Source organism: Xenopus laevis, chromosome 9_10L (assembly GCF_017654675.1).
Source record: "Xenopus laevis strain J_2021 chromosome 9_10L, Xenopus_laevis_v10.1, whole genome shotgun sequence".
NCBI classification, from domain to species: domain Eukaryota; kingdom Metazoa; phylum Chordata; class Amphibia; order Anura; family Pipidae; genus Xenopus; species Xenopus laevis.
Genome location: NC_054387.1, coordinates 31,739,687 through 31,883,865, shown reverse-complemented (window position 1 = coordinate 31,883,865; position 144,179 = coordinate 31,739,687). Strand labels below are relative to the sequence as shown.

Genomic DNA, 144,179 nt, shown 5'->3' with positions numbered 1-144,179 from the left:
TGAAGACCAATCATTCCTTCATTACTATGTTGTCAGTCCAGGTATGGGACCTGTTATTCAGAATGCTTTGGACCTGGGGTTTTCCCAGATAACATCTCTTTACATAATTTGGATCTTTGTCTATTTAAAATAATCGAAATATTAAATAAACCCAATAGGATTGTTTTGCTTGCAATAAGGATGTACTGTATCATAGTTGGGATCAAGTACAAGTTACTGTTTTTTTATTATTATAGAGAAAAAGGAAGTCATTTTTAAACATTTGGACCCAGGTTATAAGGCATATCATGGCTTGGGTTCCCAACTTTTCTGGAAAAAAATACCAGCCTTCCTATATATTTATCTTTTTTTCCCTATTAATAATATTGGGCTCAACCATAATTTTTAGCGGCCAGGCTTGTGTTAATTGCCAAATAAGTGTTAATGTTTATTACAAAACGCAAAGTAAAGGGTGTACCTGCTGCTTTCCTATAGAATCCAGCTGGGCCGTAACGCAAGAGCAGTGCTCCCGTGGTTTGGAGCCATATACCCTATTACTCATCGTCCTCCAAAGCAGGTGTGCGGAAACCAGCTGAAGGGAAAAACGTAAAGGTTGAGTGTAATTACGGCTTATTATTAGGCTTTTGAAAACATGGTTGTCTGCGGAGATCTTCAATCCTCAACAAGACATAAAATGTCTAACCAAGTACTTTTTTTTTTAAGAGCACGTTAACAAATAATTGGAGTTTCTGAATGCAAGGCACATTTTAGGCAAATCTTATCTGATTACAGTGTTTATTTAATCTGGTTTTGTTAAAGGAAATCAAGCAGCTACAGAGCTTTGTCCCAAGGTGATTCTTCACCTCAATCAACTTTACTTTAGCCCAAGACCCAGCACGACACTGGTAAATAAAAACACAACCACGGAGACAGGAGTTTCATGAAAGGGAAAGTAATTTTAACATAAAACCAAATAAATCAATCTCTTAAATGTTTAAATGAAAGCTCACAATAGTTTCATAAATGGTTCAATTTGACTCTCTCTGGAAAATAAGTGTCAATTAAGATTTAAATGGCCATTATGCCTTATGGTCTTCCTTTTGTATTGTATTTCATATACAGGTATGAGATTCATTATCCGAAACCCATTCTAGAAATCTAGAAAGATCCAAACTATGGGAAGGTCATCAGCCATACAATTTTAATTGAATAATTATAATTTTTAAAGATAACTTCCTTTTTCTCTGTAATAAAACAATACTTTGCCATTGTTCCTAACTAAGATATAATTAATTCTTATTGTAGGCAAAACAATCCCATTGGAGCTAATTCATAGGCAATACATTCTCGGGTACATGAAAAGGCAAAAAATTGGCAGCTAGGGGATCAATATAAAACAATAGAATGTTAAGTTACGGCAGTAGCATCCCATAATGCTTAGGGTGTAAAAAATTATAGGAAGACAGCATAAATGCCTAAAGAAATGGAAGTAAATGGTACAAAGCATACTGGCCACAGGAACTTTACAATTGTGTAATAAGCATTTAATACCATCAGGCTTAGGAACAATCAAATTGTGGAATCGGGGAATTTCCACAAATCAGTTCAATACCCCACTAATATTTTTACACAGGCCATTTGGGGACACTGTATTAAAAAATGAGAAAAAGGACAACGCCATCAATAATAAATACTTCTAGGCTTCTGTGTGTCAGAATCTGCAGAAAAAAAGCAAATAATGCCCGTGAATCAGAGGCTTTAATGAAGATGCTCAATTATCCTCCTGCTTTTGTCATATTCTCTGATATATAAAAGGGAAAGCAAATCAAACACAATAACCCACCCACTGGATCATTATTTTTCACTAAATAAATGTGGGTGAATGACGTGAATATGAAACATGGTGTGTCTGATGCTTTTCCAGCTCACAGAAAAGATTGTAAAATATGAATAGATGGAGGTTTTTTATTAAGGATACACAGAATACAGAATATGAAAGTTGAGTCTATTTCTGCAGCATTTTGTTTATTAAATTACATACTGCTTCCCTCAATCCTAGGGCTAATTTGCATATGCAAATGAGGGCTCAGATTTGGGATTCACCAGCTTTAGACTAAATAGCTGCTATTTAATAAAACCAAATATGTGTTACACAAGGGGATTTTTACTTAGTCAATGTGCCACAATGAGTGCATAACTGGAATCTTTGAATAGGAGTAAAATAATTGGGTTTGATTTTTCATGGAGATTCTTCTGAAAGTCTCCACTTTTTTAGAGCATAATGCCCACTGAACAGGACATGTTGTATGGCCAAAAGTAGCTGGATACAAATCCATACAGTCTTCAGCAGCAAACACTGGCAGCGTAATGGGTTCCAATAAAGAGCTCAGGTAACTTGCAAGTGGAATTACGTAAGGATGTGTTTTTCGCATATTTATATTATATATAATAAAGAATATTTTTCAATAAAAAAAAATCACAGGTTGCCCCTTACCAACCAGTCTGTGATAATACTGACTGTAAGTGAGGCCCGAATGCCCAACTCAATAAAAAACAATTCTACCAGCAACAATTCTGTCCATTTAGTTTTTGATTATTGCATTCTTAACTTTTGGCTTTTCCTTGCTTTAAGGTGGCCATACACGGAGAGATCCGCTCGTTTGGCGATGTCGCCAAACGAGCGGATCTCTCTCCGATATGCCCTAACGATTGGGAACGGGCGGTCGGATCGCGGGACCGTATCAACGAACAGATGCGGCTGTGTGCGAATGTTGTGATTATGCTCTTGCTATTTATGGACGCCAGCCACTTCATAGGCTTTACTAAGTGATCTTCAGCTTCTGTGGACGCTAAGCTTTATTGCATTACTGCTTCTATTGGATTATCTGGTTGACCCTAACTTCTGATCCTTGCTGCCCAACCTGACCTCTGCCTGTTTGACCTCCCATTTCTGAACTGTATTTGGGATTATTCTAACATTTACTCCCCTCTTCACACATTCAGGGGATTCATTTTTCCAAATCTGAAGGTGTTGCTGTTTGGAACTCCACTTCATAGTTTAGCTAGTAAAATAATATTGTCTGCTCTGCTTGTCTGTTCAGAAAAACAATAAAACAAATGTAAATATTGCCACAAGTTGCAGTACAACTTGCACAGAACGTCACAACCACAGCATTTAAGCGTACGCAATAAACCAATTATATTTTTAATAACTTTTGAATGACACATTTACCAGAATAGCAGGTCCTATTAAAAGGGGTGTTCACCTTGAAATAACTATTAGTATGATTAGTATGAAACCGACATCACTAAGCATGGTCTATAAGGTTTGAATTCAATTAGGTTTTTCTATAATTAAGTAAAGCTTGCCTCTGTATAATATGGTGTAGTCATGTTTGCAACAGTGCTATTTAATCAGTACCTTTGTTTTAGTCGCCAACTTTACTTAAAGTGGATGTTCACCCTTAAATTAACTATCAATATGATGTAGAAAGTGATATTCGGAGACATTTTGCAACCAGTTTTCATTTTTTATTATTTGTCGTTTTTGAATTATTTAGCTTTTTATTCAGCAGCTCTCCAGTTTGGACTTTCTGATTGCAAGGGGCCAAATTACCCTAGCAACCATGCATTGATTTAAATAAGAGACTGGAATATGAATAATAGAAAACAGAAAGTAATAAAGAGCAAAAATAAAAATACATTAGTAGCCTTACAGAACATTTGTTTTTTTTTTAGATGATAGAGCCCTAGTTGAAGGAGTCAAAAGAAGAAGGCAAGAAATTAAAAAAAAACTATAAAAAGACCAATTGAAAAGTTGCTTATAATTAGCCATTCTATAACATACTAAAAGTTAAACCACCCCTTTAATTAGCAGGTTGAAACCTAGAACAGATTATTTCAGAAAAAAAGGTTCTAATTCCCTATTAAGGGGCAAATTTATCAAAGGTCGAGGTGAATTTTTGAATGAAAAAAATTTGAATTTCAAGCTATTTTTTGTGTACTTGTGACTAAGGAATAGTCCAAATTCAATTCGAATTTGTTAAAAATTCAAATATCGAAATTTATCATGTACTGTCTCTAAAAATTCGACTTTGACCATTCGCCATCTAAAACCTGCCAAATTGCTGTTTTAGCCTATGGGGGACCTTCTAGAACCCATTTGGAGTCAAATGGTGGACTTTGAAAAAAGTTCGAATTGTACGATTCGAAGGAATAGCGCATTCGATCAAATGCGATTCAAAGTTTTCCCCCCAAAAAATACGGACCTATTCGACCAAAAAACAACTTCGACTTAATTTCAGTTGGTCTTTTTTGAATTCGTATTTTTATTTTTTTTCAATTTGAAATTCGACCCTTGATAAATATGCCCCTAAGTGTACAATCATTAGGCACCTTACAGGCATCACCATGATATACCGCTTTAGAGAAATAAGCATAAATGAACATAAACCTAAATTAAATATTGTGACAATAAGGGGCAGATTTATTTAGGTTTTCCACGAGTTTTGGACGTTATCAAAAATAGTTTTGTTTTTTTTTTGGATAAAAAGAAAAAGAATCTAATTTTTTGAGATTAATTATACCCTGAACCTGGAAATAGCTCAAATATACATCTAAAACCTGTCAAGGTCTTGTAGGAGTCAATGGCAGAGATCCCTTGAACCATTTGAAGATGTTAATAGCCTTCATGGTGTTTGTTTTTTCGCTCAAAAACTTGTTGTTAACCCCAAGCTGAGTTTTTTCATCTTTTCTAGGGATGCACCAAATCCAGGATTCAGTTCTGGATTCGGCCTTTTTCAGCAGGATTCGGATTCGGTGAAATCCCTCTGCCCGGCTGAACCAAATCCGAATTTGCATATGCAAGTTAGGGGTGGGAGGGAAATCCCATGCCTTTTTTGTCACAAAACAATAAAGTAAAATATGTTTTCCCCTTCTCACCCCTATTCTCTATATGCAAATTAGGATTCGGTTTGGTATTCGGCCGAATCTTTTGCAAAGGATTCGGGGTTCGGCCGAATCCAAAATAGTGGATTCGGTGCATCACTAATTTTCATTCGAGATTTAGAAAAGCTCACATAACTGTAAAATTTGACTTTTGATAAAAAAACCCTTAGTAGTAGGGAAGACACATTGATAAAGCCTAGTTGCATTTTGGCACTGCTTCTTGCTTTGAGGTTAAGGTATATAAACAAAAGCCTTTGCTGAAAGTGCAGGGGTGTGGGAAATTGATTTTTTAAATTATATCCTGCAGCATATACATTGTATACAAACTCAAATCTATTAGACTACCTTCCTTTGAATGCTTTTGTGATAATGTAATGTGCTTGTCCAGGGTACATAGACATACACCAGTATGGCTAAGCAGGGCACTGCTAAAAATGTAGGAAACAAAGCAACATTTTTGTTGATCTTTGTTTTGTTTAATACCCAAAAACCATGATTAACATGTAAAAGATATCCCTAATAACACTGCTTAATGATTATTTTTGTGTCACATGATGATTAGAAAGCACCTAGGGATCCCATGTCCTTTATACGATGAATGGATTACACTGTGACTTTACAACAAAGTGTACATTAGTTATATATCTAAAATGGGGCACCACAGTTGATTGACTTAGGTTGGCATAAAACCGACTCTGGTTCTGACTGTAAAACCTGAAACGGAGTCAGCACAACACTCCTCAAAGGGACAGGTTCTGTAGTGGCCACAGACACATTCAATTCAGCAAGGAACAGCACCGTATGGTAGATTAAAAAGCCTTTATTGTTTCATGGCTTAGACCAGTGCCTCCGGGCCGCAACTGACTGTATCAGCTTGAAAAAGAGGCGGTGGAACGCCTTGAAACATTGCTGTGTCTTTGGTCAAAGCCATGAAACAATAAAAGCTTTTTAACCTTTAATTATTCCTTGCTGAATTGTACATGAAACATTGTGCAAGGACTGACTGGAATTAAGTATAAGAAATAGATGAATGATGCCAGCGGGTACAACTTCAAGCTTCCGAGATGTTCTCAATTTACATATAGAATTATCACAATCTCTGTAACTATAAAATCCCTAATATGTTGTTTGTGTCCAGGCTCCATTTGGACAGGCTCTAACTGTTCATTTACAGACTAATGTAATTATATGGTATATACATTTGCAGCTATTGATTTAAATCCAGTAGTGATACTTGGATCTACCACCATGTCACCAAGCCAGAGGTAATTCCATGGTTCCATTGCGTCAATATGTACTCTTGTCTGTAATTCATCAGAGGAGGCTAGGCAGGGTTTTGAATTTCTATATGAGGCTTAATGTAGCCCCTAATAAAATGATAAGGATATTATAAGTCACAGAGAAGTTCTGAGTCATCTAGGGTACAAGGTTTCAGTCCTACAAATTGAGGAACTCTGGAGTATAACACTGTGTGTATGTGGAGAATATCTCATAACTGTATGAAAATAATTTGGCAATACACCAGTTCCATGGCCATACAGGAAAGAGGTGATTGCCTGACTGCTGTTAGACAATTATAATTAATACATTTGTACTTCATGAAGTACATAATACTCAAGTTTTATTGAGTCGTGTGGTACAAATTCTTTCACTTATCACGGTTTATAATTGTATTTTTTTTTTCTACAGATTATTCATTACTTTTTTTTATCATTTATACAGTCTGTTACACCTTATCCTCCTTATCTTATACTGGTCCCGAATGCAGATGCACAGACTGTACTGTGTATACAATTCTACCCACAGTTATATAAATACAACCTTTGATGCGCTACAAAGTTGCAGCTGCAAGGTGTTATACTATCAATAACCTCCACCTACATACACAGAATGCACTGCACTTTGTACTCAGACTTTAAACTATGACTTCCCCCACCCAGCCACTCCCTTATAAAACATTTTACAGAAGAACGAATACTGCTACCAGTCTTAATTGCTTATTCCTAATTGTACAGTTGAAAGCCACACATACTGTAGCAGAAACCATAATTAAATTTTTTTAAAAAAGTTGAAAAACACAAGGGTTGGTTGACGTCAAAGTTAACTTTTAGTACAAGTATGGGATCCATTATCTAGAAACCTGTTATCCAGAAAGTTCTGAATTACATGAAGGACATCTTCTTCTTCTTCTACCCTTAGTAAATGTGCCCATTTTTTCAGTTCAGTTGGTTTCAGATTGTTTACCAGAAATAAAGAATTCTTCCAATTACTTTAGATTTTCTGTGTGAGACTGTTTTTCTGGGGGGGGGGATCGCCAAACCTTTAAACTGTTCTAAATTGATACATTTAGTGGATACATTTCTTATCTTTCTTCCTGCTGAGCAGAATCCCCGAGTTTCATCACAGGCAACTGGTAGAATTGATACAATAGTTGCTAATACTCCAGAGATGCTGCTGAGAAATGTATCAATTTAGGGGCATATTTATCAAGGGTTGAATTTCGAATTGAAAAAAACTTCGAAATTCAAATTCAAAAAGACCAACCAAAAGAAAATCGGTTATTTTTTTTGGTAGATTAGTTCCATTTTCGATCAAATTGGTCGGTATTTTGCCGAATTTGAATCGTTCGAATGGAAGGAATAGCGCATTTGATCTAATTCGATTCAACATTTTTCCCCCCCAAAAATTTTCAATTTTTCAAAGTCCACCAATTGACTCCATATGGGTTCTAGGAGGTCCCCCATAGGCTAAAACAGCAATTCGGCAGGTTTTAGATGGCGAATGTAGAAGTCGAAGACAGCACATAAATTTCGATAATCGAATTTTCAAATTTTTTTCAAATTCGAATAGTGAATTTGCCCCTTAGTCTTGTGTAAACCTCAGGCTAGCTTGCCACAGTCTTCATTAACACCTTTCTTATTTAAAAAAAAAATTTCCGATATTTTTTCATTGGGGTCTAGGGAGCCTATATTATTTCTACTATAATTACATTGTAATTATTTACTATTCCCTAGTTGAAGTACACAAAAATAGCTTGAAATTCGAATTTTTTTTCATTCGAAAATTCCCCTCTAAATGTAGGAAATTATAACAGTTCAGAATCTACACCTGAATTACTGAGCTGACAGATAACCCAGAGACACAAACATTATTTTTCTATATATTTTTCTATATTTTACTATTAAATTTAGCTTTTGGAAAAACTGTAAAAATAAAACAAGGAAAGCAATTAAAAAAAGTCTTTAATTATGGGGAATAATTTGAAAATAACTCAACTGAAAAAGTGTTTGGAAGGTGAACAACCCCTTTAAGGTATGATGATCCAAATTCCAGAAAGATCCCTTATCGGGAAAACCCCAGGTCCCAAGCATTCTGGATAACAGGTCCCATACCTGTATGTTATAGAATGGCTGATTCTTAGCAACATTTTAGTTGGTTTCATTTTTTATTTCTAATTGTTATTTTTTTTTAATTATTTGCGGTTTCCTTCAGACTCTTTCAAGTTTTCAAATACAGGTCACTGACCCCAGCAGCCAAAAACTATTGCTTAGTGAGGCTACAATTCTATTGTTAGTTCTACTTTTTATTGTTTTTTCTACTTTTTTTTTTTATTTAGGCTCTCTCCTATTCATATTCCAGTATCTTATTCAAACCACTGCCTAGTTGATAAAGGGTCATTTGAAGCCTAGCAAGATACCTACTGAAATGTCAAACAGGAGAGCTGCTGAACAAAAAGCTAGATAATTAATCAGAATATCAAGCTCTACTTAATAAAAGTTAATTTTAAGGTGAGCTGTAATAAATCAAACATGTTTACAAACGGGTGCAGTTATTTTATCCCAATGTGTTCTGAATTTAGAGGGGGTATGGTACCCTTTGTGGAATCAATATTAGTGATCATTCATTAGTAAACATTCATTAAATCACCAATGAATTTCAACACACTGCATTTTAAACTCTTCATGATGTGGACGTCACACTTCATTTCCTGCAGTCATAACACACCGAAATCAATTAGCAATGGCAAATACAAATTATTCATATTTTAAATGAAGTCTGGGGAAACGGATTAGAGAATTAAATGCTGTATCTCTGGGTTAATCTTCATTTCCAAATTAGTCTCCTTTTGATCATCTTTAACATACTCTGAGAAGGGTTGCAAATACAGTTGTGAAATACAGAGTTAATACTGGTTTTGTGTAAAGGCATTTCGGGAGACAAAATCCATTGCAAGTGTATGGGAATCTGCTAAATGTAAGTATACCTCTTGTATCTCCTGTACCAGCAAGGCTGCCTTATTTATATGAACTAGAACTATCCAATCTACAGCCCATCCATTCTTGCTGAACGACTCACTCTCGGCCTTGGACAACAGTCCCACCCTTTTTCTCCTGATGGCGGCCCTGCTCATACTAACCTCAACAGCAGATAGACACCATCTCTCCTTACTATACCTGTTGTCCCACAGTCCCTTCCAAGAGACTATTATCCCACTGCTACTATAGGCGCCATCTCTCCCTTCTATTTCTGCTATCCCACAGTCACACCCCCTTCCCAGAGACTATTATCCCACTGTTACTATAGGCACCATCTCTCCCTACTATACCTGCTATGTCACAGTCAAAGTCCCTTCCCAGAGACTATTATCCCACTGTTACTATAGGCACCATCTCTCCCTACTATACCTGCTATCCCACAGTCACACTCCCTTCCCAGAGACTATTATCCCCACTGTTACTATAGACACCATGTCTCCCTACTATACCTGCTATCCCACAGTCACACTCCCTTCCCAGAGACTATTATCCCCACTGCAACTATAGGCACCATCTCTCCCTACTTTATGTGCCATCACTGTCTCTCCCTTGTACATCTGCTATCCTACAATCACACTCTCTTTCCAGAAAATATCACCAATTAAGGCAACATCTCACACCACACACATCACCTCCTGCAACTCTCATGGTCCTACACACACATATTCAAAGAATCATATGTACAGTAGAGAAACAAGACACAGCTAATATAGATAATCTAGATTCAAAGCATCATTTCAGAATGAATTTTACATTCCTAGTCTGGAGTGCTGAGATGATTTTTTAAATTCATATGATCCTCTCCCTTCAAAGCCATCAGGCCCCCAAAAAGGGAAAAATACCAGCTTTTATTCATTTATAAACTGCTTGATGACTATTTAACTGCTCTCGAAGGCAGAGATTTTCCTTGTCAAGTGAGGGTGCTTATAATAACTGCAGAAACATGGGGGATTGAAGAGGGTCACATGGCAGTCTTTTGCGAAAGAGGAGTGAATAAACTTTGAAAAAAAAAAAAACAGGCTACCAGTGCTGTGAAATGTGCCACAATGTAATTACAGTAAAAATAATATAGGCTCCCTAGACCCCAATGAAAAAATATTGAAAAAAAAAAATTAAATAAGAAAGGTGTTAATGAAGACTTTGGCAAGCTAGCCTGAGGCTTACACAAGACTAAGGGGCAAATTCACTAACCAAAATTCGCCAGGACAACGTTAATTCATTAAAATGCGAAAGTTGCATCCAGGGCAATGAACGATGGCTAAGTTTCGTTAACGTTAATTCGGTAAGCAAATCAAAGTTGCGCTAGCGTTGGCTAATTAGCATACGGCGGTTAATTAAGTTAAAGTTGCAGAAAATACATTACACTACACAAGCCAAGGGAACCTTAAAGGAAAAGGACTTGAAGGGGGGCCACATGGTACATAACTGTTCAGTGAGTTTGCAATTGATCCTCAGCATTCAGCTCAGATTCAAAAGCAACAGATATGTAACCAGGGTAACCTGTCAGTGTAAACCAAGAGAGCTGAAAAGCAGGAAGTAGTGTTTTGGCTATTATGTTACACATCCAGTCACTCCAGCCCTTTATACGTTACATTTTTGCCTAACTATATTAGAAACATTTTTTATTTTGCACAGCCTATTTACCAAGTTTTATTTTTGCACTGAACAATTCCTTTAATAAAAAAAATTAAGATTTTTTTTGCAGCCTATCACCCTGAAAAACAGAAAAGTCGCCAGCTTTTTTTGGGACTTAGAAAAATTTTCAATTTTTTTTTTGAGGAAGTCCTATTTACCCTATTGCACTTCGTCTGGTCTGAGATGGCGAAGGCAAGTCTGGCGCAAGAGGTAACGTTCATTAAAATCTGCATCTTAGTGAATTTGCGTAGTTACGTCCATTCGCCAGAGCGAAAATTCGTCTGGCGTTAGAGTGTGAAGTAGCGCTACAGTCTATCACCTTCGCTAGCGAATTTAGCCAGCGCCCACGCGAGTAAATCTGCGAAGTAATGAAATGACATCAAGCTGGCGAATTTTCACGAGCGTTAGTCACTTCGCCCTTTAGTAAATTTGCCCCTAAAACTGTAACCACACCTTCAATCAAGCTATTGATCTTTCAAATATCACCTCGTCTTAACCATAATTTTTAAAATGAATGGTTGAATGAAGTGAAGATGCTGTTTAAGTTTAAGACATAGCCAGCAGTGTGTTTTTGAAATATACTGCACCTTACAAATATGTTGAGACCAATCCTCTTAATTTTATTGAATAACTAGTTTTTCACTGAAACAGCACAAAAAAGTAATGAGAGAATAAAATATCAGTGTAGGATTTGAGAGTGAATGGGAGAATTGGTCAAGGGTCTGCAAAGGTTTCCAAGGCGTTGTATATTATAATGAAAGTCTATGTACTATACAGATTTAATTAAAAGGTAGATAAATAGATGTGTGACCTCTGGAACAGATGAGAGCTGAACTCTTTCACAGAAAATTATCTTCCATGAAAGGCAAGTGGGAGATAAGATGGGTGTAAGAGCATGACTTGCATAACAACAACAACGTGTAGTCACATCTGGCCTCGCTCAAGGACAAGCTCAGTGATCTTTAAGAACAGTAATAGCCTAATAATCAATTATATAACATATTATATAATGGATGCTTAGGGGAGCAACAGTGGGCATACTTCATTCCCCAACGCCACAATAAAACAGCCTCCTTAGAAGGACAGGATGGGTGAAGAACCTTCACAAGCTGACTTCTTGCTTAGCCAATGTTGAACATATATTTATTCAGGGGTAAAAGAATTCTTGGAACAGTATAAATTATATTAACCCTTGATAACCTGTGCTTGTTGTTAAATTTGTGATCTTACCTTGAAAAGGTTTTATCTGGTCCGAAAGGGCGAACTGAAGAGGACAAAAAAAAGCTTAAAATGCTGTGCCCTGAGCTAAAGTTAAGGGAAGCAGCACCCTATGTAATTCATTACTTCTTCAGTATTCCTACAGAGAAGTAATGCCTTCTTTTTTAGCTGCACCACCCACACACTTATGTAGATTAGACCTGTTGCAGAACCATACTTCTGTTAAGGTTGCTGAATTACAACATTCATAAAGATCAGTAAAGCTGCTAAAGTGGAGGACGGAGCAATAAGGAAAGCTTTATGTCTTTAAGCCTCTACGCTCTAAGGGGTCTATTTATCAACAGTCTCATTTCGTGGTTTTAGTATTGTTTTAAACCATGACTAAATTCGCAAACTCTAAAACTACGAATGTCTTGATTAAAAAAATCAGAATAAAAAGGTACAACAGAAAATTACACTGGACTCTGTGCTCAAAAAAATACAAACCTCGAAAAACCTCTAACAATTTGATTTTCTTTGCTGATTTAGAGCGGTCCAAAAAGATCATTGCAGCTCTCATTGACTTCTATAGGACTTTTTACTTGGCATGGTTTTTTTCATGGTTTTTACACTTGATAAATCCCAAATTTACAGAGCTTTATAAAAAAAATAGGAATTCTATAGTTGGTAAACGGACCCCTAAAGCTGGCCATAGACGCAACGATCCGATAGTACGAATCGTGGATTCGTACCATTTTCCGACTGAGTGTGGAGAGTCCCGACATTTTTCGTCCGGCGGAGATCGGAAGCTTGGTCGATTGGACAGGTTAGAAAATTTCTGTCGCCTGCCGATAATATCCCTGCATGAATTGCCGATCGTACGATTTTCAGTAGGAGACTGTCACCAGCTTTGTCAGACATAACTATCGTACGATTGCTGTCAGGGGCAGAACATCGGCTGATCTTTTCTTTAACTACTTTATTTGATCGGAATGGTTAGTGGAGGGTCGGGAGATGGGAAAGTCCGATCGTACGTTGATTCGTACGATCGGATCTATGCGTCTATGGCCAGCTTTAGTGTCTGTAAATTATATATATATATATATATATATATATATATATATATATATATATATATATATATATATATATATATATATATATATATATATATATATATATATATATATATATATATATATATATATATATGGGTAAACCTATAATATTTTGGGAGACCTTATTTAAAAAGTCAAAAGCTATGGTTTATCATGAGCCAAATAAATAGTTTGTTAAAAAATTAATTAGTATTTTGTATATTATTCAAAAATGAAAAGGCATACTTCCTTTTTTTATTGTGGCCTTTGAGGCATGCTTAGGATTATTGTCTTGTTTAGGGGCTGGGTCCCATTTCTGGATAATTGATCCCATACCTATAATTAAGGTCAGGATCTTTGTAAAAAGATAAATTATCACTGGACAAGTAGAATGGTGTCCAACGTTTGCACATGCCACAATTACCATTTTAAATATTTTTTAAAGTTTCTTAAATAAAATCTAACTGTGAATTACTATTCCAATTTAGTTTTTTTCTTTTAACAAACTGCCATCAGTAAACATGGTCTATCAGGTTTGGTTATAGTTAAGTTTTTCTATAATTACGTCGATTTTGACTCTGTACAATATAATGTATTCATGTTTGTAACAGTACTATTTCACCAATTTGTTGTTTCTTAAATTAACTATTATTATGATGTAGAGAGTGATACTCCGAGACAATTTGCAACATGTCTTACATTTTTATTATTTGTGGTCGTTTTTTTGTTTGGCAACTCTACAGTTTGGAATTTCAGCATGTATCTGGTTGTTATGGTGCAATTTACCCTAGCAACCAGAATAAGAGAAACTAGAATAAGACTAGGGGGCAGATTTAATAAATAGCGAAGTGGCTAACGCTAGCAACAATTCGCTAGTGTTGCCACCCGCAGAGACATCGCCAATTCGCTAGCGATCCAGACCTTCGCTAGCGCAGTTCAGACCCTATCGCCAGGTGTATTTTCGCTCCGGCAAACAGGCACTACTCCGCCAATTCACTAAAGTGCGGATTTTACTGATCGTTACCTCTTTCGCCAGAGTTGACTTTGCCACCTCTGACCAGGCAACGTCACTTACATCATATCCTATGTGCCTAAAATGCATTAAAGTTCCGAAAACGCTGGTGACTTTTCCTTTTCTGAAGCAGAATTGCCTGCAAAAGTCCTGACAAGGACAAGGAAAGAAACTAAAGAAGTAGGCTAGAAATGTTGTACATTATATTTTGGGCTTCTGTACCAGCCCAAGGCAACCACAGCCCTTTAGCAGTAAAGATCTGTGTCTCCAAAGATGCCCCAGTAGCTCCCCATCTTCTTTTCTGCTGATTCACTGCACATGCTCTGTGCTGCTGTCACTTACTGAGCTTAGGGACCGACTCAAAATAAACAGTACACATAGAATAGAAATGTTACAGTTATGAGGCTGATAAGTAATTAATATGGATAATTATTACATGGCAGCACAGAAACCAGTGCAATTAGCATCAGAATTTAATAATCAGCCCTGTAGCATCAGCTTATATTATAGGCCAACCTTATTTTCTGCTGGATAATTTGTGACGACCCCTAAGCTTAGCTTCTCAGAGCCCACTGAGCATGTGAGTGTCACAGACACTTTCCAAGAGTGACAAGTGAAGTTTGAAGTCTTGGATCATTTCTGTTATTGAGTAGCTGGTGCCACAGTATATAAAACATTGCATGTTTAGCCCTATTCATTTTTAGGGCTGGGACACACTGGGCGATTTGGGGAGATTTAGTCGCTTGGCGACTAATCGCAGCGACTTTTCTCCCCGAATGCCTCCCCTCGCTCTGCGCCTGGCTAAAATGAAAAATCGCCTGCGCTAATCACACGCGGCGATTCGTTTTCCGAAGTCGCCCGAAGTTGCCTCACGAGGAAACTTCGGGCGACTTCGGAAAACGAATCGCCGCGTGTGATTAGCGCAGGCGATTTTTCATTTTAGCCAGGCGCAGAGCGAGGGGAGGCATTCGGGGAAGATTGGTCGTGGAAAGTCGCGGCGATTAGTCGCCAGGCGACTAAATCTCCCCAAATCGCCCAGTGTGTCCCAGCCCTTAGGGTTTAGTTTTCCTTTAAACTTTTTTTGGGTAACCGGTTTTCTCCAGACATTTCATAACATATGGAACATTCATTTTACAGTGGGCTCATGTGTAGGGCATTATATTAACTCTCTTGTCTTTATTAAGGTTCCCTGGACATTTGTAAGAATAAGCGGTAACTTCAAGCATTTGCAGCAACATTTATAATAAAGACGTCCGTACAACTCAATTACCCGCCGTATGCAAATTGACTTAAGCACAAGAACACTAGCGGATTTTTGCTAGGCACAAACGAACGTTAGCATCTTCGCTATGAAATGCTCGCACTGAAGTAACAGCGTCGCCAGCGTTTGGTGCAACTTTGCATATTAGTCGAATTAGCGCAGTGGTAGCGAATTTGCACCTGGCCCTTTAGTGAATCTGGAAAATAAATACAGGCCTGGGCCTTCCTATATATTGATCTTTTTTCCCTATTAATAAGGAGGCAACCCTAGTTCTAACAAGTCACAGTTTGAGGAGGAGAAGGCAGTATATACATCAACACTGGTCTAAACAGCCCTAAATACGTGTTAATAATACCACTGCCCATTTAAACCAACAGTGACATGCTGCAGACTGCACTGAATTCTGTGTAGCCAGACAGCTGCAATGAAAAATCAGCTGACCATTAGCTATTTCAGCTGGCAGATTCCATTGGTATACATAAAAGTAAATATCGATAACATACTTTAAACACGCACAAATTCTCCTCACACTAATACAATATTGTAAAGAAAGGTGTAGAAATCTTAAGGGCAAAGTAGACGCGCTTAAAATTAATTCCTGCCCGCCTGCATTCATCTGCTAGACTGAGCACACAGAGAACCATCAAACTCACCCTGTTTAAAAGCTCACGTTGAAGGAAAGCAATGCCGGCCGGCAGGTGTATTGTCACGTGACAGTTCCGCGCTTGACCTACATTGCACCAATAGCTTAGAAGCAGAGTGGAGAAAAGCTGCGAATGAATCCCCAGAAGTTGGATCACGTGGGGAGTGTGCGTTGCTTAGAGCCGACGGGTCCCTTGGAGCGCGCGCTGTCTAGCCGTCGGGGGCGCACCCTGTCAAAAGGCGCTCAATCCCTGGCAGCTGTGCTAGCACTGGGGAATAGAATGGTGGCAGCTAAATCGTGATACTTCTGCCTGTGTATTGTATAGGCTGTTTCTGAGCAGTCTCATTCGCTGTTTGGTGCTATTTTTAGAGCATACTACAACTAACCTTCTGGAATAATTCCTGTGAGAATATTGTAACATTTTTAAACGTTTAACATGCACACATCAAGTCATTTGTATATGGCCTAGAAAATACACCCTCATTGTCATTCACTCATTGGGGAAGGTCCCAGGAGAGATAGTGCTGGTATTAAGATTTAGGGCACCCAAGGCAGGTGCCTGCTCCAACATTCCCCCCACCGTGCACCCACCACCTTCTCACTTGTGCACCCACTTCCACGGGCCATTCAGACAGGCAGAAACTAGGCAAAAGAAAAGAGAAAGGCACATGCCCGGTGCCCCCATCACCACCATTGCACCCTAAGCGCCTCTTCCACCTACCCCTAGGGAGACAAGATTTTGAATGTGATCCCTTAACAAGCCTTCAAATAATATGCCCACCAAGGATGTCAAACTTACTGGCCTATAATTGCCAGGCTGAGATCGTAATCACTCTTTCAATATAGAATGACATCAGTTTCCCTCCAATCCATAGGTACCATACCAGATGAAAGAGAGTCTGAGAAAATCAGAGGCTGGTCTAAAACTGAACTAAGCTCTCTTAAAATAAAGGGTATATTCTGTCTGGCCCTGATACCTTGTTTATATTAATTTTTATTAAAGTTTCATGAACCATATCCTGAGTCAGCCACTGACTAGATTGAGCTGAGACATTAGTGCAGCTATGAAGTGAGCCTGGGAACTCAGACTCCTCTATTGTATACGCTGAAGAAAAAACTGATTTAGCACATTTGCCTTTTCTGCATCTGTTATAACCATACTGGTACCATTATTTAATGGAGTAACACTCTCAACCTGCATCTTTTTGCTATTAATATATTTAAAAAAACTGTTTAGGGTTAGCCTTAGCCTCCGCCGTAATGCACTCATTTCATTTCTTTGCCTTCCGAAATGCTGATTTACAACATTTATTATAGTGTTTATATTCATTAAATGCAGCTTCTGTCCCAACAGACTTGTAGTTTTTAAATGCCTTTCTCTTCTTTCCTAATAACTTCTTGGCTTGCTCTTACTGCTCAAACCAAAAATTCTATAGCAAAGGCAAATTCTTCTGGGGAGCAATCACTTTGGCATTGGACAAGTTGCACAAAAAATTTCAATAAACATGGTAGAAGGGAAGTGGAAGCAGTTAACATTTTTGTGTTTTACCTATAACTATTATACAGGTATAGGATCCGTTATACAGAAACCCATTATCCAGAAAGCTCAGAATTACGGAAAGGCCATCTCCCATAGACTCCGTTTTATCCAAATGTTTAAAAATTATTTCCTTTTTCTCTGTAGTAATAAAACAGTAGATTGTACTTCCCAACTAAGATAGAATTAATCTTTAATAGAAGCAGACCCAGCCTATTGGGTTTATTCAATGTTTACATGATTTTCTAGTAGACTTAAGGTATGAAGATCTAAATTACAGAAAGATTTGTTATATGGAAACCCCCAGCTCCCGATCATTCGGGATAACAGGTCCCATACCTGTACTTTATTTATGTAGCACTGACAAACATGTTATGCAACAATTTACAGAGATTATGCATCAGTCCATTTCACAGAGGAGCTAACAATCTAAGTCCCTTCACACACACACACACACACACACACTACAGTTAGTTCTTATTAGTAGCCCATACAGCTGCCTGAATGTTTATTAAATGTGGCACTAACCTGATGATACTCACACAGCCACAATAAGATTGATTAGACTGTGCATTAAAATAATGAGCAAAGAGCACATATTGAACCATTACATGAAAACCATAGGAGCTAATTTGGTGCAGATTTGTTTTTCTGTCAGTTCCATCAGATTTCCCCCATGTATTTTAATAGACTGTCTGCAGTCCATGACTGGTGAAGAAAAGCCTTTAAGTCATTATAAAGGTAATATTAGATAACAGTAAAGTTCTGTTTTACCAGTTAATTGTATCAAAGGTCATCCAAGAACAACATACCTTTCGACTTTATTATACTAAACATTTTTCTTTGCTGTGAATGGCGGCACCCAAAGCCTTCCTGGTTTATCAGCCACTGAAGAAAAGAAGTTGAACCTGTTGCCCTTTAAACTTCTGTTTTGAAATTCACATTCTCTATTGCTGTAGGCTTATTGTGTCTGGGGTTAAGGTGACTACTACTCATACTTTGGCTCCACCATTGGCAAGCTGTTATTCTTGTTCTAGGGGCGCTGTGTTGTCTGCCTTACTGTTTTGGCTGCAAGGTATTTTACCAAGGTCTGACCAAAAGCATGGCTGCATATATATATATATATATATATATATATATATATATATATATATTATTTTTGAGTCAAAATCATATCCATTCTGATGAAGTGAAGGTTGGGCCAGAATAAAACCTATGGGCCCATGCATTGCCTGACAGCTCTGTCCAAGTAGGAGTGAGTGGTGAGTTTTTGAGTAACTTTATCAACTCATTGTGTGCAGATGAGATTTAACTCTGGCTGAAAGACCATATTAACCCACCCATATTACATATTGAATGCCACTTATAAAATTTAAACAAAATTAGGCCACTCCTAAAGTGCATAGGAGCTCAATATCAAACGCATCTCTGCAATCAGTTGAAAGAACAACTCACACTACACTAGTTCATCTAGAGTAAGCGACAGGGAACAAGCGAACAGAGAGGCCAGAGAACAATCACATGAAGTACCAAGGATACAGGATAGTAAGCATATTCATATGGATTTAGGCCAAGTCCAGGCACTTAGGTTCAATAACAGGTAGAATGTTGGGGTAGGTCACGACAAAGGGGTCCAGAAGACAAAGAAACAAATGTCAGGCTGTAAAAATAAAACTAAGGGGCAGATTCATTAAGGGTCGAATTTCGAAGTTAAAAATACTTCGAAATTCGACCCTCGAATTGAAATCCTTCGACTTCGAATATCGAAGTCGAAGGATTTAGCGATAAACGTTCGATCGATCGAAGGATTTTTCGTTCGATCGAACGATTAAATCCTTCGAATCGAACGATTCGAAGGATTTTAATCCAACGATCGAAGGAAAATCCTTCGATCAAAAAAAGGTTAGCAAACCTATGGGGACCTTCCCCATAGGCTAACATTGACTTCGGTAGGTTTTATCTGCCGAAGTAGGGGGTCGAAGTTTTTTTTAAAGGGAAAGTACTTCGACTATCGAATAGTCGAACGATTTTTCGTTCGAAACGTTCGAATCGAAGTCGAAGGTCGTAGTCGAAGGTCGAAGTAGCCCATTCGATGGTCGAAGTACCCAAAAAATACTTCGAAATTCGAAGTATTTTTCATTCGAATCCTTCACTCGAGCTTAGTGAATGGGCCCCTTAATCTACCAATTTGGGACAATGATGTTCATACTTATTGAGCAATTGAGCTGCATCCCCTGATGCTCCCTAAAGGTGGCCATACACAGAGAGATCTGCTTGTATGGCAACTCTCCCTGATATGCCCACCTTGAGGTGGGTGATATCGGACTGATCTAATCGTGGGCCCTAGTGCCCAATGGTCGGATCATAATCCAGTAGTATGGGTGGTCTGATCTCGGCACTGCATCAACGATCAGCTGCAGTCCGTGATCCAATGGGATTTTTTGACCTGCCCGATTGACATCTGCCTGACTTTCGGCCAGATATTAATCGTGGAAGCCCATTGGAGGGTCCCATACACGGGCCAATGAGCTGCTGACTCGGTCTGTCAGCAGCTTTTATCGGCCCGTGTATGGTCACCTTTACTTGCGCACCCAGGGCCGCCGTTAGAAATCACAGGGCCCCGTACAACAACATTTTCAGGGGCCCTGGGCCCCGCCCAACCAGTCCCCCAAGCCCCGCCCAACCAGTCCCCCAAGCCCCGCCCACTCCACATCACAGTTAAAAGACCACAGCGCTAAAAAAGGTAACCCCCCACACACACAAGTTATAAAAAGCTTTTGGGGACCATAACCCCCCCTATAAGTTAAAAACAAATATTGGCTCCAGGGCCCTCCATAAATGTTTTTCTTTAAAAAGCATTGGTGCCCCCCTTGCAAGTTAAAAAAAATTGGGGCCCCAAAAAACATTTTTAAAAAAAACTTTGGTGGCAGGGGCCTATAGAATATTAAAATAATACATTGGTGGCCAGGGGATTAAAAAAAAAACCACACACATTGGTGTTCAGAGGAATTGAACTGGTGCCTTCAGGGCTTCGCCTCCTTTCGTTACTTCGGGTCTTTTTGCCACTCCAAGACTCAATTTCCGTCTGTTTTCGCGACTTTGGGTCTTTTCCCGGCTTCAGCGGCTTTTTTGGCACTTCCACATTTCGGCTGTTTAGGACTTTGGAAGGAGGCGGCGTGGCTTTGGTGCTGTCAAGGGGGGCCCGGCTCTTTCGAAGTGTTCAGCACTGCTGGGCCCCCCTTCAGGCCAGGGCCCAGTACACTTGTACCTCCTGTCCCCTCCTGATGGCGGCCCTGCTTGCGCCTCTGAATTAGGGATGTAGCGAACTGCCGATTTGGTGTTCGCAAACGCCGTTCGCGAACACCGGCAAAAAATGCGAACGTTCGCGGACAGTTTGCGAACTTCGAACACCCGCTAAAATCGTTCGATTCGAACGATCGAAGGATTTTAATCATTCGATCGAAGGATTTTCATTCGAATCGAACGATCGAAGCCATTCGATCGAATGCTTTTCATTCGATCGAATGCTTACAATCGTTCGAACGAATGGAAATCGTTCGATTTTTAGCGGTCGAAGGAATTCGAATGGTCGAATGGTCGAACGACTTGTATTCGAATCGAACGCGAACTCAAAATGCGAACGTTCCCAAACGTTCGCGAACATTCGGCGAACGGTCGAAGTTCGCGCGAACTAGTTTGCAGCAGAACAGTTCGCTACATCCCTACTCTGAATGACACCTACATGCTTCCCTCTGCGTTACCCAAAGAGTAAGCTGCCGATTTCTGTGCTCCGAAAATGGAATTCAGAGACCTCCGGCAATACAGTTAAGGCACATCCAAGGCAATTCCAAGAAGCTGTGCCTAGGTATGGAGGTGAAGCACTTCTGAAATATCCTCATTAATCTTAAGGTTAGTTTTGTGATGCTTCTATAGAACTATTTTGGATACAATAATGCTTATATAAAGAAGACTATAACTTTATATTGTTGCTAAAAGCACAAAGTAAACATCTAGAGATGGTGTAGCTTAAGCTTAAGCCTTGTGACTTTTGGCTGCCAGTGCTATATGGACTATTATTTAGTTCACAATGATTCCCCAGACAGCCATAATCATCTAGTTAACAATGCACAGTCCGCAAGTCCCATCCTATTTTTCTGCTCAAGAGGAAAGTGCTGTATGGGATATTTCTCTTCCTAACAAATAAATCTTCCAAAAGTGAGCATCAGCTAAGCTTCAGAGATGAGTCCTCGTATCTTACAATAATTACACTTCTTCCTCTTCACTACAGGATTTATCACCTCTGTTGCATCTATAGCAAATTTAACACTGAAATCCCGCTGAGTCATCTTTATGGCATTGTTAGATTGTTTTTCTTTGAGCAAATATTTTGCAGGATACAATCACTGTATACCATGCCAACATGTTGTACTGACTTACTTACTTTGTCATCTCCACTAAATCACTTTATTTTTTGTCTAGGGTTTCAAAATGTCAAGTGGCAAAAGAGAATAATTTAAGGAGAGGAATAGAATGAAAATTAGACTAATGTTAGACTCATCAGGTGAAAAATAGCAGCGGTTATTGCAGGTCAGGGGACTTTGCGATTCACTCATGTATTTAAAGAGAGAATGTACCTCCTACTGCAAATTGACAGAGATGTTCTAGGGCCCGGGAAAGCTTTGACAATAGCATGTTCTTAGTACAGTAGGGGATTGCTGTATATTTACATCTGCAGGGGAAAAAAGTTGTATTTTAACCCTTTCAGAGGACAACTGCAGTCGGACGCCTACTATGTTTTCTGAAAAACTATTAGGAAGGTAGTGTACACAGTGCAAAACACATGTGCAGTGCTTCATTTTTTTGCGGTGATTAAAGTTCATTTTTGAGTGCAATCACCATTTTGGGTTTTCTCCAGAATTCCAGCATTGTTGCACTTGGGGAATTGTGCCTGCAACAACTGTGGCCCATGGGTCAAAATTAGTGCACTTTAACATAATTCAGGTGCGATACCTAAAGGTATGGATGGGGTTTTATGTGCAACTGACCTGCAGGGAAATCCATGTGCTTGTGGTTGTAAATGAGCCTTTATGACTCCCATTTAATTTACAGATATTTTAATTATTAATATTTGTTTCAGACACAGCAGCAGCTACACTGGATTCCCTTAAGATTCACTTGTTTGGCCCATTGAGCTCTTGGCCTAAAAGCGATTTAATAGCTCCCAACATGCTTGGATGATACATAGCCACTTTTTGATAAACCTTTGCCATTTTTGGTTCTGTAAGTAAATACTACAACTACCAGTATCCCCTCCTCTTAACTCTGGCTGCTGGTGGGATTGCTGGTTAGATAGTTACAGGTATAGGATCCTTTTTCAGGAAACCCTTCATCCAGAAAGCTCTGAATTATGGGAAGGCAGTCTCTTTTAGGCTCCATTTTTATCTAAATAATCCAAATTTTTAAAAATGATCTCCCTTTTCTCTGTAATAATAAAACAGTACCTTGTACTTGATCCAAACTAAGATTTATTTAATCCTTATTGGAAGCAAAATCAGACTATTGGGCTTATTTAATGTTCACATGATTTTCTAGTATACTTAAGTTGTAAAGATCCAAATTACGAAAAAGATCCATTATCCGGAAAACCCCAGTTATTCTGGATAACAGGTCCCATACCTGTAGTGTGACCAACTGAGAGCATATTTTGTAGAGTATGATCAAATGATCTGAATAAACAAATAACAGTTCAAATACCTTCTGCCTACCTATAAGATTATCGGGGGATTGTAATAAAAGTCGGTAACGGAAAAACTATCCGCAATGCGAAAAGTTATGCCTTGAGCGAACAAATTTTGCTTTGCGCAAATTTAATATAGCTTTTGCGAACTCGGAAACTGTTTAGTGGAAGAACGTTTGCGAATTCTATAGTTTGCGCCAATGCGCAGTCAATGTAATGAAACTTCTTACTGAAAAAGTCGTTATGTTTGCTCCAAAAGATTACGACACCTTCAAGCACTTCATGAGAGTGCGGAATTAAAATTCGCAACGTGCAATTTAAATTCGCAATGTAATAACAGTTTAAGGAACAATATTACATTTCAAAAATAGTTTTTTATTCTTATTGGTGCGAATTGTTTGGCTCTTTGCGACTTTTATTACATTCCCCCGAATATGTTCTTTTATTCCTCTCAAGGCGATGCAAGACAATAGAAATTGACAAGACTAAAGCCTGAAGATATCTCAGAAGAGATCAGAAAGAAAGAGAAAATACTGATGGGTATGTTTGTACGTATATATGCTTTCTGTAGGTGTATGTTGTAGTATTGGAAACACACACTCAGGGGCAGATTTACTTGGGGTCGAATATCGAGGGTTAATTAACCCTCGATATTCGACTGCCAAATTGAAATCCTTCGACTTCGAATATCGAAGGATTTACCGCAATTCGTTAGATGAACGATTAAATCCTTCGATTCGAAGGATTTTAATCCATCGATTGAATGATTTTTCTTCAACCTAAAAATTGTTCAAAAGCCTATGGGGACCTTCCCCATAGGCTAACATTGACTTCGGTAGCTTTTAGGTGGAGAACTAGGGGGTTGAAGTTTTTTTTTTAAAGAGACAGTACTTCGACTATCAAATGGTCGAGCGATTTTTAGTTCGATTCGAAGTCGAAGGTCGAAATAGCCCATTCGATGGTCGAAGTAGGCAAAAAAATCATTCGAAATTCGAATTTTTTTTTATTCTATTCCTTCACTCGAGCTAAGTAAATGGGCCCCTCATTATAGAAACCACCATGCCAGAAACCTTATCATGTGATATTATATTTTTTGGTTATGTGAATATTCCAGCTTGGCTCCCAGATGAGGAATACACTTGCCTCCCAATCACCTTGCAGCTGCACTTGTTTTCTTGCACATTTACTGTGACCTGAGACTTTGGCGTGAAATGTTCTTTCAGCGAGAACATACTGAGAGGTCATACAAATGACAGCTTGGGAAGAGAGAGTGAGATGAGAATTTCAATTTTCAAAGGAGATGAGAAATGGTAAACATCAGCTTTCCTAATTATTAAGGACATTGTAACAGGGCCACCTTGTAGCATTCTGCCTAGCTGATACGGTTTATAAATAACGGACATGTTTAGCTTGGAACCCCTACAATTTCAAGGGTCACTGTACCCTAAAATGTCCACATAGAGCTGTGCTTGGTAAAAGGATAATCTATTTACATGTTTATAATATTAAACATAACATTTTTTTTTTAATTTTTATTCAAAATCAACAGGGTCAAGTCTTGAACATACGGCAGAAACCAAACATTATTTTATACAATACATAAAATAGTTTTATACAGAGAAACCCAGACTCCCACAAATCTCGTATCTAATATCAGTTGCAATGTATAAACAACTATTTACGCTTATTATAAACAGTATTCATCTTGTAAAAGTTTTCCTGCTATTGTACAAAATCCGGCCCCATGAATTACTTTAGCGCAATGCAGATTCTGGAAATAGGAAATGCAGACTCAAACTTTTTTTCTTAAGGATCCATAGAATTGCAGCGGCTGCTACGGCAGGCTTGAATTCCCAGATACATGTTTCTCGTAACAATTATACCAGGTGAGGTGAACGCAATACTTAAGTACATACACTGTAAGCAGTTTGCCGGAACTACAAGGTAATTTTGAATTAAATATTCCTTTCCGGAATTCAATTATATGCAAGTATTCCAGGTTATTATAACTGCTCCCTAAATGTGTCCCCAATTGTATATGACTGCAAAATACCTTTGCATCAGGTAAAATAAATGATGATACAAGAAATTAAATTTGCGATATCATACAAGTCAAGTTATTATTTTATCTCCCTGTAGAGCAGATTTAGGAAGAATGTGTATTTTTTATTTCCATTTTTTATGCTTACCAAAGGATTTAGCTCATTTGACACCAGATGCAGGAAATTTAATATGTGATATGTTATAAATGTTTTTTTTCCGAATTGCAAAGCAAACTGTTAGGGGCACATTTACTATTGGTCGAATATCGAGGGTTAATTAACCATCGATATTTGACCAGTTAAGTTAAATCCTTCGACTTCAAATATCGAAGTGGAAGGATTTACCGCAATTCGATCGATCGAAGGAAAAATCGTTCGACGAACGATTAAATCCTTTGAAACAAACGATTCGAAGGATTTTAATTCATCGATCGAACGATTTTCATTCAATCCCAAAGTGCTAGGAAAGCCTATGGGGACCTTCCCCATAGGCTAACATTGGTGCTTGGTAGGTTTTAGGTGCCGAAGTAGGTAGTCGAAGTTTCTTTTAAAGAGACAGTACTTCGACTATCGAATGGTCGAACAGTCGAACGATTTTTAGTTTGAATCGTTCGAGTCGCCATAAGAAAAACCGACATTGACTTTAATGCATTTGGACAATAAAAGTCGCCATAAGAACAAACCCCCATTGACTTTAATGCGTTTGGGCAAAAAAGTAGCCATAAGAAAAAATGTCTATTGACATTAATACATTTGGACAAAAAAGTCGCCATAAGAAAAAACTCCCATTGATTTTAATGAATTTGGCGCGGAAAAAATTGTTGCAAGGGTACAAAAATCGTTGCGCGGAAAACAATTTCAGCACCCATTGACTTAAATTTTTTGCGGTTTCACTTTGCGAAACTTCGCTCGTCACTACCCATAAGCCTTAGTTGTAAAGGAGTTGGTTATTACCACACAGTGATGCTTCCCAATACAGGTATGGGATCTGTTATCAGGAAACTTGTTATCCAGAAAGCTCCGAATTAGGGGAATGTTATCTCTCATAGACTACATTTTAATAAAACAATTAAAATTTGTAAAATAATAAAATGTAAAATAATTATCTTTTTTATCTCTGTAATAAATTGATCCCAACTAAGATTATTGAATTCTTAATGAAGGTAAAACAACCTTGTTGGGTTTAATGTTTACATTTTTTTATAGTAGCTTAAGGTTTGGAGATCCAAATTATGGAAAGATCACTTATCTGGAAAACCCCAGAACCCGAGAATTCTGGATAACAAGTACCATACCAGTACCTATAATTGACCCAGGGCATGTAGAACTGTATGTACACGTATGGGATCACTTATCCGGAAACCTGCTGCTAGGGATCTTACTTTGCTTGCCTGTGCAACCATTATGTCTAGGCAGAATAAAGGGCAGATTGTACCTGTATGCTTTACAGAACACTAATAGAAAAATAAGTCTTAAAGAATGATGGCATATTTTCCCTTTAATAAAAACTTAAATGTGATTTAAGCACTAAACCATCATTACGAAAGAAGCCCCATTGTCCCTTAATTGAAAAATGTGGCCGTTTTCTCCGCAGCAGATGATTTTGCAGAAGAGCGAATGTCAGTAATTTTAAAGTTTGGTATTTTGTAAGCCCCATGAGTGAAAATGTTTTTTTTATTGTGATTATATCAGGTACAATTAAAGCTGACACAGTCTCACCTTCTTTAATAGCTCCTGTAGTGCTTCTCTCAGCAAGGACCCCGCTGGAAATGGCACAGACTTTCAGGAGCTGAATTGAAGCAGAAAGTGTTACCTTAGGGTTCTCTTAATTGTTTCCTTTCTACTTAAAGCTGTCCATAAAGCTACGGTCAAAAAGACTCACTGAAATAAAAACCAGACCTCTTTTTACCAGCTCCTGAATGTCAACATTTTAGAATAGAACTGCGTTTTATTCTAGGCATTTTTAGAAATATAATTTTCTATCATAAATTATAATTGCAGCCAATTTGACTGCCAATTGAGAAACATATTTAAATTCATCTAGAATTTTAAAAATTGATTGTTACAGGTAAGGGATCTGTTATCCGGAAACCCGTTATCTAGGGATTTACCGAATCCAGCATTCTGTTTGGGATTTGGCCTTTTTCAGCAGGATTCAGGGAATCCTTGTGCCTGGCTTAACTGAATCCAAATTTGCATATGTAAATTAGGGGCGGGTAGGGAAATCACATGACTTTTCATCACAAAAGAAGAATTTTTTCGATTTTTCCTTTCCTGCCCCGAATTTACATATGCAAATTAGGATTTGGTTTGGTATTCGGCCGAATCTTTCAACAAGGATTCGGCTTGTAGGTTCGGTGCATCCCTACCGTTATCCAGAAAGCTTTGAATTACTGGAAGGCCAACACCCATGGACTCTATTTTAATCCTTTTTCTCTGTAATAATAAAACAATACCTTGTACTTGATCCCAACTAAGATAGAATTGATTATTTTTGGAAGCAAAACCAGCTTATTGGGTTTATTTAATGTGTAAATGATTTTCTAGTCGACTTTAGGTATGGGATCCAAATTAGAGAAAGCTCCCTTACTCCAGGTCCCAAGCATTCTGGATAACATGTGCTACTCCAAACGTCAGGTTTATGCAGAAGAATCTACTGCCAGTTAATATTTTTGCAAGAGTTGAATCCGAGTAGAGGGGGCAGACAGAGACCAGTAACATGGGAGCACTGGCAGAGAAAAATGGTATTCCACGTGTGCAAGTGTGGGTGAAGTATTGCTTTCAATAAATGCATTTCCTGTAGTGATCCTAATACCATGTCTGAGATTAATGTGCTCAGTTAATTTCTGAACTGATGTCTGGGAATTAATGCATTGATTCTGCAGTGATCTTACTTCCATGTCTGTTTGGAAGAGGCCTACAGGCATTCCAGTGCATTATTTGAATACCCAAACTCCACTTTAGCCTTAGGCCCTGTATGTTGTTGAGATAACCCTGATGATCAATTGACTTAAAGATACACTGGGCCCTTTGAACCAAAATTATACATTTTCACTGTAGTCCGTACAGAGAATAACCTTGTTTTGTATTTAACTGTCCATTGCTCTTATCTGAAAAACCATATTTGCATTGAATTGAGTTCACTACACAGAAAAATATCTTCATTATCCTTTCATGGATATGTGCGCTGTGTAAAACCTATTGTGATTAAATTGACTTTTCCGTCATTATCTCAGCGCTGGCTGCCTTCATTAGTGCTAGCTATTTGTGAGCAATGGCCATTTTTACAGTTGCAATAGAAATCCTTGAAGAGTGGTAAAATACATTTAGAAAGAATGAAAATCTGATGAGGACAAACGTGTTTCAAGTACACAAGCCAATGGCAACAACAGCCGTTTCCATTATGTTTTACCTGCTGTGAAAATAATCCCAGCGTCCAGTCTCTGAGCATACAGACTTGCTTCATCACTGAAAAAGAAATTATGTAATATAGAGAACAAAATACAGTTTTGGGTAGAAGGCGAGTTCACTGAAAATTGTAGAAAGTAGGAACCTGGCTGTACATGCATTGTTTAATGTTTTTAAAGGAGAACTAAACCCTAAAAACAAACATGGCTAGAAATGTGATATTTTATATACTGAACTTACTGCACCAGCCTAAAGGTTCTGCCAGGATCGGACTGCTGTCCAGGGCCCCCTCTGGCCCCCTACTGTGATGCTCGGCTCACAGGCAAGAAATATCCACTTGGCGCGCGTGCGCCAACAACGCTGAGTGGCGCGCATGTGCGAACATTGCTGTGTTGCACCATCTTGGATTTTGTCAGGAGTGTCAGTGACACTGCAAATGCTCAGTGTATTCAGGCCCAAAGGCTTGAGCTATCATTAAAGGAGAACTAAACCCCCTTGCTAATAAAAACCCCTGCCCTCCATAGTCCCCCCTCCCTACCTGCACAGGTGTTCTCACAAGTAAATGCCCCTAAGCTGGTAATGAGGGGTAATTACCAGCTTAGGGACATTTACTTGTGTGAACACCTGTGCGGGTAGGAGCAATTTGTACGATTCAAATTTTAAAGCAAACATCTTATTTCTTGTTATAATTTACTACCCTTGGGCCTTGTTTTACATATTGGTGTATATTTCTGCAAATAAAATTATTTGCTTTTGCCACAAAACTGTCTTGTCTTATTTTAAGCATGTGGTTTGCGCAGTCATTACAAGCCGAGTCAATGATTTTCTGGCTGTACTCATGTTAGCCAGCTGTTTTACTGTGCCCTGGATTTTTTAGAGTGTTTTTCCTGCACTGGAATTTTTTGGGAAAATGTATTGATAAATAAGGGGAAATAAACCGTGTGGACTTGGTCAGAGTATATTTCAGAAAATAATGATATAAATTTGGATATTGATAAATAACCCCCTCAGTTTTGCAGTCACTGGGGATGAAATCTACAGTTGAGCCAGAACATACAGGTATGAGATTCCTTAGCCAGAAACCCATTTTCCAGAAAGCATTGAATTACAGGATGGCCATATTCTATAGACTCCATCTTTGTAATAATAAAACAGCAGCTTGTACTTGATCCTAACTAAGATATAGTTAGGATCAAGTACAAGCTATAGTTATTGGAAGCAAATCAATCTTATTGGGTTTCTTAAGCATATTTATCAAGGGTCAAATTTCGAATTTGAAAAACTTTGAAATTCGAATTCAAAAAGACCAACCAAAATTAAGTTGAAGTTTTTTTCGTCCGAATAGGTCTGTTTCGATTCGATTGAATTCGAAAAAGTCCACCAGTTGACTCCAGATCTAGGAGGTCCCCCATAGGCTAAAAAAGCAATTCGGCAGGTTTTAGATAGCGAACGGTCGAAGTCGAATTTTTAAAGAGACACTACATAATAAATTTCGACATTCAAATTTTTACATATTTTCAAATTCGAATCAAATTTGGACTATTCCCTAGTCGAGGTAGACAAAAATAGCTTGAAATTCAAATTTTTTCAATTCGAAATTTCACCTCGACCTTGAGCCCTTGTGATACTGTGAGGAGAAAAGGACTGGTGTTGTTAAACTATACCTTTCAACATTGCACACTCCGGATTTAAGGATGCTAAATAGTAACATGTATTTGCATACAGAAAACTAGTACTCACAGAATACAAGGTTGTTGTGGAGGTAGAATTTAACCCTGTGAGTGCCCACACATGGCTCTGGAGACATTTATAGTCAGGTTAATGGGAAATGAATTAGGGAAGTTGGATGGTTTTCTATTCTTTATTTATTAAATGTACTGAGTGCAGGGATTATATCTAGTATCTTTTATCTATGGGAAAGACCTAGTCAAAGCTATTACTCCTCCAGTAACCCAATTAACGATGCAGGCTTCATTCATCCTAGCCAGCTCCCCTACCCTCTTATCCTTATAATCATCTATGGGTTTTAGGGCACAATATACCCCCTGGTAAACTCTAAAATGGAACCACAAATTACGGGTATAATTCTTGATGATCCTAAAAACATAACATGACTTAAATATATACCCTAAAGCATATTACCAGCTAAATGTAATACTGAGTAGAGCCTGGCTTATCTAACATCTTGAGCCTCTAACTATATGAGATTGGTGCTTTATGTCCTATAGTCTGATGAGTGGGATTAGTTGTTCCTATACTTCATGCATTTGTTCAGCAGTGACGCTCAGACCCATGAGTGACATCATTAATGTCATTTCTTAACAAAAAGGAAGAGGATTTTAAGTGTTGACGTGGATATCAGGTTTTTTCTACTTCAAGTGTATGATTACAGTAGGGTCCTCTACAAGTGGCAAATGATTATTGAAAAGCCGTTCTGTGCTAATTTTAGACTGGAAAATGGCACCTGATGCATTCCAAACCTAATATTCATTAACTCATGGAGGGTTGTGCAACGTACTCACAGACAAACAGTAGAAACCAATTGCATCTCCCCATTGTTTTGACTTGTAGCAGTGCCTGCTCTTGGAGCTTTGTGGTCAAATCTAATCCACCCTTACCTTTAGCAGGTATCCAAATCCTTAAATAATTAAGACTTTTTGTCACACGCTTAGTTCTCTTGATCCCTTCCTTACCCTAATTTTTTGTATTTAATTAGGGATTCAGCCAAATCTTTCATGAGTTTGCCAGAATCCCAAAATAGTGTATTTAGTGCTTCCGTACTAATAATAATAATTCCAGGCCCGGACTGGCCATCGGACCATTCAGGCAAACGTCGGTTGGGCCGCTCCACTGATGGGCCGGGGAAGTGAAGCCGAATGGTACTGAAGCCAAGCGGAAGCAGAATTGGAGCTGCGCTGAAGGGGAATGGGGGCCACCAAAAAGAGCCAAAGCTGTTGTTGCCTAGGAGGAAGAAGACTGCCTGCCAAATTTAAAGGTAAGTTTCCATTTTTTTAATGCCTGGCCACTGTGTTTTTTGTTTTCTTTTATAGGGAGAGAGTCCTGTATACCATTTACTTTCACTTTAATGGGGGACCCTGGCCACCAATGTTTTTTTAAATTGTGGGGGTGGTCACCAATGTGTTTTTTTTTAAACTTTTACAGGGAGTGCCAAAACCACCATTTTTTTTTCTTTAACAGGGGAACCTGACCACCAATGTTTTTTTTTGTTGTTTTATTGGGGGATCCTGACCACCAATGTTTTTTTGTTGTTTTATTGGGGGACCCTAGCCATCAATATTTTTTTTTATCCTGGGGGGTGGCTGGCCTCCAGTGTGTGTGTGTTTTTTTTAACTTTTATGGGGAGAGCCACAACCACCAATTTTTTTTTACTTTAATAGGGGACCCTGACACCAATGTTTATTTATTTATTTTTTTTATTGGGTGACCCTGACCACCAATATTTTTTTTTTTCATTTTATTGGAGGGCCCTGACCACTATTGTTTTTTTAAACTTGTGTGTGTGTGGGGGGGGGCAGGGGGGAGACTGGCCGCCAATGTCATACATTAATATGTGGGCTGCTTTTTTTAATCCCAGTCTGGCCCTGATACCTACCGTGTGGCAGCCACTTCAAGGGCAGGGGTTTCTGAAATATACTTGAGGCAGAATACACTCGTGAGACAACTTCAATCAATTTTCACTCCTCACAGTCAGTAAAAAATGGGCAGAAGGCCTATGGCCACAACATTTTCAAACCTTCTGTATTATGTTAAGTAGAATTTATGAGAAACAACTGCTGTCAGTGGTCCAAATGTTTAAGCAATTGAACACAGTCCTTGGTGGAATAGTGTGGTTCCTATTAAACAAATAATTTAGCCATAAATTGTCAGTGCAAATGATTAAAGCACGGAATAAAAAAAAATACAAACCCATGTGTATCCATTTTGGCCCAAAAGCAGCACCCAGCTGGGTTCTTGCTGTGTGCAAGTGGCAGGGTATGCTATTGTCTAGATTGGGACTAAGATTAAGGCTAAATCAAACTGCTCATGTCAGATGTGCATCTAATATGGTCAGATTTTGCTCCTAGGAGAATTTGGAAATCTAGTACCATGAATCCCCTGGGACGGTGCAAGAAAAGATGGCCTCACACAGTGTCCAAATTTGCAAGAGCCAATTGAATCTTCACGTATAGACAAGTACATTTGCAATCTGAGGACCAGAGTTTTATCACAGCGATCTGATCCTTTTATCCGATCATGTTATGGATAGGGTTGCCACCTGGCCGGTATTTTACAGGCTTGGCTGGTAAAAATTATGCTTGATGCCAATGTTATTAAATAGGAAAAAATGGAAAGAATATAGGAAGGCCAGTATTTTTTTTTCCAGAAATGGTGGCAACCCTAGTTTTGGATATGTGTAAAAACAGTCTCTCCTTATTGGGGATGGGGTCAACCCCAGCATAGAAGATGATTTTGTAAATGGCTTAAAGAAATTAAACTCTTTTTTTCACATTTATCATAATATTGCCTTTGAAAACAACTTATAACTTTGCAGGATGCTTTTACATTACCTGTGTGATGCCCCATGTTCCTGTATGAGGGGGCTGCCATATTTGTGCAGCAGGACTCGATTAGCATTAGAAACTTTAAATGACACTGAGATCAGTGGCGGAACTACCGGGGGAGCAGGGGGTGCGAGCGGACCAGGGCCCGCACCCCCTCGGGGCCCCCCGGCAGTCCGCTCGCCACTGGAATCCGCCGTGTATGGAGGGGGGCGGGGGCCCGGCTGTGCGTCACGCACTAGGGCCCGCCCCCCTCTAGTTACGGCACTGACTGAGATGGGACAGTCAGGTTGGCAAAACAGTCCGGTTTAGAAAATTCAGCTAACAATTGCTAACAAAAACAAACCTCTCAGCAAAAAAACATCAACATGACCTATAGGTAACTTTAAGGGGCCGATTCACTAACTTCGAGTGAAGGATTCGAAGTAAAAAAACTTCGAATTTCGAAGTGTTTTTTGGGCTACTTCGACCATCGAATGGGCTACTTCGACCATTCGATAGTCGAAGTACTGTCTCTTTAAAAAAAACTTCGACCCCCTAGTTCGCCATCTAAAAGCTACCGAACTCAATGTTAGCCTATGGGGAAGGTCCCCATAGGCTTTCCTAAGTATTTGTGATCGAAGGATATTCCTTCGATCGTTGAATTAAAATCCTTCGAATGGAACGATTCGAAGGATTTAATCGTTCGATCAAAGGAATAATCCTTCCATCGTTCGATCGTACTATCTGCGCTAAATCCTTCGACTTCGAAGGATTTTAATTCCCGGTCGAATATCGAGGGTTAATTAACCCTCGATATTTGACCCTTGGTGAATCGGCCCCCAAATGTACATTTATATTTTAAAAAGTAGTTTGATAGTGTCAGTATCACTTTAAGACTAAAGTGTCGGGTTTAAGATGATCACTCGAGTGCTAAGCAGCAGAAGCAAGGCACCGGATGATTTTAAACTAGTATGGACTGATCTTGTAAACCATTAGTCAGTTGAATACAGTGATTACTGCTCAATTAAATTATGAATTGCACTGTTTGAGTTACTCGTCAACTGATTTAGGTTATGATGAGGTCCCACACATCATCACTGTCCCTTCAATTGCACAGCACAAAAGATCCAGCTGATCCATCTACTTTGTCAGTTTAAATACTGTATAGGTTTCCTTTAAAAATCAGAAAAACATTTCTAAACATAAATCAATGCCAAGATGAATTATTATTTATATGAGCAAGGAAGTGCCTGTGCTACAGGTAATCGTTGGGTGTAGGGTATGTGTATTTCTCCCAGTGCCATGCAAGGGAACCAGATATAAAGAGCTACAGTCTCTGGCTTATCCAATAGCTGAGGGAGCGATAAATACAGAACAGATAAATGTCCTGGCTTGTTTAACCAGCACATGTCAGATTGCTGCTGGAAAGTGCTAATGATTCTTCACAGTTCCCGCAGTGTGTGTGAGATTCTGATCAGCAGCTTTTATCTTAAAACTCAATCTGCATTTTGCCAAGTTTACCTGTTTGCTTTGACACTCCAAGAAGCTCCTGGTGTTTCTTGGCCACGGACTTCTGCACAGAAACCTACAGCATGTACCTGCCATCTTGGCGTGAAAGCAAACACGTCGCTAAAACTGAAAATGTGTTTCCTGACACAAACACCGAGGATATGTTTTATATTCTCACCAGGCTCCTAGTTAAAAAAAAAACTTCACCTTGTCTCCGTTCTACGGCTTGTGCTGCGGCAGCATTACAACAAGGCTCTTGTATTGAAACAGGCAGGGGTGAGTTTCATGGCAGGATTATTAAATGTAAGTGCTTTATAAGATTACAAGGTAAATGATGTGCTGGGAATTGCAGATGGATGGCCACAGTATGGACATTACTAAATGATATATTATGCTAAGCTTGAGATCTTTATCTTAAGAGACACTTATAAGTTTTTCGGCAAGTGGAGACTTTTTGCTGGCACCTCTTTAAACAAGCTATTATCAAACAGCGACTGCTGTATAGTTTCAACTTTAACCATTTTAATAGCCTCACCCCAGTAGAGACAATGTCTGCTCCCCCTTGTCCACTGAAGCCAAGCCACTATTTTGCTACCTGCAAATGGATTATGAAATGACAGATGGGATCTCGTGGTGATAAGGAAGTCTGGACCAGACAGTCCGTGATGAATAGAAGTTTGTTTTGGTCTAGTGGGACTTTAGTCCTGATTTATGATGTTAGCATTAGTGAGAGTGCAGTCAAAACTGATGTAGGAGGAAGGTTCAATGCTCTTTGAGGCAGTTTATGGGTTCCACTGAGCTCTGCAGCATTTTAGTACCCATTACCACTACCCAACTGGTTATTGTTATTTATTTGCTAAGTTTAAACACCTGTTGGCATTTTCAACTGTACCTACAGTGGTACATGAAAGTTTATGGATCCTTTTGAATTTTCAATATGTCTGCATATGACTGAAAACATGATCTGCTTAACACTCACGTCCTAAAACTAACTTATTTATAGAAATGTGTGAGCCTTTAACCATTCTCCTCCCCTTGGGCAGGAATAATAGCAACAAAGTTTTTTGGTAACTGCACATTGGCTTGTTGGGATTGTAGCCTATTCCTCGTTACAGAACAGGGATGTTGGTGGGTTTCCTCACATTAACTGCTTTCCTTCAGCGTCCTCCATAACATTTGTATAGGATTAAGGTAAGGACTTTTTTTGGTCATTTCAAAGCATTCATTTTCTTAATCATTCTTTAGTTCGACTTGTGTCTGTAGGGGCGTTATCTTGCTGCATGACCCACTTTCTCTTGATCTTCAGTTCATGGACAGCAAACTACCACTTTCCTGCAGAATTTGTTAATACAATTCAGAATTAATAGTTCCATCAATGATGGCAAACCTTCTTGGTCCAGAGGCAGCAAAGCTGGACCAAACCATGATACTGCCAACACCACATTTTTCATATGAGGGATATGGTTCCCATGCTGGAATAGTGTTTACTTTTTGCCAAACATAATATATTAATCAAAAAGTTCTATTTTGGTCTAATTCGTAAAAAGCACATTCCTCCAGTAGCCTCCTGACATATCTTGTGTTCTTGTGGTAAACTGTAAATGGGAGAGCTATTTTTTCGTTCATACTGGTTTCTTCTTGCAACTCAGTCATGCCCACCACTGTTGTTCTTCAGATGATGGACTCATGAACACTGACCAATGCAAGAGAGACCTTTAGTCCCCTAGACATTAGTCTGGAATCTTTGAGATCTCCTGGAGTATTAAACACCTTGTTCTTGGTGTGATCTTGGTTGATCGACCACGCCTGGGTACAATAATAATGGTGTTGAATTGCTTCCGTATGTACAGGATCTGCCTGACAGTGGACTGGTGGAGCCCAAGTCTGGTGAGCCTTAATAACTCATCATCATTTATTTATATAGCGCTGTCAAGATACGCAGTAATAACTCAGAAATTGCCTTTGTTTAAACCATTTCCACATGCCTGTGTTGTTAAAATCAGACTTGGATAGTGAAGACCCAAATTTCTGTACTTTAAGTAGAGGTGGGCATACAGGGGCCGATAAAACCTGCTGACAGCCCAAGTTGACAGCTTATTGGGCAGTATGGGGCCCATTCGATGGGCTTCCTGACCGATATCTAGCCAAAATATCGTCCAGATAGTTATTGGGCAGGTTAAAAAATCCCATCAGATCAAGGCTCGCATCAGTTTATTGATGTGATCCTCAAACACAGAATATCAGGGCAAGAGCCACTCGGGAACCTCTCCAAACGAGCAGATCTGCACATCTATGGCTACCTTTAGGCAGGGCCCCCCCACACTCACATCCAATTATCATCCCATTGATTGAAACACCTCTCTCATTCCCTCATCAATAAACTGGGAATCCTAGAGGTTCACATACTTTTGCCATACAAGTACGGCTAAAAAAAATGAACTAGTGTAATGTTTTTTTTTTTACTTTTTTAGTTGGGTTCTGGTTATCTAGTTTTAATGTAGAAATGTTGTAATATTTGATCCTTTTTTGGGTAAAAATTGAGTAGTGAATAAATATTAGGCTATGTTGTATCTTTTGTGGCTGATATGGTATTTAAATGATTTTGCAAGGTCAATATAAACAAGGACTTGGACCTGATGGAATACATGCTTGAGTACTTAGAGAGCTTAGTTTAGTATCAGCCAGGCCACTTATTCTCATATCAGACTCCCTTTCATCTGGTGTTCTAGCTATGATTGGAGGAAAGCTTGTGGTTATTATGGTCTAAGCCTGGCAATTATAGTCCTGTAATTTGACATCCGCGGTGGCAAGATATTTGAAGGTTTGTTAAGGGATCACATTGAAGATTATGCTCTGGAGAATGGCATTATGAATAGTAATCAGCATGGCTTTATGAAGGATAGGTCACGTCAGACAAATAAGATTGCTTTTTATGATAAGTTAAGATGCTACTGATCAAGTTTTCAGCAAAAAGAAAAAAACTTGAATCCCTCCGAAAATAACTTGAGCATCATGAAGGCTATACATATTCAAATGGTTCAAGAGACCTCTGCCACTGACTCCTACGTGACCTTGATAGGTTTTAGATGGTGTAGATTCAAGGTAATTCCAGGGTTGGGGTATAATAATTCTCGAAAATGTAGTGGTTTTTTTTTTAACCAAAAAAATAGATTTTTGACTCTAAAATAACCTCAAAACCCAACTTGAACCCTAATAAATCTTCCCCTTAATCCTGGCATATTAATGCCATAATAATTGTAGGCATTACTGCAGATAAAAACATCAACGAGACATTGAAGGAAAATATACAGATATCTTTTTATTAACGGGGTGTTCCACATTTAAGTCTTAGGTTGTGTTAGAATGTCATATTCCTAGCAATTTAGGAACTTGTCTTTATTTTTTTTTATAGTTTTTTTTAAATTATTTGCCTTCCTTTTCTACATCTTTCGAGCTTTCAGATGGGGTCACTGACCCCACCAGACACAAAACGATTGAGAGCTCTCTTCCTATGCTTTTAAGTCTTCTTTGGTCGTTTGTTCTTATTTTATACTAGACAAAGGCCTTTTTATGGATTAGTATAGAAAATGTAGACATGCCTTTTGGATAAATATCTATTGATCCTGCTCTGTACCTTGAGAGGCAAGAACTCAGATCCCAAGTGTTTATCTACAATCACTGCCATTAAGCAAGAGAGGAGCCACAATAGAAAAGATAAGCACAAAACGTTTTGATTATACTTTCAAGAGACACAAGGTCTGATTCAGGGAGATTAGTCGCCCGGTGACAAATCTCCTCTTCCTTGGGGCGACTAATCTCCCCGAACTGCCTTCCCGCCGGCGATTTACATTCTTGCTCCGTTTTCCGAAGTTACCCGTAGTTTCCTCGTGAGGCAACTTTGGCGACTTCTGAAAACGAAGCATCCCGCTAGCGATTTACATTCCAGTTGTCAGGAAGGCAGTTCAGGGAGATTAGTCGCCCGAAGTAGAGATTTGTCGCCAGGTGACTAATCTCCCCGAATCTGACCGCATGTCTCTGCCCTTAAACTACAGTATTAAACATAATATTACAGATTGTTTACAGTTATAACATTTTTATTCTGCCAACAGTATCCCTTATGAAACAGAAACAAAAAAGAAACAAATGGCATATGAACGTCACCAAGTTTTAGACACTGAGCCTCTCACCTACCCCAGTCATTATATGGAGCTTAAAGCACAAATATACATTTAACATGACTGTCAAACTGAAACAAAGGGCAGAAAGTGATCTTGTGCAATGGAGGAAGGCAGAGAACCCTATGAAAGGACATAAAACACAACAAAAACATAATCCAACTAAAGGGTTAATGTCATGTCGATCGATATTATATTCATTTGGTTTTCATTGTTTTGTTATTTGTGGTTATTTTGCTTTTTTTCCAGCAGATCTCTATTATGCATTTTTAGCAATCTGGTTGCTAGGGACCAAGTTAGTCTAGCAACCCTGCAATGACTTGAATAAGAGACAGGAATATGAAAAGGAGAGGGCCTATATAGAAATTTGAGTAATAAAAATGGTATTGGGGTTCATTGGGTTTAATGCAGCTAATGTTTAAAGCTCTTATTTACATCTGTTACCCCCCATATGGTGAACCCCCCCCAAAAAAAACGAAGGGGGTTATTTATCATGGTCTGAATTTATCTCAATATCGACTGCTACAAACTCCCATCTAACCTGCTCGGGTTTTTAATGCTTTTTATTATTTAATTTTCCTGAATATTTGCTTAGCGGGAAAAGTTTAGACTTTCACGATTTTTTCGTGAATTTTCCCCTGAAATCTCAGAATTTTTCACCCGAAAGCTCCGAAAACATAGTGAAATTGCTCAAACTCCCGACACAACCAAAATTCAATGGGACTGTTCCCATTGACTTTTATGCAACCTTGACAGTTTTGAGATGCAGTATTTATATAAACACTGAAAAATGTGTGATTTTTTTCAAAAGTCCGATTTTATAAAAAAAGATTTCGGGGAATTTCGGGTATTCGGAGCTTAGTAAACAACCCCCTAAAAGTTTGTGGACAGTTTTTTTCTTCCCGCTAACCAGAGGAATCCATGAAATGAGAGAACCCTCTTAATTCTAGCGGCAATCTGTGTAGCCAGCATCAAATAAAAGAATACAGACACACAGTTACAGTTTTTGAGATTTGACGTATGAAATTACAATGAAAAGTTACAGTTTAAATAATGGTAAAACATACATATACTTCTGAGCTACCTCATTTGTCTATAAAGTAGTAATCCATGTATAAAATAGGTCTCCTATAAAAAACTAAAAGCTCTGCTGCCATTTAAGCCTATACACGGCAGTGTAGTTCTCTATGCTACACAAATACTGATACTGGAGCTCTAATGTTCTAACACTGACATATTACAGGTGGCTAAATGACTTAAAAAAATAGTAAAGTATATTTAAAAAGTGGAAAACCCCTCACCAGGCTTGTGATGATTGACTGATTTGTAGGCCTATTTCTAGGGAGGTGACTTGTCTTTGCTCTCTGTATATTGGTGGCTACAGCATGCTAAATGCATAGGGATTCTTATTCAGTAACTTAATAGTAACTAATTAAAGGAACAGTAACACCAAAAAAAGTGGTTTAAAGTAATGAAAATATCATGTGCAGGTATGGGACCTATTATCCAGAATGCTCAGGACCTGGGGCTTTCCGGAAACGGGTCTTTCCATAATTAAGATCTTCATACCTTAAGTCTACTAGAAAATCATGTAAACATTAAATAAACCCAATAGGCTGGTTTTGCTTCCAATAAGGATTAATTATATCTTAGTTGGGATCAAGTACAAAGTACTGTTTTATTATTACAGAGAAAAAGTAAATCATTTTTAAAAATTTGTATTATTTGATTATAATGGAGTCTATGGGAGACGGCCTTTCCGTATTTCGGAACTTTCTGGATAACAGATCCTATACCTGTACTATTTCCCTGCACTGGTAAAAATGATCTGTTTGCTTCAGAAACACTACTATGGTTCATTTAAACAAGCTGTGTAATTGAAAAAATGTCCGCCATATGGCACAGGTTAAATAGTGGATAACAGATAACACCATTATGTTCTACAGAGCTTATCTGCTGTGTTACCTGAGCCTTTTCTCTTTTAAATGGCTGCCCCCATTGCTACACAGCAGCTTATTTATATAAACAATAGTAGTGTTTCTGAAGCAAACACAGCAGTTTTACCAGTGCAGGGCAACACAGCAATATATTTGCATTACTTTTAAACACTTACATTGTTTGATGTTACTGTTCCTTTGATATGTTAAAGGCACAGTAACATCAAACAATGAAAGCGTTTAAAAAGATTTCTAAATAATATATACCCTGGTGGTAATAATACTGTACATACCCTGCTGCTACCAAAAATTCAATAATATATACAGGTAGATGCTGGTGCACACAGGGAATTATCCTTCCAATGAATATTTACTGAATCAACGTTTTGGTCCTCACCTTGGACCTTAATCAAGATAAAGGTCCCAGATGAGGACCGGAACGTTTATTCAATAAAGATTCATTGGAAGGATAATTCCCTGTGTGCATCTACCTGTATGTGTGTGTATATATATATATATATATAAATAAGCTTGCTATCTCAGTTGTCATAAGGTCCTGTTTAAACAAAGACTACTACCAAGACAGTAGCTTGTACCCATTGTTTGTAAGCTCTCCTGACGAGGGCCCTCTGACCTTATTTATTCTTCTCCCATCGTTTTGCCTTGCCTTGTCGTATCCCCAATACAATGTGCAGCATTGTGGGTCTTTATCCATACAGTATAATAATAATACTTTTGCTAGCAGAAATCCATCCATTGATGGTTTATACCAATATGAAGGCACAAGTAGTGTTGTGGAAAGTTTAGCAGTTCTGCTGTTCAGGGGGATCTCTCTGGGTGTCTTCAAGTTCCCCGGAAAGCAATGTGCTGAGTACCGGATTGGTCCAAGTGGTTGTTTGAGTCACATGACTAGAAGGAGAATTGGAAAGAATTACAGAGAGAAATAAAACCCTCAAAGATGTGATTTACTTTTTAGTATGTTATAGCATAGCCTATTTTTAGCAACCTTTCAACTGGTCTTCCCTTTTTATTTTATTTATTGTTTTTGAAATGATTTGCCTTCTTCTTCTTCTTCTGACTCTTTCCAGCTTTCAAATGGAGGTCACTGACCCAACAGCCAAAAAAACTATTGCTCTGTGAGGCTACAGTTTTATTGTTACTTTTACTTTTTATTACTTATTTTTATAGTTAGGCCCTCTCCTATTCCTGTCTCTTTTTCAAACCACTGACTGGCTGCTAGGTTCAATTGGCCCCTAGCAACCAGATGAACAAAAAGCTCATCAATTAAAAAAAAAACATAAAAAAATAAAGCAAATTGTCTCAGAATAGCATTCTCTCTGCATCATACGAAGATTAATTTAAAGTTGAACAACCCCGTTAACAATTTAATAAATAACAGGTATTTAATATAAATACAATGCATCAGGCAAGGTATGCACTACTGGGAAAAACAAACAAACAAGTCTTACCAAAATTTCATCCGAAAATCTTGACATAAGCAAAGAGTAAATATTACACTGTGTAACAACTGGTAGATATTTTGTATACACTTCGGATTACAGATGTTTTAACGGAGCTGGGCCCCACCAATACGTTACTTTACTGTAAAGCATGGAGCGCACAGGCTAGCACTGTACATGGTTATTACAGGGAATGACTGGTACTCATTCAAAATGAAATTCTCTATTCCTGTGGCCGTACTAGGTAAGTATCTCATATACTGGTCCCAACTGCCACATTTGTTAAAGGAGAAACAAACCCTTACCCCCCTGCCCTACATAGACCCCCTCCCTCTTATACTGTGTCAGTGAAAATATAGGGCAACATGGCGGGTTGGAACACTCTGAGCCTATTAGCATACAGCCAAATTTAACTTGATTGACAAATACCTCATTCCTATATAGAGATATGGAGTGTCACATATTTTCACTATTGGGGTAGGACTACACGGACGTTTTCAGCGCGATCCGGCACGCTGCAACAAAACGCCTGTGACAAATCGCATGCAACGGAAATAAGGTAAGTGAATGAACTGTCGGATGAAGTCGCAGCGTTGGTCCGACGTGACTGTCGGAAGCAGACGCTGCACCTGCATCCGACAGTCGTGTCATGTCGGATCAACACTGCGTCTTCATCCGACATTTCTATCTCTTACCTTATTTCCGTCACATGTGTTTTGACGCAGAGCATCGGATCGCGCCGAAAGTGTCCGTGTAGTCCTACCCTTACTGTTAACCTACAGAGGGAGGACCTAATTTTGCAGATAAAGGAGAAAATATACCCCCATTTTTTATATGAGCCCATTCAGTTAGGATTATGTTCAAATAGATGCATAGCCACTTGTCGGACTGGGATGCCAGTGGCCCACCAAAAAACTTTAGACCGTGGGCCCACTTTTCAAACTATTATTCCTCCTCTCCTCACTCAACCTTTTTATTCTCCTAGTCTTTTATATACAGTTATAATTACTATAGTCTATTCTTCCATTATTAAGTCTCTTTTTCCCCGTAAAGAAATTGGGAATTACCATAAAATAGGCCAAATGGTTAGAAGCAAGAGGGCCCACCGGGAGTTTTCCTGGTATCCTGGTGGGCCAGTCCGATACTGTCCATGAATAATGAATTTTTTTTCTTACAAAGTCATACCTGATTCAGAGAGACAGACTCATATGAATTATTTCCCAACCCCCCCCCCTTAGGCTCACAGTGTAATGCAACCCTCCCTCGCCTTGTTTCATTGTGAAGAGAAGGATTCTGGGACTTGAAGTCCTTTTGCTTTTCAAAGTGGCTGGTGCACTTCAAGTCCTAAAATCAATTACAAGATAAGGGTGGGTTTGTATGACACTGTAAGCCAAAGGGGGCTGGGATATGGTTTGCCAGAGTATTATGGCTTCCTGTTTACTAATAGGTGATATTGGATGCTGATTCTCCAATAAAAAGTGAAACGTGATAACAAAGCTTTATTACACTCATAATGAGCTCCTCTTTTGCATATTTCCATTGATGAAATAAATGTGGCTGACATATATCAATATGAGGCCAGCACTGTGAAACCAGTATATGAATAATTATCAATTATCCAGTGTGATGTTCCTTGACAGGCTATGGAGAATGCTTTAACCAAGGCAATTGATAGTCAAGTGCACAAATGCAAATATGCAGAGGAGGAATGCTCTGTGCTCATACTTTTATTTCTATATATGAGGCACAATTTACCCTTTAAGCTAAGGGGCCGATTCACAAAGGGCGAATATCGAGGGTTAATTAACCCTCGATATTCGACTGGGAATTAAAATTCTTCGACTTCGATCGAACGATTCGAAGGATTTTAATCCAAAGAACGAATGATTATCCTTCGACCAAAAAAACTTTGGAAAGCCTATGGGGACCTTCCCCATAGGCTAACATTGACTTCGGTAGCTTTTAGATGGCGAACTAGGGGGTCGAAGTTTTTTCTTAAAGAGACAGTACTTCGACTATCGAATGGTCGATTAGTCGAACGATTTTTAGTTCGAATAGTTCGTTTTCGAAGTCGTAGTCAAAGGAGCCCATTCGATGGTCGAAGTAGCCCAAAAAACACTTCGAAATTCGAAGTTTTTTTACTTCGAATCCTTCACTCGAAGTTAGTGCATCGGCCCCCAAGTGTTGCTATATCAGGTGTTAAATGACTTGTTACCTCGCATATGACATTTTATCTGCAGTGCGAGAAACACCTACATTTTGCCTAGTGCATTAACATTAGTCATTTGTTTCTGACTCCTTAATGAATTAAACAGTAATTAAAATGCAAACAGAACCTCCATCAGCGGATCGGCTCTTATGCCCATATGTACTGATTGGAAGGAAACTGGCATTAATCTCAGTGGCGATTAGTAATTACATTAGTCTGTGGGTGTTTTTTTTTTTTGGTGGCACCTTGTTTCTTCTTCTGCTTTCCCAATAAAAATTGGGAAGGCAAAAATCACAAGCATTTTTCCCTCAGCATACTGCCACACACATGCCCTACATTGTTAGAGCATATCCACTATCTTACAACTGCTTTTTCAATAGAAAAAAGGCTTCCATGTTGCCAATTTATTCAAAACATGTCTGTGATTTTTGACATTACCTCTGGTCGACTGGTAATGGTATCTACTACTACACTATGCTGCTGTTTAAGCAAAAAGTATCTATAGTTTATATATATTGCTAAAGCTTACAAACACAATTAATCATATATCTGGTTGCTTTGTATCCCACATTAAAATGAATAAACCATATATTTATGTGTATGTCTCTATATAGACAGTGGATCGTCCCAGTTCCCTTGGGTTGATGAGGAAGGAGAGGGGAAGGATGTTTCTTTTTTGTCGCTTGTCTTTTTATTTTGTCATGCAAAGAAAAGCAAAACGAGCTGCGTGATGCAGTTCCGCGATCATTTTTGCCGCCAGCCGAACGTGGAAGTTCGCTGCAAATCTGTACATGGCCGAAAGTTTTTGCTCATCACTAGTGTGGATCATATTTTTAAAACGAGGTTACTATTAGCCGTCATTTGGGGAAACAGGTTACAGCGTAGATGGATAGTGGAATATAAGATATTTTTGAGACATATTTAATTTTAATGTCAGCAAACTGCTAATACTGTAATGTTGAGATTGTGTTCTACAGAGCTTATTATCATCTCAAATGGTAGCTTTTTTGAGGATTTTTTCTCTGTGTTTTTTGGAAATGATCTACAATGAATTATAACTCAGTTTGGATCCACAAACCATACTTTAAATGAACGTGTTGGGGATGGGGCTAAATGAAGCAGTAAGAAATTAAAGGTCACAACAATACTATAGGTTATTATCTATTAAAGGCACTGCATTCATACAGGATATATGAGCGAGGCAGCTCTTTGTAGAAACCATGAACACCTCTATAAAAGAGCTTCCTAGAAACTGTATTACGTGAGCAGCTATTACCCCACACGTATATATTTTCCTTGAAATACAGGAAAATCACCTCCAATGTAACCTCGAAACTAAGTGGCATAGTAACAAGTGTCTGCAGAATGCGTATGGCTCATTTAAAAGGTATGAACAGTCATACAATACATCTACTGGGGAGCATTGTCAGTCCAACAGCAAGTGTAAAGCATGTTGCTTCCAGTTTATATGAAGCCATACTAATAGAAATGTAGTCAGCCCCCTTAAACTACTGTATAGACTAATGAAAAAGACTTGCATTTGGATGAAGTGCAATTTTCAGGAACCCAAAAATATTCTGCTGTCATGGATAGACGTGCCATTATTATCAACACTTAAAGGAGAACTAAAGCCTAACTAAAGAAGTAGCTAGAAACGTTGTACATTGTGTTTCGGGCTTAAGTACCAGCTTAAGGCAACCACAGCCTTTTAGAAGTAAAGATCTGTGTCTCCAAAGATGCCTCAGTAGCTCCCCATCTTCTTTTCTGCTGATTCACTGCACATGCTCTGTGCTGCTGTCACTTACTGAGCTTAGGGACCAACTCACAATATACAGTACACATAGAATAGAAATGTCACAATATAAGGCTGATTAGTAATTAATACAGATAATTACTACATGGCTGCTAAGAAACCAGTGCAACTAGAAATTAGAATTTAATAATCATCCTTGCAGCATCAGCTTATGTTACAAAGAAACATCATTTTCTGCTTGATAATTTGTGACGACCCCTAAGCTCAGCTTCTCAACAGCTGCTCAGAGCCCACTGAGCTATGTGAGTGTCGCAGACACTTTCCAAGATGGGGACCCCCTGTGACAAGTTTGGATCATTGCTGCTATTGACAAGCTGAAACTTTAAGCTGGTGCAATAATTCCAGTATATAAAATTTGGCATTTTTAGCCACATTCATTTATAGGGTTTAGTTCTCCTTTAAATGGAAATGACATACAATAGAAACATTAGTAAAATCCAATCACGCTGGATACTTTTGGAAACCTTTGATTAAATTAAAAGAAAAAATGAAGTTTTCCCTTCAATTTTCCCCATAGGAAATCAAGTTCTTTTGCCAAACTTGGAGTGGAACAAACATTTAATGGGAAGGCCTGGTTAAATCAGTTATGAATGGCTTGCAATTATCCAAAATTGTTCAAATAGGAATATGTGGAAAAGGAAACATATTTGGTTTTATACTATTTTTATAAACAGGATGAAAATAGGAAAAAGTGGTTAAAGCAACTGATTTTCCTGTTTTGGCCTTTTTTCCAAATGAGACCGATAATCTTATAAGGAGATGTTAAAGCACTTTATGTTGTGAGAGCGCATAAAAATTTCCTGTGCGCACAGATTTAGTTGTCCTTGGATCCAGAATTTCTTGCCAACATTTAAATACTGTAAGGAAAATGGCTGGCAGGGCCCCACAGAGCTACAGCCACACGAGACAGATGTGAATGCTGCAGCTGCTGTTAACTCTCTCTTGGTGCTGGGAAACACTCCGATGCCAGGTACAGACCACACCAGTGATAGATGTCACAATGATAGTGTCCTATGCAGTGCGAAGTATGGAACTAAACCAAGATAATGGGGGTTGTTTACTAATTGCAGGGCATGGTTAGAGGGTGCAGAGAAGGGCAACTAAGCTGGTAAAAGGTATGGAAAATCTTAGCTATGAGGAAAGAAGAGGCGCTTAAAGGAACAGTAACGTCAAAAAAATATAAGTGTTTTAAAGTAATGAAAATATCATGTAGTGTTGCCCTGCGCTGGTAAAACTCATCTGTTTGCTTCAGAAACACTACTATAGTTCATATAAACAAGCTGCTGTGTAGCAATGGTGGAAATTGAAAAACGGCTATATGGCACAGGTTAACTAATGGATAATAGATAACACCATTAGACAGACAGAGCTTATCTGCTGTGTAACTTGAGCTTTTTCTCCTTTGAATGGCTATCCCCATGGCTACACAGCAGCTTATTTATATAAACAATAGTAGTGTTTCTGAAGCAAACACACCAGTTTTACCAGTGCAGGACAACACTTCATTATATTTTCATTACTTTAAAACACTTTTATTTTTGACGTTACTGTTCCTTTAAGGGGTGATATGATAACTATGTATAAATATATAAGGGGATCATATAATAATCTCTCTAATGCTTTATTTAGCAGTAGGTCTTTCCAACTGACACAAGGTTACCCATTCTGATTAGAAGAAAAGAGGTTCCGCCTAAATATTCAGAAGAGGTTTTATACAATGAGAGCTGTGAAGATGTGGAATTCTCTCCCTGAATCAGTCGTAGAGGCTGATACATTAGATAGCTTCAAAAAGGGGTTGGATCGCTTTTTAGCAAGTGAGGGAATACAGGGTTATGGGAGATAGCTCATAGTACAAGTTGAGCCAGGGAAAAGTCCCATTGTCATTTTGGAGTCAGGAAGGAATTTTTTCCCCCTCTGAGGCAAATTGGAGAGGCTTCAGATGGGTTTTTTGCCTTCCTCTGGATCAACTGGCAGATAGGCAGGTTAAAAAAAAGTAAAAAGTTTGAACTTGTGTCTTTTTTCAACCTAACTTACTATGTTACTTTGGTGCAAAGTGCAAAAACACAGGTGCAATCCACCAGAATTGATTCTGCAGGACTGTCACTGATTGCCCATGAACACAGAGCTGTCTCCATTTGGAGGTGATGTAGGCAACCCTAACCTAACTTGTGCCCTTCAGTATTTTGCACCTAGTTCTGAGTTTGAAATCCCCGGATAAATGACGGATGCAAACTAATTCCTTTGCGTGCCTTAGGCTGGAACTACACGATGAGTCTTCTTGAGATCAAATGCGCTGAGAGGAAGCGCATGCGACATTGCTCTCGCAATTGTCTCCGAGTCAAAATAGTTGACCCCAAGTATGCGGGTTGGGCTGGTTTGGGTTTGCTTTGCAGGTTGGGTGAGGGTCAGACTTGGGAGAAGTACACTTTTTTGCTCTGGAAGATTCCCTGACTTTGTGTGCAGAAGATGTAGGTACGGGCTGAATAAAGGTCCTATAACGACATTTCGCAGATTACGGTCAGGTGTAGGTTTAGATTTTGCAGGTTAGGTTATAGATAACGCTTCTTGATGAACAAGGTACAGTTTCTCTTTAATGTGTTAACATTCGTCAGGATGTGGTGTGCCCAAATGTCTTTTTCTTATGTAATGTTTCATTATAATCTCCTTTTTAAAGTCCTTCCGTCTCAGAAGAGGTCATGTAGAACCAATTTCAACTACTTATGTATATAATTCTATGGCTTGGAGGTTGCTGAATGTTTTTACTGGTGCAGACAAATAGGAGATTATTCAATGTGCTGATTACTGCATGTCAAAGCTTTTTAGCAACACTACTTGCACATGGATATAAATACTCTGATGCAACAGACATAGGCAAATAATCACTATTAGGCCCTCTGGCCAGATGTTCTACACCGTTAGGGAACCACAAGTCCCCCCAGCCCTTACTGTCCCTGTTCTACAAGAATTCTTTACAGAAAGATGTTAATGTACACAGCAGCAAAAACCTATATGCTCGCCATGTTTTTGATTGACAAGGCAGGGGTTAAAGATACTCCCAGCCCTTAAGAATCTGCTGCTTATGTATGATTTCCAACTGCTTTAATTTAATAGGTTCTTATGGAGTCACTGAGTGCTTCCATACCAATTACCTCCTGCAAATTGGCTTCAAATTGATTAATTGAATCTGCCTCAGCCTGAGAAAATGATTTTCTCTGCACTGTCTGATGTCTGAAGCGGCAACGTGTTTTTCTGCAGTCCCTTTAAGATCTGCTTAAAAAAGCATGGCGTATGGTGTGTTACCATATGTTCTGTCATATGTTTTGTTTATTCATATAAATGGGAGATGCCATGCTTATTGGCCAGAAAAATACATGTTTAATCCACATGTATTTGTAAGTAATGTCCTTTGCACTAGCCCATTTGTAAAAACAAACACAGGGTTTCAATTGTTGTCTCAAGCCCTTTAAATGTGGAGTACTAATTTCTACCTAATGCAACATTGCTACTTCTGTAGAAGGCTGTGGTGGCTGGGAGATGTAGTTTAATTATTCAGCAGCAGCAGCTGGAACCACAAATTGCCCGTCCACACCAATAATTGCATCTGATGCAACAGACAATTGCGGGTGTGCATTTTAACAAATCAGATGGAACTTGCTGGAGTTGCTGTGCCTAAGGGCTCTTACAGACGAGCGTTTTTACCTGCGCTCCCCTGCGTTCCGTTTTTCTGCGTTCAGCCTCAGGGGAGCGCAGGAATAGACGCATTACATTTTTTCCAATGGGGCTGTACTCACACAGGCGCGTGTAGGCACCGAACGCAGGAAAAATGCAGCATGTTGCGTCTCAACCTGCGTTCGGTAGAGCCCTAAAGATGCAGCCGACAGAGGGAACCCTGAGAATACTGTCAGCTTAAAGGTGTCAGCAACTTCGGGGGTTCCTTACGTCAGTTGGCTGGACACAATGGGGCAGATTTACTAAAGGACGAATCGGCCGTGGATATTGAAAATTCGCCAGAAACCTAATTCGCAGGGACATCGGCAATTTACTTATAGGCGTAGATGACAATTCAACACCGAAAGAAGCCGTTGCTATCGCAATTTTGCGTCCTATCACCAGCCACATTTTCACTCAGCCGAAAGATTGTTACTCCGTAAACTCACTAAAGTGCAAATTTTACAGAACGTTACCTCTTTCACCAGTTTCCTTTGCCAGCTTAGACCAGGAGAACTGATAAAATGAAGCTACATCCTCCTCAATCTTATGTCAGTGACATCATATCCTGTATGCCAAAAAGTTATAAAAGTTGTAAAAAAACGCAGCAGTTTTTTTTATTTTTTAAAGCGGGATTGCCTTCCAAAGTTCTAACTATTAAAGATTTTTGTGTTAACATTTTTTTTAACCAATTTTAGGGTGGGGTCATGTCTAGGGCATTAGAGGATCTCTTTAATCTTTATTTTGCTTCCTTGAACATGAGTAATAATACAGTAAGTAACTTCAAGCATTTGCACCAACATCTCTAATAAAGACACCTTTACAACCGATATTTACCTGCCCTGTTCAAATTGACTTAAGCGAAAAAGAACAAGCTAAATTTGGCTATGTCGAATTGAATGCTAGCAATAGATCGTTAAGAAATGCTCATGCTGTCAAATTAACGCTAGTGAAATTCGCCAGCGTTTGGCTGCTGAGATGCAACTTCACATTTTAGTGAATTAGCGTAGTGGTAGCGAATTTACGGCTGGCGAAGTGGCGTGAAGTGTAGTGGAGCGTTCGCTGGTGAAAATTCTTCCTTTAGGGAATTACCCCTAATGGTGGTTCAGAAGAGGAGGCAGGACAGACACACCGGTGCTGTAAAACACTAACTATAGGGAAGTGCAGGGAGCTTCTTTGAACACAAATATCTTTGAATGAATGGAGTCAATTGGTTCAACAAGTTGCATCTAATTTAAAGCAGATTCCCTTGCAACTGAGCCCCTTTACATTTCTCCCACAGTTTCCTTACAGAAGCGGAGTTTATCCTGATTGGTAAACACTCATTGGCCAGTTTGTTCCCAATCTGTTCCCTTGCTACTTTCTAGACATATTATGTATATACAGGTATGGGATCCGTTATCCATAAACCCATTATCCAGAAAGTGAATTACGGAAAGGCTGTCTCACATAGACTCCATTTTTATCGAAAATAAGTAGCTTGTACTTGATCCAAACTAAGATATAATTAATCCTTATTGGAAGCAAAACCAGCCTATTGGGTTTATTTAATGTTTACACGATTTTCTAGTAGACTGAAGGTATAAAGATTCAAATTACAGAAAGACCCATTATTTGGAAACTCCCCAGGTCCCAAGCATTCTGGATAACAGGTCCCATACCTGTATTACGATGTAAATTACTGGAGTAGGAGTAGTTAAGAGATTTACATAAAATATAACAAGTCAGTAGAACAGAATAGAAAACAAGCAAACTGTCCAGTAATTAACCAGTTAAAAAGGTCCGGTATACTTGTAGACTGTCCTCAAAAATAAATAAGCATTATTAAAGAATTAAAACTATACTGTGCCATTAAGAACACAGCCTTGGGGCAGTTACATATTAAACCTATATCATTGGAAGTGTTTGTCGTCTTCTCTCGCCTCGCAAGATTTTCTCCAAGTGGAATAGGTAACATGCTGAGAACTCATTATTTTCCAGGATGATCCAAATGTATGACAAAATGAAATGCTGAGGCAAGGTGTCTGCCACTTCTGCACTTTTGCAATTAAGTTAAACTACATTATTTTATTGACTTGCGTACTCCCAAAATGATTAGCTTATCTCCCTGCAATCATTTGCTGCCGAGATTTCCTCTGACCCCTGATCTTTTCATCATTTTTTATTGCTTCCATATTATTTTTGCCTACCGATCGCATTCTGAGCCAGGTGCAAAATAATCTTTAATTTATATTATTATTCAAAAACCTTGTATTGTGGGTTGTTTTTCTTCGGTTCTTGTTGGACATAATTTGCTGATACTTTTGCAAAACTTTTTTCCCCCTCCATTTATTCATTTTCTAAAGCTACGAGGATAAGGGCAAGATGAAAGCAACTTTGTTCTTGGATGTAAGAGAGGCATCAAAAATGTCCCGGTGTCTTCAAATCCAAGCTGTGCTCCTTCAACTACCACTCTAGAGAATCGAATGTGAAATTATGAAAGGTAACGATAGTTAAAGCAGAGCTGGAATAGCTATTCAGAAATATCCACAACATTTAGATGTTCCGCTGGTCTCTTGTCATCCTGTCTACTTGATTTCTAAAAATCTCAGAAGACCTAATTACATTTAAAGAAAGATAGATGTGCTAGGAAGAAGGGGCAGCCTGAAAACTCCCACAGCAAGCCTTAAACATTAATTTCAGGATAAAAGACCATAATATTTTTAAGGTCGTCAAAAAAGATGAGGTTAATACTGATAGGGGTTGTGTTTTCTAGTGAACTTTTTAGCAGTGAAACATGTAAAACTTTCAAAATGCGTGTTATCAAGTTACCACATGCTAACATTTTACTTTGCTTTGTAAATTATTTAATGTTATTTTAATCTAGAATTGTCATTTAAGTTTTACAGAATGATTTCAATTTAATATAAATCCTGCTTTGCATTATAGTAGTTGTCAGCGCTTCATTTTTCGTACTTTTCCTGGTATCACTCTGGTGAACTGTTTGAATAAAGGGTTCAAAAACGAATACAAATGGTGGAAGCCAGCTCCCCACTGTTAAGATGGCCATACTCAAAGATACAAATGGTGGAAACTAACTCCCCACTGGACAAAACAAAGATAAAAATGGAGGAAGCTATATTTCCCACTGATAAGCTGGCCATAACAAAGAAACATGGTGGAAGCCATCTCTCCAATGTTAAGATGGCCATACTCAAGAATAAAAATAGTGGAACAGGTAAGAGCAGACACACACACCCTCAACAGCCCTCAAAGATTGCAGCCTGGTGCACAGTAATGGAGGATTTGGCAACCTCCCGTATAGAATAGATATACCGGCACTCATGGTAAATGCTTGCAGGGAAAAGCTAGAATTTATTATTGTGCGGAAGTGTGCCACGCCCCTTTATCAAGTATTTTCTGTTCTAATAAAAATAGTGGAAGCCAACTCTCTACTGTTAAGCTTGCCATAACAAAGATAAAAATGGTGGAAGCCATCTCCCCACTGTTAAACTGGCCATAACAAAGATAAAAATGGTGGAAGACATCACTCCACTGTTAAGCAGGCCATACCCAAATAGATTACCTTGTCTGGAGAGGTTAACAAGCCAATGGATATTGAATTTGGATATCCAGTGTCGGACTGGCCCACTGGGATGCCAGGAAAACTGCTGGTGGGCCCAGGTGTCAGTGGGACCTTATGCTGCTAAACATTTGGCCTATTTCATGGCTATTCCCTATTTATATGAAAACAAAGAGGCTAAATAGATGGAATAATATATTATAGTATGTAAAGAAAAGAGACTATGAGGAAAGAGGTTTAATTAGGAGAGGAAGAATAACAGTGACCATGGTCTAAGGTTTTTTACACCTGCCTGATATTTGACTAATCCCTGGCCAGATATATTTGAGGCAGCCCATATGAAACAGCCAAATAATTGTCTACATTCAGGATAAACACCCCAACAAACTTGCTTGTTAGATTTCCATTAATGCATTCACTTCATTAACATGACTGTTAATACATTTTCTTTTACAAAGAATGTAACTGTATGTGCCATTTAAGGACCTTAAAAAAAATAAACTATTCATCAGAAGATACCTTTTTCTTTTCAGTATTTAATTTAAAGTGAAAATAACTGCAGTTACTAAGCCACCAATTCTTTTGGTTTTGCACAAATAAGAAAAGCAATTGGAAATATATTCATGTACCTTTTCATTATTTATATACAAAATAAATGAATGAGTAATCCACCAAAGTAGCTGAAAACAGAGTTACCAGCATTAAACATGTATACAATTTACCCATAAATAATGTTTAGTTGTGTTTTTCTTCCTTATGCCTAATTCAGCCTTTGTAAAATTCAGTTTTCCTTGCTTTTTTGAAATGTTAAAAAAAACAGTATATTTCTCATCAGTCTTATCTTTCAGAACCGAGTATCAATATGAGCATCCTCTGTATGGTTCTGGTGCTTGGTAGCCATTACATGGACCATCAGAGGGGGCGATTAATAGGTGGCACACAGAGGGGCTGTAAAGCACTCAGAGATTCACAGATTCCATGGGAGTAATGCAACATAAAGAAGTAGTGGTAGACACTTGCCAGCAGCTTACAGTATCTATTGAGCCAATGAAGTCTATTGGTGGAAACCTGGAAATGGCCAATGGCGTAGTTGCACAGGGTATTGGCAAACAAAAAAAGTTTAAGCATGTATGCTCTGCAGTTCCATCGATTACTTTGCATAATGTATGGGCAAGGTCACTGGTGGCGTTTTTACGTTGCATTTTTCAAACGCGAGGTTGAGCAGAAATACCACAATGAAGCCACACACGCATGATAAAATGAGTTTTTCAGCCTGTAGTTTTCTTTTCCCGACATGCATTTCTGTTTTTTCTCATTCCCCACAATTCCACTCAGAAACGTAATTACGTCACCAGCATACAATGCTGTAAATGCAAAATTCATCTTAAGAGAGTTTTGGCCACCATGTTGAAAATACTCAGCGTATTTCAGCAAACTGTATTTCCAAACCTATGGATCACATAGAGTTCAATAATATGGCATTTCCTTGGCATAAAAAAACTTGTGGTGGATGTTGACTCGCAAGCTCCCCGTGGGAATTGCTATAGTCCATATTCCAATATTTTCAATAGTGCTTCATTTTGTGCGTATTTACACTCGGCTGTATGTTGTAAAAAATGAAATGTAAAAACACCACGTGTGATCTTGCCCTGTGGGTTTACGGACTAATACGCCTTATAGTGGGTCTTGCCCACTGGAATGTACTTTGACCCTCTTTACTTATATCAGTATACTTATGTATATTTATATACATAAATATGGTCCATATCCATGGGTACAGACCCAGTTGGAAACTTGAGATCAAGAAGTAGCTGTATTAGACAAACTCACCCAGTTAATACCAAAAATAAAATGAACCCAGGTCGGGGTCTTCATTCAACAGCTGATGTGAAAATTGAGAATACAATCACGAACATTGAAGGTCTGAAAATGGCACCTAAACCCATACACCCTAATAAAACAGCCCCTCTATACCTAATCAAGAGACTGAGGCATAGCCAGATTATGAAGACTTTTAACCAAGATGAAAATGAAGTAACACAGATGAATAATAAAAGGGGCTACTTATTAGAACACTGATCTAGGTATACTTTTCTTGGGGTGGGGGGGGAAGGGGTCTGATTCAACAGACAATCATATGGACCAAGCTAAATATCCAGTAACATAACTAGAGGGGGGGCTGGCCCCGCCCCCCTCTGAATGTGATTTTCGGACCGGATTTAGTGGCGCGCGAGCTGCTGGGGGGCCCTGGCCCGTTCTGCTCCCCCAGTAGTTCCGCCACTGTAAATATCTTATCTGTCATTTGGCTGGTTGGATGTGAATTGGCAGTTGCAGAACTGAGCCACCTGAACACAGGTTATTTGCTTTAAATTCTCTCCCCCCCATTCCAACAAAAAAAAAAAAGCAATAATTATATCATTGTTGACATGAAGATGTCTATACTAAAAACACATTACAAACACACATCCAATGCGATGCACCATCACCATTTAATAATAGAATCAAGATCTAAATCGAAAAAGGGGATTAATGGTTTGGAAAACATTTTTTTCCCTTACAAGCATTTACTATTGCAACTGTTATTTAAAAAAAAAAATTGGATTATGATTATGGTCGAGCCATGTCTGGATAACTGATCGGTAACAAGTGCTGTCAGAAAATCTTGGGCGCATAAAACAAGTAAGGCAATATCCCCACGAGAGAAGCGATTATGATTTTCTTGGCAAGAAAAGCGCCAGCAAATGGGTTGTTATGATTCAGAATACAACCGGGTTGGTTACTGCAGGGTGAAAAGAACTGACTAAAATGAAGTCGCTGTTCTTTCAATGTATTTGATGAGAAACATTTGCTTCCTGAGCCCTGCTATCCTTTAAAGGCTGCCTGCGGTTTATTTGATTGTGATTGTGGGGGAGAGCCGAACATTTCCAAATAATAAAGTAGAAATAGAAAATGATGGAGAAAAATAAAATAATGGCTGGGAATCTGGATTACATGCTTTTTTCTCAAAAACAAAGCAAAACTATACAAAATCAAATTGTATCAATGTTTTTTTTTTCATCAGTGCTGTATGCATGAGGGCCAGGTTGGGGAGGGGTAATGGAGAAGTCGCTTTTAAATTAACTCTCAGTATAACGTAGAGAGTGATATTCTGAGACAATTTGCAATTGGTTTTCATTTTTTATAATCCGTGCTTTTTTTTTAGTTATTTACCATTTTATTTAGCAGCTCTCCTGTTTGCATTTTCAGCCATCTGGTTGCTAGGATCTAAATTACCCTAGCAACCATGCATTAATTTGAACAAGTGAATGGGATATGAATAGGAGAGGCCTGAATAGAAAGATGAGTAATTAAAAGTACCAATGACAATACATTTGAGTATCTGCTTATTTAGATGGGGCCCATTACCCCCATCTGAAAGCTGGAAAGAGTCAGAAGAAGGTGGCAAATAAACTATTAAAAATAAATAATGAAGACCAATTAAAAAGTTGTTTAGAATGGGCCATTCTATAAGATACTAAAAGTTAACCTAAAGGTGAGCCACCCCTTTAAGGACAGAGACACGCGCTCAGATCCGGGGAGACTCGGAGCGATTCATTTTCCAAAGTTTCCTTGTGAGGCAACTTCGGAAAACAAAGCTCACCGATTGCCATCCCGCCAGCGATTTACATTCTAGACGGCGGGAGGCAGTTCAGGGAGATTCGTCGCCTGAAGCAGAGGAAATTTGTCGCTGGACGACTTATCTCCCTGAATCTGAGAGTGTGTTTCTGCCCTAAGGCATAATTTTGCAGAGCATGGTTCTCCAACACTTCCAGTAGGGGTTCATCGTTAATGACCACTTATGTGTTTGTTTGCCTTCCACAGAACTGGTATGTCCTTAAATCTAAGCCTTCAGGATATTTATTGACTACTATGCTTTAAGAACCTTGAGAGTCTTCAATCCAATGTTGGAATCTAATGAGGAATGTGAATTTATCAATCAGTTTTTCTTAAAAATTAGGTTCACATGACCTCAAGTGCCCCATTTACAGATATCCAGCATTCAAAAGCCAAAAAATCCTAACACTAAAATATTTTGTCGACAGTTTTAAATATTGTTTTTAGGGATTTATTAATACAATTATTTTATGGGATGGTTTAAATTATTACATTTTTATAGAGACCTGCAATATGCATGTATATAGTTCCCCTTTAAACTGAACATTTGTCCAATCAGAACCCCCCTATGCACACATCACAACTAGGAATTAAATTAAAATAAGGACACACATGTATCATGCAAGACCTAGTGCAGAAGACTTCAAGGACCAGTAACAAATTTTTTTTTTTTGAAAAAACAATTTGTTTGTACTTAACAAAAAAAAACCACCAAGACAATTTTAACTTTAAATTCTCAAAGTCTTTAAGAAATAAATTACTGATTCTCTGCTTGCGCTCCTCTTCAGCAACGGCGACAGAGCGACAATACATCGTGCGGCACTCAATTTCTCCTCTCTGGCTATCTCTTATAGAAGCCGGGGAGGAGAAATTGATCGGCACACGATGGATCGTCACCCTGTCCCTGTTTCTGAAGAGGAGCGCAAGCAGAGTATCGGTAAGTTATTTTGCGTTTTTTTTTTTTTTGCAAATTTAAAGTTAAAAGTGTCTTGGTGTCAAGAACAAACAATTTTTTTTTACATTTTTTTATGTTACTGGTCTTTTCAGCAATTAAAAAAAAACCGATCAAATAAAATGAACACCGTACTGTACAATAAAAACTAGAGCTTTAGCTTCAAACAAGTTCATAACATGAATAAGTAGTGTTTATAAGAACATATGCTCTGTAAGCACAACTGTAAGACAAATTGCAATTGGTTTTCATGTTTTATTCTCTGCGGTGTTATTTAGGTTTTCATTCAGCATATTGCAATTTTAACAATCAGGTTGTTAGGATACAACTTACCCTAGCAACCATGCACTGACTTGACTAAGAGCCTTGAATATAATTGGAGCTTCTGTGCCCTAATAAGGGGCACACCACCCTCCCTTACACTATGATGGATAGCAATCACAGATGACACAATCAATACATCTGTTGTTTAAATGCAGTGGATAATTAGTCTATTGGACATGAAACAAGCCATAATGAGCCAGGGCCACACACGTGGACAAATCATCATTAAAATAATAACCACAGCATGGAATGAAGGTTCGTTTTTCAGCTTTTTTTGTGCCAGCCCTGTTATTAATATAGATATCTACACAGCTTGTTTTTAAAACTCTTCATTACAAAATAACAACAGCACAGGCTACATATACAGTATCTTTAACTCTACAATGCTTATCAGTGTTTCAGCTTTTGAACCACAAACTGCAAAGCAAAGTCTTGCCTTTTCTTCTAGCATTCTACTTCTAAAGCAACTCTGCTTCTATCTACATTCAAGCTGCTGAAACAATTCCCTATATCCCTAAATCTTTCTTCTCTCTATGTTCTTTCTGCAATGTGTTCTGCTCCTTTCCCCTATTCCCTGCCAGATGTGACTTAGACTGCTTACTCTGCGTTATCCAACTACTCACTTGATATAGTACTTGATTCCGTCTGCTGTGTAAGCTTCTTCCAAGCCGTAAGGGAGGCCTGAGGAACAACAGAAAAACAATTGATCAGAAATACTCTCAGGGAAATGAAGGCCCATCTTATAACCTGACTAACAGCATCTGAGTGTAAAACCAGAAATAACTGCCAGTATTGTTTCAGTATTCCCAGCAAGTTCATGATCAGAATTTTAGACTAGCGGCCCTTTGGCATCTGTTAGTTTTTACTTCTTGCCTGCTGCCTCTGTGGGTAGTTAATGACAGTTTAGTACAGAAAGAACCCTGTTTGTATGCAAGCTGGGCATGATTCAGAGCTGATATAAATACAGCATTTCTAAACTTGGGGTATAGGACAGCTGTACTAAAAAAATGAAAGCAGCAGGTATTTATATTCTGATGGGCAAAATATTAATGCATTGAATGTTTATAAGATTTACAAATATACTCTTTCATATTGGTTATTTTCCTCATTACAGTATGTCCTATAAATACTCAGTTATTAGTATGAGTTTGTGCCAGCAAATTGCTTTGTATGAGGAGGTGAGCAGAAGCCTAGACAATGTGGTGGCAGTGGATGTGATCAACTTCAATTTTGCTAGAGAACTTGATACAGTACCACACAAAGAAGAAAAACTATTGAGTCAGAGTCGTGAGCATTTTTGGGTATCTTGCGTCACCAAAAATGCACCGACTCAAACTCCATATAGATAGAGTAAAATACAGTAGAACTTCTATTTTACATTTTTTTCAGGGGACCAGGAAAAACATATGTAAAATCCAGTAAATGTTTTAAAGTAACTTTAAAGTACTGAAAGTATATTAGCCCAGGAGTATGTTTACTTTGAGATAGAATATTCACTGTGTTATTAACAAGGGTTAAGCATTGCAGCATTAATATTACACTATGGGGGCATGTGCAAGACTGTCAGTCACATACACAACCTAAAGCAATAAGTGATTGGTGCAGGACTGTATAAGGGGCAGACTATTTGGAATTGACCATTTACAGGCAGAACCATGGCAAAATATACATCTGGTTAGTATTTTAGCCTCTTTATTTCACAGATAACATTCATAATGGAGAAAAAACTGTTTTTTGGGAAAATCGGGACAATATTTTGATGTAAAATCTGGGAAAATATTACTTAAAATCAGGGAAATGTATTAAAAATTGTTGGGACCACAAATAATTCTGAAGTAATTCTGTTTCTAAGAACAATACTTTAGTTAATTTTGGATTGTATTTAGCAGCTATTCTACAGCTATGTGTCAGGTTCAATTAACATATATGTTTTAGGTTTTCCAATTGTTTTTGGTTTATGTAGTTTAACTTTGATTTTGGTTTAGAATTACCAAAATATATGGTTTATATTTTTAGCTTTGTCAGTGATAAAGTATGTTGTGTACCTAAAGGGTGCTTCACCTTTAAGTTAACATTTTACTATGTTATAGAATGGCCAGTTATAAGCAACTTTTCAATTGGTCTTCATTATTATTTTTTTTTAATTATTTGCTGTCTTCTTCTGACTCTTCTTCTGAGGGGTTGCTAATTACGGAGGGGTGCTACCCTAAAGTTAAAGGGGTTGTCCATGTTTGAGTTAACTTTTAGAATGATGTAGAGAGTAATATTCTGAAACACTTTGCAATTGGTTTTCATTTTTTATTATTTAAGGTTTTTGAGTTATTTAGCTTTCTATTCAGCAGCTCTTCAATTTGCATAATAAAAAATCTGGTTGCTAGGGTCCAAATTACCCTAGTAACCATGCATTCATTTGAATAAGCGACTGGACTATGGATAGGACCTTACTACAAAGAGAAATAAAAATGAGCAATAATGCTACATTTGTAGCCTTACAGAGCATTTGTTTATAGATGGGATTAACGACGCCCATTTGAAAGCTGGAATGAGTCAGAGGGAAAAGGCAAATAGTTATAAAACTATAAAAAATAAATAATGAAAACCGGTGGAAAAGTTGCTTAGCATTGGCCATTCTATTACATATTAAAAGTTTACTTAAAGGTGAACCACTCCTTTAACTTTTAGTATGTTATCGTTTTTTAATTATTTGTCTTCTAATTCTGACTAGCTTTAAAATGGGGGTTCCTGACTCCTTCTAAAAACAAATGCTCTGTAAGGCAACAAATGTATTCTTATTGTTACATGGTATTACTCATTTTACTATCCAGGCCCTCTCCTAGTCTCTTATTCAAATCACTGCATGGTTGCTATGATAATTTGGACCCTAGCAACCAGATTGCAAACTAGAGAGCCGTTGAATAAAAAGCTGAATAACTCAAACACCGCAAATAATAAAACATGAAAACCAATTGCAAATTATCTCAAAATATCACTCTCTACGAGTCTACGTCATACGAAAAGTTAATTTAAAGGTGAACAACCCCTTTAACTTCTTTCAATCAACACAAAAAATACATTAGTATATTAAAGGATCAGTAACACCAAAACATGAGGGCGTTTTAAAGTAATTAACATATAATATACTGTTAGCATGCACTGCAACTAGCTGAGTGTTTGCTTCAGAAACACTACTATAGTTTATATAAATAAGCTGTTGTGTAGCCATGGGGGAAGCCATTCAAGCTGGAAAAAGAAGAAAAGGCACAGGTCACATAGCACATCACAGATAAGCCCTGTCCAATAAAATGGTGTTTTATCTGTTATCTGCTATGTAACCTGTGCCTTTTCTCCTTTTTTCCAGTTTGAATGGCTGCCCCCATGGCTACACAGCAGGTTGTTTGTATAATCTATAGTAGTAAGTATAGTATGAAGTAAGCAGTGCAGAGCAACAGTACATTATATTTTAATTACTTTGTTATACTTTTAGTTTTTGGTGTTACTGTTCATTTAAAAACTGAGGAGTCAGAGTCAGAGGTAGCATAAACCGAGGAGTCTGAGGATTTATATACAGACTCCACAGCCCTATATAAAAGGTTAAATTAAGAAATATTTGTCTGTAACATAATTTGAAGAGACAACTGACTGACAGATTACAAAGAATGATGATAAAAGGAACATCTTTTAATTGGGCCAGTTTTGTTAGTGGACTACCTCAGGGTTCTGACCTTGGTCCTTTGTTTTTAATTTGTTCATAAATGACCTTGAGATTGGCATTTTAACCGTTGTTGCTGATAAATTAAATTCTGAAATGCAATGCAGGAGGTTTGCACTTTGTAGAGAGAGTTGTATAAAGTAGAAGACTAGGGGGCAAACTGGCTCACATTGATAAAGTTATGCACAGGGCAAAAATAACACGTTTGTCACAAAAAAGAATTGCAGTTGGGGGTCTCCTTAAAGGAGAAGGAAAGTGCTTTTATGCTTGGGAGTGCGAATAATATGATCGCTCCGTGGTTCTCGCTGACAGAACCCTGTGCAGTTTTCTACTGATAGGATCACCGGCCTGGAGTGTCAGGTAAATCAATACAACCACGTGGGCCTAACTTTTGGCACTTCCAAGTTTTAATTACATTCCTTCTCCTTTAACTGAGAAGGATTTGTGGATATTGTGAAAAGCAGACTCTGAGGGCTGAAAGGACAACTTTGCCTGTTTATAGATCCCTGGTACGTCATTCCCTTATGTATGCAGTGCAGTTTTAGCCACCAGTCCTACCGATCAGACTGATCAAAAAAATTGAGGAAAGATGATCAAAATTGGGATGTTTTTAACAAAAGTGAAAAACAGCAGAAAAACTCTTTTTTGTCTTGAAAAGATACTTTAGATACAACACAATGGTTCCTCATTGAGGGAACTTCACTTTTCAGAGGGGCTAGAAAAAAGTCTTCTTCTACCGGCAAAATATCCAAGGATACAGTTCGTTCTCGAGGAACGAAAAGGGGTAGGGCAGCAGACTAAAAACTAAAGTAGCAATAGAAGTTCTGGATTTTGCAAGTAAAATAATAATCACAATATGCAAGGTAAGACTCTCCTTCCAACTTAATATACTGCAAGAGCAAAAACCTTAAAATTGCTAAAGCACAGAATATTTTAAGTCTTCCTAATTGGCTTAACTTATATACTGCTCTAATATTGCATGCAATAGAAATGTTCCACCTTGCAATATAGCAAACAAGAAGTCAAAACTCAAAGCAGACTTATTAATGAGGAAAACATCTTATGACCAATAAATAACATAACACTGTACATAGAACCCTCAATGATTAGATGCATAAGAATGGCAAACTCCCCAACTACTAAACTTCGCTAAACTTGCTCCCATCCAGAGCACGCTTACTCCTCAAATAGAGCATTGTGTTTGCAGCTGAAGCAACAGCATTGATTACCCTTTCATTAGTGACCTCAATATGTTTCTATATGATCAAGTATTGTTGCCATATTAGTCAATATGCCTAATGAATGTGTTCCCTGTGCTATGGATTGGCTGGTACTCACCGTAAGTACGGTGAATAGAATTCTACTGCAGAGGACATAAAAGCACATTCTAAATTGATTTGATTGTAGTAAATTGTTTTTAACTGCCACTCAATTGACTGAAACAAGTTTTTGATGAAACCGATGAGGATTACTAATGCAGCAATATTTGTGATTAGAAGCCATGAGTGTCTCAGTGGTCCCTTTGTATTCAAAAGAATCTTTTTATAGGGCCTGGGTAATAAAAGTTTTTTGCGGGGTAAATTCATATAAATAAGATATCTGTGCTAAGGGCAATAACACAAGGAGATGAGTCACCCGCGATTAATCTCCTCTAGTACGGACGACTGATCTCCTCTAAAAGCTTTTCCAGGGGCAATCCTGGCCCCTCCGCCGCCTGAGGCAGCTTGCAGTTGCTGCTGCTCCCCTGTGCGCTCACCTTTTTGTGCCGGAGGGGGTCTACGAGGGCGGCAGAAAGGGCCAGGACGCTAGTGCAGAGAGCATAATTGCGCTCTCTGCATTAAAAGAGCCGAATTTCCAGTTTGAAAACCTGAAATTCGGCTCTTAAAGTAGCAAGAGCAGCATTTTTGCCGGCCCTGGTACATAGTGGAGCGATGCCGCCTGAGGCGAGATTCTCAGTTCGCCTCATTGACGAAGCACCCCTGAGCTTTTCCAGCGGCTAACATGCAAATTGCTGCCAGTAAGTTGCAGTGCCATGTATGGTTCCCCAGTGGCAATTTAAGCACGTTTTGTGTAATAACTGCTTTTATTTTTCTTGACAGCTCCTGACCTTGGGATGATTGATGTCCATAATACATAGACATTCAGGCACAAGATAAGAGCAAACAATATGTAAGTAATTACTGTTTATATACTGAAGTTGAATAATGGACACTAGAATGGGTATTTGGCAGATGGACTGCACTTTTCAAGAACTCTAGGAGTGCTGCAGCACTTTTTTTCTGTTGTGCTGAATTTAATACTATTGTACCACTTTTATAATGTTGTTGTACCACTATTGTACCACTTTATACTATTGTACAAATTTTATAATGTTGTTGTAAGGACATGGCAAGAACTTGTGTTTGTTTCTGATAGTCTTCCTTGCGGCTCAGGCTAATTGGCTCCTGCTGACCAGCACTTCAAACGTTGTGGGTATCTGTTAAAATACTTTACGCTGTTACAAACATACAGAAAAAAAGAATTCTCTGCCTGAAAATATGAAACAATGGGCGCAAGTGCAATTAAAGGCTTAATATGTAATAGCTGGTTTATACCTATACGCAAAGTTTCTTGCTGGAGCCAGATTTACTAAAGGGCAAAGTGGGCGTCGCTAGCGAAAATCCGTCGGGACATCGCCAATTTACTAACAGGTGTAGAGGACAATTCGGTAGCGCAAGAGTACATCGCTAGCGAAGTTTTGCGCCGTTCAACCAGGCGAATTTTCGCTCAGTCGAATGATCGTTACTCCGCAAATTCACTAAAGTGTCAATTTTACATAATGTCACCTCTTTCGCCAGAGTTTCCTTCGCCACCTTAAACCTGGCAAACTGATAATATAAAGCTACATCTTCCTCAATCTTATGTCAGTGACATCATATCCCGTTCGAGAAGAGTTATAAAAAATGCTGGCGTTTTTTCATATTTTAAAGTGGGATAGTCTTTGAAAGTTCTAACTATTAAACATTTTTGTAACCATTTGAGAGGCATGTCAAATTTGTTTTAGGGTGGACTCATATCTAGGGCATTAGAGGATCTCTTTTGACTTTATTTTGCTTCCTTTCACATTTTTAATAATAAGTGGCCACTTCAACCTATATGTACCCATCTATCAAAATTGACATAAGCCTAAGTGTACTAATGAAGTTTTGCTAGGCAGAAACGAACGTTAGCAGAAATTCACTAGAAATGCTTGCACTGACAAAGCGTTCGGCTGCAGAGACGCAACTTTGCATTTTAGTGAATTGGCGTAGTGGTAGCGGAGCAAAGCCATCGCAGGCTACAGTTCGCCCTTTAGTGAATTTGCCCCATGGTCTTCAGTTTTATGAGGTTACTTACAGGAAAGTCAGAATGTTGGCTTGGCAGAGTTGCAGATACAGAATGAACTAAAACCGAACATGCACATGTTTCCCACAGTGTATTATTAATTCCTAAAAGATGCATTTCATGCCTTGCTATAAAATATAATGCTTAAAACTTCCCACTAAATGAAAAATGTTATTATCAAGTATGATATGATGTTTGCAGTGGATCTCAGACTTATCCCCGTATTTAATAAATGCCACAAAGTTTGCCCAGGTGCAGTAACTTATAGCAACCCATAAGATTTTGCTTTTAAACAAGTGACCAGTAAATGTTGCATTCTGATTCGTTTCCTACAGTTGACTTCTCTGTGACAAAGAAGAGGTGAAGAAATCGGGTTCCAAAGAGCACTACTCAAAGGACATGGACTTACACAAAGGCAAAGTGCAAAAGTATACCATAAATGTAATGCTGGGATTCAATTAAAAAAACCAAGGTCAATGCAGTTTACAAATAAATATAGCTTTGTGTTGTAGGAGATTTAGAAGCTGACCTCAATGGCAAAAACCAGAACAGATCAGAAGTGGTCAGAAAGTTGCAACTGCCTTCATTCACAAGATCTAACCTAAAAGACTTCCACAGCTTGCTCAATAGAACGGCACACTACACATAATAATAAATGGATAATTTAAAAAAAAGTTTCATTCAATGGTTTTATTTATCTTCTGTTTTCTTAAAAGGAAGAGCAGCCAGTAGCTACTACCTCGTCTTCCACAAAGAACAAGACAACAATGGGGAAGTAAAATGTGGGTTACTGTGGATTTCCAACAATACAATAAGGACACTTCTTCCTTTTAAAAGAATCACAGACAAGCTATTCTTTGCATGAATGGCAATAACATGGTATGTGAGGTTTCTATTTATCCAGAGTGCAACGCAAAAAAAAAAGAAAATACATTGTACTGCACCATAATCATAACCAATACAAATCTAAACCAGCAGGCAATCCTTTTTCTTTACTCCAATACTTCAATTTGGCATTGCCATTAACAACATCAGAAAAGGGAGGCATAAATCTTCCTTTCATATCCAACTATTGTTAAATCCCCTAAACCGTTATATTAAAGAAAACCTAAACCCTAAAAAGTAGTAATATAAATGGCTAGAAATTCTGTATTTTATATATTGAACTTACTGAACCCAAAAGTTCAGCATCTTCATAACAGTATAACATACCTCCCAACATTTTGGAAATAGAAAGAGGGACAAAATGGTTTGACCATGCCTTTAAGATGCAAGTCAGTTTCACCAATAGCCTTGCTTATCTTAAATTGTTACAATTGTTTCTTTGCTTAGCTTAAATTTTTACAAAAGCATCCAAGTGCACCTGGCACATTTTCTGTACTCTCTGCCAAAAGCCAATTAAGTTAGAAACGTTGTATCTTTTTCTGGCAGTTCAGTGCAGGAGATCAAAGAGCAAGTTGGGACATTTTAAGTAACAATCCGGGACTGCGGGTTGAGCTGTCAATATCGGACTGTCCTGTGAAAAAATGGTACAGTTGGGAGGTATGAGTATAATCCAGGCTTTGAAAGCTGTGTCAATGACACTGCACATGCTCAATGTGCTCTAGGCAGCTGTTGAGAAGCTGAGCAAACCATCAAGCAGAAAATGTGGTTCATCTATCATAGATGTGGATGCTACTGGGCTGATTATTAAATTCGGATGCTAATTACAGAGCTATTTACTCTGATGCTAATTACGGAGTTAATTATTAATCAGGCTTGTATTGTAATTTTACATTCTATATATACAGTATATTGTGAGTCGGTCCCTAAGCTCAAATAACTTACAGCAGCACAGAGCATATAATGTGAAATGGGCAGTGAATCAGGAGAAAAGAAGATGGGAAACTACTGGGAGGCTTATTCAGAGACTCAGATCTTTCCTGTTAGGGCTGCAGTTGTCTTGGGCTGTTGCAGAGGCCCTAAACATGTTAACGTTGGGGTGTCATTCATCAACACTGGGCAAATATACCCATAGCAAACAAATCAGTGTCTTGCTGTTTTTCAGCCAGCTGCATATAGAACATTTTGATCGGTTCCATGTAATTAACATCGGAATTTTATAATCAGAACCAATGTGTAGAAATGTTAATCTTCTTTGTTAAATTTCTCATTTAAAAACAGAATGGTTACCCCACTTAGAACCTCTGGCCTAAAGACATACTAACTAACCAAAACATTTTTTTTTGCATAATAAAAATGTAAGTCAAAGCAACTTTCCAATATTAATTAAAGGTTTTTCAATAGTTTTGAAAAGGTTATTTCAGCTAGAGTCCACAGGTCCATTTTTTGGAACTCATACCCGACCCGTACCTGCAATCTGCAACCCAGACCCGCATTCTTACCCGTTTGGACCCGTTACCCGACCAAACCCGTAAGTATCCACAACCAGGACCCACAACTCACTGACCATCAAGAATCAGGAAGTGCTGTTATTGTACATCGGAAGTAGGCGTGATCAGAAAAAAAGGAGTAAAAAACGCTATTTAGAAGACCTGCGGCCTGACCCGCAGAACCGCGGGTAACTGACCCGCTGCAGGACTCTAATTTCAGCTAAAAGCAATGTTTGTTCATCCCTTTGTGTTTTCTGGGTCCGACTCAGGGTCTTGCAACAGTATTCTCCAGGTCTGTTAAGCATCTGGCCTCCACTACTTTTCTTAATAGTGTAAACTGTCAAACAGGCACTGACCCTTTATACGTTAAACCCCAGGTCCCGAGCATTCTGGATAACAGGGCTGATGTGACATTTTCACCATCTGATGAAGAAAATCTACATTGGTGGCATAAAGGCAAATAACCTTGAAAGCTTCTGCCTTTATCATGGTCGTCTGAAAGCTGGTACAGATTGCCATAGAAACCACAGTATTTAGCATTGAGTTGAGGGGAAGAAATGTCATTTGTAACGTCAGCCCCTGTGCTTATTCACCAACCTTCAAGCCAGTTTGAAACCAAAGGAGTCATTGGAACAATGAGCTGTCAAACGACACAGGTCTGAACGAATTGTATTGTAGGCAAGGATGATTGCATGCAGATGTTATAACAGAAATTGCAAGTGCTTCAATCTAAAAATATACATTTAACGCCACTACATTCAAAAGGAACACATTTATGAAAGGCCTTTGCAGCTTTAACGATATCATACAAGACAAAAAAGCTGCACAGAGCTTGTAATTACGTACAAATGAATGCAGTGATATCTAATAACCTTATATGGGGGCAATTTAATTGCTTTTGGCAACTCCCTGTTCTCTTTTAGCATTACATGTTATATGTTGTGTGACCTCAGAAGACTTTTCACTACTTTGAATTGCTAAGAAAATGAAAGACGCATTCGTATCCTATCATGCAAAATGAATGATCACTGCTAAAGTTCACTCGTCATAGAGATGCTACTGATTACTGAAGTCACTGGCTCCTCAATCGGCCGATATCCTGTTGCCAGTAACACTACAGACATCAAGAGCTGCTGGGATAGAGTGCTCATCAACATAGTTCTTGATTAATGTCAATGTGGAGAAGTTTCTCTGCAGTGATAGAATGAGTCAAGAGGGTCAATCACTTAATTAGCTTATGAACGGTGTCTTCTTAAATACAGGTAACAACAGAACATGCTAAGATATGAGCTTTGTTTGCAAGCGGTCACCATACAGCTCTCTTGACAACCTCAGTTTCTAAACATTGTAATTATTTTCTCCAAACTCTCCCACCACAAGGGGCAGGATAAAGCTATGTACACCTTTGCTTAACAGCAGCACAATAGGCTTAACATTTTAAAATATTTTCTCAATCAGCAGAAATATCCCACACTTCCAGATTTTATTCCAATACTGCATTCTACGTTTAGAATATTAATGTATGTGGTATGGCATGATACCATAGGTCGGGAGCATCACAATAAGTCTTCTGCTGTAAAACTACTTTAACCTCACAATATGTTTCGAGTCCCATGGACCCTTTGGTGTATGAAATGCCTACAACTTTGAATTTAAAAAAAACCCAAAAAACTGTCCTCTGCAAACAGGGTATTTTTTTTAAGCTTATATAGTTTTTATAAACTGCTCTCTACCCTACAGCCGAAGTTTCAAATAAGGAGCATCTCAAATCAATGAAGTACTGTGGCCTGGTAATCTGACTTACTACTTGCTGCTCCGCAACCAGCACCTACTTCTCCTCGGCAGAACAAGGACATTGGACAGGAAGGCAGACAATGGGGCTCATTTACTGTATAATGTGCAGGGCAGAATGATTCGCTTAGTGAACACATTTGCCCTGGTTGTGTTTATATTTCTAAAGCTGGGCAAGCCTGGTGTATTTAATGTGCAAACAAAATTGTGTATTTTTATTTGCACTATGATTGTCCTTCAAAGTTTTGTAAATATGACATAATTGCAAACTGCAAAAATCTATGCGCACAATCTGTGATTAAGTTTGATCGGCTAACTAGTCTTCACAAATTGCAAATTTATATTTTATACCTCCTCATTAGAAGGTGCTTAACATTTGGCACCCCCACCCAACCAGTGATTTCATCTTATTTCCTCATTGTTCTAGCCCCAATGAAAGCATCTAAAAGTTAGGGGGTTATTTACTAAAATCTAAATATCTAAATCTAATATCTAAATATTTCTCATATTTTATTTAAAAAAAACGACCAAACTCCCATGCTCGATTTGACCATATTTATTAATAAAATAACCCAAATTATTATTCAATGTTGATAAATGTAAAGTCATGCACCTGGGATGCAGGCAAATCTATACTGGAAAAGGACCTTGGAGACCTTGTAGATGATAAACTTGGCTGTAGCAAGCAATGCCACTCAGCAGCATCAAGGGCAAGTAAGGTCTTGAGCTGTATTAAAAGGGACATAGAGTCACAGGAGGAGGGGGTCATTCTTCCACTGTAAGGCCCCATCTAGAATATGCCGTACAGTTTTGGTCTCCATCACTCAAACAGGACATTATTGTATTAGAGAGGGTACAGAGAAGGGCAACTAAGCTGGTAAAAGGTATGGAAAATCTTAGCTATGAGGAAAGACTGGCCAAATTGGGGATGTTCACGCTGGAGAAGAGGCGCATAAGGGGTGATATGATAACTATGTATAAATATATAAGGGGATCATATAATAATCCAATACTTTATTTACCAGTAGGTCTTTCCAGCTGACACAAGGTCACCCATTCCGATTAGAAGAAAAGAGGTTCCGCCTAAATATTCGGAAGGGGTTTTTTACAGTGAGAGCTGTGAAGATGTGGAATTCTCTCCCTGAATCAATTGTACAAGCTGATAAATTAGATAGCTTTAAGAAGGGGTTGGATGGCTTTTTAGCAAGTGAGGGAATACAGGGTTATGGGAGATAGCTCATAGTACAAGTTGATCCAGGGACTAGTCCGATTGCCATTTTGGATTCAGGAAGGAATTTTTCCCCCTCTGAGGCAAATTGGAGAGGCTTCAGATGGGTTTTTGCCTTCCTCTGGATCAACCAGCAGTTAGGTTGAACTTGATGGACATGTGTCTTTTTTCAACCTTACTTACTATGTTACTATGTAAATTGCAAATAGCTTGGATTGTTCAGGCTTCCCCCCCGAATCGCTAGATTTTTTGCCGTAAAAAGTCTGATTTTTGGGCTAAACCCAGCGCAAACCACAATAACTTCAAATTGAGACAGGTGCCTCTCCCATTGACTTATACAGGACCTCGACAGGTCTGAGATGGCGGAAATCTAGATTAAGGCTTTTTGCAGCATTGGGGTATAATAAATCTCGAAAAATTTGTTTTTTTTCCCATGAAAAGTTTGTTTTTTCCCCATAAAGCCAACCAGACACATGTGTGGTTTTGGTAAATAACCCCCATAATGTTTGTACCCATTTTCCCCACATACAAATAATCATCAACATTCATCTATTAAAACCACCAAACCAGTCTGCAACACCTGAGTGACATAACTGCAGAATAATGACCCATGAAACTAGAGAAGTTTGTACATGGTATAATATACAAAACTGCTTTTATGGTGTTATAGGCTTGTTATATTTTTATTTGCATCTAACGAAAAAACACTTTTGCCTTGGGGTCACATGAAACACACATAAAAGGAGTCATGCAGGTACCTAGTCATAAAACACCACACTTCAGAAACCACAGCAACCAATCAAATATTTGTTTTTTTTTATTTTATGCACTAGACCAGCAAAACCTACTAGTGGTTTCTAGATAGACAACTGTGTATGATATGCTTTTGGAGCACGACTAAAACATGTTATGTTGTGCCCTCAAGGGAACGTCCATTAGAATCACTGCTATACTAAGTCAATCTGCAGTATATATATTTTTGATTTTTAGTTGGAAGGGGTGGGGAGACAAGAAACAATTAAACATTTTTTCTGCAGCAGCTTTAGAATTTAAAGTGAGATTTTGCACAAACCAAGCAGTAGCTTGAAAATCAGGGGAGGAATTTAAAAATAATTAGAATCCATTTTAAGGTGGATTTTCTCTTAAATAGGCACCTGTCACCCTATGAAATAACGCCGAATGCTTTTCTATTGTGTCAAGCAAGCAACATGAACTTTACTTACACTATATCAATTATTTAAAGCTTGTTTCTTTTAGTCTTGGAATTCACAATCACAGCTAGCAGGCAGGTGCCATTTTGTAGGGCGCTGTTATAAAGACAAGCTTTGTATCATCCCAAAAATCTTGTGTATGCACCAGAATGGGGGACCTAATTCCCATGCAACACAATTAGATGGTGGGGAGGGAGGGGGAATGTGAGGAGTGGCAGGACATCTAGGAAGTGCTGAATGAAAAGTGAAAGTAATTGTCTGCCCCGCCTCTGTGCCTAAGGCATATAGGCAGGGCAGGCAATATATGATTGACAGCTGAAATGTTTGGGTTTCTTTATAATGGGTATGGGTGTGCTAACAAAAAAAGGAATTTGGGTTTCATGTTTAATTTTAAAAGGACATTTATTTTACTGATTTTTATATATGGGTGAAAGGTCCCCTTTAATCCATACATCAATACAACAATACTTTTTAGCAAACAGACTTGAATGTGAAAAGTAAGAGTGAAGTGCAGTGTCTGGTTTAAATGCAGAGTGCCCTGAATAAGGGTTAATCCCCCAACAAAGGAGCTTCACTGTTCCCCATACACCAAATTGTTATGCTCTTTAAAGCAGAATTGACCACTAATAACAAATAAGGGCAGAAATTCATCCTAATCAAGAGGTGTGTTACTATTGAAAACGAATACAGCAATTTGCATTGCTATGGACCCAATGCCCTAGCGCACACAGGGCCTGCTGCTATAGAAGTGTTTTTTTTCTCCTCTAATGGTGATCACTTAATAAGATACCTTGAGTATCCCTGTGCTCTACCATCTTTTCACAAAAGCAAGTCATTCTATGTCAAACCTTTTAACCTACAGTACTTAATACCCTCCGTCGTGTGTCTGTAAGTTACCCTCTCATTTAGACTGTAAGCCCTACAGGGTAGGGTCCTCCATCTTTTTGTCTCCTTGACACTGAGCACTTAATCTGTATTGTAATTATATTTTATATTTATGTGAATTGTATTTCTAATAATGCACTCATTGTTACTTATTTTTGCATTGACCCCTTGTTTGTACAGGTATGGGCTACGTTATCCGGAAACCCGTTATCCAGAATGCTCCGAATTATGGAAAGGCCGTCTCCCATAGACTCTGTTGCAATCAAATAATCCAAATTTTTAAACATGATTTCCTTTTTCTATGTAATAATAAAACAGTACCTTGTACTTGATCCCAACTAAGAGATAATTAATCTTTATTGGATGCAAAACCAGCCTATTGGGTTTATTTAATGTTTACATGATTTTCTAGTAGACTTAAGGTATGAAGATCCAAATTATGGAAAGCCCCTTAACCGAAAAACCCCAGGACCCAAGCATTCTAAATAATAGATCCCATACCTGTACTAAAAAATGTACTAATTTATTATTAATTAGTACTGTACTAATTTATTATTAATTGCGCTCAAGGAGCGCTATACAAATAAAAATATAGCTACATACAAATTTATCACAAGTAAGAGCCCGCCATCCTGTTACCTGCTCACAAGACACACACACACAAGCCATTATATTCTATTTATTATTTCATTGTTGTGTTCTATGTTTCACAAATCTCTGATCATGATTCTTACTGGCACTATCTTGTATTTTGGTTGTCTTTCCCTACGTGATGCAGCATTTCTGTGCTTTATGCTTATTGATGTTACGCCCAGTTTTTGGCACCATTATCTCGTTGCAGAGGATATAAACGAGGGATATATTCAGTTATTTTGTATCTTCGTTGGCCCTGAGGAAGACAAAAGGTCCCGATTGAAAGCTGGGTTACCAAGAAACTCACGTCTGACCTATCTAATACATTTTGCTGTAGATCAGTTTCATTAAGGAAGTTGAATATGTGTATTTTATGATTCCAAGAGAGGTTTTGCTGTACGTCTGTGCAATCAAAGCTGACAGAAAGAAATAGAGCAGATTTCTTGATATTATTCTTTCTTTATCATCTCCTTGCAGTACTGGTGAATGTGGTGTTACATGAAGATAGTAAGTCATTTCCCCTAATTAGGGCAAGCAGTCTCCCTGTCAGATGCTGGCTTCTTTTACTGGTTGATACATGAATTGGGGATTATATGTTGCTACATAGGTCAGATAGTAAGCATACTAGATTAGGTGAAGTGGGGAATCTCAGCGCCTTACATAAACGGCATTTACTGCCTCATCAGACAAATGTTTTCATGGCTTACCTGATACAGATAGACATACACACAGTACCCTGTCACAGACCAAAGCTACAGTAACTGGAATTATATAAAAAAAAAGTATTCTAGTTTAAAAATCAATCACTCATATATTAAGGTTTTTTTTTTTTTTCAAATCACACACAAAAAAAGTTTCCTTTAAAAAAAATACAATGAATTTCAAGAGAAAAATAAAAAGCAACAAATATACACTAAAAATGTTAAGTTTTACACTCATTTGTAAATATGGATGCTATTGACAGCAGCATCTTTTTTTGGAGGCTTACATTCTCTGTACGGTTCTGTCTCTGGGGACAGTAGGGGTCATTTCCAAACACAAGTGCAGTGAGCAAAGTGCTCGGTGACAATTCTAGTGTCATTGCAGTCACAAGGGGGCGTTGCACCAGATGAAACGGTGTCTGATCTGCCAAAATGAACATAACTGCACTCTCATTATGTAGCAAGTCGGACACAATTGCACTGAAGCTAACCTGGCATCATTTCCGGAGTTGACTGCACACGATTCTTTAGGTGCCAGTGATGCTGACCACCAAAAGAACCCTGGAGCTACTATCAACTCCTAACCAGGTGGTATCCCCAGGGTTCTCTTCAATCCCAGTGTTTCCCATACGTCAATAGACGCAGCAGCAGCGACCTATTCAGAGAGGAAGGCAGGAAGAACTGAGAGGCGCAAAGCACAACTATATGAATGTGTAAAAAGCACATTTTACTGCAAGTACCTTTAATGAATGGGGTTCAACAGGTAACTCAATACAGGGAAAATTGTGGGAGCGTAAATGATGCCTAATATAGCAGAAGCCACCTGATTACCAAACCTGGTACAGGCTACTCTTATATGTCATAAGCGTAAGATGCTGGGAAGTATTTATAGTTAGTAGCAATTATACCAGTTACTCTTTGCCCTGATAGGTTGTTACACAAGGGAAGGGATCTGAGCAGAGGTTCAAGAAGTCACCATTGCAGCTGAGACAGGATACAGTGAGAGTATCATAGCAAACAATCTCTAGGGGAGAGCAGACACTACTTAGTACAATGTCCAGAGGTTTAATCTATAATGGCACCTACATATTAAATTAGCAGAAGAAAACATAACCATGGACTCAACAGCGTAACAATTCCGGGTTGGGCACCCCGCAAAAAACCTTTGAAGGGGCCTGGTGCTGACTGCAGGGAGCAGCTTCTCAGGTTCTCCCCTCCTGCCCGCTAACAACTCCGGGCGGCTAACCCCCGTGTGCAAAAAATCTTTTAAAGGGCCGAATGCAGATTGCAGGGAGTAGCTTCCTCGGCTCTCCCCTCCCGCCTACTAACAACTACGGCCTGCTGACCCCCTCCCCCTGTGACAAAATCTTTATAGGGGCCCAGAACCAAATGCAGGGAGCAGCTTCCCGGCTCTTCCCTCCCGCACGTTCAAGAGCATGCATGCCTGCCATCACAGGTGGAAGCTGACCCCAAGGCCCGGGCCCCCAACTACCATTGGGTCTGCTTCCTCAATAGTTACGTCACTGCATGGACTACCAGCTGGCTCTCAACATCTTAATCAGAGCTTTTATTGTATCAATAAATACAATTTTAGCATTCAATTCTATTCAATAAGAATAAAATATTCCCACTCTGCAAGAATACAGCTGGAAATGCGCAAAGGGGAGACTTCTTTATGTGTTTGGCTAATTAACTCACTGTCCAATTTAAATGAGGTTGTTTCTTTCTTGGAAAGAAATGCTGCTGCAGGGGATTTTCAGTGGAGTGCATGTGTTAGCCCTAATCAGCCTACCCAGCTGTGTGAGCAGTAATTCACAATATAACGTGATACCACATCCCTGGGGTGTACAAGGGAACTGGCCTTCTTGCAATAAGAAAAAAATATGGTAAAAAAGACAACATTTCATTGGCCTTCTTTTTTTTTGCTGATTAAACGTCGGGTGGAGTCAAAGTATAATTAGATGGCTGCCATTACAGGAGAAAACAAGGAATAATGCAATGTGGTGAACTGAAGTAGGTTGACTAGTGCCTTCATTGTACCTAATGCTGTTTAGATAAGGATCTTATAGGCAGAGAATAGCATAGGTGGGATGGTGAGTTACAAGCACCAGGAATCCCCCTCTAGGCTACAAGAAGGTCCTTTCGGTAAAAGTTACAGAAACTTACATAGCTTCACATCAAATTTAGACTTTTCCAAGGGAGGAAAATAAAAGTTTTATACACACTTTAAGTTGAATGAAAGATCCAATTGATGGGGAGTGCCAAGTGTTAGGTCACCCCGCCCAAGTATTGTAATAACTTACCCGATACCCCGACCAGTGCCCCTGTTAGCAGAACACCATCGGGCCAGGGCACTAGCCAGCGAGCAACTCTTCTTTTGCTCTGGCGCGCATGTGTTAAAAGCCGGCTTTTTTTATTCTACTGCTAATGCGTTGACCAATAGATTCTGAAGAAGGGAGGAAGAGAATCACTCACTTGCTAGTGCCCCGGACCAGTGCAGTGTTCTGCTAACAGGAGCACCGGCTCAGGGTATCAAGTAAGCCATTACAATTTCTGGGGAGAGGGGGTGCCCTAACATCGATTGGAGCTTTTATTCTACTTTAATAAGTACAATGCACTGACTTGTTGGCAGGCAGATTTATGCTGCAATTCTAGGGAAAAATAGTGAATTGTAATGATTTCTCTTTTGTAACAGCAAATATAATCAATAGTTCAAAGATGGATATCTTTTTGGTCTTTAGATCTTTCAGAGGATCAGGTATTCATACAAACTGTTGATAGTATCCAACACTGGCTCATTTTTTTTTTTTTTTTTTTTTGGAGGCCAGCCCTGCTCATGCAGGATTATCTGACAGATGACCTTTATGGACATGTCATTTTTTTTAAACCTTAACTATTACACTGTGTTTACATAGTCTGACATAGCATTTGTATCCTTGCAGTGATTGTTACTCTCTCGGATTAGTCCCTGCCTTAATATATCGTACAAGCTAATGCATTAATACTTTAAGGTGGCCATACACTATAAGATTCAAGGTCACCAAAGAAGTGGATCTTTCCCCCCCAATAGGCCCATATCTGGCTTAAAGGAGAACTAACCCTTCTAGTAACAAAAGCCCCCCCTTAATTGCCTTCCATCGCCCCCTTTCCGTCAACACATTGTGCGTTAGTCAAAAAGGTGCCCCTGCAAAAAAAATAAAAAACCAGACCCTAAAAATGCAGCGGAGTTCCCCAGCACCATCTTCTGCCCGTTCGCATTCTTTTGGGTCTCTTCACCGATATGAAGCATGCGGGGGCATTTGCAGTCCGGCCTAGTCATAAATCGGCTTCAACTGCACATGCTCCCACAGGCTTAGTGTTGGCGTTGAGACCGGAAGAGAAGGGGCAGAGGATGGCGGCAGGGAACTCCGCTGTGCTGCTCTGCATTTTAGAGTCAGGTTTTTTTTTTAAGAGGCACCTTTTTCACCAAAAAGTGTGGGGAGGGAGGGGGGCAATAGCAGTCAGTTAAGTAGGGCTCATTTGGCAAGGTCGTCAAATGAGTGGATCTTCCCCCAATATGCCCACCAAAAGAGATATTACACTAATTCAATCATTCTGCCATACGGCCAAACGATTGGATTACAAAAATTGGCATGCCAACCAGCAGGACGAAGGACGCACCAACTATCTGATGCATTCCTTAATTGGGTGAGAAAATTAAACTTGCACAAACGAGATCTGGCTGATTTTTGGCCAAATATGGCAGTCGGAGGGCCCCATACACTGCCAGATAAGCTGCTGAATCGGTTTAAAGGACCTGAATTGGCAGCTTTAATCTGCCCATGCATGGCCACTTTTAGGCATTCTTCCCTTGGACAACAAGGTTGATCTTTTTTTTCAGATGTAACTTCTACTATAGTACTAATCAAAATTCTCTACAAAATTTCCACCATACAGGACATATAGCTTTTTACAGGTGTAGAGACAATATACAGCAGTCTAGACTCTGATGAACTTAAGCACTGAACCACCCGTTTACCTCTACAAGAGCGGGAATGGAAAAAAAAGGTTACCTAACTGTGTTTTATAAACAAATCACAATAGAGTAAAATGTACTGACGAATAAAACATAGTTTTCAATTAAGCAATGCATTTTTAAAGCTTTATGGCTTACTCAATGTTTTTATAGTGCCTTTCTGGTGATTTGTAGACTAAATCTAAATGAGGACCTAATTGCAAAAAACAATAAACCAATATTGAATTTTTTTCATTTATTTTTCCTGCCACTGCCACTCACAGTGACCTTACAGACTCCCTCTGTGTAGCTAATCACATCATTGCAAGGAAATAGGTCAGTTCCTGGTTTGAATAACATTTCCAGCTGCTTTGTTGTATTGCTGTCATATGCTAGAAAATTACAGTGGGCATGAAAAGAATAAGGGTGATAATGTACATTTTCTACCGGAGAAAAAAGCCTGCACATTGCTTAGGTTGCCTTGTTTAAAAGAAAAGAGGTGAAATCACAGAGGGGGTGCCAAATGTCAGGCACCCCCAGTGATTATCATTTGCTACCTGCAGTGGTGTAACTAAATGTTACTGGTCCCCACAGGAAATTATTTTACTGATTGTTCTCTTTAGTATACCTAGGACTTCCTCAAAAAATTGTTGAAAATTTTTCTAAGTCCCAAAAAACGCTGGCGTCTTTTCCTTTTTTCAGGGTGATAGGCTGCAAAAGAGCGTAACATATTTTTGGGGTAACCGGCTTTGCCCCTACTTTTCCTAACATATGGCACATAAACTATACACTGGGCACATGTGTAGGGCAATATAACAACTTTATTTTATTAATGTTTCCATTGGCTTGTGTAATGTGATGTATTGACTGCAACATATACATACATTGAACTTTAACTTCCCGCCGTATGCAACACTAGCGTAACTTAGTCAGTAACGCTAGCGCAACTTCGCCAGCGTTCGTTGCCCTGGACGCAACTTCGGATTTTAGTGAATTAGCGGTGTCCTGGCGAATCTACGCCTGGTGAAGTGTTGCGATATGAGCGAAGCCGTCGCTGGCAAATTTTCAGAGGTTAGTAAATTTGCCCCTCAGTATTTTCTCCCCAAGACTTTTCCTGACAAAATTTATGAAAACAAAACTGCCACATGTGGCTTTAATTTTTACTGTATATATGATATAAGTATATGAACAACAACAGTGAATAAATGTTCTCTACACCCAGTGGGAGACTGTTTTTTTTCCCTGTTACAGAAAAATCACTCAAATTAGAATGAAAGCCAAGTATACAGTGTATGTTCCTCTTCATGTTATAGTGATTTGTGAATAAGATGAATAATTTAAAGGAATTGTTCATTGTAAAAATAAAAACTGGGTAAATAGATAAGACTGTGCAAAATAAAACATGTTTCTAATATAGTTAGCCAAAAATGTAATGTATAAAGGCTGGAGTGACTGGATGTCTAACATAATAGCCAGAACATTACTTCCTGCTTTGCAGCTCTCTTGCGTTCCACTGATTGGTTACCAGGCAGTAGCCAATCAGTGACTGGGGGGGCACATCGGTCATAACTGTTTGCTTTTGAATGTGAGCTGAATGCTGAGGATCAATTGCAAACTCACTGAACATTTATGTCCCATGTGGCCCCCCTTTAAGTTGCTGACTGACAGAGTTATAGAGCTGAAAAGCAGAAAGTAGTGTTCTGGCTATTATGTTAGACATCCAGTCACTCCAGACTTTATACTTTACATTTTTGGCTAACTAGCTATATTAGAAACATTTTTTATTTTGCACAGTCTATCCATTTACCCAGTTTTTATTTTTACACTGAACTGTTCCTTTAAAACATATGACTTTGTCCAGTACCGATAAACATGGAAACAGGAGATTCATACTGTATGCTCTCACACACAATCACCATGTATGGATTTCTATCGACAAACTGTCCCTATTTATAAAGTGATGACTGTAGTAACTCACAGTAGCGAGCTAACTCTGTATGGATGAAAATACCAACCTTTGTCAATGAATGACTGGACTCAGATGTTTGGTTGCCATTCAGGCCACACTAATATTAACCCTTTAGTACTGTCTTTCTACAGTGGGTGGCACTTAACGGGTTAAACCTGCTATTGTCACATTCTGTCACATTACTTTAACTTTTAGTATCACGGAGACAGTGATATTCTGAGACAATTTGCAGTTACCGTTCATTATGTGTTTTTTAAGTTATTTAGCTTTTTATTCAGCAGCGGTCCAGTTTGCAATTTTGCCAATCTGGTTGCTCGGGTCAAAATTATCCTAGCAACCATGTATTCATTTGAATAAGAGTCTGGAATATGAATAGGAGAGGCCTGAATTGAATAGAAAGAGGAGTAATAAAAAGTAGCAATAACAATACATTTGTAGCCTTAAAGAGCATTTGTTTTTTAGATGGGATCACTGACCCCCATTTGAAAGCTGGAAAGAGTCAGAAGAAAAAGGCAAATAATAAAAAAAAAACTATAAAAAATTTAAAGTTAATTGAAAAGTTGCTTAGCATTAGTCATTCTAAAACATAGTAAAAGTTAACGTAAAGCTGAACCACCCGTTTAATAACTTCTACAAGTTGCACATATTGGTTTTTGAATTATGGCCCATTGCTGGAAATGGCTAGCAATATACAAATATGTATGAAAGGTATTTGTGGTAGGCTGACACAAGCTGTTTCATGATGTTGTGTAGGAGTAAAAGCTGTGGAAATGAAGTCTACGGCTCACTCAATATCACTCCTGGTTGAAATGGCAATTTAAGGTGGCATTATAAACAGGGAGGATTTAGGACTAGCTGCCTTTTAACTGAACTGATACAAATTTCTGCACATTTCCTAGAGGAAATCAACGGTGGTGCTATAAAGTAACATGTAATTGCTTATATAGGTATGGGACCAATTAACCAGAATGCTCAGGACCTGGGGTGTGTTCCTGATAACGGATATTTTTGTGATTTGGATCTTCATACCTTAAAGAAGAAGGAAACCCTGTAGGGTTTTTTCTACAGGGTTTCCTTCTCCTTTAAAGCTGGCCATAGATTTTTAAAAGATCAGATCCTCATCGTGAGACCACAATTTTCTCGGAAAGATCGTACGAATTAACCTTCAACTAAAAAGACCAATTTGCCAGGAAAACAAAGGGTAGCTGCCTGCTTGTCCCTGCAAACATAGATAGATTGCACTGGGACCGACAAAGATTTTTTGACCTGGCCGATCAATTTCCTGACAGATGTCGGGCGAAAAATCGTAAGATGTACAATCGTTCGAATCCCACTAACCACGCGATAATTTCGAAGGATTGGTCGGACTTCCCTAAAATCGGACGTTCAGTAAGAAGAATCGTCGCGTCTATGGGGAGCTTAAGACTAGAAAATCATGTAAACATTAAATAAACCCAATAGACTGGTTTTGCTTCCAATAAGGATTAATTAAATCTTAGTTTGGATCAAGTACAGAGAAAAAGGAAATCATTTTTAAAAATTTAGATTTTTTGTATATAGCGGAGTATATGAATTTACATTATTCAGAGCTTTCTGGATAATGGGTTTCCGGATAACGATCTCCATACAATTCATTGTAATATAAGCAAATATACTGTAAAATAAGTCAAGACACTTAGGGGCACATTTACTAAGGATCGCATTTCGAAGTGCAAAAAACGTCGAAATTCGACCATCGAATAGGGTAGTACAACATTCAAAGTCGAAGGATTTTTAAAATCGATTTACCAAAAATCCTTTGATTTCTCAAAACTTGTCCAAACACTCAAGATAGGTTATAGGTTATGGGTTAGGAGGTCCCCCATAGGCTAAACAGCAATTCGGCAGGTTTAAGAAGTGTCAAAGTCGAACTCTTTTAAACAGACAGTACTTTGATTTTTCAAAGTTTTTCACTTCAAATAGAAGTCAAATTTGGCCTATTTGATGGTCGAAGTATCCAAAAATTATTTCGAAATTCGAAAATTCACTTCGACCCTTAGTAAATGTGCCCCTAATAGTTCTGTCTGTTACAAGGATACTGCCATTTAAGCATTGCACAAGGACAGAACAGGGATTAAAGAGACAGATTATTATATGGTGTTGCAAAATGTCTAACTGAATTGCCTCGTGGTGAAAAGCACTTCATTATCTATGTGGAATATTTTAGAACAAAGAAAAAAAAACTTACACTGAGTATCCACCATGGAGCGCACAGATATGGCAAGATCTCTGGCTTCTGCTGCCATAGCAGCTATAACATCATGTCGACATGGTTTCAGGCGTGACATAAGGGTCTTGGATGAAAATGGAGAACCTTTTTCACTGTAGGAATAAAAATAAATAACTTTAATTTCACATGCTACAGTGACGAGGTGATCTATAAATGCAATGGATGACAGCTAAATGCTTGAGTGCAGATATTAGCAGGGGAAAGATGCAGGGAAAAGAATAATGGCCATACATTATATCTACACCTGAATATATTAGAGTGGCTCTAGGTCTACATCACTATTTGGTTTCACTTCTGTGTGACACTAGCATTGTGGGCAGGTTTTTGTTACACAGCTGTTTCTGGTTATACCAGCTTCCCACATTAGAACATCCAGTGTCTGGCAGGCACTTGGCCAGTAGCCGTAGCAGGGAATATTTTACATTAGGAATGTCATTTTAACATGGTGCAGGTTGACTATAGCACCCAAAAAAGGGTTCCATTGAGAGGCTTCTTCATTTAAGTAACCTTCAAGTATTTTATAGAATGGCTAATTCTAAGCAACTTTTCTATTGGCCTTTATGTTTTATTGTTTCCAATTCTTCTTTTATTAATTCTTCTTCTGATACTTTCTAGCTCACAAATGGGGGTCACTGACCCCATCTAAAAAATGTTCTGTAAGGCTACAGATTTATTTTTATTGCTACTTTGTATTACTCCTCTTTCTATTAAGGAACTCTCCTATTCATATTGCAGTCTTTCATTCAAATCAATATATGTTACTAGGGTAATTTGCATTAGCAACCAGATTGCTGACAAGCAGGTGGATGCCAATGGTATTTCAGCAACTGATGCATCTGGTTCTAGGTGCACTTAATGGGGTGGTTCACCTTTAAGTTAACGTTAAGTATACTTTAGAATTCCCATTTCTAAGCAATTTTTCAATTACCCTTCATTTTTCTTTCTTATTGTTTTTGAATTATTTACCTTTGTCTTCTAACTCTTTCCAGCTTTCAAAGTCTCTTAGTCAAATTAATGCATGGTTTCTATGGTAAATTAGACCCTGGCAACCAGATTGCTGAATTTGCAAACTGGAGAACTAACTAAATAATGCAAAACACCGCAAAAAATAAAACATTAAAAAACCAAATGCAAATTGTCTCCGAATATCACTCTCTACATTATACTAAAAGTTAATTTAAAGGTAAACAACCCCTTTAAAGGGAATGTCAACTCAAAATATAATTTTTTGCCTAATAAAATAAAACACAATTCAAAATAGCTTTGCAATATACATTAATTTTAAGTTCTATGTTTTTTAAGTTATTTGTATATGTATTGTTATTGAAAGCAGTGTTTATCCCTTTCTATTCTCTGCCCTGGTGGCTTAGACTGTTGATACAATGTGAGATATTAGCAACATTGTTTAAAAATGAACAGGAGTTAAAGGAATAGTTCAGTGTAAATTAAAAACTGGATAAATAGATAGGCTGTGAAAATTACAAATAAATTCTACAGTTAGTTAGTAAAAATGTAATGTATAAAGGCTGGAGTGACTGGATGTCTAACATAACAGAATACAATTTCCTGCATTTCAGCTCACTAACTCTTACTTAACTTAGTCAGCGACTACAAGGGGGCCCACATGGGACATAAATGTTCATTGATCCTAACCATGCAGGTCACATTCAAATGCAAACAGTTATGACCCATGCCCCCCCTCAAGTCACTGATGGTTACTGACTGGTAATCAGTGGAAACCAAGAGAGCTAAAAAGCAGGAAGTAGTGTTCTGGCTTTTATGTTAGTCATCCAGTCACTCCAGCATTTATACATTACATTTTTGGCTAACTAACTATATTGAAAACAGTTTTTATTTTGCACAGCCTATTTACCCAGGTTTTATTCTTATACTGAACTATTCAATTGTTTTTACAAATCACTTGAAAAGCACAGACTCATTTTAATAAATGTATATTACAAAGTTGCTTATAATTATGTTTTCTTTGATTAGGCAAATTTTTATTTTGGGGTTGACTTGTCCTTTTAGCAGTAATGTATTAAAGGAACAGTACTGTCAAAACTGAAAATATTAACAAATAAATGCCCCATTTTATACACATGCATTAATAATGTTCAATGGATTTTAAAGTTATTTGTAAATGTAATTGGCAATTGAAATAACAATTTTTGTGTCCTGTTCTGCATGAGAAAAAAACATATCAAATCCCTTCTTAATTGCTAAAACTACTAATCAGACAGAAAGAATGGAACCTGATTTGAGCTGATGCTATGGAGTAACCTTAGATTATTGTTGCCAGGATCCACAAAAAACACACAGAAACTGAGCAATCAGTGTGATTACATGAGGCTTGTGTTCTCCTCAATGTGTTCTCTTGAGCGTTTTGCTGAAGATGCTTATTAAAAACGTGCTTGGGAATGAAATGTAAAAATGAGCTCTCAGATTAGCCTGTAGAGCCTGGACACTGGAACTGGGATAGAAACTGCTGCGTGAATGGGTTGGTAAATCACAGGATTGTTCTTTGTTCAGCAAAAAAAAGAAGCAAATCCCATCTACTACAAAGTACAATAGTTTCCAGTAAACATCATGGAGGTCACCACAGTGATTTAAATTACAAGAAACCCAGAAATTTGAAAAATATAAAAACTATTTTCTATCACGTCTGGTTGGGGTGGGATTTAGTTTTCCTTCAGATTCAGGTCTCCGCATTCAATTGGGACTTGTGGTTCAGCAGCGGTTCAGCAGCATTTAAAGGGTCAGAGAATGCCTGGCCCTGATTGTCTGTCACTTATAAGTTACGCTTTTAGTATGCTACAGCGTTTCCTATCCCTAGCATTGTTGCAACTGGTCTTCATTATTCATTGTGTATCTTGTTTTAATTATTTGTTTTCCTATTCTGCCACTTTCTGGCTGTCAAGTGTGGGTCATTGACCCTAGCAGCCGAATAACGATTGTTCTATTATACATAAATAAATAAATAAGAAGACCCTAGCAACCAGATACAGTCATATGCAAAAGTTTGGGAACCCCTCTTAATTCTTTGGAGTTTGGCTGCAGCTTTCAAAATAGCAACTTCCTTTTAATATAGAACATGCCTTATAGAAACAGTAATATTTCAGCAGTGACAAAGTTTATTGGATTAACAGAAAATATGCAATATGCATCATAAAAAAATTAGACAGGTGCATAAATTTGGGCACCCAACAGGGTTATTACATCAATACTTAGATGAGCCTCCTTTTGCAAATGTAAGCCTCTAGACACCTCCTTTGACGAGTGTGGATTCTGGATGGTGGTATTTTTGACCATTCGTCCATACAAAATCTCTCCAGTTCAGTTAAATTTGATGGTTGCCAAGCATGGACAGCCTGCTTCAAATCATCCCATAGATTTTCAATGATATTCAAGTCGGGGGACTGTGACGGCCATTCCAGAATATTGTATCTCCCTCTACATAAATGCCTTTGTAGATTTCGAAGTGTGTTTAGGTTGTGTAGCTTCAACTTTGTGACTGATGCCTGAACATTATCCTGAAGAATTTGTTGAGATTGGGTTGAATTCATCCGAACCTCAACATTAACAAGGGTCCCAGTCCCTGAACTAGCCACACAGCCCCAGCATGATGGAACCTCCACAAAATTTGACAGTAGGTGGCAGGTGTTTTTCTTGGAATGCGGTGTTCTTCTTCCGCCATGCCAAGTGCTTTTTGTTATGACCAAAAAACTACGTTTTTGTCTCATCATGTTCCAATATGACTGTGGCTTGTCTAAATGAGCTTTTGCATACAACAAACGACTCTGTTTGTGGCGTGAGTGCAGAAAGAGCAAAACATCTGCCATACAGATGTTCTTTGTGCAATCTGCAGTAAGATGTTGTTGCAGGTCTTTGGAGGTGATCTTTGGGTTGTCTGTAACCATTTTCACAATCCTCCTGCATACACCCCTCCTGTATTTTTCTTGGCCTGCCAGACCTGGGTCTTACAGCAACTGTGCCTGTGGCCTTCTATTTCCTGATTACATTTCTTACAGTTGAAGCTTTTTGAAACCTTCCCCTAAACCATGATATTGAACAATCTTTGTTTTCAGATCATTTGAGAGTTGCTTTGACGATCCCATGCTGTCACTCTTCAGTGGAGAGTCAAACAAAAGCACAACTTGCAATTGGTCACCTTAAATACCTTTTCTCATGATTGGACACATCTGTCTATAAAGTTCAAGGCTTAACAAGCTAATCCAACCAATTTGTTGTTGTCAGTAATCAGTATTGAGCAGTTATTTGCATTTAAATTAGCAAAATTACAAGGGTACCCACATTTTTTGCACAGCCAGCTTTTCACATTTGATGTAATTTCATACAACTGAACATTGCTTCACTAAAAATCTATGTTCAGAAAACACCCCAGTACTCAGATGTTCCTGGGAAATGAAAGACATACCACTGTTGTTATCTTTTTTGTTGAAAGTGGAGTCAATTATTATGCAAGCTGAGAGGGGTTCCCAAACCTTTTCATATGACTGTAGCTGCTGAAAGACCAAACTGGAAAGTTGTCTGAACGAAAACTAAATAACTGAAAAACAAAAATACAACAACAAAAATACAAAACAAACTCAACATCGTTCTTGTGCCATCCAAGTTGTGGAGTTGTAGGGGAGCTCCAAAGGTTTCCTTATATAATATAAATACACTTAGAAGACATTTTAGGACCTTACCTCAGGTTTAACATGTTGGCAGAATCATCAGAGAGAATATCACAGACATTCTGTGTTGAAAAAGAGAAATGTTTAAATGCCTTTGTAATATACGAAAAGCTAAGCAGCACATCTCCATTCAAACATCCCGGCTGTCTGAAACAAAGGCAACAATTGTGCCTAATTCCCCCCCCCTCATTTAAATGTTTGCATAGGATTATAAATAAACTGACATGTCCCATCTGATACAGCATGTTCTCCATGTAGAGTTGCACAACCTCAATAGCAATGGGGTCTTCAGCTAAGTTCCGACCCATCTGTGTTGATTTTATGTTAATGTACTCAGTTTCTGTACGGTCTGATTTTCTCCCATAGCCCAAAAACAAACTGTATCATAACTGGTCTCTTATGAAATCGACCATAGCTGGTGTCTGTTTCAATGTGCAGGTGATAAAGAATTAGACTGTAAACCTCGCTGGTGCAGGAACAAACATGTTAACCTCACATTGTCTTTGTATACATAAATGGTAATAGCAGAATAGCAGATAATCCCATTCAATGATGCCTTAATTAAACTGGTCCAGGAAAAATGGCTATATTTCTCAGAAAAGCTGTCTTATGCTAAATGACTACATAATGTGGTGCATTCCAATGCTAGGTACAGGGATCAGCTGCTCCAGAAGAAGCCTGACCTAATTGCATGGAACCACATGATTAGACCAATTATGAGAAATAATGGAGCTACCAAAAAAATACAAAAACGGTGTCACGAAAAACAAAACAACACTGGCATATAATGTATGCAGACAGTGTGAACGGTCCCACTTTACCATTAAGGAAGTGTTTGGCAAATTCATATATATGGCATTAATTAAAGGAGAGAAGCATCTAAACTTGCATCCATTCAATGCACTTTTTAAAAGTCTTTCCAAACGACATGTTAAGTGCACCTAGAACTAAGAGAACCAAATTTATTTTGCTCCCCAAATTCCACCCTAACATGCCTTCAATGCTGCCAACCCCCGTCCACTACTCACCAACCTGCTATACAAACTGATTGTCTATTGGATGGAGACTTTTCATTTTTTATAGGGTTGTGTGAGGAATTATATATTATTACTGCTGGGAAGAAAGAATATGGGAGCATGTCTCACCTCTGCGAACTGCTGCAGCTTCTCGGTTGTCACTTCAAAAGCTTTTCTGGCCATCTCTGACTTGCGCAGCTGACAGCCGAGGACAGAAGCTCTTCCTTTTAAATCCTGAACATTACCCTGCACAGCAGAAGGAGAAATTGCAAAACAGCATTTAATAACAGTACATCCAGAGTGCACACTGAAGTACTGCTAATGACAACCAAATTACTAAAAAAAACACTGTTTATTGTTTAATTTCTCTAGAAAAATGGTAAGTTAGGTTATATGCAATAACAAGTAGTATCTAAGGGACTTACTACTCTGAGGAAGGTAAAAATACAACCTCTTAAAGGAGACATATGTAAAATAAAAACAAGAATGTACCAATGCATTAAACGTGTTTACATATAGAAGTAATGTATTTTAAAGGAACAGTACAGTGTGACAAAACAAAGAAAGTAAATAGATAGGTCCCTGGGTAAATAGATAGGCTGTGCAAAATAAAAAATATTTCTAATATAGTTAGTTAGCCAAAAATGTAATATATAAAGGCTGGAGTGACTGGATGTCTAACATAATAGCCAGAACAATACTTCCTGCTTTTCAGCTCTCTAACTCTGAGTTAGTCAGTGACTTGAAGAGGGGTCACATGGGACATATCTGTTCAGTGAGTTTTCAATTGATCCTCAGCATTCAGCTCCGATTCAAAAGCAATCGATATGACCCATGTGCCCCCCCGCTCAAGTCTCTGGTTACTGCCTGGCAACCAGTCAGTGTAAACCAAGAGAGCTGAAAAGCAGGAAGTAGTGTTCTGACTATTATGTTAGACATCCAGTCACTCCAGCCCTTATACATTACATTTTTGGCTAACTAACTATATTAGAAACATTTTTTATTTTGCACAGGCTATCTATTTAGCCAGTTTTTATTTTTACACTGAACAATTCCTTGAAAAAATTGTGTTTCTGGTTACTTGTATTGTAAATGTCTGCAAAACCCCTACTAGTCCTGCCCATCTTCCACTTCCTGCTGCCCCCTTTCCCAGGCTGTGCAGGGGAGCCGGTGGCACTCCGTACACTGCACTGTAGGATAGGAACCAATCAGCAGCTAGACTAACGTGATAGGGAACAGAAGCCTGTCTTTGCTTGTTTGACTGTAGGGTTCTGATTAGCTGTCCCCTCCTACCGTGCTCCTGGCAGGGACCATTGGGACACGCCCACTCTTCATTGGAAACTTGGACAGGGACCTTAGCAAATCTATAAAAAGCTCCAATGTATATTTTCTTCAAAAAATGGCCCCTTTATTGGTGCTCCCCATATCCAGAGAATTTGGCCAGCAGGAAGTAGAACAGATGGGCGGAGTGTTTGCTGAAATTTTCAAAGTAAACAGAAACACCACTTCTATATCTAAGAGTATAATGCACTGGCACATTCTTGTTTTTTGATAGACCATGTCTCCTTTAAAGAGCAACTAAAGACTAGGTAAATTCTAAGCTCAATGTTATATACACATGCTTTGTAAAAAGTCCACAAGTGCTGTGCAATAACTGGCAGTTTTTTTGTTTTCTTTTGAAGAGTAGTAATGTAGTAAAACCTCCACTGTGCAGAAGTTGTGTTGCCATACTGTCTATTTATCTAAATGTTAAAATATTTTCTTGGACAAGTTGGATAGTTGATCCATTAAAGGGCCTATTTACTAACATTCAAATTTCAATCATTTTTACAAATCTAATGTTTTCTCTAAAAATGTATGGTATTTTCTCTAACACTAAAAATTAGTGTCTAACAAAAAAAAAAAAAAAACCTGTAATTTAAAACTTCGGCAAGTCAAGGTCCTTCAGAGATCAACAGGAGCTGCTCTGATCCTATTGAACCTTGCTTTAGTCATTCAGGATTTTTGAGGTTTTAAGATCTTTTGTAATTGTCTGAAAAAAACCTCACATTTTTAGAGGTTTTCATAATTTTTAGTGCATTGTTCAGCGCTTTTTTTTTTCCATTGTACTTTTTAAATTCTTTTAATAAATTATACGGCATTTGTGGTTTTAGAGAAAATTAGTTTATTAGTGGTGTCTAGAACCACTAAAATGAGAATGTTTAAAAAATGGGCCTCTGATTCATATACTGATAATATGTTGTTTCTTCACGATTTCCTTTACTATCTTAGCTATTTTGGAAGCCATGAACATAGAAAAATAAAAACAAAAAATGTCTAATCAAGTGCGAGGCTTATCATTTTATTAAGATACATGTAGTGTGATTAAATTAAAGTTCCCTGAATAAGAGGCCAGTAGATCAGGGTTCTGGATCCCATGACACCCCAGCAGCTATTAATACAAGAAACTTGCAACGTTTCTTGACAGTCATTAGGGTAATTCATAGCACAGCAGTGCCAAAGTATTGTCCTGTTTCTATTGTTAGTATAGGGGCACAGCTTGTTTCTTTCTTGTATTACACAAGGAGGAATTATCATATGGAGAGAAATTCTAACATATGATTGTGACAAAGGCTAGATCAAGCCACATGCCCTGTAATTAATTGTTGCAGGTGCGAATGACTTAGTAACAAGGTTATAATCATAAAATAACTTAGCCATCATCCCATATGGTTTCCTTCACTATATAGCTCTGGCCGTGCTAAACAGGCTGTTGCATTTCTTGGGAAAAAGTGTCATGTGACTAGTGCATGGATCTTATAAGTGGCTTTATGCTGCCTGTGGCCTTTTGTAGAAAGATCTCTTAGAGAAACACATAAAACCCGCTCACAGGGAATCAAATATGAGATAAAATGTGGGGCCACTTCATAGTTTCAGAGGATAACACAATAGAGCACTGTGGTAAAGGACAAAACATGTAAAGATACCCATATCTGTATGGGAGCATTCTAAATAAAGGCTTTCTGTACAATGGATCCCAATCTATTATAAGGAAAGCCTTTATATAGAAAGCTCCAAATAATAAATATAAATATCCTTGGCGGGTTGTGGACAGGCCAATATCTAACCTTGGCCTTACCCCACCCACTATATTATCCTGCCTAATTTCCTTCTCCAATTGTTTTTATACACATGCGCATGCACCAACCTTCTATGAGATATGGGTGTGGGTACTGACAGTTTGCCAGGTCAGGTAGGGTCCAGGTTTGGAGAGGAAGGGTTAAGGTCTGGTGCGGGTCGACTTTTTGATCGGCTTTACCAGTCAATGCTGGCTACAAGCCTCCCTACCAATCTGACCAATGGCATTTGCACCATTTCGATTTGGAGGACTTCTCGGCAGCAGAAATATTTTGCTAGTGTGCTTTTTAGTCTAATATTTTAAAGGAGTAGTTCACCATTCAATTAACTTTTAGTATGATTTAGGAGAGGGCCTGATTAGAAACATGAATAATAAAATGTTGCACTAACTACCCATTTGTAGCCTTACAGAGCTGGAAAGAATCAGAAGAGGAAAGCAAATAAGTCAAAAACTATAAAAAAAAATAAAATAATGAACACCAATTGAGAAGTTGATTAGAATTGGCCATCCTATAACATACAAAAAGTTAACTTAAAGGTGAACCACCCCTTTAAAGATGTAGCATCAAATTTCCCAGGCAATGTTGAATGCATCAATTGTATATAGACTTATACAAAAAGTATAAGTACTGTATGAATGCAAAAAAGATTAATGTATTTTGTGTACAAGGAAAATAAAACAAATAAAGTAATATGGCACGAATTACAAAAATATACGGTACACAAAAACAGGCTCAGAATTTTGGGAAGTCCATCTGCCATAGGACGCCATTTTCAATCCATATGCTACATCTCTTAATGTAGAGGCACACGCTCAAATTCAGGGAGATTTAGTCGCCCGGCGATAAACCGCCTCTTCTTCAGGGCAACTAATCTCCCAAACTGCCTCCCGACGGCTAAAATGTAAATCGCCTGCGGGATGGCACTCGGATCGTTTTGTTTTCCGAAGTCGCCGAAGTTTCCTCGTGAGGCAACGGGTGACTTCGGAAGACGAAGCACACCGATTGCCATCCCGCCGGTGATTTACATTCTAGCCGGAGGGAGGCAGTTCAGGGAGATTTGTCACCCCAAAGAAGAGGAGATTTGTCGTTGGGCGACTAATCTCCCCGAATCTGAGTGTGTGTCTCTGCCCTTACCTTGCTTATTCCTGATATTGCCCACTCCAACACCATGGGGTATATTTATCAAAGAGTGAAGTTACAGATCACCACAGTGTGAAATTCCACCACTCTCCATTCATTTCTATGGGATTTTTAAAAGAGTATTTATCAATGGGTGAAAGTGAATGTTCACCCTTTGATAAATATGCCTTTAAAATGCTATACAAAAGAATGGAAAGTGGTGGAATTTCACTCTAGTGGACTGTGATGATCTCTAACTTCACTCTTTGATAAATTTTCCCCCGTGTCTCAACTCAACTTCCCCTTTTAGATAGTAAGCTCTTTCGCACAGGGTCTTCTTCAGCTTCGCTATGTATGTAAGTCTATACTGTATGTTCTTTGTATAAACATGTTTACGTTACAGCTCTGCAAAATATTTTGGCGCTCTAAAAATACTTGTTAATTAATAATAATGTGATCCCAACTAATAGGATTTTCTTGAACATGCAAAATGCCATGTCCTCACTAATTACGGTCTACCCAAGTAAACCAATGCTGTAGGAATGATTTTTACTTTTAATTTTTACTTTGATTTTTTCCCCACAAATAGCTGTAAGACGTTAAAAATTAAATAGAAGGTATCGGTAGGGAAAAAGCACTTGTCCAGCAAACTGTTCAGAGACATGAATAGACTGTGGTACAGAAGGTGGACCTTCCCAAGTTAGCTACAAAACAATTGTGCAGAAAGCAATGAGAATGAATGGTTTGATCAGTATTGATAAGCCAGGATGGAATAGCAGTTTCATAATGTCTTACGGAAATGAAAACCCAGACCTCTTTTCTTAACACATGTGCCAATTACTGGTGAAAGCTGCTACATTTTATCAGGGGAAAAAAAGGGTCATAATATTCACATTGTCCCCTTCATTGCACAACACTGCTCACACTGAATAATACAAGACAAACAGTGACCTACTTTAGCAGAGCAGATAGAACGAGAGAGTGAAACGGGACACATGACAGTTGCAAGGCAACCATGGAAACAGGGTAGCAGGCTGGCTTACTTTAGTTTGGCCGGATCGCTTCGAGAGCTGAGCTTTTAGCTCCGTAACTTCAGCCTCCAAAAGACGAATGACTTCTTCATAGTCTGTCTCCATGCCACTTGCTTGACTCTGTGCCACCTCGGCCAAGTGAATTCTGTTCCTCAGTGCCCTTGTCTCTTCGACGGCACCTTTGGCCTCCTAGGAAGAAAGCAAAAATATTTCAACAAGGCAACAAGACAAAACCAATTCTATCATACATTTAAGAGCAAAGAGTTGAGCGCTAAGAGAAACAGTTGGGCCGCATTCAGCTAGGGCAATGTTTAAAGGGCAACTATGGCGAAAATGAATATATATAAGCGTCATTAGTTTTCTAAATATAATCAAACTAAACCATTTCTGAAATATTCAAGTTACTTTTCACTTTCCCCCTCTCAGCATCTGTCTCTCTTCATTGTGTCTTCATGCAGGAATTGGGAGCCTGATTGTGAATGACAATCCAATATATCTTTTAGGGGGGCTCCTTTTGCTGTATTAGAGGTCACTATTAAAATCACCAGAAATCTGGTCTCTCTACATGCAGGATTTGTGCCAAAAGGCAGTTATTTTGTTTGTAGTAGAATCAGTTATTTGAATGAGCTCTAATACATCTGCTAGGAAAGGAAGCCTCCCCTATAAGATATATTTGATCTAACTGTCAATAAATATCTTACACAAAACTGCTGCATGAAGACAGAATGAAGAGAAACAGATGCTGAGAGAGGGATAGGGAAGATAAACTTTATTATTTTAGAAACTATACAGAATGTTTAATTGACTGTATTTACAAAGTTTCTTTATGATGAAGCTTAAGTCTTCATACTCGCGATAGTTGGATGGATGAAAGTCTTTTTAACCTCATCTACTAGGGGAATAATTATCTTGGTAAGTTTTAGGCTAGGGCAAATGGTTCAATTGAAAGCAAACCTTCACTCAACGATGCACGGTAACATTCCAAAAAATTCCTAGGTTTAGAAAATGTCCTTTTCTGTTGCAGCACAATCATTACCCTATGCAAAAAGCAAGCGCTTTACAGAATTGCTTTGCTGAGATGGGGGTTAAAGAACTACAATACACAGAAATGACCCTTTTTATCACAACCTGTCCAATATAGTATGTAACAAGCCGCAACTAAAAAGTCATATTTCTAAGGTCTGCCGCACAATCAGTTCTTCATATCTTTATGTGTATTATGTTAGTTGCCACAGGAGATTTCACGTTGACTACCATATGCATTTAACAATGTTTTTCTTTTATCAATTTCAACGTGAGATATTGAATAACCTGGTCATACTTCATTTGACTCTTGTTAACAAGATAGATTCTCTTCTTATGAGGTGCTGAAAATGACTGCCTGCCTCCAGCTGAATAGAATTGCATACAAGGTGTTGGAAGAATATTGATGGAAATAGAAAGCAACATTCTCTACTGTTAGTGCTGATTAAACAGAAGAAACCAAAACAGAAAATACGTTTATAGATCCGTTATCCTGAAAGCTCTGAATTACAGAAAGGCCGTCTCCACAGACTCCATTTTATACTAATAATCCAAATTTTTAAAAAATGTTTTCCTTATTCTCTGTAATAATTAATAATAATAGAACAGTACCTTGTACATGATCCAAACTAAGATATAATTAATCCTTATTGAAAGCAAAACCAGCCTACTGGGTTTTTAAAATGTGTACATGACTTTCTAGTAGACTTAAGATCCAAAATTACGGAAAGATCCATTATCTCGAATACTGAGACAAGAGAAAACAGGACAGTCATGCACACATCCCCTAGACATTGCTGCTCCTTTAGCCTCCAGATGGAGTAGTTTTAGGATGAATACCTTTTTTTTTGGGGAGGGGAGGTAAGTTTAATTATTACATTTGTATTTTCCGTTGCATTTCCATCTTCCATTTGTATAGACTAAGTGATTTTAAGGGAACGTCTACAAAGCACTTGAGTTCTTTATAGCTTTTTAGTGACTACCAGTACAAAGAAAAAGAAAATCAATGACACTTCATTTAATAATCTGTCACAAATAACTAAAGACTAATTACACATTGTGATTATTGAAAGGCAGGTTGAATGTTATTTAGGCGTAAGGTGCACATACAGATGCAGCCACTTTGGTTTGTCTGTTTGACACAGAATAACTAAACACAGATATCCCATTTATCTCATTTAACACAGAAAACTGTGACACAACATCCCATCTAATTAAAGCATTCACCATTGTGAACAATGGTGCTTTGGTATGCTAATGAAAAGGTTAAATGCCTTAAATGAGTTAAGATAACTTTAGATAACACAGTTTCTTCAATTAACTCTGAGTCATGACGCATTTAACTCACAAATCCAAGTGGCTTCATCTGTAGAAAATATTTTTAATAAGTTGACTTAAAAACAGTGACCCCATAGAATCAATAGGTCTTATGATCATCTACTACAGTTCAGGCAGGAAAAACAGCCTGATTGTGGCTCTAAGATGTTTTAGGTTTTCGTTAGATTTCATATTCAAATTTGCCACTAGGGATGGGCGAATTTGATCTGTTTCATTTCACCAAAAAAAATTTTTTATAAATAATTTTTTTTTTGACACATTGACGTGTTCTTGCGTTAATGTGATGACACGGATCTGTATAATGTTATTCTGCCATACATTTGCTTGATACCACCATTCCGCAATTTCCCAATAATTTCTTTCTTTCTTGTACACGCTATTGTTGTAATCAGTTTTCCCCTTTAAAAACTCAACCAAAAAAAAAACCAAGGTTTAATAAATAAACGCCTTACTGTAGAACTGCAGCACACTAAAATTGGTGTAGTCCTGTTATACGGCTAAAAATAAATACAAAATTTGAAAACATTTCAGGTCCACATGAAACCCAACTAGTATAAACCAGAGAAAGGACAACCAGGTCCACATGAAACCCAACTAGTATAAACCTGAGAAAGGACAACCAGGTCCACATGAAACCCAACTAGTATAAACCAGAGAAAGGACAACCAGGTCCACACGAAACCCAACTAATATAAACCAGAGAAAGGACAACCACCAGGCCCCTACTTAAATCCCAGGGAGTCACGGGCCACCCTGAAAGTCCATGGACCTGTACTCCTCAAGCTATTAGATAGCTTAACAATCCATCAGTGTATGCCCTACTTCATAGAGCAGAATGACAAAAAGGTCTACAGGTTTATGAAATTTAAGGCCAGGAATTAGTGACTTTACAGCCACAATTAATGTGATCAGTTCCATGTTGTGCAGAGTGTTACAGTAAAAAAAATACCTGCTATTTAATCATCACAGACATTTACACATTAACCTTCACCATTATGGTTATAAAGAGAGCAGTCCCCCCTAATTTTGTCATCAGTAAATTAAACCATGGGTTGTTCTTTATTCATTGTTCTGTACATTGTACAATAAAAATATATAGATAGCTTAAATATTCCAATACTAAGTATCTTAAATGCCAGATTATGCAAAATCACTGCAGCTGCCAGCAAGTTGGCATACAGAAGAGAAACATGCCAAGGAGTTAAAGTAACATCAACATTTAAAAAACATTAAAAAAAAATTGTTAGCATACATTTCTTTATCAAGAAATAACTTACTGAGACTCAGCTTCCGCTCCTCTTCAGAAAAGGCGACGATCCATCGTGAGGCGCTCAATTTCTCCTCGCTGGCTAGCTCCTATAAGGAAGGCTGGAAGGAGAAATTGAGCACCGCATGATGGATCACGATCACCTTTTCATAGTTGCTTAATAATTTTTGTGAATTGCGAATTAATATCAGCACAAGTACGCTATATTAACGCACAACAACCATGCTCAGGGAAACACCCATCATTTGTGAGCCTTTTGGGAAAATTTGTTCACAATGTGCACCTCACCACAATTTGCAAAAAAGCAATTGGCAATATTTCAGGGGGTTATTAATCAAAGGTTTAATTTCGAATTGATGTAAATTTTTTTTTACTCTAATAAATTTGAATGTAACTCACAACACCAATGAAAGGTTATTTATGAAAAAATGTCTAAAATTCGATCAAATCGGAACAACCTGAAAATTTGTTTTGTATTCAAATACGAACAAAACTGGAATCAAATTTTCCTCCGAAAAAACTTGAACATCAGGAAGGCTAACTTACGGAAAGATCCATTATCCGGAAAACCCCAGGTCCCGAGCATTCTGGATAACAGGTCCCATACCTGTATCAACATATTCACAGAAGGCTCACAGAATAACCCAGTGCCTTTTATTACATAACCCCATTTCATTATTAAAGGGGTAGTTTACATTAGAATACTAATGTATGCATCATATTACAAGCTAAATTTAAGACATCTTGCAATTGCCCTTGACCTTTTTTTGACTTTTAAAATACTGGTATGGGACCAGTTATCTAGAATGCTCAGGACCTGGGGTTTTCCAGATAACTGATCTTTCGCTAATTTGAATTTTCATACCTTAAGTTTAATAGAAAATCCTGTAAACATTACATAAACCCAATAGGATTGTTCCGCTTCCAATGAAGATTAATCATATCTTGGTTTAGATCAAGTACATGGTACTGTTTAATTATTACAGAGAATAAAATGGAGTCTATGGGAGACAGCCTTTCTCTAATTCAGCGCTTTCTGGATAACTGGTTTCCGGATAACGGATCCTATACCTGTACTTGTTTGTTCTGCAACTTTTTTTAATCATTTGCCGGGACCCGCAACTCTGACAACCTGATAATATCTTCAGTTGCTGGCCAGAAACCGGCAGTTAAAAAAAACTATATTAAAAGACCAACTGAAAAATTGTTTTGGATTATAACATAGTAAAAATGTATATAACCAACATATACATAGTTAAATGGGACATTCATTTTTGTATGTCACCTAAAAACCATTTGTAAGAATTTTTAGCCACTTAGCTCTGCTTTGATGCCCACTTTAAACTAAAGAATGATAATGAAGATTGCTATAAAGCCGCCTGCTTCACAAATCCTTTCCCTTGCAAACATGGGAGCTTTATGAGGATTATGGTTGGATACCGCTCCCTCTTGACACTGCTCATGCAATACACGATCAAATTCCACATATCAGCTCAATGCTGTGACCTATATTCATTGATATTAAACAAGAATTATTTCAAAACTTGATATGTGTCCAGACGAGCAGCTTGAGGCATATAGAGCTTACTTGTTTTACTTTTTCAAGTTCTTCAGATAACTGACTTCTGTTTTTCTCTGATTCCTGGAGCCTTTCCTATAAAAAAAAAAAATAGCTCAGTTAGGTACATCATTGATAAAGCTCAAATTTTGATTGAGTAAAAAAATTATGAAGAGGATCATTTATTAAAGGTCAAATTTTAGCGGTATTACAGATTTTTGAAACCACAAATAAACTTTAAGTGGGTTATTTATCAAAGGTCGATTTTGTGAGTTTTTTTCTACCTCGAATAAACTCACAACTTGAATGTTTACTTATTTATGAAAAAACTTGAATGCAAATGAATGCCATCGGGGGAAAAACTTGAATATTCAAATTGATCAAGTTATTGGTGAAAAAAACCTCTCAGATTTGCTTGAATAAATTGAGTTTTGGAGCTCACAAAAAAAACAGAAAAGCATGAAGGCTAAGAACATCTTCAAATGGTTTAAGGGACCTCTGCCACTGACTTCTACATGACCTTGATAGGTTTTAGCTGAAGTATTTTTGGATTCAAGCTTTCTGCAGCTTTGGGGAATAATAAATCTCAAAAAATTAAAGTTTTTTTTTTGGGGAAAAACACAACTCAATCTTTGATAAATAACCCCCTAAATTTCTCTAAGACCATGGATGCCGTGAAGGTTATTAAAAGATTCGGATATAAAAAGAAGGAACATACAAAAACGCTGAACAACAAGTTAAAAATTTGAGTTTGAAAAAAACCCCAAAACCGCTAAGGGGGTTATTTATCAAGGTCCGAATTTATCTCAATATCAGCTGCTACAAACTCCGATCTAAGCCACTCAGGTTTTTAACGCTTATTTATTATTAAATTTTCCCGAAAATCACCTTTGCAGGAAAAGCTGATTTTCAATATTTTTTCGTGAATTTCCCCCCGAAAACTTCAAATTTTTCACTCGAAAGCTCTGAAAACATAGTGAAATTGCCCGAAACCCCAGACACACCCAAAAATCAATGGGACTGTTCCCATTGACTTTTATGCAACCTCGACAGGTTTGAGATGTCCAGTTTTGATAAATGACAACCCCAGTGACTAATTAGATATGGGGGAAAATGGCTAAAAAAAAGTCCAATAGGATCAGCTGAGCTCCCATTGACTTTTAAGGGACCGTAAAAACTTTTTTTTATTATATAGTTTTTTGTGGTTTTTACACTTATTAGCAAATTGGCCCCTTAAGCATCCACTACAGATGTGTGCACACTTATATAATCTGAAAATCATTGTAAATGACTTTTGTTTCATGACTCGCTGGAGATAACACATATTTCCCACCCATATATCAAGGAACCTAAAGCATTTTACTGCTGATTCATTGGTAAATGTTTAGACCCAGATATTGACATGATAAGATAGATGACATTTTTGAGCATCAAATTAACTCTTCCATCTTGAGCCATTGCCTTTACATTAATCTCCCATGCTATTTAACTGATAGACGAATACAGAGATAAAATCATGGCACACCCCAATATCATGTGTATGCAGAGCAAGCACGGTTTTACATTAAACAAAACACCAAATATTGTAAACCATCCTACTTAGATTGGAATCAAAGAAAGATCCAAGCGATTTGTGATATAAATTGCAAGTACTTGTAATAATAATCAATTTCTAGATGAGATATCTATTAGAACGCAGCCGTGTTTAGTGGGTTTGGAACGTCTTTAATTACTTTCACTGTTTCATAAACTTTATTTTGTCTCATTATTTTCAGTTATTGCAGTAAAATGTAAGATCTTCCTGACCTTTCAACAAAGTGGCACTTTCTGCTCTCAGTGTCATTTTTTTTTTTTTTTCAATCAAGCTGAAAAGCCTGAAGAGTAACCTAATTTGTAATTACGAGTCACTGGCTGTTAAGAGGACTATGACTCTAAACATACAATGATCTACACATATTTTATTTCTAATAGATGACCAGAATCTTTTTAGGGCAAAAACTGTATAACTTACACAATAAAACATAATAAATCATTTTCAGCTCATAGAGTGCTAGTCTCACAGCATAAAAACACAACTAAATGGAAGTATATTGACAGCTGCTGCAGACCCGTCTCTATAAACCATATACTTGGTTTAGAGAATGGCAAATAATAGTCACTTTATCTGTGAAGTAATTAATACAGATAATTACTACATGGCAGTACAGAACCAGTGCAACTAGCATCACAATTTAATAATCAGCCCTGTAGCATCAGTTTATATTTCAGGCCAACCTCATTTTCTGCTTGATAATTAGTGACGACCCCTAAGCTCCTCAGATGCCACTGAGCATCGCAGACACTTTCCAAGATGGTGACCCCCTGTGACAAGTTTGAAGTCCTGGATCATTGCTGCTATTGAGAAGCTGAAACTTTAGGCTGATGCAATAAGTTCAGTATATAAAATATGGCATTTACGCCACATTAATTTTTAGTTCTCCTTTAAAGGCCCTGAAAGCTTTGCTGAATACTGTCACTGGCTTACTACATGGAAAAAGTTGGACAATACTAGGCTATAGGGTTTTAGAACATTTCAGACCACTAAGTGTAATAAAAATATGGCATTTTTAGCCATATTCATTTTTAGGGTTTAGTTTTCCCTTAAAGGTTGTTCACCTTTGAACTTTAACTTTAGTAGGATGTAGAGACTGATATTCTGAGCCAATGTGTGATTGGTTTTCATTTGTTATTATTTGTGGTTTTTGAGTTATTTAGCTTTTAATACAGCAGCTCTCTAGTTTGCAATTTCGGCAATCTGGATGCTAGGGTCCAAATTACCCTAGCAACCATCCATTGATCATTGAATAAAAGGCTAGAATGAGGAGTGATACAAAGTAGCAATAACAATACATTTGTAGCCTTACAGAAAATGAGTTTTTTAGATGGGGTCATTGACTCCCATTTGAAAGATGGAAAGAAAGACGACCAACTGAAAAGTCGCTTAGAATTGGCCAATCATTAACATACTAAAAGTTAAGTTAAAAGTGAACCACCCCTTTAATGAATCAGATGAAAATGAGTGTAGGACTGGCCAGACCAGGGATAATTTTGATGTAGTTGGCCAGATACAGATAATGGGGATAACAGGTCTTTCCATTATTTGGATCTTCATACCTTAGGTCGACTAGAAAATCATTTAATCATTAAATAAACCCCAAATTTTTGCCTCCAGTATGACTATAACTTAGTTTGGATCAAGTAAAATGAAGCAGAGAAAAAGGAAATATGTAAAAAATGTAATTATTTGGATAAAATGGAGTAATTTAGAGTGGAGACATTATGTGGTCCTAGCACAATGATATACGAGTGCAATGTAATTATTATTGATACTTAATACAACCTCCCCATCCACTTTCACAGAGCACATGTTATATTGATAGGGATTAAACCATACAGATGTACCTGGGAATGTCATCATTTGTTAAGGTTTATTTCCACAAAATGGGACTCGGGATAGAATAAAGCATCTGTTGCTTCCAGGTTTTTTCCTGTTATTCTTTCAATTGTTCGAAATGATAATACTCCACAAACTCTCCTTCTCTATGTCATTTCATCATCAAAAACTTCCTTAATGCGGTTTGCTATTGCACCCCAATAAAAGAGGCTCTGCAATGCTGCTTGAGTAAATATTTTTAAGTACAGGTATGGGACCTGTTATCCAGTATGTTCTAGTTGTGTAATTTGGATTCCCATACTTTAAATTCTACTGAAAAAATCAATTAAATATTGAGTAACCCAGTTTTTTCTCCAATAAGGATTAATTATATCTCAGTTGGGATCAAGTACAAAGTACGGTTTTATTATTATAGAGAAAAAGGAAACAATTTTTAGAAGTGTGGATTATTTGTTGAAAATGTAGCCTAGGGGCCTTCTCGTAATTCAGAGCTTTCTGGATAACTGGTTTCAGGATAATGGATCATATACCTGTCATACCAAGCTTAACAATTTTTTAGACAATATGGGCACTGTTCCATTAGAGGCTATGAATAATAATAATCACCTGACCAGAACCAACAGCATAAAAACATGAAATAAAAAGAAAAAAGCTGATAAAGCTTTTTATGGAAAATAACCTCATGCCAAAATATTACGCAATTTTGAACATTATCTTATAAAGAGGGAGCACATTTCTCATGCCAAAATATTACGCAATTTAGAACATTAGCTTATAAAGAGGGAGCACATTCCCTGAAAGTAAAATCAGCTGTCTGTTCTCCCACTACTTCCTTCCTTTTTACCTAAAATAATCAGTTGTAATTACCAAAGCTGTTGCGCCTGTAGCAATTCCTCCCATTTCTATTGGGCTTATCCCGTATAATTGAGTAAATCCCCTATTGCGCCTTAATACACTAGATAATAGATAATTATGTCCCACCACTATTACCTTTTTCCAGAGGCTTTCCTTGCTGCTATGGAAACTGATTTTCTTTATCCAGCTGGACACAGATGTGCTTATTTTTGTTGCTTTTAGGTTTTGTTTCACTGAAAAAATGGAAGAGGCTAAATCCCATGCCCCAAAATGTTCAATCTATTACAAAATTTCTTTTATAACATTAAAGGACAAGGAAAGTTAAACTAAATAAGTAGCTATAAATGTTGTACATTACCACGGCCCTTTAGAAGTAAAGATCTGTTTCCAAAAATAGCTCCCCATCTTCTTTTCTGCTGATTCACTGCACATGCTCTGTGCTGCTGTCACTTACTGAGCTTCAAAATATACAGTAAGCATATAATATAAATGTCACAATATAAGGCTGATTCAGGGCCGGGCCAAGGGGTAGGCAGAGTAGGCACTTACCTAGGGCGCAAAGCAGGGGGGGGGGGGTTTGGGGCGCCAGGCACGTAGCTGCTCTGTCGCCTACCCCATGTCTGGTCACATAGCTTCCTGTGCATTTATACTTCTGCGCATGCGCGCCTTGGTATTCGCGCTTCTGCGCTAGCACCAACTCGTGCATGCACGCGCTGTTGCATCTGGCCCGGCTCTGGGCTGATTAGTAGTTAATACAGATAATTACCACATGGCAGCACAGAAACCAGTGCAACTAACCAACATTTGTTTAATTTAATTTTTTTTTAAATGTAAATTTAAAGAAAACCACAGCAAATGTATGGGGGCCAGTGTAATTAAATGAAAACTAACTAAAGAAATAGCTAGAAATGTTGTACTTTATGGTTTGGGCTTCTGTACCAGCCCAAAGCAACCACAGCCCTTTTAGCAGGGAAGATCTGTACCTCCAAAGATGCCCCAGTAGCTCCCCATCTTCTTTTCTGCTGATTCACTGCACATGCTCTGTGCTGCTGTCACTTACTGAGCTTAAGGATCGACTCACAATATACAGTACACAGAAACCAGTGCAACTAGAAATCAGAATTTAATAATCAGCCCTGTGGCATCCGCTTATATTACAGAGAAATCTCATTTTCAGCTCAATAATTAGTGACGACCCCTAAGCTTAGCTTCTCAACAGCTGTTCAGAGCCCACTGAGCATGTGAATGTCACAGACACTTTCCAAGATGGTGACCACCGTGACAAGTTTGAAGTCCTGGATCATTGCTGCTATTGACAAGCTGAAATTTTAGTCTGGTGCAATAAGTTCAGTATATAAAATGAAATTTCAGCCATATTAATTTTTAGGGTTTAGTTCTCCTTTAATTCATACAGTAGGTTGCAGTCACATTATGGACTTTATTTATCAAAGGTCGAGTTTGCGTTTTTTTTTTATACCTCAAATGTTATCTTTTTTATGAAAAAACTTGTATGCAAAAAAACTTATCAGCGTAATCACAGTGGAAAACCTGAATACCTTGAATTGCTCAAATTTAACGAGTTTTTGAATGAAACCCACCAAAAAAACCTCAACTATTCATTCCAAGCTCTAACTGCTGTGAGTGGGAACACACACACTGTATATTATATATATACAGGTATGGGATACATTATCCTGAAACCCATTATCCAGAAAGCGCCGAATTACAGAATCGCTGTTTTGCATAGACTCAATTTTATCCAAATTTTAAAAAATGATTTCCCTTATCTCTGTAAGATAAAATTAATCCTTATTGGAAGCAAAATCAGCCTATTTGGTTTATTTAATGTTTACATGATTCTCTAGTAGAAAATCCGTTATCCGGAAAACAGAGTGATTGGGGCAAAACTATAAACTATTTGATAAATTATATATTCCCATTTATTTTTTTTAACTTTCACCAAAGTCTGAAAATGTGGCTGGCCACTATTAAATCATAATGTAGTCAATTTGCAGGTAGAAGGAATACTTAGGGGTCAAAGGTTGAATGTTAGAGTTTTTATACCTTGAATTAACTCACAACTCAAATGGTTTTTAATTTAAAAAAAACTCGAGTTACGAAAACCAAAACTAATTATTTTTCAGTGAAAAAAACCCTCAAATTGACTGAGTTTTTGGGCAAAATCCTCTAAAAAAAAACTGAACATCATGCAGGCTATGAACATCTTCAAATGGTTCAAGGGGACCTCTGTCACTGACTCCTACATGAACTCGACAGGTTTTAGATGGTGTATATTTGTATTCAAGCTATTTCCATATATAATCAATAATAATAATATAATTTTTTTAACCTGAAAATCACCTTGAAAACTTAAATTAGTGTAAAGCACAACGCAAACCCTAATAAACAACCCACTTAAAATATCAGGGTGATGTGGAAGGCTTAGTTGTAAATTCTCACCTGAGCTATAGTACATTAGCAAAGTAAACGGTTAAGTCTGGGCATCACACACTATATGTCAGATTGGCTCAATTACACTTTTTATGTACAGTGTAAATGTCAGCTTTCCTTTATAGTCGGAACATTGCCTCAGCACCTGTACTCTCTATTCCGGCAGTACAAAGTCATATTTTTGCAGCCAACTTGTTCTGCTTGGTAACTGGAAAGCTTGAAAAGTTTCAAGCTGCAATTAGGCATCCTAATTAAAATGTAGCCATGTTGCTACCTGTAAATGCTGTCCTCACAAATTCAGAATTTACCCCAGAGACTTTCAGGATGCTGCACACCATTCTCTGCCTTGGAGAAGTCCAGTTAATAGGATGACTTGCCTGTGAGTATATTGTGTCTAATTACTGTCAATCAGATAAAACATCAATTCTCATACTAATGTGGCAGAGGAAAAAAAAAAAAAAAGGATGTTTTTCCACCAAGTGCAAGATGTATGTAAGGATTCATTATAGTGGTTTAGGGCAAGTGCATTATGTATGTGAGAATTCATTATTGTGGTTTAGCTATGCTTACAAAAGCCAAAGTTTTACATTGGTGAAAAATGAATAGTCCAACATTTTGGTCACGGATGTGTGCAGTGCTTTTTTTTCATATTTAATTTTTTCTTCTTTTTACCCAGGCAAGTTGAACTGCTCGGCTGGCAAAAAACTCCTAGTGGCAGGGGGGTGTTGGGCCTTTCCATTCGACAATGGTGATGGTCTCCCAGCATCAATGAAATATGTAACCTGTCCCAGTCCTTCCAGTGATGCCTTAAGCTGGACTCTGCTCATATGTGATGTCAATGAAGGGGGCATTTTAAAAACGCAGTCAGTCAAAGGACTGGGTTGGGTTGCAATCAGGTTAGCACTGGATGGGTTAAGATTAGGGTCCGATTTACTAATGTTCCCAGAATAATATTTTTAGCATTAAAAAGAGTTGATTATACCAATTAAAACCAAGAAGAAGTCATAATTTATTATATACGAAGAACACTAATTAACACAAGATTACCCAAAACCTCTCCTTATATCTACCCTGGACAGGTAATAAGGACTTCCCCAGTGGCCTAATGACCAACATCTTCCCAAAACAGGATGGACTAGAATGCAATAGTTATATACTAAATAAGAACCAGGTCCCCATGACGTTTGCAGAATTAACAGCCAAATTCCCTTCTCTCCACAACCAACACATTTATTTCACACAAGCCATCCACTATGCGAGGAATGTTTTGAGAAGTGTGACAGATCAAGATCTCTTCAATCATCTAAATGATATATGGAAAGGAAGCAATACCCCCACTCAACTACACTCATGCACAGACCTAGACCCCTCCATTGGAGACACATGCTGAACTAGGCCGATTCTGAACTCCAGTACTCTCAATATTCTCAAACTTCTTTCTCATGCCATGAGAATTACTCCTTCTAGTCAATGCCAAATTATGGCCTTACAGCTCCTGCATCATTCCTTCTTACTCCATTATGGAGGTTAAAAATGGGTCTGCTGGATAACCCTGCAGGTGCCAAGATAAAAGAGCCTACCTACCCCACTGCATATGGCTATGTCCGGTCATTCAAACCCTAGGGTCAAAAATGTATGATTGCTGGTACCTGTTGACCAAAATAAAATTAAAACCTGACATCAAATAGGCCCTTTTCAAAGTAACCAAAGTCCTAGCAGAAAGACTGGCTACAGCAACCAGGAAGGCCATACTACAGGTAATACTCCACCACCCATATAGCTTGTTAAAAACAAGCTACACAGCCTATTGTATATGGACTGGTTGGAGGCGTCCACCGACAAAGTAACCCAAACATAAACATTTTTTGACATGTGGTCCACCTATATTACACCTTCTCCCAGATATCAGTCAACTTGGTTTGATCTAGAAAGTGTTCAGGGCACCCCTCCTACTTGCTACAATATCCCCAGGTCGAATCAGAAGTAGCTGCCTCCAAGGATCCACCATATCCACAACAGGTATTTCCCTAGTCCTAGACAATCATGTCTAGAGTTGATGAATGTGAACATAAATGGTTTAGGCTGCTTTCATGTTCTTCTTATTCTTATTATTTGTTTTCCTCATGTTTTAATACAGGATTCGGATCACCTTCATATGGTAGCATGGCACACACTAATGTATATTAGTATATGTATATTCATTACCCTTTCAACAGACTTTGCACTAATAATTAGGGATGCACTGAATCCACTATTTTGGATTCAGCCGAACCCCCAAATCCTTTGTGAAAGATTCGGCCGAATACCGAACCAAACCCTAATTTGCAAATGCAAATTAGGGTGGGAAGGGGAAAAAAAATTTTACTTCCTTGTTTTCTTTCCAAAAGTCACGCAATTTCCCTCCCCATATGCAAATTAGGATTTGGTTCGGCCAGGCAGAAGGATTCGGCCGAATCTGAATCCTGCTGAAAAAGGCAGAATCCCGAACCGAATCCTGGATTCGGTGCATTCCTACTGATAACACAGGTATGGAATCTGTTATCATTTGTTATCCAGAAAGGTAAGAATTACGGAAAGGCGGTCTCCCATTTTCTCTGTGATGATTAAACAGTACCTCGTACTTGATCCAAACTAAGATATAATTAATCCTTATTGGAAAACCAAGCTCTTTGGTTTATTTAAGGTTTACAAATTACAAAAAAATCTGTTATCCGGAAAACCTCAGGTCCTGAGCATTCTGTATAACAGGTCACATATCTGTACATCTATCATATATGTTGTGAACTCTGGACTGAAAGTCTAATATGTCTTATAATCAAAAAGCGTTATTGATATCACACTTGTAACACTGTCATGATGAATATCAATCTTGATATCTAGAATCCTGATCTTAAGGAAAATGTAAATAATAAAAAAAAAACAACAGCATTGACTGTAGAAAATGGGTGTATTTAGGAAAACTAAGAACAAAATTCAAGTAAAACTGAAGAAAATTTAAAGCTATAAAAACACAGAATTTAAAAAACACAATCTGCATTGCAAACTTTGAATTGATAATCTGTTATCTGGAAACCTGTTATCCAGCTCTAAATTACAGGAAGGCCATAGACTCCATTATAAGTACATAATTCTAATCTTTCTAAATGTTTTCCTTTTTCTTCTATTTTCTTGATTCCAACTAAGACGTAATGAATCCTTATTGGAGGGTTTAAATGATGTTCTAGTAGACTTAAGGTATGTAGATCCAAATTACGAAAAAATCCCTTATCTGTAATACCGCAAGTCCCAAGCATTCTGAATAACAGGTCCCATACCTTTATATACAGTCATATGAAAAAGTTTGGGAACCCCACTTAATTCTTTGGAGTTTTGTTTATCATTGGCTGAGCTTTTAAAGTAGCAACTTCAGTTTAATATATAAAATGCCTTATGGAAAAAGTAGTATTTCAGCAGTGACAAAGTTTATTGGTTTAACAGAAAATATGCAATATGCATCATAACAAAATTAGACAGGTGCATAAATTTGGGAACCCCAACAGAGATATTACATCAATACTTAGTTAAGCCTCCTTTTGCAAATGTAATAGGGTCTGGACATCTCCTATAGCCTTTGATGGGTTTCTGGATTCTGGATGGCGGTATTTTTGACCATTTGTCCATACAAAATCTCTCCAGTTCAGTTAAATTTGATGGCTGCCGAGCATGGACAGCCTGTTTCAAATCATCCCATCGATTTTCCATGATATTCAAGCCAGGGGACTGTGACAGCCATTCCAGAATATTGTACTTCTCCCTCTGCATAAATGCCTTTGTAGATTTCGAAATGTGTTTAGGGTCATTGTATTGTTGGAATATAAAACCCTTGTGTAACTTCAACTTTGTGACTGATGCTTGAACATTATCCTGAAGAATTTGTTGATATTGGGTTGAATTCATCCGACCCTCAAGGGCCCCAGTCCCTGAACTAGCCACACAGCCCCACAGCATGATGGAACCTCCACCAAATTTGACAGTAGGTAGCAGGTGTCTTTCTTGGAATGCGGTGTTCTTCTTCTGCCATTTAAAGCGGTTTTTGTTATGAACAAATAATTAAATTTTTGTCTCATCAGTCCAAAGCACTTTGTTCCAAAATGACTGTGGCTTGTCTAAATGAGCTTTTGCATACAACAAGCGACTCTGTGGTGTGAGTGCAGAAAGGGCTTCTCTCATATCACCCTGCCATACAGATGTTCTTTGTGCAAATTGCACTGAATTGTAGCACGATGTACAGATACACCATCTGCAGTAAGATGTTCTTGCAGGAGGTGATCTTTGGGTTGTCTGGAACCATTCTCACAATCCTTTGCATATGCCACTCCTGTATTTTTCTTGGCCTGCCAGACCTGGGTCTTACAGCAACTTACAGTTGAAACGGACAGCTTTTTGAAGCCTTCCCCTAAACGATGAAACTGAACAATGTTTGTTTTCAGATTGTTTGAGAGTTGCTTTGAGGATCCCATGCTGTCACTCTTCAGTGGAGAGTCAAACAGAAGCACAACTTGCAATTGGCCACCTTAAATACCTTTTCTCATGATTGGACGCACCTTCCTATGAAGTTCAAAGCTAAGCTAATCCAACCAATTTGGTGTTGCCAGTAATCAGTATTGAGCAGTTATATGCATTCAAATTAGCAAAATTACAAGGGTACCCACATTTTTGCACAGCCAGTTTTTCAAATCTGATTTAATTTCATACAACCTAATACTGCTTCACTAAAAATCTTTGTTCAGAAAACACCCCAGTTCCTGGAAAGTGAAAGACATACCACTCTTATCTTTTTTGTTGAAAGTGGAGTAAATTATTATGCAGACTTAGAGGGGTTCCCAAACTTTTTCATATGACTGTATATATTATATTTAGATTGCAAACTGTATGGCACCATATGAGTGAGACATGCATCAACAGGGAATATCTATATACTAAGAAAGACAATAATGAACACAAGCAACATTTAAAGATGTCGAATACTAAAATACATGTGGTGTATTTTCCTTGCCTTTGCTGTCTATACCTACAATGCAGTCTATTCCACAGCGCCACCAATTGTTCATTGGTGATATGGCCTGGCTGCAGACAAGTTTGCCAGATGTACGATTTTGCTTTGCTAAATTTTGAGGCTAATACTGTACCATAATTGCACATTTTGGCTATTACCACTAGTCTGGTTTGCCATTAAACTGTTTACACAAGAGAGCCTGTAAAATGTCTGAGCTGGCTGCCAGTGGGTTAAAATAGGCATCTTCCATCTACGCTAATAGTAAAAGAACAGTAAACATATTTAACTGGGTATTGACTTACATTAATTCATTCCAGGTTCAGTTACCAGAGATTACCTTTGGACACTTCTTGGATCTAAAGTGTATAACAATCATTTCTTTATATGCAGCCTTATTTTGTGCAGGCTAGTACAATATATTTGAGCATTTAAAGTACAATGGCACTGGGCCTTTTGATAAAAGCTACTATTTTCTTCAGTGTAATATTTTTGTGTATTATGCCAGATATGTCCTGTTTTATTCTCATTTGGGCTCAAGTCAGATTAACTTCAAATTTGATAGATTGATGGTTCTATCAGGAAGGAACGTATATCTATAAAAATAATTCTTGACTCGTTCCAATTCATCGGAATTGATTTAACTGCTTTGTCTAGTCAAATTTAATTTAACCAGCAGCACTGAGCACCACCCTCCTATTGGTATATCTCAAAAAAAGAACAAGTGTTGTGTTTGTTTTAAAGGGGTGTTTAACTTTTAGTATGTTGTAGAATGACCAATTCTTAGCAACTTTTCAATCAGTCTTCATTTTTATTTTGTATAGTTTTTGAATTATTTTCTTTCCTCTTCTGACTCTCGTCTTTAGGCCTCTCCTGTTCAACTTCCAGTCATAAAACTACCTGGTTGCTAGGGTGATTTTGACCCCAGCAACCAGGTGGTGGCTGAAACTGGACAACGTCTGAACAAAAATCCGAATAATTCAAAAATAAAAAACAATTGCAAAAGTGATCGCTACATTATACTAAAATTTAATTTCAAGGTGAGCAATCCCTTTAGTGAGTTGTCTCTGCCCGCCTTAAACCTCCCGTGTTTAACTGCATTTTGTTTAATATTCAACAATGTTTTAATTTTTACCTTTAACTTTCTCAGCTCTGCATATGCCTCATTTCTTTCTCTTCTCAATTGTTCTGGATCATCAGAGACTGAAAGATCACACAATGGATCCTGTTCATTATGAAAATAGAAGAATACACTGTTGTAAAATGGCATTTAAAGTTGCTGGGTCCTCCAATTAAATTGTTATAAGACACCACTCACTATTTGCCAAGGACAAATAACTGAAGAGTGAAATGAAGGGACAGGTGATTATAAAGCAGGATTATGAATCTGAAAAGGCCCCATCCATGGGTGGTCATCTGCAAGTTCAGAAGCAAATCTGCAGCCAGTGTAATGGTAGTCAAGGGCAAAGAGCGTCCAAGGCAAGTACCTGCTCCCTTACACGCCTGGTTTAAGGATGGAGAGGCTTATTATGATATCTTTGCACATCAAGAGTTTCACTTACTTTACTGACATTGGGGTCTAATAAGTTGGTTATTTCCTGGCCCCCAGAAAGAGCCATCCCCTGCCCAAAATCTCCTTCCTTTATTTGCAAAGTGAAAAGTTTTCTTGCCACTTGAACAAAATCTGTGGGAAATAAAAAAGTGCATGTAAATATTTTAGTTAGCTATGAAAAAAACCTCCTTCTTGGCATTAGCTTTTACTATGGTTGCTTAAAGTGATACGGACACTAAAAAAATATTCTTCAAAATATTAATCTACATTAAAATTTACCTATAGCCATTTGGGGTACCTGGCTAAATATTCAAACTATCTAAGTAGATCTAAACTCATATAATGTATATGACGACAAATACCCTTATTTCACCTCCCCTCTCTATTCTCTCTCTTCTTTCCTCTCTGTTTTCTGTTGGTTCTGTAAATGTTTAAATTTAAAACAAAAATAAAAACTTTTAAAAAGTAATTGTTACATGAAGTTAATAAACCTGACTGTTTTGCCAACCTGACTGTCCCTTTTCAGAATGCTAACAGACTGCCTGCTGAAGCTCAAATATGGCAGCCCCCTCATAGTGGAAAATTGGGGGATCAAATGGATAATGTAAAAGCATCTGCAAATACTTTTATAGCAAAATTATAGATAGTATGCAAAGACAGTTTTATGATAAAAGAGTTTAATTTCTGGTGTCGGTATCTCTTTAAGTCACCAGCCTTAACAGCCAGGCATTTGTTTGAAGCATGAAGCACAGAATAGGAAAATGCTTGAGCATAAAATATGCCTTAAATAATAAAAGTGCTAAAAACCTCGCCCCACAATCCATCTGCTTTTTTGTTGCCAGGTAACCAAACCATTGCAAACAGAAAACATTTTAAAGGGGTTGTTCACCTTTAAATGAAATTCCTTTTAAAGGTGAAATAAACCTAAATATGCCAAGTGCCAAGCTGTTATTGATTCTGGTTGCACACATCTAGACAAGCATCTAGAATCTCGTGGCATCCCCAAGTGATTTTTGGTTTCCTTCTTTTAAGATTGAATCCTGCCAAAGTCAAGTTTTATTGAACCCTAAAAAATTTGAATTTTCGAGGGAATTAAAGACTTTTTATACCCTGAAGCTGGAAATAGCTTAAATCCAAAAATACTCCAGCTAAAACCTGTTGAGGCAATGTAAAGTCAATGTCAGAGGTCTTTTGAACCATTTGAAGATGTTTGTAGCCTTCTTGATGTTTGAGTTTTTTCGGTGGGTTTTTCTCACAAACTAGATCAATTAGAGTGATTCAAGTTTATTCCCCATGGAAATTAACACACCCTGGTTGTTCACACCTCTGATTGGAGTTTTTTTTATATTCAAGTTTTTTCTTTAATCAAAAAAAAAATGTAAGTTGTGAGTTCAATTGAGGTACAAAAAACCTCACAAAGCTCTAAAATTTCGACCTTTGATAAATACTGTAACTCCCTTGTCCAAAAACAAATTTGCCACAATTAGTCACTAGATGCCATATACAGTTGTGTGTAATATTTTCTAAACCTTTTTGAGAAATCAGGTCTGTGACCCATAATTTGTTTAGAATTTCATATTCAAGTTTTTTCTTTAATCAAAAAAAAAAATGTAAGTTGTGAGTTCATTCGAGGTACAAAAAAAAACTCACAAATCTCTAAAATTTCGACCTTTGATAAATACTGTAACTCACTAGATGCCATATACAGTTGCGTGTAATATTTTCTAAACCTTGTTGAGAAATCAGGTCTGTGACCCATAATTTTTTTCGAATTTCATTTAACTACTATTTTCTATTCTAGGAAGAAGCATTATTAATAGAGATCCACCAACACAAAAAGTTATAGTTGGGTTTTAGCCCATAGGTTATTAATCCTTGTTGTACATTTTATTCAGCAAAATGATGAAATCATTCTCTGTTGAGATTATTAATACATATAACTTTGCAGGCTATACTAGCCTATGTACATGTGCTTTAGATGCAGCTTTACATCCAGGTCTCTAAAATCACCTTATTCTAGGGATGCACCGAATCAAGGTTCGGGATTCAGCCTTTTTCAGCAGGATTCGGCCGAATCTTTCTGCCCAGCCGAACTGAATCCTAATTTGCATATGAAAATTAGGGGCAGGTGGAAATCATGTGACTTTTTGTCAGAAAACAAGGAAGTAAAAAATGGTTTCCCCTTCCCACCCCTAATTTGCATATGCAAATTAGGATTCAGCCGAATCTTTAGCAACGGATTCGGTGCATCTCTACTTTATTCCATAATTTTTTTGGTTGTGTGATTCTGTTTGCACGTTCATGCTCCATATGGATAAATGTACAATATGATTCACTGGGATCATTTACGTATAAATTGCCAAGGTCAGTCTGACGCATTTAGTTGAGTTGGGTACAAAACCACGTCAGTCTTACAAGCAGAAGCCCCCACTTACTACTTGTATTAGCTCCAAATAAAGCCAATATCTGGTGCTATTACAGGCAGCAGACACATTTTCTTATGCATGGTTTTAATCTAAAGAAACAAAAATGCAGCAGGACTGGGTTAAGTAACACTACATAAAACAAGAATAAAGAAAACCAAATAAATATCCTGTTAATGGCTCAAAATGCTGCAGTAATGGACGCAAGGCTACTGTTGTCTGAATGCTTTGTTTCAGGCTTCTAGCCTTAATCTCAGCCTAATCTGAAGAAACTGTACATTGAACTATTGAGCTGCTTGGTGTACAGTGTAAAAATAAACAAAATAGAATTATTACCTCCATACTCGACAGTCCCATTTGCATCCATTTTTAGGTCTTGCTTCATTAGCCTTTTTTGTTCTTCGTTTGGGTGAATCCCAAGGTAATTAAGGGCCTGCACAGAGAAGTCAATAAACACACTGAATTACTAAATGTTATTTTGTATCAGAAAAGAAAAAAAAAAACAATCCATGTAAAAATATAGTCTAGGAAGATGGTTTGTCCTATCTCATAATATCCTCATTCTGCAATACAGGTATGGGATCCGTTATCCGGAATCCCATTATCCGAAAAGCTCAGAATTTCAGAAAGGCCTTCTCCCATTTATCCAAATAATCCAAATTTTGAAAAATGATCTCCTTTTTCTCTATAATAATTGAACAGTACATTGTACTTGATCCAAACTAAGATATCATTAATCCTTATTGGATGTAAATCCATTCTATTGGGTTTATTTAATTTTCACATGATTTTCTAGTCAATTTAAAGTAAGAAGGTCCAACTTACGGAAAGATCCATTATCTGGATTCTGGATAATAGGTCCCATACCTGTACTACAATAATAATCTGACAGGTCAGATGAGAGGCATGGGTGGGGCAAAAAGATGGCAGATTGAAACAGAGCACCAGTGAAAATCCCTAAGTATGTTTTATTGCATTTGGTTGTACCCTGTGGAACAGTTGACATCTGATTGGCTAGAAAGAACAGAGGCCATTTAGTGTGGAGGGACCAAAGTTTTGTGTACAAAAAGTAGTCACTGACCACTTCTGAATGAGAGGACAGTTGCTGAACATTTTTGTTGCATTCCATGTCCAAACGCAACACAATGAGATTTGGCCCTGAGATAAAAAGGCCACTGCATTTGGAGGCATATTCTGAACCAAAAGCACTTGCTGATGTCAGTGACTGAGTGGTCTCTGGACGTGGTATGGCCAAATGCAACAAAACTAAAGAACACACAGACATGTCTTCTTTAATTACAAGATGTAAACAGTACTCAATCTGGTCTTTTCCACTCTCTCTCACAAGGCACAACCATGTAACATGGGGCCAGGGTGAGGCTGGTGGTCCCTTTCAAAGCACTAAGCTAATTCCTCTTACACCTAGAGTGTCACTATGCCTTTAAATAACAAATGCATAGAGACTATAATGTATACGTTTGACAATCATGAGATCCCAGTATCTTTCTAATGTATCTGATCTACCCTTTATTCGAATATGTAAAGGGTGTATGGGTACTAGGATATTTAATATCACTGTTTATCATCTATTGCTGAAAACTTCCTATGGAAAAAATGCAGCCACTTTCCTTGCCACTTTCCTTGCAGAGCAGACAACATCTAAAATTAACATCTAAAACATCATCAGAAACATCAGCAACAAAGAAACTCAGCAAAAAAAAAAACCCCACCTAATTGAGAATAAATGTTCTCATTATCAAAGGGAAAATATTGTCTTTTGAATTGACATCAAGCTATTAAAATCACATGCTTTTGGTTTTTCTTGCAAGTTTGCAATTAAAAGATGAATTAAAATCGAAATACTGTGACAAGCATCTATGGAGCACTAACTGAACTGATCCAGCTAAAAGAAAAAGCTACTCATTTTGCAGTGCATTTTAGATGTAGTTAGGCAGGGTGAGCGAACTTTTACTTGATAAGAGGCTTCTTCCACAGTTTGGGAACTGTTTGGTTGGAACGGAGTAGAATGGTCTGGAATGAGTAATCTAATTAGAACAATTAACTGCACTCCCATATTTAAGGGAGGAACACCACAATGTGTTTGGCCCATGCGACGAAACGCATGCGAAGTGTTGGATTATGTGAAGAAACAGGAAGTGAAGGAGAATCGCATGTAAGAACTACATTTATCCGAATGTCGCATGAAAACAGTTTTCATTCTTACATGTGATTATCCTTCACTTCTTGTATCTTCACAACATCCATCACGTCACATGGCAACGTGTCGGCACCAAATAGATCTGGAGTTCCTCCCTAAGGGGCATCGACTCCTCTACTGTATGGGAGGGAACTCAGTGTGGGTGAAGGGGTTAGTACTTGTAACGGACTGGACAAATATTTTAATACAGCATTTTTATATGAGTTTATAAGTTTTATGTGGACATATGAGACTTATGGATTCAATTCTCTCTCTCATGGAGTCATTTTGCAGTATTTTTAGGTATGCGTTTGTAACATAAAACCAAAATAAGGGAACAAAAATAATTTCGATCCTTTTCGACTTTCTTAAAGTCATACTGACACATGTAGGGAAACACACAACAAGATGTGTTATTACTTGCATGCTTTCCATGCAAAGTATGGTTAAGCACACCATGGGTGCTAACACAGTAACATAGGTTGAAAAAAGACACACTCAGTTCAATCTTTTGCAAAAAGGAAGATGCTTTCTCAGATAGACAGATTAACAGATTGGTATGCACAGAACATTCCTTCATCTGCATATTTGCAATTATACATACAAGTGGAAGCAGTCAAAATGTGTGCCTTTTGCTGATGTACAGCAAATGCTGTTTAATATATAATTTTTTACATTAGATGCACAATAAGTGGCCATACTATAGCTTCCATCTTGGCTGGGTAGGCTACCTATTGGCCTGCATTTGGGATCAAACAAATGCCCCCCAATCTAATTGGATAAGGACAACACCTGACCACTTCCCCATCTAGACTGCATGCGTACACTAGCATCTCCTGGGGGCTTTATTATCATCCCACCTCTTCCAGATCTCAATAAGGGCATCTTTTGTGGGAACAGAAAATCTAGTTTGCTTCTCTCTGTTTGCATCAATAGAACAGTGGCTTCAATATAAAAAAATGATGGTGGTGGTTCTGTTGTGCATAGAGTGACAAGTAATACAGCATATGTAGTAAGAAAGTTTTGTGATTACATAATATACTTAAAGGGATCCTGTCATCGGAAAACATGTTTTTTTCAAAACACATCAGTTATTAGTGCTACTCCAGCAGAATTCTGCACTGAAATCCATTTCTCAAAGGAGCAAACAGATTTTTTTATATTCAATTTTGAAATCTGACATGGGGCTAGACATTTTGTCAATTTCCCAGCTGCCCCTGGTCATGTGACTTGTGCCTGCACTTTAGGAGAGAAATGCTTTCTGGCAGGCTGCTGTTTTTCCTTCTCAATGTAAATGAAGGAGTCTCAGTGGGACATGGGTTTTTACTATTGAGTGTTGTTCTTAGATCTACCAGGCAGCTGTTATCTTGTGTTAGGGAGCTGCTATCTGGTTACCTTCCCATTGTTCTTTTGTTTGGCTGTTGGGGGGAAAGGGAGGGGGTTAATATCACTCCAACTTGCAGTACAGCAGTAAAGAGTGATTGAAGTTTATCAGAGCACAAGTCACATGACTTGGGGCAGCTGGGAAATTGACAATATGGCTAGCCCCATGTCAGATTTCAAAATTGAATATAAAAAAATCTGTTTGCTCCTTTGAGAAATGGATTTCAGTGCAGAATTCTGCTGGAGCAGCACTATTAACTAGTTCATTTTGAAAAAAAATTTTTTCCCATGACAGTATCCCTTTAAAGGTATTTTTACAACATTTACCAAATACATGTTCCCTTTAAAGTACACATATTGACCAATTAGCGCTACAGTCAGTGCCTTATAGAAACGAGTCACAGTCACATCACTTACCATTTCTAGTTTCTCTACTTTAATTCTCACATTAGGATCCAGAGAGAGCTGTTCTTCCTCACCATGAGCCTGACTAACAGCTGAAAGGGAAATGTGCGTATGGTAAATAAAGAGGGCAATGGTTATCACACACAGTGCACAGTTTGAAGGGATAGTTCAGCTTTAAATTTACTTTTAATGTAATGTAGACATTGATACTCAAACAATTTACAACTGGTATTCATTTCTAGTTTATATATATTTTTTTTAGTTATTTAGCTTTTTGTTCAGCAGCTCTCAATTTTGGTATTTCAGTGGCTATCTGGTTACTAGGGTCTTGTTTACCCTTGCGACTAGCCAGTGATTTGAATAGATAATTTCCATACACAAACTATACACTTTAGCATGGCTATTTCCTTCCATGTCCCAACCAGATGTACGACCTATTTGGCTGTCAGGATCATGGCTATCTGGTTACTAGGGTCTTGTTTACCCTTGCGACTAGCCAGTGATTTGAATAGATAATTTCCATACACAAACTATACACTTTAGCATGGCTATTTCCTTCCATGTCCCAACCAGATGTACGACCTATTTGGCTGTCAGGATCAGTGACCCCCATTTGAAAGCTATAAAGAGGCAGAAGAGGAAGCCAAATAATTCAAAAACTATACAATAAACAATGAAATCCAAACTAAAGCTGCTAGGAGTAACATTTTTTATAACATACTAAAAATTAACTTGAGGGTGGTGGCACATGGGGAGATTTAGTCACCTATGATAAATCTTCATTACTGCAGGCGACTAATCTCCCTGAAATGCCTTCCTACTGGCAAGAATGTGAATTGCCAGCCGGATGGCATAAACGTTGTTTCAGTTTTCCGAAGGAAACTTCAGAAAACTGAAGCGACACGTATGCCATCCCGCCGGCAATTCACATTCACATTTTTTAATAAATCAGAAACCATTTTGAGTTGTGAGTTTATTCAAGATATAAAAAAAACTCATAGAACATAGTTGAGAAACGCACTTGCAGATCAAAAGTAAAATTCTAATTTATTTGGAAATAGAATATAAAAACATCACTGGATATACATAGAACCTAATAAATCTCTAAAACTCGACCTTTGATAAATAACCCCCACAATGTTATGCTACCTCAATGTTTGACTGAAGCTTCAGTAGAATATGTATGTTATTGTGACCGAAAATCAGTCAGATATCAACCAAGCAGGTTTGAAGACTCTGTTGGGAGGAGAACCGCATTGGCACAGTGATGTGGATCTTGTCAGATGGACCTCTATGTATGATACATTGTTGGTCATGGGGATCAGTCTGATTTGATATTCCACATCGATGTATGGTGGTGGCCAAATCAGGTCCACATACCCTTTGTGACACAAGCTCATTCAGTTAGGTTTATTAAAAAAAGGTATATAATAACTTTTTTTTTAAAAAAACATCCACCTCGGCAAATGATTTCTGGGACTTTAAGTTATTCTTCTTTACACAGTGAGTGATTCTCAGAAATTGAGGCCCAGAATCCATCAATTCACAATTGAACAAAGTAAGGAGGAGGTTGGATGATCCTTACTTTGTTCAATTGTGGAGAAGTGCTTCCTACAGCAAAAACAGACAATCATAGTTTGGTTTCTTTTTTATGAGCCCAACTGAATGAGCAATGTCAAAGAGTGGCATATTTTCCCTCTTATTTTTTATATTTTAGTACTATATACTGGCATAATATCAACTCCAGTGCACTTTATTTCTTTGTTCCTCTGTTCTGTAACATGGGCTAGCAAATGCAATCTGCTAAACACGACAGAACCCAGCTTCCATGGAAACTTGATCTTGTCTGATTTTAGAAACATCTATTCATTGTGTGTTTTGTAGACTCTATTGATTACAACACCTAGACAGTGCTTGTGAGGAATGTTCAGCTGTTACCTTGCCCCCTGTACTAAATTAGGGCTGCTATATCACATTTTATAAGCGTACATCACTTTTATTGCATTTTTACATAGCAGTGTGGGGTTCTTTTGTGCTGAGAGTAAAGCTGCATTGCACCTAACAGTTCTACATTCATCAAATATATAAACCTTAAAACTTGAAAAATTTGAATTACCTGACAGTGGGCTTTCTGTGGCTGCAAAGTCACGCTGGCTCTCAGTCTGGTTCCAAAGTAAGACAAAAAAAGTTAGTTTATAATACTTTAACTTTGATAGTGGTTTGTTTGTTATTTATACACTTGGAGTGCAGAGGTGATAACTGTCCTAAAATATTTCGTTTTGGAAAAACTGGATACGGGACAAAAATACAGATTTGAAACCCGATATCCAGCATGCTCAGGACCCGTGGGTCTACTGGATAAGAGGTGTTTCCACAATTGGGATCTCCATGACAAATACATACACAATTAGTACATCTCTTTCTAAGTGACTTCCACAAGAGAAAGTTAAATTACAAAATTCCAAGCCCACTCCTCTTGGGGTATGACTACGTATCTTCGATACGAAACGCGTCATGACTACAATGTTTTTAATCTGCTGAAATAAACTTTAATGATTTTACCCTACAAGTGGACTTCTGAGTGCTTGCCAGTAATTTTTGGTTTTGAATGCATATCACCCACAGATACGGGCCACTTGCCTACTTTGGTGAGTGCGGCTTTTCCAAAATCTTCTGAATGTGAAGTATCGTGTGCCCAGAAGTGTGGGACCTGGGGTATGAACACCCAGGTCACGGGTTTAAAGGGTGAGCATGTTTATGGTTTTGAGGAGGCAATTAGTAGTTTATATATAAAGATATGGATTTTTCACAGCGGGATTGAGTTTTTTCCTTGAAAAAAATTGTTTATAAGTAGATGCCCCATAAAAAAACTGGAGGTTGGAAGTGAGCTTAACCTTTTTTTGTCTAGCATGAAGGGGGAGAAAGAAGGGTTTTTACTGCACTGTTACAGTCTCTTCGATTTCCCCAATTTATTTGTGCTCTTGCAAACCCAAGAGACAGTCTGCATTCAGTACTGGGCCCTGCAGAGTAGATTCTGCCATTTATCAAATATTGTATTCAACTCAAAATTAAGCTTGTGAGCCTAAAAGCAAGAATATAAAAAATGTAATTAAATTGAATTTAAAAATAGTTAAATTAAAAAACCTACTGGTCAGTTACTTATCATACTGAATGTTACTTGAGTATTGCTTTTACTTTTGCAATTCTAATTAATCACAGACAATAGATGCAAAAATCAGTGACCGTAAATAATGCTTTTGGTAAACTCTGAAGCACTGGTAAAAATGCACAATTTTGGACTATGCATAACTTACTGATAGTTTGGCTTTTGCGGCACTGGGAGTAGAAGACCTGCTTGGCATAAAATCCATTGCTCCTTGTCCTCGGGCACATCCATCTGCTGGTAAAATCTGATTTCGATGCTCCCTACCTGGTCTAATGAAAGCAATCTCCCAAATAGGGCCTTTCCTGTAGAGGTAAAATAGCAGTTATTTTATATTTTTATATCAAGTATTTGCCACCAGCACCACAATATTAAAATAAATGATCACAGAACATGTGCTTGTCAGCTGACCGTGTGTCTTGTAAATCAAAAGCATCAGCATCTGAGGACAGACAGCACAGACATTGTAAAAATTAATTTGTGGAGGGCATGATGTTGTTACACATACAACATGCATTAACCTTGATGAAAGTTTCACATAAATGAATATGCAGCACATTCTAAAACACACAACCTGCATACGAATTTTGGACTAAGTATGTACCAGCTTTGCACAGTTTTGGGGAGTGGCGATAGCTCATTCTTCCCATTAGATTTGTTTTGTTGGGTGATGCTTGGGTGCATCAATTTTCAAATAGTGTCATAGAATGTAAGGTTATGCATTTGGGGTACAAAAATATTCATGCCACTTACACCCATAATGGGATTAAGAAGAAGGAAATGGGGTTATTAAACTTGGCTGCCACATTGCCAGTGAGCAACGAAAAGGGCCAGCAAGTTATTGTCCTGTATTAAAAGAAATATAGATTTATCTTCTTTACAGAGCACTGGTAAGGCCCCATCTGTAGTATGAAGTGCAATTTCCATCTCCTGTGCTTAAAAGGACATGATGAAAGAAGACATACTCAGCAGATGTTGGGGTTGTTTACAGTAGAGAAGAAGTGCTTAAGGGAGGATATAAAATCTCTGATGCTTTATTTGCCAGTACGATATTCCCAGTAAATATGAGGGCATCCAACTAGAATAAAAGAAAGGAGGTTCCATCTTAAAGGACAAGGAAAGTATAAGTTTAACTCATTTGAAAGGCATACCTCTAGCATTTTCAGACCATAATCTGTTCAAATGCCACAGTTAAAAAAAAAAAATCCTATCATGCCACACTCCTTCACCAAAAACAGGAACAGAAGCATGCGCACAGTGCAGTATTAGGAGGCAGTGCATGCGTACAAAAAAAAACCTTCATGAACACGATTCATATTGCCTGAGCAAGAGTGCGCAAATTTTTTTTTACACATGTGCATAACAGTTGCGGCAGCCATTTTTATGACGTTTGCAAAGGAAAAATGGTGCCTGAATTACTGTAAATACTAGAGACTTAGGCTGAATGGTTTCTTTATCCTTTAATGTGCACAAAGGGTTTTTTTTAACAATGAAAGCTATAACCATTGTAATTAAAGGGCTGGGTGTCTTTTTAGAATGCTAGAAAGTACCAAGCCACTGAACCTGATCCAGGGACTAGTTTGATTAGCCTCTGAGTAGTCTGGAAGGATTTTTCCTCCCTCTGAAGCAAATTGGATAGGCTTCCGATGTATGGTTTGCCTTCCTCTGGATCAGCAAGCAGACAGGCAGTTTCAAAAAAAGGTTGATGGAAGTATACCTTGTTTAGCCTCATGTACTACCTGTATGTTAGATTCTTAATTAGACTGGGCTCTGGCTTGGTCATTCACTTTTTTGATGGTGAGACACTCCAGTGTGATTACTGCCTTGTGCTGAAAATCTCTATCCTGCCAGCAGCCATGCTTCTTACTACTTCAGTGATTCTTAAAGAGATATGGACACCAGAAATTAAACCTTTGTTAACATCTATCAAAATATTGTCTTCGCATGCTATTATTCTGCCTTTAAAGTATTTACAGATGCTTTTACATTACCCAAATGTTCACCCATGTTCCTCTCTGAGGGTGCGGCCATATTTGAGCTTCAGCAGTCTGTAAGCATTAGAAACTCTAACGGACATGTTGAGAAGGGACAGTCAGGTTTAAGTACAATTACTCACAAAAGCAGCCATATGAGTGATCAACATGAGCTATAGGTAACTTTTGATGTACAAAAGTTATATTAATATTCTGAATAATAATTTTTTAGTGTCAGTATCACTTTAACTTACACGGCGGTACCCAAGAATAGGTCAAGCTCTGTTTAGTGCAGTTCAGGTATAAACTATAAAATATATGGACAAGTACCTGGATAAAGTGAAATGAAATATAGAGAGATATAGATTTTCTACTGATACTGTTAAGAGGTATTCTTAGAGGTATAATATCTAAGTTTATCTGCTTACATGCATCCAAAATGTTATATACTTTGTGTCAGTAGTCCCCAAACTTTTTAACCTGTGAGTCAAACGTAAAAAGAGTTGGGGAGCAATACAAGCATGAATAAGTTCCTATGGTTGCCAGGTGGCAACCATAATCTGAATTGGAAGCCTGCAGGAGGTTCTGTTTGGCTGTAAACCTGTTTTTTATGCAACCAAAACTTTCCTTCAAGCTAGGAATTGAAAAATAAGCACCTGCTTTGAGGACATTGGGAGCAACATCCAAGGGGTTGGTGAGCTACATGTTGCTTGCAGGCCACTAGTTGAGGACCACTGTTTTGTGTCTAATAATAAGACATGGTTTAAACATGCAGAAAACTAGTCTGGGACAGTAAATACCTTAATTTTGCTCTGTTTAATATGCATTTTGCTTGCTCACACGATACACCAACCAACGATTCCTTATTTACAGATACAAGCTGATCTCCTGGTTTAAGTCGCCCATCCTTAGTTGAAAAAACAAAGAAAAAAAATTGCAATGGATGCATTCATAACTTTAGGTGTAATTTGGTTTACACAAACTTTACTTTACAGTTTTTTTATAGTATAGTTCTTACTGTCGGATGGGCATGGCAACACAGGTGAGTTTGAATTTGCAAATCTAAGGCCCCGGCTGGCTAAAGAATCAGGAGAATTCCAACTGTGAGCCAGGCCTCATAAATGCTTTTCGGGTTGAACAGAAACAAATTCCACCTTCATCTCTATATCTATAATCAAGATCACACTGACCTCCGGTGGTAGAAATTACGATTACAATACAATTTGGGATCTGGATTTGTTGTTGTGTTTAATTATTGATGCTGACAAATTATATAGAGCAGTGTATTTGTGCATGACATATATACAAATGGTAATTTAAGGTGTAAAAGCACACATTTTCAGAGTATTAATAGTTAAAGGGGAACTATCACAAAAAATGAAAATGTAATATAAGCTTCATCATACTGAAATAAGAAACTTTCTAAATACAATCAATTAAAAATTCTGTAGCTTTCTGAAATAATCAAGTTAATATTCACTATTCCTCTCTTGGCATCTGTTTCTCTTCAAATAGATCCAATATATCTTATAGGGGGGAGGGGGTTTCCTTTCCTAGCAGATGAATTAGAGCTCACTTAAAATCACCAGACATCATGTCTCTCTACATGCAGGATTTGTGCAAAAGGCAGTTATTTTGTTAGATTCTGTTTGTACTGGAATCAGTTATTTGAGTGAGGTCTAATTTTAATTACTATGCTTGTATCTAGTGTTAGTAAATGATCTCTATATCAATGCAGATCTGATAGCACTAAGCTTGAAGGTTTACAACATACAAAAATTTCCAAAAGACAATCCATAAGAGATAATCACCTTGTGACAGTCTCCTCCAGGGATAATATCTTTAATGAAGATCAGCGGCTCTTCTGTTCTGCTAATCCCTCCAACAAGGCTCAGGCCAAGACTCGTTTCTTTGGTTACGGTAATTATCCGGACCGAGTCCTCACTAGACAAGAAATTAAGATTTATAAACATACATAAGCAACACTTTCTTTGGGCATTGGGAAAAATATGTAATTTGCTAACAAGCTGAAATGCTGGGCAGAAGTTCAATTTAAAATTAGCTTTTAATATGATGTAGTGCTTGCATTGTAGACAATAGTATTGTAGTGAATTATTTAACTTTGTTTATTTACATTTTTATTTTGCAGATATCAGGATTGGAATTTAAATTGCTGCATTGTTTCCAGGGCTAATTACCCTAGCAACAAGGTACCGGCTTGGCAGTCAGAATGGAAGATAAATAGAAAAGGGCATGAAGAGAAATATCAGCAATACAAAATAAGAAGTGACAATATCACCCTTACATCCAATTCAGATGCATGGCAGAAAATGCACAATAGGAAGGCTAATAATTTCCGATAAAGAAAATAAATAGTTCATTAAAACCGGTCTATATAGAAAATACTTTCAGGGTAATAAAAGGTGCAGAGTTTGCCTGGTCTTGTTACCATGAGATCAATCTTGGTCACAACTTATGAAAGGAGGTAAAATCACAATATTATTTAATGTAATATTAATGACAAAGATGGGGATAAATTCCATTTTATTACCATATAGACATATAAAATAATTTAAAGTAACATTGCAGTCCATTTGATAATTGGGACAAAGTTGATTCACCAGCCCCAACAAGCTGCAGCCCTATGCAGCTACGACAGAGCCCCACTCTATTCTCCACTGTACTTAACTAGTAAATACCTGGCTCCCACCCCCAGTCAGCAACATCATATAGTAGATCAGTTTATCCAAAAATAAGCAACTGAATCAGATGTAAAAAGTGGTCAAAACTTAGTTGCCATTTACCTCAACTGAATGCAGTTGGCCATGTCGCAGTTTTCATGTCAAAAAAACTGAAAAGCATAAGAAAAAACATTTATTGTGTAAACATGGTGACTGATTTATAAATTAGCTTATATTTTTAATTTACCAAGCAGGAATGATGGTTACCACTTAGGATGTAGACTACCATTACCTTAAAGGGATGGTTCACCGTTTAGTTAACTTTTAGTATGTTGTCGAACGGCTAATTCTAATCAACTTTTCAATTGGCCTTCATTTTTTTATTTTTATCGTTTTTTTTTTAATTATTTGCCTTTTTCTTTGACACTTTCCATCTTTCAAATGGAGGGTCCCTGATGCAATTTAAAAACAAATGTTCTTTAAGGCTACAAATGTAATGCTATTGCTTATCTCTCTATTCAGGCCCTCTCCTATTCATATTCCAATCTCTTTGTCAAATCAATACTTGGTTGCTAGGGTAATAAGGACCGTAGCAACAAGACTGCTGAAATTGCAAACTGGAAAGCAACCAAATAAAATGCTAAATTACTCAGAAAACACAAATAATGAAAAATGAAAACCAATCATAAAATATCACCCTCTTTCATACTAAAGGTGAACAACCCCTTTAAGATTTACAAAGCATGTTATTTTTTTTTTTTATGACACCCCTCCCTATGACTTGCAGTGATTTAAATAACATGTTTACAAGTCCGAAGCTTAGCGATCTTATGCCATGTGAGATTTTGGTGCTGCTGCAAAGTTCAAACAACCTATGACACAGCTTCATTATTACATGCATGCGTAAGATTGAAGGAAGTACTGGCCAATCCTACATCCTATCTGTGTGCATAGTTGAGCAAGCTGGGGCACCCTAACTGTGAACAAAAACATCACAGGCCCGGACTGGCAATCTGTGGGTTCTGGCAAATGCCAGAGGGGCTGCTATAAGGTGCCATAGAAAGTCAGTATTTAGTGGGCTGGTGGGGCTGTTTGGGCCTCTGTGTGGAATGATTGGGCCTCTGTGTACCTGTAATGCCAGGGCCTATTTTAATTCTCAGTCCGGACTTGATCACAATCAATTGTACATTGCTTTTGTGGATTCAGCTTGATTTAGTTAGGGAAAAATGCTAAATTTCAGGCCCAATTTTCTCCAACCCCGAATAACATTCCATATCTAACATAAGAATTGCCCATAGTAACCCACGGCAACCAACAGATGTTTAACAGGTGACAGTCTGCTACTGGGGGCAAGATTTGTAGCAAAGTTTGCACCTTGCATTATTTAAGTTGGCAAAATACACACAAGTTAATAATGAATGGAGGGCACACCAGAAAAGTTCAAAGATTAGTTAGAGGTGCAAAAACAATTGTTACCCCTACCTAAGGTAACCAACATCACTGACTCATCCACATGTTTGCACACTCAGAACAAAAACAATTTGGCAAAAAAAGGTGGTTTGAAAGTCAATTTTTACTATTTGTTCAGAAAAACATTTAATACAGACAATGCCTTACAATATGGCATAATTTTCACAATGTTTAAAAGTAAGTATCAACCACCCATTAGTTATATACAGCAAGAAAGAAAACAGCAAGGGAGCGGATACACCTACCAGAAAAATGAGAATGGCCCCAACGTTTCGGCACCAAGGCCTTTGTCAAGTGAATCCCCTTGACAAAGGCCTTGGTGCCGAAACGTTGGGGCCATTCTCATTTTTCTGGTAGGTGTATCCGCTCCCTTGCTGTTTTCTTTCTTGCTGTATATAACTAATGGGTGGTTGATACTTACTTTTAAACATTGTGAAAATTATGCCATATTGTAAGGCATTGTCTGTATTAAATGTTTTTCTGAACAAATAGTAAAAATTGACTTTCAAACCACCTTTTTTTGCCAAATTGTTTTTGTTCTGAAAATACACACAAGTCCCATGCCCCGGATTTCCCAGCCAGCGTGTGCATGAGCCGTCACTCCTGCACGATAATGTGTAGCGTAAAAAACAGCAGCAAGTAATAAACTCAGTGTTGTACGTGTAGGTGCAACACACTAAAACAATCCTGCAGAAAACCTCCTTAAGGCAGCTGTTGATAATTTTTAATTACCTACTGGAGGGCAGATCTAGTTAATATCAATCATGTCATGTGCATGCTGCAAGTATAGATGTCTTTCCTTGTTATATGTGAGTTAACCAGTTCATCCAGTCTGTAGCAACCCCCCCCCTGTGCTGCATTGAGCTGTCCCCCGCTGAACTGAGCATGGTGCATGCTGGAAGATTTATTTCATCAGCCAATCCGATTGAAATATGACATTTACATGCAATTACAGGTCGAATCCCATGCCATTCACAAAGTAGAAGCCAGTGCAGATAAAACAGGGGTGGGACTTGTGTTGCTACTGCAGAGTTATGATCACTTCCTGTGGGACAATAACAAGCCTATAGATTTAGAGTATACAATACTAGGATATGAGGCTGATACAAGATGACACAAGTCTGAATGAACTGCAAGCTTTCCTCATACGCAAACCGTGCTTTGCCTCATTTTGATGCCTGTGCCTCAAGGATGTTTAAACAGACTTAGCTGTCACCTGACCTAATCCCTCAATACAGTCTCAACTGCTCTAGGCACTTTAGGAGCATTATTTCAGTAGTTCAGAAATAAACAAACACATTTGTTATGAAGGGCTAATACCTACTTGCTGCAGTGGCTGCCTGTGCTCTCCCTGTGCCGGCACTCTGGAAACAACAGGCTGCTCTTCCTGTTCCTGCTGCTGCTGAGAAGAAGAAGGGGGAGGAGGAGGGGGAGACACCGCATGAGAAATAAAAGCTGCTCCCTCTGCTGCCTCACTTGAAACATGGCAGAGGAGCTTTGTGTAACAGCCCTGGAGGAAACCGGGGCTAAAAGTGCTGCTATATAAGCTCTTACCTAAAATGTCAGTCACATTTGCTCTTTTTTTCACCTTGCTCCTCTTCACTGCACTTTTAGGGCAGACTACTGGATTGCTGGTGTAGGAAGCTTACCACTTCTTCTCAGCAGGGCCGTATTTATATTAAGGCAGGGCCTGTGCCAAAGGCGGCAGGTTTTGGGGGGCGGCCCTCGGGTACATGTATTTTTTACATTAAAAATAAATTGTCTAGCCTCTTCCATGAATTTCCGTAGCAAATCCGGTGAAAGAGCTGGGGGTGAGGGGTAGGGGGCCGGTTGGCTGGCAGAAGTGACGTCACATCCGTGCAGCGTGTGACATCACTTCCTCTACATCTGTGATGTCACTCACACAACGCACTAAGTAAGGTTCTTAGTGGGGTCCCTCAGGGCTCTGTATTGGGCTCACTTTTATTTAACTTGTTAAATTGTTATTAATGAGGGGAGGGGATTTTTTAAGTAATGTATCTGTGTTTGCAGATGACACAAAACTATCCAGTCCAATTAATTTCATCCAGGATGTGGCATCCTTGCAACAGGATCTTGACAAACTGGCAATCTGGGCAGCTAAGTGGCAGATGAAATTCAGTGTTGATAAATGTAAAGGCATGCACCTTGGGCAAATAAGGTCTTGAGCTGTATTAAAATAGATTTCTAGATTCATAGGAGGAGGGAGTCATTCTTCCAATGTATAGAGCACTGGTAAGGCCCCATCTAGTATATTCCATGTAGTTTTGGTTTCCAGCGCTCAAATGGAATATTATTGAATTAGAGAGGGTCCAGAGAAGGGCAACTAAGATCGTAAAAGGTATGGAAATCTCAGCTACTTTATGAGGAAAGACTGGCCAAGCTGTGGTTGTTCATGCTGGAGAAAAGGCGATTAAGGGGAATATGATAACTAAGTAGAAATATATAAGGGGATCATATAATAATCACTCTAATGCTTTTTTTTTTTTAACCAGTAGGTCTTTCCAGCTGACAACAGGGCACCCATACCCAGGACTGGATTTACAAATCGAGCACCCCTTGGTCTGCTGCCATTCATCGCCCCTGTCCCCTCCCTTTTATTTAGACAAATTTTCATCATCAGGACCGGAGCAATTGGGGATCAGTGCACAAAAGATTTTAAAAACAATTGTATCTCCTGCTCATCCCCAGTGTTTCTGAACCAATGTGGGTGTGGTTGGGCAGCATGCCGCCCCCTAAGGGCAAGGCCAGACGTGGCGTTTTTAAAAAACAACAGCATAAACTGCACTACCACTGAAACTAATGGAAAACACACTATGGCAATTCACACAGGGCACTTGCAAGCTGAAATCCGCCACAGGTCGTCAGTATTGGCGTTTTTTAGCAGAAACACCAATATGTCAAGAAACTAACAAATCAATAGACTCTATGGGATCTGCACGTTTGAAACCACACTTTACGTAAATACGCAGCGTATTTTAAATATGGTGTCAAAATTCAATGAGAACAATGAGAAGTGCATGTTGGGAAAATAATCCTACGTGCTGAAAAACGCATGTTGACGTTCGCATGTGGTTTCAGTAGTGTATTTACGCCTGGCTGTTCTTTTTTAAAAACGCAACGTAAAAACGCCACGTCTGGCCTTGCCTTAAAATCCTGCCGCCCTAGGCCCAGGCCTTGGTGGCCTTTTCACAAATCCAGGCCTGCCTATACCAATTAGAAGAATGAGGTTCTGTCTAAATATTTGGAAGAAATGTTTTACAGCGAGAGCTGTAAAATTATCTCCCTGAATCAGCTGTACTGGCTGATAGCTTTAAAGGGGGGTTAGATAGCTTTTTAACAAATGAGGGGATACAGGGTTATGAAAGATAGTTCACAGTACAAGTTGATCCAGGGACTAGTCCGATTGCACAAGGACTCTTATTTATATCTCGTCTCAATCATTAAATCATTGCATGGTTGCTAGGGTAATTTGGACCCTAGCAACCAGCTGAAACTGCAAACTGGACAGATTCTAAATAAAAAAACAAACAAATAAAAAATGAAAATTGCAAATATCACTCTCTACATCACACTTAAGCTCAAAGGTGAACAACCCATTTTAAGTGGACTGTAAAGGACTCCCTTCAGAGTCCAAAATATGTGCAAGTTAATTCCATGCAACAGCACTGCAGATGGTTCAGAAATAAATGTGAAGGTCAGTCCAAATGCCGACATTCACATCAGTGTTACAAATTAGTAGACAGTGCTGCTAAATGAATCCATATCCAAATGTCAGTCCATTGTCAGTCAATATTTACATTTCCCATCTTCTAGTGTGATGTTTTATGCCCTCTATCACAGAACACATGATGGCAGGAGGGAGAAAAAGCAAGTCAATAGTTTATGGCAACATAATGGTGCTTTTTCAGGCCATGCTAGGCTGACAAGAGTTTTAAAGAGATCTGATTAAGGTTCTCTGACTCAGTGTTCACAGGTTACTAAAAAGTGAGTGCTTTAAATGCCCTCCCTTCCCCTGCCATTACCTTAAAGAGATAATGACACCAGAAATTAAACATTTTTATGTATCTATCACCACCTTTTCATTATGTTTATAATTACCATTATAGTATCTGTCTGATGATTTTCCATTACTTATCTCATTTCTCCTGTTTCTGTATGAGAGGGGCTGCCACATTTGGAACTTACATGTGCATTTAATGGCTATTGTAAGCTAGCATGTGGGCACAATATCTCATTCAAGCAACAGGGAGTCACTACTTAAAATGGCACTGTTTTTATTTTGAGAGTCTTCAAAAAAACCTGGCCAAAAAAAATAAAGAGGCTTTGTTTAGTGTTGAGGTATATGTTATTAGCATCGAGCAGCCCAGGGAGCAAAACAACTCCTTCTAATGAGCTCAACGTATGAGGCCCAAAGTACTTTATGTGCTGCTTTTTGCAGATAATAAGAAAGCCACAGATCTATGCCCTCCTCATTTGTTGTCTGTAATCACAATGCACCTGCAGCGCGACTCCCTGCCCACAATGCCTTTATTGGTCGCTAAATCTTGTGCATAAACCCTTACAGCGAATTGCTGCTCTCGAGAGCGGCGGGGAAATCAGATGCAGGCCACAGCTATTGGCACAGTGCAAATACTGACCAGATTGGCTGTAAAAATATATAGGTTGGAAGAAGTGACGTGGAATGTGTCTGCGGCTGCCTTAACTTTTGAGTGGATGGACAGAACCATTTTGCAGAGAGTAGCGTTATGGGTGGCAGGGGACTGAGACAGGTTCATAGCAGGTTTGGTGGGATTTATCTGAGTGGTAGTATTATGAGTAGAGATGTGGAAAGCATAAATAAATATGCCATGGTGAAGCACTAGGAGCAAAATGCTAACTTACACGCAATGGCTAGATTGGGTTTTAAACAGGACTTGGTTGGGGAAAAATACCTAAAGAGGAAAATTAGAACACATGGCAGAGAAAATAGTTGTTGAAGGATGTATCGCTTGACCCGAGGAAGCACTGAAATCCAGATATAATTTCATATGCTCCTCATAATTAGGTGTTGCTAAGAAATGTAATAATATTTACCTGTGGGTGGGGGAAGCAGTTCTTGAACCTCCCAATTTAAATAATGTAAACACTCTAGTATTTTCTTAGACAGTAAAAAAACTTGAGGTTCCAGTAACCATTTAATGAGAGTGGGTAGCACTGAAGTCAACTACTTTTAATGATCCAGTTGTTCAGGGTGGACTCAAATCCCCTAAATGGAATGACATGGGGTGAAGATAACTATTTTACCATGAAATCCAATGGTTTTGTGGCTCTAAAATATCATTAGAAAAGGTAATTGCTCACTAGAAACACAAGTATTGTGTTCCGCTTCCCTGTGCATGTGTTCCAACCACAGTACAGCTTGTTCACAAATATGTTGCTTATATTTTTACAAAGATGAAAGCATCAGTATAAGAGTTACATTTACAGCATAATTGCCATTAATAGGCACAGAGGCACAATTCCAAAATAGGGGTTATTGAATGGAAATCGTCTGAATTAACAGGAACCACAAATTCATAAGGAATTTATAAATATGTTGTTTATAGTACTCCAAAACATACATAGTCCATACAACACTTCCTTGGCTGACACTTGGCCCCTGCAAACAAAACAGCATATTATTTGTTAACAAAACCATTAAGGAAACGCCATGTATTTTAGAAAATATACATGCTGAAGAATGTAAAATGGGTAATAGTACTTTCTACTCCAACATACCTAACTGCATATCCCAAAGCTAGGGCTTTTACACATTTCCAAAAATAGACTCAAAATATGCATCTTATTTGCCGCACAAATGAGTGCAAAAACAAAACACAAAAAGTGTGAATGCTACAGCTTTTGTAAATGTTGTACACAAATGCACATGATTTCACAGCTACAGTATGTGATATGAACAGACCCCAAAATGATGATTTCACAACTACAGTATGTGATATGAAGAGACCCCAAAATGTGATGGTGCAAAGGACAAAGTTCAGCCTGTGACCTCTCAACACAAGGTTTTCAGGAAAGCCCAAGCAACATTAGTATTCTTGCTCTTACTGGTTGGGCAATACCAATACACCACACGTTGCCAGGCTTAGGCATAAATTACACACACCTTGATAAATTTGCCATTTATTTTGACAGCTTTTTACATAGTTTTTATTGGTAAATTTAGTTTTGCACAGCATAATAAATTTACCCCCTAGGGGTATATTTATCAAAGAGTGAAGTTAATAGTGAAGTTCCGCCACTAGAGTGAAATTCTGCCACTTTCCATTCATTTCTATGGGATTTTAAAAAGCGTATTTATCAAAGGGTGAACTTTCTCTTATTGATAAATATGCCTTTTAAAATCCCATAGAAATGAATTGTGAGCTTTGGAATTTCACTCTAGTGGCGGAACTTCACTCTTTGATAAATTTACCCCCTAGTGTTTCTATGGTTGAAACATTTTACTGAAACCTGCATGAATTTAACCAGTTTGGCAATTCTCTTCCCCCTCAGATTTCTTCATGCCACTAGTCTGGATATTTACAGAATATACTGATGTCTTAAAAATTAAAATAAGACAGCAAAGTTACTGAATGCCCTTTTTTGTAATCAGAATGTTTGAGCTGTCATCGGGGGAATTCATTTTGGAAAAAACATAAACAAAAGTTTAACCTTCCAAAATACAGCAAAAAGCAGAGTATGGTAAAATTACTAAATACATGTATGGGATCTGTTATCCCGAAAGCTTCCATTGACTCCATTTATCCAAATTTGTCAAAATTTAGTTTTTCTCTGTAATAATAAAACAGTATCCTGTACTTGATCCCAAGAAGATATAATTAATCCTTATTGGAAGAAAAACCAGCCTATTGGGATTATTTCACGGTTACATTATTTAGACTTAAGGCAAGAAGATCCATCTTATGGAAATATCTATTATCCAGAAAACCCCAGGTTCCAAGCATAACAGTGAAAGCTGCTGTTTCTACACATGTGTGGTCCTGGGATGTTAGTTTGCTGCAGTTGACTGAAAAAAACAACTTTTATAATTGAAGGTTAATAGATAAAGACCAGTTTTTGTGGAGAATTTTTCTTTTTAAGGGACTGGTTTTTGCAGGTTTTTCAATTTCAGCAGAATGGTTTCTGCAAGTGGAAAAATGTGGAGCATTAAAAAGTAATTAAGTGCACCACAAATAGAGAAAAATACCTGATTAGCATTACACTTTTTGTGGTCCCACCAATATTTAATGCATGATAAATTTCCCTGATTTGACACCATTCTTTTCTAGGCCTGGATTTGATAAATAACCCTGGAGAATTCTAGTCAGAGCAGCAATTACTGCAAGATCCAATGGACCGCAACATATATTGCTATTAGCTTTAATATTGCCCATGTTTTCCGTTTGCTCTTAAAATAAGAATTTGTATTGTTCTTCCTGGTATTTATGCAACAATGACATATTCCTCAGAGCTTTACAAGGATTATACATCATGCACATCAATTTCTGCCCCAGTAGAGCTTACAATCTAAGGTCCTAAGGTCCACACTTCATATATATCATGATCAGTTTTATCAGGAGCCAGCTAACCTGTCTTCATAAAAAACTCTTTGTTAGGCCAGATGGAATTTACAAACTCTCACGTTTTATTTTATAACACAGGGGCCTTTTCATGAAGCTGCAGAAAAAAACCCCAGCCTTTTACTCGTCACATCCCCTAATGTGAAATATATGGAGATTAATAGTCAGAGAGTAGTTTAATGGCCAAATAAAGTCATGTGGCCTTTAAGTAGAGGTATGGAACCCATTATGCAGAATGCTCTGGACCTAGAGTTTTCTGGATAATGGATATTTCAAGAATTTGAATCGTCATTCCGTAAGTCTACTAGAAAATCATCTAAACATTAAGGGGCAGATTCACTAACTTCGAGTGAAGGATTCGAATGAAAAAAATTCGAATTTCGAAGTATTTTTTGGGTACTTCGACCATCGAATTGGTTAAATTCGTTCGAATTCGAACGAAATCGAACGAATCGAAGTAAAAATCGTTCGACTATTCGATAGTCGAAGTACTTTCCCTTTAAAAAAAACTTCGACCCCCTACTTCGGCAGATAAAACCTACCGAAGTCAATGTTAGCCTATGGGGAAGGTCCCCATAGGTTTGCTAACCTTTTTTTGATCGAAGGATTTTCCTTCGATCGTTGGATTAAAATCCTTCGAATCGTTCGATTCGAAGGATTTAATTGTTCGATCGAACGAAAAATCCTTCGATCGATCGCAGGATTAGCGCTAAATCCTTCGACTTCGATATTCGAAGTCGAAGGATTTCAATTCGAGGGTCGAATTTCAAAGTATTTTTAACTTCGAAATTCGACCCTTAATGAATCTGCCCCTAAATAAACCCAATAGGCTGGTTTTGTGTCCAATAAGGATTAATCATATCTTAATTGGGATCAAGTACAAGCTACTGTTTTATTATTACAGAGATTCATTTGTAAAAATGTGGATTATTTGGATAAAATGGAGTATAAGGAAGACAGCCTTTTCATAATTCAGAGCTTTCTGGATAACGGGTTTCCGGATCTCATACCGATATTTGCAAGCCACTTATATGCTTAATGGAGCTACATTAGGAAAATCCTGTGCAATCAGCAACAGGAAAGGTTAGCAACATATTAAAAGGGATATAGATTCACAGGACAAGAGGGTATTTTTCCCCACTTTAAAAAGAACTGGTAAGGCCCCACCTGGAATATTAAGTGTAGTTTTGTTTGCAGTTCTCCATACCAGGCACCTGACTGTAAAAATTATACTTGATGCCAATGTTATTAATAAGGATAAACAACAACATACGGTCATGTGAAAAAGTTTGGGAACCCCTCTTGCTTTCAAAGTAGCAACTTCATTTTAACATATGAAAACAATAGTATTTCAGCAGTGACAAAGTTTAATGGATTAACAGACAATATGCAATATGCATCATAACAAAATTAGACAGGTGCATAAATTTGGGCACCCCAACAGATATTACATCAATACTTAGTTGAGCCTTCTTTTGCAAATGTAACAGCCTATAGACGCCTCCTGTAGCCTTTGATGAGTCTGGATTCTGGATGGCGGTATTTTTGACTATTCGTCCATACAAAATCTCTCCAGTTCAGTTAAATTTGATGGCTGTGGAGCATAGCCAGCCTGCTTCAAATAATCCAGTAGATTTTCGATGATATTCAAGATGGGGGACTGTGACGGCCATTCCAGAATATTGTACTTCTCCCTCTGCATAAATGCCTTCGAAGTGTGTTTAGGGTGATTGTCTTGTTGGAATATCCAACCCCTGCGGAACTGATGCTTGAACATTATCCTGAAGAATTTGTTGATATTGAATTCATCCGACCCTCGACTTTAACAAGGGCCCCAGTCCCTGAACTAGCCACACAGCCCCACAGCATGATGCAGTGTTCTTCTTCCAAAATGCAATGCACTTTTTATTATGATCAGTCCAAAGCGCAGTTATTCCGTCCCCCTGCTACTAACTAGTGATGGGTGAATTTCTGCCAAAAAATTAGCTAATTTCCAGCGAAATTTGCGAAACAGCAAAAACATTTTAAATTTTGGACACACGTCCGAAAAGCTGATTGCGTCAATTTCGATGTAGGCATTAAAGACAATGGGCGTCTGAATAGTGTTAACGCACGGCAATTTTGACATGAGCGACTTTTCTGCTGCGACAAAACTTTTTGATACCGCCAAAATTTCTCTGGAGATTCGCAAATTTATTCGCTGGTGGCAAAACATGGAAATTCACCATGAATTCGTGCTAGGCAAATTTATTCACCCATCACTACTCCTAACCCTCATTTTAAATGATTCACACTGGACTTTTTATATCAATTATTTATTAAAGGTTACATTTTAACATCATACACATGAGGTTTCGGATGTAATAGATGGGAAGGTGCAATTATTTGGTCAGTTCTTTTCTCCTCTTTCTGCTCATTCTAATACAGTTACAAGGAATGCTCAAGGAATGGTTGTTCTGTATAAACATTTCATCTACTTTTGATTACACAGAAAACTTTGGTAGGCCTAGTTTGTCTTCCCTATATGTTTTATGTTTCAATTATGGGCTAGTGGCATTGCAATATTATTGAGCTGAATCAGATTGAAGTTTAACTGTCTCATGCTAGACAATCTGAGCGTGAGACAGTTCAAAGCTAGGGGAGAAAGAGACAGTTATTGACAGTTGAGAGGAGAGTGTTGGTGAAAGCAGCAGCTTTGAGGAGACTGTCTCAGTCAAAAGCGAATTTACAGAGCGATTTACGGAGAAAAACTTTAAAAACTTGATTATTTTGGAGGAGAGTAGAGATGGCCGACATGAGGAGTCAGGAGAGACTTCAGAAAAGACCAAGAAGTCCAGAGAATGTGAAAGGTAATGAGAAGCAGTTTATGGCTGGCTACCAATTATATTTGTAAAGTGTCTAAATAAGTGTTCTACAGGGGTGTGTGTTTATGACCGACTATATATATCTGCTAAATATGTGATAAGTACATTACAGAGAATTTTCTCCTTTGAACACAAAATCCATGCAAATTTTATGTCTAGCTGGGTCCATCTAGGAACCTTGATATTTCTGCCCAGGGTTCCTCCTCTGTAAGCCAAATGACCCAGCCTAGTAAATATTAATGACAGGCTTTTTATCTAATTTGCCAATTTCTTTCTTTGCATCCTGTCCAATTACCTACAGCAACCAATTTGATATTTGCTTTTAAATAGACAATATGTGCTACTTGCTGATGGGTTTATATGGGTTACTAGACACCAAATGAAGAGACTGGCATAAAGTCCAACCATTCAGGTTAGTCAATGGCAACGGTAGCAAATCCCCAGCTAAGCATAAATCATAGGGTTTGTTTTAAAACTGTCCTCCTTCCATAATACCTACAAACCCAGTACATTTTCATGTTTCAATCATATTAACACAAAGACTTATAGTGAAGAGGCAAGTTCATAAGTAGTTTTGAAACATTTTAATACTATGACAAGCAATGTTTAAAGAATGATGGTTCTGTATAAATATTCCATTGACCTTTGATCACACAGAAAGCTTTGGTAGACCTAGTTTGTCTTCTCTATAGGTTTTATATTTAATTTATGGGCTAGGGGTACAGAAATATTATAGAGCTGCATCAGATTTAACAGTTTAACTGTCACGTGCTAGCCTGAGCATAAGACAGCTCACAGCTATAGGAGAGTTTCAGCCAAAAAGTGGATTTAAGGAGTGTTTTACACCTCTGTAGAAAATTTGAAGTTACATTTCACTGATAAAGTAACTTTATAATTAGAACTGCCTTATATATTTGCTAGCTGGCTGTAGTATATGAGTGTAGTTCATGCATTCAACCTACTGAAGGTTTGCCTCCTGGAATTTAGGCATTTTATAATTTGCTTCTACCTCCTAAACTCCTACCCACAGACAGTTCCCTAATGAAGGGGCTATAGAGGCCTCCCACTTTCGGCTCCCCTTGCTGAATCACTGATGGCAGTGCTGGGTCTCGGCAGCCCCAATAAATAAACAAGCCACTATTTTAAAACCCTTCCTGGGACACAACAAAAAAAAGTCTTTGCAAGATCAGGAATGTGGGCTGTGGTGTTTCAGCAAAGCTGATATATGTAGATTGCCCATGGGCTTGCAGATGCCTGGCATGTATACACATAGAATATTATGTGCACTTATCGGGGGCTCACTCACATGTTGCATTATTGCTCTAAGACTAAACACCACATTTCAATTTGTGTGCTTTTATGGTTGCTCGTCATATGTTTCTTAGTGATTTCAAAGTGTATATTGAATTTTGCCCTTGCCCTTCTAATTCTAGCCTGCACTTTGGTTGCCATGCATTATTCACCCCAACAACTGTAAGCAGATTGTCTTAAAAACATATACATGCCACTTATACAATTTGACTCTTTATTCACTTTAAAAATGGTATAGACAGGCATATTCTAAACAACTTTTCAATTAGTCTTTATTATTTATTTTGCATGTGTTTTGCATTATTACCCTTCTAACTCAAGCCCTTTCCAGCCTGCACTTTGGTTGCCATGCATAAATCACCCCAGCAACCGTAAAGAAACATCTTAAAAATACGCAGGCCACTTATACAATTTGACTCTTTATTAACTTTAAGAATGTTATAGACTGGACTACTCTAAACAACTTTTCAATTGGTCTTTATTATTTATTTTGCATGTTTTTTTTTTTTTGCATTATTAGCCTTCCATTTCCAACCTGCACTTTGGTTGCCATGCATTATTCACCCCAGCAACCGTAAACAGAAAGTCTCAAAAATATGCAGGCCACTTATACAATTTTACTCTTTATTAACTTTAAGAATGTTATAGACGGCCTATTCTAAATAACTTTTCAAATGGTCTTTATTATTTATTTTGCATTACTACCCTTCTAATTCTAGCCCTTTCCAGCCTGCACTTTGGTCGCCATGCATAACTCACCCCAGCAACCGTAAAGAAAATGTCTTAAAAATATGCAGGCCACTTATACAATTTGACTCTTTATTAACTTTAAGAATAGACAGACATATTCTAAACAACTATTCAATTGGTCTTTATTATTTATTTTGCATATTTTTTGCATTATTAACCTTCAAAGCTAGCTCTTTCTAACCCAACCCAGCAAACGTAAAGAGAATGTCTTAAAAATATGCAGGCCACTTATACAATTTGATTCTTTATTAACTTTAAGAATGTTATAGACAGGCATATTCTAAACAACGTTTCAATTGGTCTTTATTTTGCATTGTTAACCTTCTAATTCTAGCCCTTTCCAGCCTGCACTTTGGTTGCCATGCATAACTCACCCCAGCAACCGTAAAGAAAATGTCTTTATTAACTTTAAGAATGTTAGAGATGGGGCTATTCCAAACAGCTTTTCAATTGGGCTTCATTATTTATTTTGCATGTCTTTTGCATTATTACCCTTCCAATTTTACTAGTGATGTGCAGGTCAGGTAAAACACGACCCGCACTGACCCTAAGTCGCCCTCCCTCCACCTGACTTCCATTTTTAGACCCATGCCGCCCCACCGACGATGGCACAAAAGGGACAGGGGGAAACAAGCGTCATCTTTAAAAAATGAAGCCGGCAGTTCAAGGTGGTGGGCAGGGAGAGCAGGAAATAGAGCTCAACCCGGACCCGCCCGCAAACGGTCTGCTGGATCAGCCCGAACCCACCAGACCCGCAGGTAAACCCGCGGGTATCGGGCCGGCCCACACATCACTACATTTTAGCCCTTTCCAGCCTACACATCGGTTGCCATGCATTAGTCACCCCAGCAACTGTAAACAGAATGTCTTAAAAACATGCAGGCCATTTATACAATTTGACACTTTTCTTTACTTTAAAAACATTATAACTTTTCAGTTGGTCTTCATTTATTTTGCATGTTTTTTTGCATTATTACATTTCCAATTCTAACCCTTTCCAGCCTGCACTTTAGTTGCCATGCATAACTCACCCCAGCAATCATAAAAAGAATGTCTTAAAAATATGCAGGCCACTTATACAATTTGTCTCTTTATTCACTTTAAGAATGTTATAGATTGGCTATTCCAAACAACTTTTTATTTTATCTTTTTATTGATAGGCCTATTCTAAACAATATTTCAATTGATCTTATTATTTGTTTCGCATGTTTTTTGCATTATTACCCACAATTATAACCCTTTTCAGTCTGCACTTTGGTTGCCATGCATAACTCACCACAGCAACCATAAATAGAATGTCTTAAAAATATGCAGGCCACTTACATAATCTGAATCTTTATTCACTTTAAGAATGTTATAGATTGGCTATAAACAGAATGTCTTAAAAATATGCAAGCCACTTTAAGAATGTGATAGATGGGGCTATTCTAAACAACTTTTCAATTGGTCTTCATTATTTATTTTGCATGTTTTTTGCATTATTAACCTTCCGATTCTAGCCCTATCTAACATGCACTTTAGTTGCCATGCATAACTCACCACAGCAACCATAAATAGAACGTCTTAAAAATATGCAGGCCACTTACATAATCTGAATCTTTATTCACTTTAAGAATGTTATAGATTGGCTATTCCAAACAACTTTTCAATTTATCTTTATTATTTATTTCACATATCTTTTTGCATTATTACCCTCCCAATTCTAGCCTTTTCCAGCCTGCACTTTGGTTGCCGTGCATTACTTTCCTCAGCAACAGTAAACAGAATGTCTTAAAAATATTCAAGCCACTCATACAATTTGACTCTTTATTCACTTTGAGAATATTATAGACAGATCCTTTCTAAACAACTTTTCAACTGGTCTTTATAATTTATTTTGCATGTTCTTAGCATTATTACCCTTCCAATTCTAGCATGCACTTTGGTTGCCATGCATAAATCACCCCAGCAACCATAAACAGAATGTCTTAAAAATATGCAGGCCACTTATAAAATTTGACTCTTGTTAAACAACTTTTCAATTGGTCTTTATCATTTATTTCACGTTTTTTGCATTATTACCCTTCCAATTCTAGCCCTTTCCAGCCTGCACTTTGGTTGCCATGCATAACTCACCCAAACAACCATAAACAGAATGTCTTAAAAACATGCAGGCCACTTATACAATTTGTCTCTTTATTCACTTTGAGAATGTTATAGACAGATCTTTTCTAAACAACTTTTCAGTTGGTCTTTATTATTTATTTTGCATGTTCTTTTTTTTTTTGCATTATTGGCCTTCCAGTTCCAACCTGTACTTTGGTTGCCATGCATTATTCACGCCAGCAACCGTAAACAGAAAGTCTCAAAAATATGCAGGCCACTTATACAATTTGACTAATAACTTTAAGAATGTTATAGACAGGCCTATTCTAAACAACTTTTCAAATGGTCTTTATTATTTATTTTGCATTATTACCCTTCTAATTCTAGCCCTTTCCAGCCTGCACTTTGGTTGCCATGTATAACTCACCCCAGCAACCGTAAAGAAAATGTCTTGCAATATGCAGGCCACTTATACAATTTGACTCTTTATTAACTTTAAGAATGTTATAGACAGGCATAATCTAAACAACTTTTCAATTGGTCTTTATTATTTATTTTGCATTGTTACCCTTCTAATTCTAGCCCTTTCCAGCCTGCACTTTGGTTGTCATGCATAACTCACCCCAGCAACCGTAAAGAAAACGTCTTAAAAATATGCAGGCCACTTATACAATTTGACTCTTTATTAACTTTTAGAATGATATAGACAAGCCTATTCTAAACTACTTTCAATTTGGTCTTTATTATTTATTTTGCTTATGTTTTGCATTATTAACCATCAAAACTATCTCTTTCCAGCCTACACTTTGGTTCTCAAAAATATGCAGACCACTTATACAATTTGACACTTTTCTTTACTTCAAAAAAGTTATAACTTTTCAGTTGGTCTTCATGTATTTTGCATGTTTTTTTTGCATTATTACATTTCCAATTCTAACCCTTTCCAGCCTGCACTTTGCTTGCCATGCATAACTCACCCCAGCAATCATAAAAAGAATGTCTTAAAAATATGCAGGCCACTTATACAATTTGACTCTTTATTCACTTTAAGAATGTTATAGATTGGCTATTCCAAACAACTTTTTATTTTATCTTTTTATTGATAGGCCTATTCTAAACAATATTTCAATTGATCGTTATTATTTGTTTTGCATGTTTTTTGCATTATTACCCACAATTATAACCCTTTTCAGTCTGCACTTTGGTTGCTATGCATAACTCACCCAAGCAACCATAAACAGAATGTCTTAAAAATATGCAAGCCACTTTAAGAATGTTAAAGATGGGGCTAGTCTAAACAACTTTTATTTATTTTGCATGTTTTTTGCATTATTAACCTTCCGATTCTAGCCCTATCTAACATGCTCTTTAGTTGCCATGCATAACTCACCCCAGCAACCATAAATAGAATGTCTTAAAAATATGCAGGCCACTTACACAATCTGACTCTTCATTCACTTTAAGAATGTTATAGATTGGCTATCCCAAACAACTTTTTATTTATCTTTTTATTGATCTTTTATTATTTATTTCGCATTTTTTTTGCATTATTACCCTCCCAATTCTAGCCCATTCCAGCCTGAA

At 38.0% G+C, this 144,179-nt stretch overlaps 2 protein-coding genes across 7 annotated transcripts in view; one reads left to right on the top strand and one right to left on the bottom strand.

The window, feature by feature from the left end:
* Positions 1-41,091: 41,091 nt before the first annotated feature.
* On the bottom strand, positions 41,092-129,616 carry LOC108701009 (syntaxin-binding protein 4). 6 transcript variants are annotated; one of them, XM_018235123.2, is made up of 18 exons: positions 129,521-129,616; positions 129,287-129,365; positions 126,620-126,666; positions 125,627-125,759; positions 124,616-124,722; positions 121,994-122,147; positions 120,796-120,841; positions 118,692-118,771; positions 115,031-115,127; positions 112,282-112,403; positions 111,855-111,944; positions 98,979-99,044; positions 93,775-93,951; positions 88,623-88,739; positions 87,490-87,539; positions 82,739-82,872; positions 59,279-59,336; positions 41,093-41,882 (listed from the first exon to the last, which is right to left on the bottom strand). In XM_018235123.2, the coding sequence occupies exons 3-18, from the start codon at positions 126,640-126,642 to the stop codon at positions 41,777-41,779; spliced, it is 1,560 nt and encodes a 519-aa protein (XP_018090612.1). In that variant the 5' UTR covers positions 126,643-126,666; positions 129,287-129,365; positions 129,521-129,616; the 3' UTR covers positions 41,093-41,776. The 6 variants fall into 6 exon arrangements, 5 of the variants coding, with proteins under 5 accessions (XP_018090613.1, XP_018090612.1, XP_041431956.1 ...); XM_018235121.2 differs by having other exon boundaries at positions 41,094-41,882; positions 129,291-129,365; XM_041576022.1 differs by lacking the exons at positions 129,287-129,365; positions 129,521-129,616 and adding an exon at positions 128,699-128,858.
* An 8,754-nt stretch (positions 129,617-138,370) lies between these two features.
* LOC121397945 (protein kinase C theta type-like) overlaps positions 138,371-144,179 on the top strand; it is a 12,136-nt gene continuing 6,327 nt past the window's right edge. The window contains exon 1 of the mRNA XM_041576268.1: positions 138,371-138,434. Coding sequence (XP_041432202.1) covers positions 138,371-138,434 — 64 coding nt within the window. The remainder of the gene's footprint in view (positions 138,435-144,179) is intronic.

Bases quoted from the DNA above. Each gene is read 5' to 3' on its own strand.
- LOC108701009 (XM_018235123.2), bottom strand. From the start codon at position 126,642: ATGGCCAACTGCATTCAGTTGAG. The intron at 124,723-125,626 runs GTGATTATCTCT...TTTTCAACTAAG, and splicing joins CTGGAGGAGACTGTCACAAG to GATGGGCGACTTAAACCAGG. The intron at 59,337-82,738 runs GTAAGTTTTTTT...GTTGTTCCTCAG, and splicing joins CTCCATGGTGGATACTCAGT to GCCTCCCTTACGGCTTGGAA.